Source organism: Diceros bicornis, chromosome X (genome assembly GCF_020826845.1).
Source record: "Diceros bicornis minor isolate mBicDic1 chromosome X, mDicBic1.mat.cur, whole genome shotgun sequence".
Classification (NCBI taxonomy): Eukaryota; Metazoa; Chordata; class Mammalia; order Perissodactyla; family Rhinocerotidae; genus Diceros; species Diceros bicornis.
Genome location: NC_080781.1, coordinates 67,570,499 through 67,714,677, shown reverse-complemented (window position 1 = coordinate 67,714,677; position 144,179 = coordinate 67,570,499). Strand labels below are relative to the sequence as shown.

Below are 144,179 nucleotides of genomic sequence, written 5' to 3'. Positions count from 1 at the left end.
ACGTTCTAGTGGAGAAAATATGGACAACAACAGCCAAAGGCAAGTGGAAAATCCACAATCTGAATCAACATCTTCAAGGCCATCTAGATCAGAACGAAATTCAACTGAAGCATTGACAGGAGAAGTCCCACCTCCCCGAGGTCAGAGAAGGGCGAGAAGCAGGAGCCCAGACCATCGGAGAACCCGAGCGAGAGCTGAAAGAAGTAGGTCACCTCTGCATCCAATGAATGAAATTCCGCGAAGATCTCATCATAGTATCTCATCTCAGACTTTTGAGCATCCTTTGGTAAATGAGACGGAGGGAAGTTCTAGAACCCGGCACCATGTGACATTGAGACAGCAAATAAGTGGACCTGACTTGCTAAGTAGAGGTCTTTTTGCAGCTTCTGGAACAAGAAATGCCTCACAAGGAGCAGGTTCTTCAGACACAGCTGGCAGTGGTGAATCTACAGGATCAGGACAGAGACCTCCAACCATAGTCCTCGATCTTCAAGTAAGAAGAGTTCGTCCTGGAGAATATCGGCAGAGAGATAGCATAGCTAGCAGAACTCGGTCAAGGTCTCAGACGCCAAACAACACTGTCACTTATGAAAGTGAACGAGGAGGCTTTAGGCGTACGTTTTCACGTTCTGAGCGGGCAGGTGTGAGAACCTATGTCAGTACCATCAGAATTCCGATTCGTAGAATCTTAAATACTGGTTTAAGTGAGACCACATCTGTTGCAATTCAGACCATGTTAAGGCAGATAATGACAGGTTTTGGTGAGTTAAGCTACTTTATGTACAGTGATAGTGATTCAGAGCCTAGTGGCTCAGTCTCGAGTCGAAATACGGAAAGGGCAGAGTCACGGAATGGAAGAGGGGGTTCTGGTGGTAATAGCAGTTCTGGTTCCAGTTCGAGTTCCAGTTCAAGTTCCAATTCTAGTTCCAATTCCAGTCCTAGTTCCAGTTCCAGTGGTGAAAGTTCAGAGACTAGCTCAGAGGTGTTTGAAGGCAGTAATGAAGGAAGCTCATCATCAGGCTCAATAGGTGCCAGGCGAGAGGGTCGACACAGGGCCCCAGTAACATTTGATGAAAGTGGCTCTTTGCCCTTCCTTAGTCTGGCTCAGTTTTTCCTCTTAAATGAGGATGATGATGACCAACCTAGAGGACTCACCAAAGAACAGATTGACAACTTGGCAATGAGAAGTTTTGGTGAAAACGATGCATTAAAAACCTGTAGTGTTTGCATTACAGAATACACAGAAGGAAACAAACTTCGTAAACTACCTTGTTCCCATGAGTACCATGTCCACTGCATCGATCGCTGGTTATCTGAGAATTCTACTTGTCCTATTTGTCGCAGAGCAGTCTTAGCTTCTGGTAACAGAGAAAGCGTTGTGTAATTAAGGTCTGAACTCGCAGCTATGTAGCTGATATAGTGATGGGCAAACAGGAATCACTTGCTTTATGTCCACTTTTTGAGTGGTGCTTAAATGTAAAGTAGCAACCTGAATTGAGTCATTGCTTTCTTAATGAGTCATTGTCCTTCCTCCAATTTCTGTTCCAGAATAAAAGGAAATATTTAAAAAGCAACGTTTTAGGACATAAAAATCTGATTTTAGTACCAGTAATTGATATTACTGATAAGTTATCATATACACTTGTCAGTTTCTCCTTTGTTATCTTAAAAGATCTGCCTTAGCAATGGCTCTTATCTGTTTCATGTTGATCTTTCAAGTTTCCCACGCCATAGGAGAGACGGGCAAAGGAAATTCCCGGTTTAGACTAAGTTATAGTACATATTTCTTAAGTGATTGCTTAAAGCTCTACCATTCCCAGTTATTAGTTGGCACAAATTCAGCCACATGCTGAATATCATTTGTTCACCTTTCAGACGAGGTGATATTGGACATGTCAGTGTAAATAACACTAAGGTTAGGGTCTTTTAAGTGTATAACTGTCTCCTAAGCCCACCACTGTGGCACACTGTAGAGTGAGCTTATAGTTTAATTGAGATATTTATCTTGTGGAAATATTAAAAAAAAGCCTATGCTTGTGTAAGTGAAAAAATCACATTCATTTGTTTAAAAATGTAAAGCTATTTTGTAGAGGCTCAGTACTTTTCCAATGCACTGTTGTATTAATGCATTAAAAATTGTAAAGTACCATGCTTAGAAATGAAAAACTGCTTTTTGTGAGCCAACATAGTAAAAAACACACCAAACAAAGTACAAAGCTGCTTTTGTAAGTGTGTAGATGTCAAGAGCAGAACATATCTATAATATTTAATGTATGTGAACAGCTACTGTGACATGTAAAGGAAAGGACAGAGTGCAGAATTGAACTGCATTGAAGACCAATGGGAATTGTGTGTTTTAACTTGGATTTAGGCAGGAAATGAAAGATGGGAGGAGTAAAGAAAACTGCTCTGAAGAATTTAAACTTTCCATGAAGACAGTTAATCATACAGACATGAACTGGTTTCATATGATGAGATCCTTGACACAGTATTCTACGAGCAGATGAAGTACATCAGCAAATCGGGCAGAGCTTTGGTTTAAGAAAAACCACTACCACCTAGTACAAGTTACATCATTGATGTTTTTACAAGTCTGCTCCTCAAAAAAAGAAAAAAAGAAGGTAGAGGAAAGAGACTATAAACCACTTTTAGCATAAGAATTGAAGTTGGTACAGATGTGTGTACTAATAGGAAAGTCTCGAATTTGCATTGTTTTCGAGATTAGTCATTTAAGGTACCAGTGCACACTTGTTAATATTTCATTACTTTCTCTCTAACACAAACCTAACATCTCACATTTAAAGATCAGTTGAAGAATTAAGGGATTTTTATCCTTTGTTGAACGTGAGTTGTGTTGGTTTATTTGAAATTCAGATTTTAATTGTGCTGCCCATATTGGAAGATGAGACTGCTGGCTCACAATCTATGGGACATGCACTTTATGTTGTTTCCTTAGTAGTAATAATAAGTTTGTGAAGAACTCAAGTACCCTTGCTGAATTTCTCTTTTGAGGCCAGTTGGGATTAGGATTAGTCTGACTGTAGAGGACGGTGTTTATTTTTCTGGGAAAAGCTAGTGGGCCTAAAGAGGAATTGAACACATCCTTGGCCTTGAACAAAGTGAGCTAACTACCCAGGCATAGTCAGATACTCTACAAAATGAACAAGTCTGATTTAGGAATTATCTGGCTACCTTAACTGTTATCAACTTAGCTGTAAAGATTATTTCAAAGCTCATTCTTTCATGTTTTCCTCTGGCTTTCAATCCTACCTAAGTATCAAGGAAATTAACTTGTAAATATGGTAGTTGTTTACTAAGGATATGTACTGCTCTTGCAAGGAAATAATGTCCAAACAAAGCTTCACGTATTTTTTTTTAATATAAGCAGATTTTACTGTTTATGGCGCTTATGTAATACATTTTATCTTTTTAAAAAATTGTCCATGTAAAAGTCAGGGTTCCTTTATATTTGTGAGCCTCCTTGTCTCCTTTCCTGAGGGTGTAATCTACAGTTTTCAGATCTGCAGGGTAGTTCTGATTGGCTAAAAACAAACTCATTTTCCTTTTGGTATAAAATGTCCCATTACTTTAAATAGTTTAAAAACAACTGCAGCACATTCTAAGCATAAAAGCAAGTTATTGACAACAGGTACCTTCCTAACCTCCCAAGATGTATTACTCATTTATCAAGTGTTAAAGTTAGAGGTAACTCATGCAGAATGCTGATTATGAATGTAGATATTGAAGCTATTCATAAACACTGGAAATAGAATTTTAAGTTTTTAGCCTTCAGTAGAATGCACATATTGGACACGTGCATGTGAGACACCTTTTTCAATTGCACTCATTAATTTCCATTGGATTGTGTAGAATGGATTCAAATATTTTAGTGGAATTTGCTACTTAATTTTTTTTTATTTTGCAAGGTCCATAACTAATATATACTTACTAGTGTTGTGGACATTGAAGACAAGGTCATTTGTAGGTGTCAGATGTACAATGGAGAACAAAAATCTTTTTTCCCACCAGCATCCAAACATCTGTTCGCTTGAGGGAGCATTTTCTTGCAAAAGACTTTACATTTCATTTTTTATCTTTGCACTTTTTTTTTATTACAGAAAATTTCTGTCTTGAAGACCTAGTTTGAACTTCATGCAGTAATAGGAACAAGAAAAAACAATGTCAGGAGATTACATTGTTCAAAGCATAGGGAAAAGTACTAAAAACTGAATTTCCTTGAATATTTCAGATATTTTTTAAAGTTTACTTACTAGTCTGAAACGTTTGAGGTGTTATGTTGTTTAACTCCAAGCAGCTGACTAGATTGAGATTTATTAGTACTAAAAACCAAATTGAACAAGTTAGGTTCAAAGTTTGTAGACTTTATCTCTAGCAACACTAGAAGATGAGCCATGTTGTTAATTTGGAATATTTGCTCTAAAAACAACACATTAGTTATACCTCAGTGGTGTTAATGGTTAATGGAGGTGTGAATTGAGAAAAGTGTTCACATTAGTGTTGGAGTGTAGGTAATAATTGTACAGTTAACAATAACAACAACAACAAAAGTTTAGTGCCAGGATTATATATATATAATCTCTAAAAACTTGATCATTGGAGTTCATCCAAACTTTAAGATTAGGAAACTGGTTAGATGTAATAGTTACCTCAAGTAATTTTTTTCCCCTGGGAAAACATGTCCTTTCTGTGCCAAGTATTCTCTCCTAGTGTCAGTGTCTCAAATTATATTTATGAAGGGTTAATCACTTAACATGCTTTGTATTTAACCATCTGCTTCCCAAATGTCCACAACATTAAATGGGTCAAGCATCAGCTATGACTTTCAGTCAGTTCCCAAAATACCCATGTGATAGGAAGGTGAATGTTGCAAAATGCCTCTTGAAAGGCCATTTTTACAGCTTGCTAGAATACGGTGGCACCTTGTGGTTGTTGTTGATACTTTTCTTTTAAAAATGGAGAATATTTTTATCCCCCCTGCCCCCCGAGTTCTTTTGTGAACAAAAAATGTTCGTAATCTGCCTTATTTGAGTTTTTAAGTTTTACTTTACTGGCTTCCCTGTTAAATGTATTACCAATATTAAGTACATAGAAGCCACGTTCGCAGGGCACTTTTATTCTTTTCTTGTCTTATAAGACTATGCTGATTGCTACTTTCTAAAGTATTCTGTACCTTAGTAATGCAAGAAATTGATAAGGCACATGTTAAAGTGTCAGGCGGTTTTTTCCTCAAGCATAGTATAATTCTTCAGTATGTTTAATATTCAATAACAGTGTGTAATTCATTGAGTTAACTAGTAAATTGTGCGCTTTTGAAAAAACATTTGAAAATGTAAATCAATATAACATGCTTTGTTTGGAAAGTTCAAGTGGAAGGACTGAGGAACTAGTATTTCGCTTATTTTTAAATCAGATTTTTAATAAGCAACTAAGAAACAGCTATGAGTTCAGTACCTGCCTTTTAAAAACTTGAGCATTCTGAAATTGAGTTCTTAACTGGAACATTTCTAAAATATTATCTAATATTCCCAACAAGTGAGTGAGCTCACTTGATTTAAGTAACTCCATTTCGTATCTAAAATACAGCATAGAAGAGAGGTGTTAGAACTCTCAAGGGATAAGCAGAACAGTTTGTATCAGTTTTGTGATTATTTTCATGTCTATATAGGTATTTTAATTCAAATTTGAAGGAAATAGGCACACCCTCCAACACTCTCAAAGTTACAGTGAGATATTTTTTTTTGATTAGGATTTGTTTACTAAAGACCCACAAGCTGCTTTATAGTCACTTGGATTGAGTGATAGGTATCTTAAAGACATGCAGTGAAAGTGAACCCCATCATACCACTGTGCCTAGTTATTTCAGGGTTCCTCTATCAGTAACTCATCTTGCAGATTTATTCTAATACCAAGGTATGGTTGAACCAGCTGTCCAGCCTTATCTCTAATTAGTGCCCCTCTGCTAACATTCTTTTAACTGATTGATTTGTATTGTTTTAACTGTCCAGTGTTTGGATTTTACCTCTTGATAGCTCCATTTGTCCCTGGTGCTGCTTTGAAAGATGTAGGGCCATGTGATCAGGCATCAAGTTGAGTAGGTACGCAATTGGCCTGGTTATATATCTGTGCCTGTTTCATCTTCTCCAAGGAAGAGAGCTACTTTGGTAAAGATGTTTACTTGGATTCATATAAAGAACTGGGCAGCAATCTTGGAAAGCTTTCTGAAGCCTTTAAGAACCTGAAGGGATTTGGAGGGGGAACAATAACAAAGGCTGCCTTTATGTCTTTGAACATGAAGCACATAAATGTTTGTTCTGTAAAGGCTAATGTGATTGTCATACCAGGGCTTCCTGACCTCTGGGAGAGACTTGCAAAAAAGCAGAGAGGAGCACAAAGTGAAGTGAATTTGGTTGGCTTGCTTTATCTGGTTTCTCATTTGCTTTCTATTTAAACCTGAACATAACACCCATCTCCAATATCTATCCAGCAGACTCCTGGTTGGGAAGCCCTGTATTAAATTTTGAGAATGTACCCAGTTTCCTTTTTTTTTGTACAGTGCTTTACACCTGCTAAAAATTAACTTGTTTAATGCAAAACAAGACCTTGAAAGGTCAGTCATATTAAAGCTGGTTTGATTAATAGTTATCTTTTAGGAAGAAGCTTTTTCCCTATGTAAGATGTCATACTGCAGATTTAAAATATAGACTATCAATAAAATGCATGAAGTGATCATTTGTGCTTGATCATCTCTCCTTGGGTTTTTCTTTAAAAAGGGGAATCTGATAAAGGTTCCATTGCTTCAAACTGATGTCAAATAGACTTGATTTTTAGAGTCAAGTGGAATTACAGTGCAACCTTGATTTTGATTCTTCTCACTGCTGTGAGTGGGCAGGTACTGGTTTATGAGATATAACTTTCGTTTTGTGTTGTGTAGTTTAATGGCTCAATCTTCAAGTGGTAAAAGATTAAAGTATATTCTGATACAAGAATCCTGGAAAGATTTATGTAAATGACATTTTAAGTAGGTGCATCTTTGCTATTTCTTGTATTCTCACCATTGCCCTCACCACACCCTTGCTTGACCTCTATAAATACAAAAGCTTGTCTAGGTGTGCATGTATGCTTATGCAGCTTTTGTCTTCCATCTCTACCTCCAACCTCTTAGACATGTTGCCTAAGCCACTAAGATGTCCTTTTTTCTAAGTATCATCACATTCTGATACCTGGCTGAGACTTCCCCTTGGTATTGGTATTCATTTAGCCAATCGTGAATTTTATTATAGTTTCATTTCTTCTGGTGCCTGTGGATTCCTATCACTGGCATAGGAACTCAGTTCCTCGGGATAATTTTAGTGTGGTCAACTCTTCGCCTCATGACCTTCCCCGAGTTTTACTTTTAAGTGTCATTCATGATTCTATTCTTTGAAACTCAAGAATGCCACTGAAAAATGTACATTCTAGACAGCAAAGTAAGCCAATGCACAGGCATCTTGTTGAGGAAATACAGTGAAAAGGACTATTAGCTAGAACAGAGGATCTACTAAATCAGGGCAGATTATAAGCTATACTCAATGGTCATTTTAAAAAACAGGAAATGAAAGCTAGAGTCCAGTTTCTTTGAACTCTGAATTCAGGCAAGATTTAAATCTAAGACCCTGCAAATGGATTACTAATAGCTATATTTAATATAACTAAATGTTTCTGATTGCTGTCAGGCATTATATTAAGAATTCTATAAATTATTTAATCCTCACAGTGACAGGTGTATTGTTACCACCCTGTTTTATAGGTGATGCAGCTGAGATACAGGCATTTGGTAATTTGCCCAAGGTCACATAGTAAGTGGGAAAGTCAGATCTCTGATTCCAGAGCTTATTTTTATTGTGCTGTTAGTCCTCTGCTAAATGACCCCTAATTTGTTTTTCTAATATTTATCCCAAGCCCTAAACCAGATTACTTATGAGGTATGATTTCTTAGAATAAACATCGGTTTTGGCTAGTTGGCCAAGGAAAACTTAAAACTTAAACAAATCTGAGGAGGATTAAAGGTCATATTTTGTAAATTCAGTAAATACTTTGGGCATTACTAAATACACCTTAGCACTATGCATATCAAGGTGTTTCATTTCCAAAAGTTTGGAAAGAGGCTGGAATAAGTTTTGGGAAACTTTAATGTTAATGGTCCTCTCAGCCCATTATTACATGTGCTTTTGGCCCCAAATATGACTTGATTTGAAATAGGAAATGACTAGAAAAAATTGCAGCTTTTTTTTTAGTACGCCAGCCAGCTTATTGGCATCCAAGTAAATGCCTTTTAAAGTTGCCTTGGGCAGCCATAGGCATCCCAACAATGTCATTGCTTAGAAGATATTTGGAACTTGCTTACAATTGCTTTCAGAAACAATTTTATGAGCAACTGAGAGAAGCAGCCCTGTTCAATTTGTTCATGTTATTAGCTACTCTTGAAATGAATCTTGGCTGTTCCAAGAATTATCTTGTTATCAATGGATGGAGATTTGCCACCCTTAAGCATATTTAGAGGAATGGACTATGTGCTTAAAAGGCAATCGCAAACAAGGCATTTCAAATAATAGGTACAGTAGTATTTAGAATAAGTAAATGGCTGCTGAGGTGAGTATTTTCAAAAGATAATCAGGCTTCATTCAGGATTTGAAGCACAGGGAGAAAGATATAATCCCTATTCACAAGGAACAGGCATTTCAGTGGGGAGACATGTAAATAGTAAAGTGTTACAAAAACCTTAAAAGATATCATACCATAATTGTCCATTCCCATTCAAATGATATTTGAGGGAAGCAGTGAGGAGTAATGGGGTGAACAAGGGCTCATTTGAATTTAGAGTTTGTTTCCTCAGCTAATAGGAGATAAATGTGTGTTGTGCTCCCACAACATTCGAGGCATTGGGCTGGCCCGATGTTTCTCTTCCCCTTGTTTTTGGCAAGATGGGGACCTGAAGCCTCTGAAATATTGCTGAGTTTCTCAATGGACAGTGTTGGTGACTGATGTACCTACTTTTTAAAAAAATTCACACTTGGTCCCCTATCTACAGTAAATGTTCTAGAATAGCACTGTCCAGTAGGAATGTAATGCAAGTAACATATGTAATTTAAAATTTTCTAGCAGCCACATTACAAAAGGTAAAAAGATACAGGTGAAATTAATTTTAATAATTTTTTTTATAATTTTATTTATTTTTGTACCCCCAAAGCCCCAGTAGATAGTTGTATGTCATAGCTGCACATCCTAGTTGCTGTGCGTGGGATGCGACCTCAGCATGGCTGGAGAAGCGGTGCAGCGGTGCATGCCCGGGATCCGAACCTGGGCCGCCAGCAGCGGAGCACACGCACTTAACTGCTAAGCCACGGGGCCGGCCCAATTTTAATAATTTAACATGTAATATTTTAATGTATTCAATATAAAAATTACTGATGAAGTATTTACATCTTTTTTTTTAAGATTTTATTTATTTATTTTTCCCCCCCAAAGCCCCAGTAGATAGTTGTATGTCATAGCTGCACATCCTTCTAGTTGCTGTATGTGGGACGCGCCCTCAGCATGGCCGGAGAAGCGGTGCGTCGGTGCGCGCCGGGATCCGAACCCGGGCCGCCAGCAGCAGAGCGCGCGCGCTTAACAGCTCAGCCACGGGGCCGGCCCTTTACATCTTTATTGAGTCTTCAAAATCTGGTATTTTACACTTACATCTCATTTTGGACAAGGCGTATTCCAAATACTCAATAGCAGCAAGTGGCTTGCAGCTACCATATTGGTCAGTGCAGTTCTAGAACAATATGGGAGAGAGTGATTAAAGTGGGTAGGATGCAAATGGTGATGTGCTTTAAAAGTTCACCCGTAGATATGCACACCTTATCTGTTCGCTTACTACCCTAGAACTAAATAGGCATCATTCTTTTAATTGTGTGTCAAAGCTGTGGCTTAGAGTGTCTACCCAAGCTTACAAAAATACCATCTTTCTCATCTCCATTTGAAGTTAAAAGAATACAGTCCCTACCAAAGCTTGAAATCTAGCCATTAAGAATTAGCAAAAGACCTTAGCTAGTTGAAGGTCCCATGGTTAAAAGTTAGGGAAGCCATTCACAACTGCAGCATTATGTAGTAGCCAATCAATAGAGATTGTTACATTTATTTATTGCAGAAACAAGCACCCAAAATTTTATGTGGATTCTTAGTTCAGTTATGTTGAAATAATACAAATAACTACAAGCAGTTGCTCTGTTATCTGAAATCACTGCATTTGAATATTCCTGGCATTTATTAGAAACAACTAACCTGGATTTACAATCTGTTTCTACTTTGTATTTAGATAGTAAGTGATAATATGTTTAAATGAGTTTTTTGGGGTGGAAGGAGAGAAGTTGACAACATGAGAATAGAGGCTAGCAGATTAGACTTTAGCCCCAGTGAAAGCAAGTTATTTCCCAACACCAAGTCTCTGATGCCATCGCTGAAAGTTTTTTTTGTTTTGTTTGGCAACATGGAGTGAAATATTAACTTCTGTGAAGAAAGAGCCTTTGGAGTTGAGGTTTTGGAAAAAGCTGATTCATTTCGCTTGGCTTTACTTGTATTTTCTGTGTGAATATAACGTAACATTTTCTGTGGCCTTTTTATTTAAGAATCTGAAAACCCATTTAGTAGTAGAGGGTGGATGTTGGTTTCTAGCATGAGTGACTCAAACCTATCTCCAGCACGTGAATCTGACTGCTTCTTTGGAAGTGGCCAGAGGAGCACATCACCCAGCTTTTTGCAGAATCTTGGGTATAGCACCTCTAGATTAAAGGTGGAAAATTCGGGAAGAGTCATTCTGTTTTGTCTTGGCCCTGCCCTTTCCTGGAGAAGGAAAAGAATGGAACTGTGTTTGAGGCTCTGTTAGCATGAAGGTACAGAATTGTTCCTAAGAAGGAGAGACCAACTCGGCAACTGAGCCAAATTCTGCCCTATTGTTCTAATGAAAAAGAAAATTTCCCCTAATAATTAATGCTGTCTTCTCCAGCATCTGATTTAATCCCTTTTCTCTACATTTGGGGGCCAGTATGATCTACATTTTTAAACAGAAAAATCATTCAGCCAGATCTGCTAAATAGAAATACATTCCAAGTTTCATTTTACTATAGCTATTATCTAACAGCCCTTGTACAGACATGGGTGCTGCCTAGGCCCTTTATCTGTTATTTTTTTAAGTCTCAGGTCAAAATCACCTGGAAAAAGGAAAAAGCTGGAGAAGCCCTTCTTGTTCCTTCTCTCCATCCTACCCCAAGGTATTCCCTTCAGTTCATACTACTGGTACATTTGATTTTGAATACCTTATAAGTTAACTGTCCAGCATATATTAACTAGGCCTGGCTTAGGCTTTATTTCCTGTTTAAAATGTCAGTTTAGGGGCCTGCCCCATGGCTTAGTGGTTGAGTGTGCGCGCCCCACTACTGGCGGCCTAGGTTCGGATTCCATGCGCGCACCGACGCACCGCTTGTCCGGCCATGCTGAGGTGGCGTCCCACATACAGCAACTAGAAGGATGTGCAACTATGACATACAACTATCTACTGGGGCTTTGGGGAGAAAAATGGGGAAAAAATAAAGGAGGAGGATTGGCAATAGATGTTAGCTCAGGGCCAGTCTTCCTCAGCAAAAAGAGGATTGGCATGGATGTTAGCTCAGGGCTGATCTTCCTCACAAAAATAAAAAATAAATAAATAATAAAATGTCAGTTTATAAATCTGAGTCTAGAAACTCGAGTAGGCTAGATTCCTGACTGACATCTTTGTGGATGACCGAAATATCTACCCACAACTGTTCCAAAGAGGTACTGTGGGACCTACTAGTTAGCATACTGTGATTTACAATACCCACCCTCCAGTCACCAGCACTGTATACACACTTTGATTTCACTGAAAGGTTAATGTGAACTGCCAGCATGGTCCTGAAAGGGAAGGGGAGGTGAAGAGATGGTTATGGATTGATGAATAGATCGATAGATGTATTGAATACCAACTTATCGGCCACTGGGCTAGGCCTTTTCACATTTGTCCTCTTATTTGATACTCATAACAATGCTGGGGCATTTGGATATTTGCATTTTATAACTGAAATAGAATCAGAAGTTAAGTGACATGCTCCAGGTCCTACTGCTAGTATTTTTTTTGTGTGTGAGGAAGATCAGCCTTGAGCTAACATCCATGCCAATCCTCCTCTTTTTGCTGAGGAAGACTGGCCCTGAGCGAACATCTGTGCCGACCTTCCTCCACTTTATGTGGGACGCTGCCACAGCATGGCCTGACTAGCGGTGCACACTCACTTAACCGCTACACCACAAGGCCGGCCCCCTACTGCTAGTATTGATCATCTAAAAAATTTTTATTGGAATCTACATCCCATGCACCATTCATTCCAGGTGTAGGGGATACTGTGGTGAATAAGACAAAGGCCTTGACTTCATGGAGTTTACATTCTAGTAGGGAGAGGCAGATAATACATTTGTGAATAAAAATTAAGACAGTGATTAAATGCTGGGAAGAAAATGGTATGATGTGTTTGTGACTGAGATGGAGTAGGGTGGTTGGAGACCTTTCTGAGGAGGTGACACAAGCTGAGACCTGAATGAATAGGAAGCAGAACATTCTAGCCCCAGGAAATGAGCTTGGCTCATTATTTGGAGGGAGGAAGCAGTAAGAGACGAGTCGGGCCAGTTCGCGAGGGTTTTATAGCCCAGGGAAAGGAGATAGGATTTTATTCTGATATGAGAAGCTGTTGGAGTCTTGATCATGGGAGTGAATTGTTCTAACTTAGTAACTACTAAGTGGCAGAATTAAGGCTAGAAGACAGATCTGACTGGAGGGCTGCTGCATGTTCCATGATATCACATGACATTTTCCCTTCCCTGCATCTTTCCTTCCCCAAGTGGAAGTTCAGGGAAGCTGGATCCACAGTACCCTGGAGTGGCTCTGCAGTGCTCTAAGGTTTTGACTTCTCTTTCTAGGTTCCCTTGTTTTCCTAAGAAACTCGGTTTGTGGAATTCATGTAAACAGCAATGCGGTTCTTGATGTTATTTTACTCTAATCTGACTTGAATGACCCTTTTCTGCCATCACTGAGAAATCCTTAGGTAATGGGACGCAATGCCACAAATAAAATGGAACAAGCTTCTCACTGATAACTGGGCCAGCATTGCTCTGTTTTTCTTTGCTAATACCTGTAGGGGGCAGGGTTGTCCATATAATGAACCAAAGGGACAGCTGAGTTTTTAATTTTTTAAAGAACTGATTATTCAAATCTTCTTCATTGGATGACTCTTGGTGACTTCTTTACTTGTCAGTGATTCTACTAATGGGTAGAATAAATTCAACAAACTCAGATGAATCTAGTCATTTAACATACATTTATGGATTAGCTAATATGCCCTGGCATTTTACGATTGACAGTCACCTAGTTCAGCTGCCTGCACGTCTGCATTCAAACCATCCTGAGAGAGAATTGGTAGCTGAAAAATTGGAGATTCCAGATTAAATGCTTCAAGTTATTGACAGGATATGGGGCCCTAACCTAACCATGTGGATAGGGGCCCCAACCTCCATGTTCAAGTTCCTAGTTCATCTGGGATTCAGATAATAGGAGCAAAGGGCCAAAGGAAATAGGGCTAAAAGAAAGGCAGTTCCAGGCTACAGCATAGGAATCAGACCAAGCTACATGGAAATTGGCCCCTTTCCTGCTTGTTATGGTGGCATACATTGTTTCCCTAGTCTAATAGGTAGGTCCATGTTGCAGTCGTTCCTCATCTCTCTGCCATGCCACCACTAACTGTTGGAATGGATCTGATGGTGACTTCATAGTCACATTCCCTCTAGACCCCAGCAAAGTCCAGGGATTTTCAGGGCTGCAGGTGAGTGCACATGGAGCCTGACTCATTTGCAGAGGTGTCTTCTCAGGCTAAGCTTCAAGTTTTGGGAAGAGGCCCTACTTCAGTGGGTGTGGAAAGAACTACTGATTCTAACCTTGCCCTAAGTTACTACGACAAAGGGCTCTACAAAGAGCATGTTTAATATGGATCTAGTCCTGTGTAAGATACTTGCCTAGAAAAGTTAAGTCCTGGTGGCTTTTTCCCTCTGGAACTTCCCTCTGTCTTTGCTCCTTCAAAAGAATCTATTCACCTGGAGATCCAACTGAATTATTAGAATTGTTTCTGAGGCAATATAAGGGTCCAAGGTCTTAACAGTTATGAGCAACAATGATCCTTTTGAGCAAATGGCCCATGGGAGAGGTGATTTTGGGACCTAAAGGTGCAGTGAAGAGAACATGGGTTTAAGAGCCAGTCAGACTTATATTCATATGCCTCGTGCAAGATGTGTGTTTTTAGATGACACATCTTCTGAGTTTCAGTTTTCCTTTCTGCAACGTGAGGATAATGATGCCTACTTTGTTGAGAAGCTTAGAGATTACATAGGTAAATTCCCTGGCATTTTAATGGCAGAGACATTCTATTGAGATACTAATAAGATAAGAAAGTAGTATTGCCCAGTGTTGGAGAGGAGGCTGAGCCAAACTCCAATGGCTTTGAAGTCTGTACATCTGCTTTTGAGACTTTTAAAAAACACTGAGCATGTGGTCTGGGAAACCAGTTTCAATTAGGATGAATGCATCTGCCTAATGTTCTTTGGATGCCCAAGGAAGCCTACTAGATGTGTGTGAAGGAGACAGGCAGGGAGACAGAAATAGTTATTCTAGAATAAGATGGGACCTGTCCATTGTGAGACAGTAGGAAAAAACCAAAAAGCCCAGGTGACAGGTCCCTGCTTTACCAGGTAAACTAGGATTGCCTGTGAAGCAACAAATCAATGGCTGAAGATTTTGTTGTATGGCACCCTTTTATTTTTTTGTTCAGCCTCTAGCCACTAGAGGTTACAAAAGGAGCTGGATAGGCAAATAATTAGATATACCAGGTGCGAAGAAAAAATAACTAAAAAAAATCTGTTGGTAAAATAGGATAAGTAACAAAAGAAGCGTCTTACGATGGTTCTTTTAAAATTTGCATGTGGCTCAACAAAGATTCCACACATGCTTAGTGATGCTAAGAAAGACATCTTTGATATAGTTGGAAAAGATTGAGAAGGAAAAGAAATGTGAAAAGTGGGGATCTTAGGTCCAGGGAAAGCTTTTGTCAGAAACCAGTGACTCCCAGAATCTTACCTAGAATTTCTCCTGTTTCCCCTCCTCCTATAATTTGGGGCTTCTCTTCACTAGGAACAGCAGCCCTCAGATATCCTTTAGAAAAATTTTAGACACTGTATCTAGCAGCCTTCTGTTGGTTATCAGCATCTCCATATCTGAGTTGAACTGAGATTTTCCTTTGTTCTTCTATAATTTTATTTATTTATTTATTTCCCCCCCAAAACCCCAGTAGATAGTTGTATGTCATAGCTGCACATCCTTCTAGTTGCTGTACGTGGGACGCGGCCTCAGCATGGCCGGAGAAGTGGTGTGTCGGTGCACGCCCGGGATCCAAACCCGGGCTGCCAGCAGCAGAGCGCGCGCACTTAACCACTAAGCCAAGGGGCCAGCCCTCTTTGGTTCTTCTAAAAGGAGTGAAGATGCTCTTAGGTCAGAGACAGCCTGCAAAAAAACCACTGAGACAATTCATCTAGAGGGAACCCCTCCTTGCATATCCCATCCATCACACAAAGCCCTGCTACTTTCTTCAACATGCTTGGGACAGTTCAATGCTTCAACCATCAGAGATCATAGCTCTGAGAAAAAGGCACTGTTCAACCCTTCTTTCTTCTCTAGTTAATACTGTTTGACTCTCTTATTACAGAAGAAATTTTCCCATGGTTTTAACTATTTTCCATACCCCGGTGACTCATAAATCTATATCTCTGGGCCTAAACTCTCCCTGGAACTTTAGACACCGCCCCCCCCCCAATTGTTTGCTGGACATCTCAACCTGGATATTTTACAGGCACTTTAGATTCGTGGAATATCCTCCTCCTCTTTCAGTGGGTGGCACCATGTAGTGATTGGTAGTGGACTTGAACTCCTAGGCCTAGCTAATGAGTGGCCCATTTCCCAACAGAGGAAATCATTAAAAAGGCAAGAAGCTTCTAAGAAATCTTGAACATGACTGAGCCAGTTCTTAAGGCTTAGTATAAAGAATTAGGAATAAAGATTAGAAAATCCACCTTAGCAATATGTATTTAAGTGTATGGCTGCTAAAAAAGGTTAAGCCATCTATAGGGGGAAAAGCCAGTAGGAGAAAAGACTCTTAAGGGAAATCTGACCAGCAAGAAGAACTACAAGAACTTTGCTATAAGAGAATGATGGAAGTGTGGGCAAGTAGATGCTGGAAAGTACAGTGGTGAAAGTTAATGAGTTTTGAGAGCCCCAAAGAAGGAGGTCAGATCTCAGGACAGTAATAAAAGTTGCAAGGTCTCAGTGCTGCACCAACAGTTGTGAAACATTGGGCCAGTCACCTGCCCTTCTGGCATCTCAGTTTCCCTATTTGTAAAATAAAAGATTTGGACTATTTTTTTTTCCAGCTAATTCAATTTTTTAACTTTTTATTTTGAAATAGTTATAAATTCACAGGAAAATGGAAAAATAGTAGGGAGGGGTACTATATACCCTTCACCCAGTGTCCCCTATTGACTACACCTTAGGTAACTATAGTACAATATCAAAACTAGGAAATTAATATTGATACAATGTATGTATAGTTCTATGCCATTTTATCACATATGTAGATTCATATAGGCACCACAACTATCAAGATATAGAACTATTCCATCACCCCAAATATCACCCTCATGAATTTATATTCACACTCACACCTGCTTCCCCACCACCAATACCTCTAACCCCTGGCAATCACTAATCTCTTCTCCACCTCTATAATTTTGTCATTCTGGGAATGTTATATAAGTGGAATCATATAGTATGTGACCTTTTAAGATTGACTTTTGGTCATTCAGCATAATACCCTTGAGATCCATTGAAGTTGTTGCATATGTCAATGGTTTGTTCCTTTTTATTGCTGAGTAGTATTTCATTGTATGGATGTACTACAGTTTGTTTACTTATCTATTGTAGGACATTTTGGTTGCTTCCAGAGTTTGGCTATTACAAATAATTCTAGGAATAATCATGTAGAGGTTTTGTGTGGACGTAAGTTTTCATTTCTCAGGGATAAATGCCCAGGAGTGCAATTGCTGAGTCTCATAGTAAATGTATAATTAGCTCTTTAAGAAACTGCCAACCTGTTTTCTAGAGTGTCTGTAATGTTTACATTCCCATAGCAATGTATGAGAGATCCAGTTTCTCCACATCCTTGACAGTATTTGGTATTGTCACCGTTTATTATTTTAGCTATTCTAGTAAATATATAACAATATCTCATCATGATCTTAGTTTGCACTTCCCTAATGTTGAACATCTTTTCATGTGATTATTTGCCATACATATATCCTCCTTGGTGAAATGTCTCTTCATAACTTTTGCCTATTTTCCAATTGGATTGCTTTTTTCTGTTGATTTTTATTTGTGTATTCTGGATATGAGTCCTTTGTTAGATATGTGGTTTGTAAATATTTTCTCCCAGTGTGTAGCTTGTCTTTTCATCCTCTTGACAGAGTCTTTTGCAGACCAAAAGTTTTTACTTTTGATGAAGTCCAATTTATCAGTTTTTTCCCTATGGATTGTGCTTTTGGTGTCATGTCTAAGATACACTTCTCCAAGCCCTAGGCCCTGATGATTTTCTCCTATGTTTTCTTCTAAAAGTGTTATAGTTTTACATTAACATATATGATCCATTTTGACTTTATTTTTGTATAAGGCATGAGATTTAGGTTGAGGTGGGTTTTTTTGTTGTTTTGTTTGGTTGGTTGTTTTTTTGCCTATGGATATCCAATTGTTCCAGCACCTTTTGTTTAAAAGATTATCATTTCTCCATTAAACTGTTTTTGCACCTTTGTCAAAAATCAGTTGATCTTATTTGCATGGGACTATGTCAACGTTCTCTATTCTGTTCCATTGTTCTGTATATGTATCCTTCTACCAATATGACATAGTCTTGATTACTATAGTTATATAATAAGTCTTAAAGTCAGATGGAGTGTTTCCTTTCACTTTATTCTTCTTTTCCAAAATTTTTTCAGCTATTCTAATTCCTTTACCTTTCCATATAAATTTTAGAATAATCTTGTCCGTATTTACAAAAAAATTTTTGTTAGGATTTTGATAGGATTTGAGTTAAAACTCTTCATCAGTTTGGGGAAAATAGACATCTTTATTATGTTGAGTCTTCCAATCCATGAACACAGTATGTCTTTCCATTTATTTAGATCTTCCTTAATTTCTTTTATCAGCATTTTGAAATTTTCAGCATACAGATCCAGTACATGTTTTGTTAAGTGTATACCTAAGTATTTCATTTTCTTTGTAATGATTGTAAATGTTACTGTGTTTTCAACCTCAGTTTCTGCATGTTCATTGATACTTTATAGAAATGTGATTGATTTTTGTGTATTGATCTTGTATACTGTGATGTTGCTGAACTCATTAGTTCTCTAAGGTTTTTGTAGATTCCTTGGGATTTTCTATGTAGACAATCCTGTGGTATACAAATAGAGATAGTTTTATTTCTTCCTTTCCAATCTGTATACATTTTATTTCTTTTCCGTGCTTTATTGCAATGGCTAGAATTTCCAGTACTATGTTAAATAAGAGTGGCGAGAATGGGCATCTTTGCCATGTTACTGATCTTAACAGGAAAATAAAGAGTAATTTCCCATAAAGTATGACATTAGCTGTAGATGCTCTTTATCAAGTTGAAGTAGTTCTCCATTCCTAACTTGCTGAGAGTTTTTAATCATAAATGAGTGTTGAATTTTGTCAAAGGCTTTTTCTGCACCAATTGATAGTATCATATGATTTTTCATCTTTAACTTGTTGACATGGTACATTACATTGATTGAACTTCAAATATTGAAACAACCTTACATACGTGGGATAAATCCCATTTGGGCATGGTGTATAATTCTTTTTACACATTATTGGATTTGGTTTGGTAATATTTTGTTGAGGAATTTTACATCTATAATTCATAAGGAATATTGGTCTATAGTTTTCTTTTTTTTGTATTGTCTTTAGTTGTAATATCAGAGTAATGCTGGCCTCATAAAATCAGTTAGGAAGTGTTTCTTTATCTTAAGTTTTCTGGAAGAGATTGTGTAAAATTGCTGTTAATTCTTCTTTGGATGTTTGGTCAAATTTTCCAAGAAATCTGTATAGGCTTTTCTTTTGGGGAGCTTTTAAATTACAAGTTCAATTTCTTTAGTGGTTATAGGACTATTTAGATAATCTATTTCCTCTTACCTGAGTTCTTGTAGTTTGTGAGTTTTGAGGAATTTGTCCACTTCTTTTAGTTATTTAAGTTATGAATGTAAAGTTGTTCATAGTGTTTCTTATTATCTTTTTAATGGTTGCAGAATCTGTAATAATATCCCTTGTTTCATTCCAGATATTGGTGATTTGGATTTTCTCTTTTTATTCAGTCTTACTAGAGGTTTATAAATGTTATTGATTTTTTTCAAAGAACTAACTGTTTCATTGATTTTCTTTATTGTTCTCCTATTTTCAATTTCATTGATTTCTGCCTTTTATTTCCTTCCTTCTGTTTGCTTTGAGTCTATTTTGCTCGTCTTTTTCTACTTTCTTGAGGTAGGAACGTAGATATTGATTTAAGACCATTCCTAATTTATAATGTAAGCATTTAGTGTTATAAACTTCCCTCTCAGTACTCCTTCAGCTCTGCGTTACATATTTTGATAAATTTTAATTTTCATTCAGTTGTCTATATTTTTTTAATTTCCTTTGAGACTTCCTCTTTGTTCTATGCATTGTTAAGAAGTGTGTTGTAGGGGGCCAGCCCCATGGCCTAGTGGTTAAGTTCAGCATGCTCTGCTTCGGTGGCCTGGGTTCAGTTCCTGGGCGCGGGCCTACACCACTTGTCAGCGGCCATGCTGTGGCGGCAACCCACATACAAAATAGATGAAGACTGGCACAGATGTTAGCTTAGGACGAATATTGCTCGAGCAAAAAATGAGGAAGATTGGCAAAAGCTGTTAGCTCAAGGCTAATCTTCCTCAGCAAAAAACAAAAAGTGTAAAATTTCCACTTATTTAGATATTTTTTTGTCTTTTTGGTTTAATTCCTAATTTGATTCCTTTATACTGAGAAAACATTATGTATGGTTTCAATTATTTTAAACTTGTTGAAGTTGGTTTTATGGCTCAGGATATGGTCTATCTTGGTATATGTTCCATGAGTGCTTGAAAAGAATGTGTATTCTGCTGTTAGGAGGTAGAGTGCTCCTTAAATGTTGGTTAGATCTTCCTGGTTGATGGTGTTTTTAGTTCTTCTGTGTCCTTACTGATTTTTCTGTGTAGTTTTTCTATCAGTTTTTGAGATATAGTATGGAAGTCTCTAACTATGTTGTGGAATTGTCTATTTATCCTTTGTTTTCTCAGTTTTTGCTTCAACTGTTTTGCAGCACTGTTTAGGATTGCTGGTAGGCTAACCCTTTTATCATTATGTTTTGTCCTTTTCTCTTTCCGGTAATTTTCTTTGCTCTGAAGTCCCCTATATAAAAAATTAATACAGCCACTCTCACTTTCTTTTTATTAATATATATATGGCATATCTTTTCCCATCTGTTTACTTTCAATCTACCTATCATTATATATCTGAGGTGAATTTCCTGTAGACAACATATAATTGTGTGATTTTTTTAATCCATTCTGCTAATCTCTGTAATTGATGTATTTACACCATTTGCATTTAATGTAATTATTGATATGTTAGGGCTCAAGTCTGACATTTTATTGTTTGTTTTCAGTTGGTTCTCTCTTCTTCATTTCTGGCTTTTATTCCTGCCTTCCTGTGGGTTATTTTTAACTTTTTTAGAATTCTATTTGATTTATATATACTGTTTTTGGGGGTATCTCTTTGCATAGCTTCTTTAGTGGTTTATCTAAGTATTACCTTATATGTACATAATGTATCACAGTCTATTGGTGTTGCTATTTTACCAGTTTCAGTGAAGTGTAGAAACTTTACCTCCTTTTTTGTCCCTTCACTCTCTCCTCCATTATAATATTGTCTTAAATAATTCCTCTATGTACATTTAAAGCCACATCAAACATTGTTATAATTTTTGCTTCAACTGTTGAACATAATTTAGAAAACTCAAGAGGTTAAGGAAAACCTGTTGTATTTACTCATATTTTTACTCTTTTCATTGTACTTTCTTCCTTCCTGATGTTCCAAGATTCCTTCTTTTGTCACATCTTTTCTGTTGGGAGAACTTCCTGTAGCCATTCTTTTAGAGTAGGTCTGCTGGCAACCTATTAGTTTTCCGTCATCTGAGAACATCTTGATTTCCTCGCTATTCCTCAAGGATATTTTCACTGGATATACAATTCTGGGTTGACAGTTCTTTTCTTTCAGTATTTGAAAAATTTATGACTTCTTCCTTCTCTCCTTCATGGTTTCTGATGAGGAATCCATTGTCATTCTAATTGTTTTTCCCCTGTAATTAAGGTGTCATTTCTCTCTCACTGCTTCCAAGATATTTTTTTGTTTGTTTTGTGTTTAGTTTTTACATTTGATATGATGTGTCTTAGCAGAGATTTCTTTGAGTTCATCCTGTTTGGGGTTTGCTCAGTTTCTTGAACCTGTAGGAATATGTCTTTATGGCTTTTGCCAAATTTGGGGAGTTAGCCATTATTTCTTTGAATACTTTTTCAGCCCCACCTTCTTTTTCCTCTCCTTCTGGGATTCTGATGACATGAATATTAGATCTTTTGTTGTAGTTCCACAGTTCCCTGAGGCTATGTTAATTTTTTTTCAGTCTATTTTCTTTCTTTTGTTCAGACTAGATAATTTATATTGGTCTTTCTTCAAGTTCACTGATTTTTTCCTCTGTCGTCTTTGTTCTGCTGTGGAGTCTATCTATTGAGTTTTTTTTTTATTTCAGTTATTGTATTTTTCAGTTCTAAAACTTCCATTTTGTCTCCCTTTATATCTTCTATTTATTTGCTGAGATTTTCCAGTTTTTTAATTATTTCAAACATGTTCATAAATACTCATTGAAGCATTTTTATGATGACTGCTTTAAGTTCTTTGTCAAATAATGCTAACACCTGTGACATCTCGTTATTGGCATCATTTTTTTTTTTAATTCAAGTTGATATTTTCTTGGTTCTGGTATGATGTGCTGGTGTGACAAATGATTTTTGATTGAAACCTGGACATTTTTGGTAGTATGTAATGGAACTGTGGGTCTTTTTAAAATCTTCTGTTTTAGCAGTCCTCCTCTGACAGCATGCCAGTGGAAGAAAGGGTGCACTACCTCCTTACTGTCAAGTCAAGGTGGAAGTCCAGGTTCCCCACTGGTCCTCTCTTGACACCCAGGTGGTGAGCGGCTCCTCATTACTGCTTTGTAGAGGTGGGAGTTCAGGTACCCCACTAGGCTTCCTCTGATACCACCAGGGATGCAAGGGACAAGGATGCCTCATCACTATTCCCCATGTGTTTCTGCCTGGCTGGCATGAAAGTCTGGGCTCCATACTTGGCTTTCTATGACACCACCATGGTGATGGGGGAGAGGAGGTGCCTTGTTACAGCATGATGAAGGTGAAAATCTAGGCTCTCCAGTTTGCCTTTGCCTGCTGGGCTGGGGGTGGGGCCACAGTTTTTTCCATGGTGTTTGACTAGAGTAGAACGGTCATTGTGTAAAAGTTTTCTATCTTTCTAGGATGTTCCTTTCCTGATTCTTTGGCTAGAGAGAAAGATTTTCTTGGGCTTTTTATGTCAGTGCCCATTGGCATGTCTGGGTTTCTGGCTTCCCTAATACCAAGTCTGGTATATATAAGGCAAAAAAGGAAACCTAGTGCATTCACCTCAGGTGAGTCACTCCTCAGGTTCTGAAGGAGTGGTCTAGCTGGTCTGCCTTCTTCTCTCCACCTTTCAGAGTCTTCTTAGGTCTGTTTTATATATAATATCCAGCATTTTCAGCTGTTCTTCATGGGAGGAATAAGGAAAAATCAGTCCCAGAAATTTCAGTGGACTTGGAGGTACCTCTGTGAGGCCCTCAAAGACTCACTGAGTGCAGTGTGAAAATTACTGGATTTGAAGCTCTCTACCATTTTGACTCTGACCTTCTTTGGGTCTTTGATTTCCTCCTAGTAGGACAACCCTTAACTGTGTTGACTAAGGATTGTGAAGAAAGAACTCGGTTGGCTAGAAAAGGGGAATTAAGATAAGTTTGTTTGTAGCCCCTGTGCCCTGTCAATATAATGTTTAAAGTGCTCCTGGAGTTCATTAGTTGTAACTATTTACAGAGCTACTGAACTGTAGCTAGCTTTGGCTAGAGCTTGATTTTCCCTAAAACTTGGCTCTCCCTGCTTTCCAGGCCCAGCCATTGTGGCTGACAGGTGAGTCCTAATTTTGCAGGGACCTGGCTTGGATGTTTGAAGCTATTCACCCTGAAGGAAAGGCTTAGGCTAGGACTTATTGGGATCTGAGAATTTAAAGCCTACAGAACAATGTGCTACTGAGGGGAGGGGGCTCCTAGGTGACTTCAAACTCCCCTGTAGACATAGGGAATCTCTCAACTGGGGGCAGGGGAGATAAGGCGGAAAGTAATGGCCACAGTTGCTGAGAGGCATATATAGGACAACTTCACCTCACTGAGGTGTATGGGCAGGGGTCTAGTCATGTTCTCTACTTTTCCTTTCACTAGGTGCTGCCTTTGGAGCTCCCCTACCCTTAATTGCATGATATTTGCTACTTTTCCCCATCCTCTCTCTGTAGCTTGGCAAAGCACTGGAAGTCTAGAAGAGAGGGAGCCTCTGAGGTAGCTGTGTCGACTATTTAGACACATGAATCATTTCCCATGAAAGCAGGGTCTCCCAGGAACTGTTCCTTACCCTCTCACCCCAGCCCCTCCAATAACCAGACCAGACAAAGGGTCCTTTGGGGGTCTATGGGCATTAAGCAAGGCCCTGGAAATTACCCCTCAGTGATGGTAATTTTATTGAATAATAAGAGAAGGACTGAGGGAGTAAGGCACAGGAGAGCTCATTTTGGAGTTTTACCTCCATTTTGATGGGGAGAGGAACCCAGAAGACAATGTTGTGTACTCCCAGTGAAAGGCAGATCAGACACTGCTAATTCCTCTTCCACACCCCCCTCCACATCCCGGTCCCTCCATAGGAGAGGCGGGGGTGGGTGGGTGCAGAGTGCACAAGGACTCTGGCTCAGCCTCTGCTGCCTTCCATGCCTCCGTCTTGGGCCTGTGGTACCACTCACTGCCCAGAGCCTTCGTTAGGGGGCAGAGTGGGCCTGGGGGCAGCAGGTGCTGACTCCAGGAGCAGAAAGCAGGCTTTCTGAGAAGTGAGAGGAAAAAGGAGATTCGCTTACTTCCCTACTTTCTGTGAGGTGGGGTGGAAAGAGCCTTGGAGAAAAGGTTTGACAGCTGGCATTCAGTGTGCCTCTGGGCTTCACTTGCCCTATCTGTAAAACAGGCGTAAGAGCAGCTGCCTCCCAGGGTTGCAAGTTGGAGAGGAGGGCGGAGGAAGATGGCTGCTCTGGACCGGAGCGTTTCCTGGAGGCTGATCCCGCCCCCAGCCCTGTCATCCTGGCGGGCTTCGTGCCTGGAATCACTTAGGTCCTTCGCTAGCTGCGGCCCGACCCGGCCCTTGGGGCCTTGGGCACAGGTCTGGTACGGGGAAGAGAGAGGGCCGCCGCCGGTGGGAAGGGGTTGTCGGCCGGCCCAGCTCGGATCACTTCCAGGGCTCTGGACCCAGCGCTCGGTGGGGGCGGCGACGCTGCAGTCTCTGGTGGCGGTGGCGCAGGCAGGGCGGTGGGGGCGGGGGATCGAGGAGCAGCTGAGCCCAGGACACACGGCAGCTGCTGTCCATCCGTCTGGCTCCCAGGACAGTTGGCAGGGCCCTGGGGTGGGCCCCCGCCTTCCTTCCCACCCCCTTCCCCTGAGCGGGAAGGGTGGTTGTCCTGGGCGGGCCTGATCTCCGTCTGAGTAGCAGGGGGATGCGTCTCCGTGGCGCGTCTCCCGGGTTCTTACCCCTCCCAGACCGGGGAATGGATGGAGGGCCATGGAGGCGCAGGAACCGTCCCCTCCCCGCCCAAGGTGACCAGAGGCCAGTGGCAGGACCAGGAACAGCAGCCAGGGCCCCGGGGGCCCGAGCCCCGTCTCCATCCTCAGACATCCTCCGAGTGTGGGGTGGGCGGGGGACCTGGTGGGAAACGGTACCAGTTAGCTCCCCCATCTCTGGATCCCAGGGCCCACTCGTTGCCAGGGCAGTGTAGTGTGGGTGTGTGGTGGGAAAGGAGGGTAGCGGTTGCCCAGCCAGTCTCTAGCCGCTCCCCCATCCCCGCGGCGGGGCCACAGTCTATGGTAGGAGCGGGGGAGTGAGGAGGCGCTGGGCAGGGGCCGCCCGACAGGTGCTGTCAGCCCGCGCGTCAGGCTGGTCTGGCGGGAGCGCCACCAGGCTCAGCTCTGCCCTCCCCTCCCCCCAGCTGGACGCGGGCTCTGACACTTGTTAGCTGTGAGCAATGGGTTAATTTTATCCGGCTTGGGTTCAGCAGGAAATCAACGCTGAGGAGCACGTAGTTCTTCCGGGCTGCTCTGGCCAGGAGGAGGCCGGGCAATGAGGAGGGGGAAATGCTGCATGCTGAGGCCTCTGTCCTGGAAGGGGCGGGGTGCCCCCTGTCCTGCCTCAGAGGCTCTGAGGTCCGTAAGCTTTGGGCCGCTGGGGTCCAGAAGAGGAAAATGTTTCTTGGAAAGAAGATAGTACAAATTCCTTCTGTGTTTCTTCTCTTTGTTTTCTCCACCTCTGTTCCTTTCTTTCCTGAAATCCCTGGGTTTTAGCAGAGTGCCTGACATATAGCAGGTCCCTAGAAAAGATTGCTGAAATGACTTGAAAACCAGGCATGGAACTCTGCTTCTGGTGACCACTAGAGAGAGCTGAAAGGCAAGAATCAAAGAGCCTTCTAAAGCAAAGCCTCCTCCACCCCTGCAGGAGTTGGGTATCTAATCCCTTTCCTTGTGCCTCTGGAGTCTCCTCTACATTTCAGCTTATTAGAATTTCAGAACTTGCTTCAAGGGCTCTGGTTCAAACCAGCACTCACCCTATCTAGGCACCAGCTGTCAGACACCAGGGATTTGCTGGGGATACCTGTAATCCCTGTCAGCTGGCCTGCTCTGCTGCTGTGGAGAAGTGGCAGGGAGCTGCTGGCTCCCTCTTCAGACATGAAAAGGCCCTGGAGGAGACCATATGCTCATAAAAATTACGGGATTCCACAGCTTTGAAATCTAATGATCCTGAGTGATCAAACACAGACTGGGGCCTTGGGGCTACTGGGGAAGGTACTGAGGAGGCAACAGACCTTGGGTGGCAGAGCCTGGGGCCAGGCAGTAGGAGAGAGTAATTAGTCAGTGGGAAGAGATGAGGAGGCTAGCAGCCTGAGGATGTCTGCACTGAGTCAGGGGAGAAATGACGATAGCCAAGAGCTGGGTGGTAAACCACCCTTCCTCCAAGAAAACCAGTCCCCTCTCTTCGCCTCTCCCCTGCCCAGTGTATGGCCATAGGGAGATGGACTTTATTTGTATCTCTTTGGTTGCTGGGGGTGGAACAGCAGTAGGTGGGACCAGCTTTCCAAGGCCAGAGCTGTGTGAAGGTCTGGAGTGCTTAGGAAGAGAATACCAAAAGCATGTGTTGGTTGGGAGTGAAGGTAATTGTGAAAAGATGCGATATGCTAAAAGTCAGACTTTGCTCGGATTTCATTTTTGTTTGGAGCTGTTCCTGCTGACACCCTTTTGGAAATAGGCTCACTACATAGTTGTTGAGTGAGTGAAGTGGGCAAGTTATTTCACCCTCCTTGGGTAAGTTTCCTCATCAGTAAAATGAGGGGTTTACACTGGACTGGAAGTCACTTACCCTAGTTCAATTCTTAGCCTGCTCTGTCACTGATGAACTGTGTGAACCTGCTGCAGTCCCTTACTATCTCTAGGCCTCAGTTTTCCCACTTAAATTCAGTGCAGAGTATGGATAAGGGAAACTCTAAGGTTACTCCCAGCTTTGTCATTGTTGGAAGTCTCTCTTCTCATCATCCTCAATTCCAGGCTCTGTCGCTGCCTGGCTGTGTAACTGAGCTATACCAGTCCCTTCAGGTTCCCCCATCAATAACAAGGGAGAGGAAAGGGGGTTTGAAGTGTGTTATTGCTAAGGTCTTTGCCAATTTTCAACATGGCATGTTTGTAGCAAGGTAGGGCCTTGGTGGGACCTCCAGTCTGACTCAGCCACTAACCATTTTCTCATTTTGTGCATTAACCACTTTTCCACTTCAGAGCTCCCTAATAAATCCAATCCTGAGTAGTCTACCCAACTCCAAACCCTATATAGCTCCTTTTCCAATTTCTGCTCTCACAGAGAGTCTAGACCCTCGCAGAAATTTGATTTGAAATGAGATTTCAGTTCTGAAGCCAAACTTCCTGCTCTTAACCAGGTTAAGACTATTTTACACTTGTGGGGAACATACATACTAAAGCTAGAATTTTTTAGATCTATTTATTTTGTTCCAAACCTTTTAAGGATTTAAATTTTGTTCGTTCTCCTAGATTTAACTGTGGTACATAAGAAGGTGCATTCTACCCTAAATATTAATACTGTGCTGCTTTCGCCAACCAACCTTCTTTCCAAAAGCACACAAGCCCACACATGCACATGCACGTGCACATGTGTGGAAGAAGTAAACTGACACTCCACCATGTTATGTGATACCTGATAGGGCAGATTTGGGACCTGTGAAGGTCTTTCCTTCATCTGGAGAGAAGTGGGTGGCAGCCTGATTCTTAAGAGCTATCCACAGGGTGAGCAACAAAGGAGGCCCTGCAGAACTCCCCTCTGATGACTTGGTGGGGGTGGGGCAGGGGGAAATGGAAGCAGGGGCTTTGTTGCTCCAACATTTTCAATGGTCTTTCCTCAAGGTTACAAGGCTCCTGGGGCTCAGCTTCTCCTGTTCCGTTGCTCTTTGAGCTGACAGGATAGTAATTAGGCCCCTTCCTGCCCACAGAGCCAAGAACCAGTGGGTTTTCCTTTGGAGAGTTGATAAGAGCTGTACTGGGACCAATGGAGGGGGTTCAGGACATTGGCCTTGAATGAGGGCATCAGAGAGGCCAACCATGCCCCAGCTGCCTGTTTGTAACGGAAAAACTCATGGGTAGGCACCACTGTTTTTTTTTGGAGCCCCTCAGGGGCAACCTCATCCTCCTGGTCCCAGGATGGTGCTGGCTTGGGGTGGCAAGTCACTATTAACTCCAAGTGACAGCCAAGGATGCCTGGCAAGAAAATGAAAGGTTAGGGTAACAGGAACAGAACAGACAAAGGCCCAGAATAGGGAGAACAAGACACAAAGAGGAAAAGTGAGGAGAGAGGCTGAGCTCCTAGTGAGGTGAGTTGTGTTAGCTGGACACAGCTGGCTGGGTATGCTCTTCAGCAGGAGTGTTGTCCAGAGCCTGGGCATAGGGAAGCATCTGGCACCTATTTCAGAGGGATGAAGATAGTCCAGAGTCTACCTTTCCTGGCACCTTTAATGCCCGCTAAACAGAGTGGCCCAGGATGCCCAGCATGGGGGCGCACATTGGGTGGTAAAGGCTAGGATGGTTTCTCCTTCCTAAAAGAAATTATCCAACCCTAAGTGCAGCTTCTGCCTCGACCTTTTTGGGATCCACGTTGGGAATGGGATTTTCTCTAAAACAGTCCCTTTTCTGGCCTGGCCCAGGTGGAAATATTGACCTGTCATGAATGAGAGATGCAGGAGTTGGTCCTTTGCCAGGTCAATAACTATTGCACTTCCCTCCACCATGCCATCCCCCAGTCATCAGTCCTCTGCCTGCTGAGATGAAAGAAATTTCTTCACATTTTGGCAGGTAGATACAAGGATGGGGAGCTGGAAGGGCCTGAAGTTTAGTGCAGTGGCCTAGGAAATCTGTAAAAATCAGTGAGTGGAGCTTTATGGTGTTTGTTTAAGGTCTTGTCCCTATGTGGTATTCTCTTCCAGTCTATGATTATAGCAGCTTGAGCCAAAAAGTGAGATGTGGCTCAGCCTGAGATGAGTGGGATTGATGCTAGTGTTATGGGTGGGCTGGGCCAAGGTGAGGCTGATTGGCCCAAGCTCTGGGTCCCTCCTTTCTTCAAGCACCTATGTGTCTATGACAGTCATAAAAAGAAATAGAAGGGAAAGAGAAGGGAGAGGAGACAGTAGAGGAAACAAAGGAACAAAGGAAGAAGGAAGCAGACTGTTAACCAACTGTATGATGGGGAGACTATCTGTATACTTGTAAAATGATGGCACCCACAGCTCTTGGGAAGTCACAGACCTCAGAGACTCGGAGGCTAAACAAGGCTCCTTGTCTCATTTTACCTCTCTGCCCTTCCTGCCGCCCCCAGCCCCCCAAACCAATGGCTCCCAAGGACAGATGGCAAGGAACTCCTCAGCACGCAGAGGCTTGGGTCTTCCTACCAGACCCCTGGGGATACAGTAGCACCTTTGGCAGTTGCTTTTAGTGGGTCACTAACAAGCTGGGGCCAGGAGGTCCCTTCCCCCTCCTCCCCCAAGGGTTATAAAGTATATGGAGAGGTTCGAAGGCCAGTGGGTGATCCCAAGATCTCCTAGATCCTGGGAGGAGAAGGACCCTCGCAAGTTTAAAGGCATTCATGGGGAGAATTTGGTTAATGAGTTTGGAACACCTGGAGCTTTGGCTCCAAGGGAGATGGTCAGGTGGCTGAAATGCTGTGTGTGCAGGTTTGGGAACAAGTGTGCTGGTGGCAAAAATATAAATGCTGAGCAGGGCGGGGTGAAGGGAAGGGGTTGAGGAGGAGGAGCACACAATAGCAAGGAAGAGGCATTAGACTGGTTCCTCCGGGGTTGGGGAGCCCGGCAGCAGCTCCCCATTGGGGTCTGGGTCAGGGCCCAACATCTTATCCTTGCTGGAATCCCTTTGCTCTTTCTTGAACATCCTTTGATGCATCAGAGGGACGAAGAAGAGGATTACAGCCCCAATGATGGGGGGCACACCAGCAAAGTAGAAGGCCACATGATAGTCCCCAAAACAGTTGCGGAGGAGGCCTGAAACAATTAAGAGAGATAAGTCAAGCTCAGCTTTGCCCTACTGCCCAAAGGTACTTCTAGGGGCCATCACAATGCCTATCCAGAGAATCTTGGCCTGCACTGCCTTGACCCAGGAGCACCCTCAATTTAAACACTCCTAGATGGAATAAATAAAACCTCTATTACAAAGGCAGGCAGCTCTGCTCTGAGATACTTGAGCTGCAGGCCCTTGAGGCTAATGCTCATTATGAAAGAAGCTAATGAAGCTTCTCTTAAAGTTCTCCATTTTTTACATTCATGAAGCTTTAGCTAACTTTCAGCCACTCCTAGGTATGGAGTTAGGAGGGAAGTTAGTTTAAAAGAACTCCGTGGAAGATGGCCGAGCCTTGTCTTGGTTCACAGTGATGTACCCTCCCACCCCCAACTTGGGCTAGAGTGTTATTGTGGAACAATTCAGCCAAGTTCCTATTTTCCCTTTCTCTGAAGTACTCTTTCTCTGAAATTCCCATTTGCCCTAAAGGTGGCTGTATGTGTTTCCTTCCTTCCAGTTACAGATATGGTTGACCCCTCTGGGTTCCTCTAAGTTGCCAATACCATGGATATGTTTGGCATGGGACTCGAGGCCTCCCCTGCTCACCTCCAGAAGCTAATGTGGGGCACCTCATAGGGAGGATGAGCCCAGAAACACTACTGAGGAAAGGCAAGTAGGTCCTTGGGCTGCTTAGGAGGTAAGCAAAATGGAAAGAGATGTGGATTCTGGGATCCACCTTTGGGATCAGGGGCTGGGGAGAGGTTCCCCACCCCTAGTGGGCAGTATGGCTGTTGCACAAGGACCTGAATGGAAGCTTTTGCCACTGTCACACAGCATGACCAGTGCCCTCACAACACCTTGCACAGAATTGGTGTTCAAGGAACATTTGTTGAGTTAGCCCAGTTGGCCAGACTAGGAGAGGCTAGCCCATGAGTCAATATTTGTAATAAATCCTAAAGAAAGGGAATGAAGTTCTCTTTTCATTGGTCTTCCTTGTTTCCTATGTTCCCTCGGGTACCAACAATGCCCTTCTTAAAGAGTGGAAAGAGAAACTGGGAGTGCTGAAAGACGGCAAGCCAACACTTTGTCTGCTGCCTGCTGGAAGTGAGCCTCACTGGCCCAGTCTTAGGATGTGACCTTAATCAAATCTCTTCTACAGGTTCAGTTTGGAAGTCAGTAGGGGAGGAGAGGGGTGTCTCTAAGTCTTAATAAAACCAGTTCTCTTCTTGCCAACTACCTTGCAAATAATTACTTGCCTGTGAGAAAAAGAGAGGATATTGGATTAATGGAATGCTCAAGAAGGCCAAACCCATTTCTCTCTCTACCCTCCTAGAATTAGCCATTCTGTTTACAACAAAACCCCACTGAAACAGATATATAGCCATGGAAAGCCCATTCCCCAAAATGAATCCATGCACATATACTGTGCTTAGTCTCTTCCACCAATAGTGCTAATGGGTTTCATGCACTCTGACAAGGCTGCCTAAATAGAGAATAAGAGGAAAAGAGACTTCAAGCAGAGGTGCTCAGGAGAGCTAGGGCACTGGGAAGACAGGAATCCCCCACTCATGCCCTCCCTGTAACATCAGCCTCACCTGCAATGGGAGGGCCGGCAATCATCGGCAGGGCCATCATGCCCAGGAGGTAGCCAATGGCCTGTGAGGCCTGCATTGGGCCCACCAGCTCAAATGCGATGGGAGCCATGATGGTGATGAAGAAGCCATCACACAGGCCCAGGAAGAGGCAGACAACAATGAGGCCCCCGAAGCCCCGGCACAGGGGAATCATCATGGACATCAGGCCCAGGAGCAGGAAGGAGATGACCTAGAGGAGCAAGAGCCTGAGGTCATGTGCTTGCCAGCCAAAACCACAGAGCAAATCACATCTCCTTTCTCAGGGCTTCATTTCTACCATCTATAAAATGGGGCAGAGGGGTGTCAACAGGGAGAGCAGTTGGACTAAATAAGTCCTTCACTGAAGGATTCAAAGTTTTTAAGATAGCCCCTATTTAACTGATTCTGTCAAGATTTTAAAAAGAGGTAGGGAATAACATGGCCCCTCTCCTCAAGTTGTCTTTTCACTGAACTCTGAGATAAAGGGAATTGCTCTTTCTGCTTTCTGATCCTGTGTTTGGCTGCCCCAGGCATCAGGGTCTGAGATCAGACTATGCTGTTATTCTCAGATCCAAGTAAGGCATGGGAAGAGGAAGGGGAGGAAGTGAGGATGACTTGAATGATGATTAGATGGGGGCATGAATGGAAGGCACAGCTTCCTGAGATGGAGAAGCCAGTGCCCATTTTGGGGGAACCACTTTTAGAAAACACCGTGGCAGGAAGGAGACCATTGGGAGGTTCACCCAGGTTCCTTATGCTTTAAGACATGAGACACCACCCATCTCAGACATCTCAGGCTCTGGAGGCCTCTGGGCCTGGCTGGGCACCCTGAGAAGGCAACAAAGGGGCGTTTAAGGAGAACCAAGACACTAGGAGGAGGTCTAGGGAGCCTGAAGCCAGCCCAGGGGCACTGACTAGCCACTGGGCTTTCTTTGGGCTGAGTAAAATGATTCCAAAACAAAGAAGCTACCTTTCCAGAGGCTGTTTTTTTCCATCTCAACAGAGAGAAGGGCCACTGGAAACACAGCTGGTCTTTTGATTAAGGTCATCTCCAACCTGTGTCGGTGACCCACACTGAAGACCAGGGCTGCAAGCAGAGAAAGGATCCCCCTCCCCACACCCACTGTAGCCAGCAGAGCCAGGTCATCCCAGGATCAGGGCTAAGATCCAGTCTGTTTCCCAAGGGCTTAACAGGACCCAGAACCTATAGTTCACCTATAGTGAACCTATAGTTCACACAGGCAGGCTGACTTACCCAGGGAGGGTAAGTCACTACATGGTAAGGATAATTCACCACATCGCCACATAGAAGGGTAGGAGGATCAAGGCTGTTTCAAGATCTAAAGATTTTTTGTGTTGTTGCTGGCGGTGGGCTTGTTAGGTTAATTGCTTGGTTTTTACAGAGGATAAGAAATGTGTGGTCATGTCATCTCAGGACTTTTCGGGGACTTTTGAACTTTGTCCAGGCTGTTTTGGGATAGCTAGGCAGAATTTAGGAATAAGAACCCAGATATCCCAGCTTCTCCTCTAGGAGATTCATGGACAACTATAAGATAAAACCAGACCCACCTATCAACCAAGCCATAATGGTATGGCAATTAAGAGTTAATACCATTATATAACACAAAGAACCCCATTAACTAATTTCAATTGGCTCTAATTACTATATATTGTGTCTAGCTGCCTCTTAACATCCTCCATGAGGCCTTGCCAAGGTTCAGAAATGAAAAATCCCTCTTGGAACTGAGAATCAGGCCTCAAGAATTGGTCCAAATTGAAGCTATTCTTCAGGTTGTCACCATTTTCTTTCCAACAGATTGTCCAGGGCTTAACACCAGACACATGTGTCTGTCTTTGCCAATAGTAAGAACCACAGCATCTAGTGGATGGCTATTCAGAACTGAAGCTGTGAACACTCCTTTCCTCTCACAGGCCTGTATTCCTACAACTGACCCAGGGAGAAAGGGAGGCAAATTCCCATAATGGAGTATCTTGAGTAGCTTAAAAGAAAGAAGTTCATCCATTGTCTTGTGCTCTTGGCCTGAGACACTTACCAGCAGAATGAGTTTGGACAAGTTACTTTCCCTCTCTGGGCCTCAGTTCCTCAATTTGTAAAATGAGGGAGTTGGACTACAAGTTGATGAAGATATGTTTCAGCCATAACATTCTAAGATTGCTTTATATTATTCCAAGTGGCAAGATTGGGGCAAGAAAGAGTGGAAAAGGGGAGAGAGTGGTGGGTGGGTAGGGGAAGTGGTCAGCAGAAGCACTGGGCCCTAAGCCTAGTTCTGCTTCTAACTAGCTAATGCCTTTGCCTCCCTGAGAACTCCCTCTGCACAATAGAAATCAAAAGTTGCTTGGGCCATACCTCTCTCCTAGGGACTGTGGTGAGAAATGAGCTATATGGCTAGGCAGGGGCTGCTGCCTCTCCTCAAGATAAAGCCCTGGCCCAATGCTAGCTTATCCAGATTTCCAGCACCCTTTGGCATCTTGGAGCTACTGATACTGACAGGGAAGACCCACAGGGGTGGCATGTGGAAAAGACTGGTGAAGCCACATATACTCTTATGCAAAAAGCCACCCAGATAAGGTACTTGCCAATATTTGCACAGGAATTCAAAATTTTGTAATTGGTTTATCTCAATCACAGGCCTTTGGTTTGACCTTGATCAAGTCACTTATCATCTCTGGCACTTGGCTCTGCTATCCATCACTTAGCGTAAAGTGGAACATGAGAAGAGTGCTACATAGGAGTTCAGCTCTGCCACTACTGTCTGTGTGAGCCTTTCCCTCAGTTTTTCCATCAGTGTAATGAAAGGTTGGACTGGATGGACCATAAGGGCACCCTTAACTCTGACAAAGCAGATTCACCAGCTCTTGCAAATCTAATGCAGGGTTAAACACAACAGGAAATCTTAATTATATCCTTGTCTAAGACATCTGACAGTATTTAGGAAAACACTTGGGGCTGTCAGAAGACAGAGAAATTCCTATGAGTGTAGTCAGGGCCCATTGGAAGTGCTTTTAGGGCTTCCCCAGGAGAGTCAGAACTCAACTACCTTCCTGATGGATTATTTGTGACCACATATTTTCTGGGGCTGCTGTCACCCCTCCACAGGGTTCCACACTTGGGCACCTTCTGGTAAACCCAGATGCAGGAGCAAGAAGCATAAGCCAGGTCAGAAAGGCAATATTGCTGCCAGGTAGACAAAGACAGACAGCTTGAGCAGTAGTGTGTATTCTACTACTAGAATACACTAGAGCCCAGTTCACATAGAAAGTGGCCTCTCGAGCATCCATATGGCTACTGCTCACAATATGAGGCTTCCTGTGTCACTGTCAGAAGGATCAAAACCTTTGATGGCTATACCATTTTTTACTTCCCAAAGCCTAGTCACACCTATATTTCTTTTGATCCTCATCTGTGAGGTGAGATAAGCAAGGCAAGAATTATTCTCATTGCACAAATGAGAAAAGTGAGGCCTAAAGAGGGGAAGTGAAATCTGGCCTTTTCTGGCACTTTTTTTTTGTGTCCATCGAGAGGATGGCATTTGAGAGCCAGTGCTTGATATCAAGTAGCTCTGGGAGTAGAGGTGATAGACCTGGAGGAGAGAGACACTGGGCCACAAAATGCTATAGATGACCAAGAGATTATAGGGTAGCAATCAGATCAGTCCTCAATGGGAGCAGCATCTAACTCCTGGCCCCAGTTTCCTTCTTTCAGATGGGAGAGCCATTATTAATAAACAAACACTTTCTTTGAAAGTGTTCTTAGAGGTTCCATTTACACTACTCTCACTGGATCCTCACTCTATCTTGATGAAGAAGGCAGAACAAGGATGACTGTCTTCATTTGAAAGCAAGGGAAACTGAGGCTCAGAGAATTTGATTGATTTCGCCATGTTGCTAGTGTCAGAGCCAGGGCTCAGGGCATAGCAGTGACACCCTACCGTTCTCTTCCAAAGGCTGGGGATAACCTAGTATCTGTGGCAGGCTGTTCCTCCCCACAGTGGACAGAGTGGTCACACTCACCTGCAAGTAGATCTTCTTAAGTCCAGGAATGGAGTCACTGATACGGCCTGACACAAGGCGCCCAAGGCCTGAGGTAGCCCCAATACACACCAAGAGCACCCAGGTCTGCTTGATTTCCAAGAACTCCTCTTCCACATACTTCATCTGAAAAGCATAGTACCAGGCCAGGAGGAAGAAGAGGAGCTGACTGGTTAACTGTTGGCATATCCAGAACCCCCTACTGCTTACTTCCCTGGACCATGGCAAGAGCTCCCTCCCCTGCAGCCCTCTCCCCTGTAGCCCTATCTCCAGGACAAGCTCCCTGGCTGCTTCTAACAGCTTAAAAGGCCACATATCCCTTGGCTTTCTGGATTCTGGGCTTCTGAGCAACAGCTGAGGGGAATGGGAATCTCCAAGCCCCTTCCAAGCCCTGGCAGGACAGAATACAGCCTAAACAACTGAGAAAATCCTGGAGTTCCCCTACAATCTCCCCATTCCCTGACCCAGAACTGACAGCCTGGGGCAACAGCAGGTCACCAGGGGAGAAGCCTCCACCAACTTCCAAGTAACACTTCCAAAAGTGTGTTTTAAGAAACACAAGTTCTGTGGAAGATAACAGCTAGACTACACGTGACAGTTCTATGGCCATATAAATTAATGGATGCTGGTTAAACAAAGCTAAATGGGTTTCTTTACTGCAGGATGTTTTGGTACCTTTAAAAGATTGCTACATATTATGAAGCTAGAGAGATCTAGTACATGTTATTTCCTAAACAAAATCATTTGACCACAAAGACCAGCATTCCATAGAACACACTCTTAGAAAACCCTATCCTTGGGTCATCTGGGCCAGTCTCCTGTAACCCAATGATGCTTATCTTCTCCTGAAAATCTATCTAGATTTATCAGTGGGGGAAACCACAGGCATGAGCCTTTCCCTAAGGAATTCTGCCCATTTCCCATTGAGGTGTTCCCTCAGCCTGTGCCCTTTCCCACTCTGGGTCTCTCCAACCACTGTTTTGTCTCTTTTTCCAAAGGTCCCAGCTCTGCCCTTTTAAGGTCCTCCACCCCTACCCTCTGGGCTTCAGGCAGGTTAAGGGCAGCTTCTTGGGGCCAGGTAGGGTAGGCCCACCCTGGTATTCCTCACCAGGTGTACATAGGGAACGAAGTAGCCAAGGGCAGCAGCAGCAATCCCGAAGGCCCAGATGCGGTAGGTACGTTGGCGGAATACTCGCATGTTGAAGTATTTCCTGAGCTGAGCCAGAAATCGCTGGCACAGGGTACGGACACCTCTCTTGCTTGGGGTGTCCTGGGAGCTGGGCAGGAGGGGCCGGTAGGTGAGTGAAAGCAGCGTAAGAATAAACATGAAGGTACTCAGCACCTGGAAGGTTTGGGCGAGCTTGATCTTAGCTCCCAGTGTTTTGATGAGGAGGGGGAAGGATATGGAGAAGATGCTACTCCCAGCGGACACCACACCATTGGCCAGACCTAGGCGGCGTTGGAAGTAGTGGCCCAGGATGACGAGAGATGGCTGAAAGGCGAAGGAACAGCCACAACCAAAAAGAATCCCATAGGTGAAGTAACGCAGGCTTAGTGAGCTGTGGGAGAGACACCAAGAGCTATCCTCAGCAGCCTGACCAGCAATCCACTTGCCCTTCTCCCTTACCCTCCTGAGACCTGCATCCCCCTACCCTTAACCCACAGCCCCACTTACCATTGACCCTCAGAACAGACAAGGAACAGGACTTTCTGATCCCCATTTTGCAGAGGGTGAGACAGGGGCTCAGGGAAGTAAAGTAATTTACCCAAGGTAGCAAAACTGGGGATCAGCAAAGCTTGGACTTAACTCTAGGTCTGTGTGACTCTAGTGTGAATCATGGCACCCATCAGAGAGGATTGTTCAAAAGAAAGCCAGAACCAGCCTATACAAAGGCTGGATGAGGGGCTATAAGGAGTAAGTAAGTGCCTTAGAGAGAGCAGTTTCACCTACTGTTCTCCTAGACACCATGGATAGGCTGGTAGCCAAAGCTTTATCCCAAGTTACAACAAAGGTCTGCAAGGAGCCAAGATCCTGGAAGGTTGAGACCCTCCATAGGACTTTTCAGTGTCTCTCCATGCTCAGGGTCCTTAATATTTCAGAGAATGGCTGATGCACTTCTGAGAGACACTCCCTCCCCAACCCTGCCCAAGGTCTGGATATCCCAAGGCCCTTTACTCTAGGCCATAGATGATCTCCATGGGAATCCTGAGGTAAAGAGTCCCTTTAACTTCCAGAGCCCAGCTCCAGTTGCTGGACATAATATGGATTAGCTTCCCAGAGTAGCCTGGCTGCTTGACGGGAAGCAGAGCCTCAAAGAAGTTGTGGGCCTGGCCAAGTAAGACAGGTTCTGGCTTAAAACTCTTAGGCCCTGCTGTGGCCATAAGCCTCTGTAACAGAAGGCAAAGTGTCAGAAGGGAAAAGGCCAAGGGAAGGTCAGTTTGGCCAGCCATCCGCCCCCAGACAATATTGCTACAACCTAGTGAAGAATTTTTTCTTTCAAACTCTCCACATATTTTGCAATAGTTCTTATCTGACCACATAATTATCTAATACTCTCCATGGTTAAGCAGTTCCTCCCCGTAGATAGACCAAGTCCTCATACTAAAAGACTGGGCCTATGCTGCAGAAATGATGGGGTGCTAGCACTCATGACTCCACAACAGCTATCATCACCATTTCTTTCCCTCTGCTTGCATTCACTGGATATGAGCAAGAGCTTCGGTTTCAAAAGAGTTGCCTCCACTTGGAACACATAGCTAAGCCAACTGCTCCTCTTCTGTCAGATTCCTTGCAGCCTACTTCCATTAGATTCTAGGTATCTCTTGGTATTGGCCTGGGCTAGGGGCCTTGTCTAGGGAGAGGAGTTAGAAAGGTCTAAGGGAGACCTTCAGGGAGGGGGCTGGTGGTGGCAAAGCATGGGATTCAGTTCAGGGTGCTGTGTGGCAGACCAATTTCTAGCTGGGTCCCAAGGCAGGGGGCCCCTGAGTAGGCTTGCCAAGGGCTCCCTAGCTCTGCCTGCATTCTGCCCCACCTCTTAATCCGAAGGAATTAAGAGCCCTGATTCAGACAACAGGAAGGATGAACTGGAGCTCTAGCCACAAGTAGAACCATTTTTCCACTGGACATGAAGCCATCCGGAAAGTTTCTTGGCTCTGAAGATGTTCTTACAGAAAGGGCAAATGGGATGGGTGAGGAGCTTAGGAGCTGAAGAACAGAACGCCTACTCCAATGTGCCTAAAGAAGAGTGCCAGAAGAAAACACATCTGAGCTCCTTCCCCTCCTATAACTGAACTCATGTGGATTGGAAGGGAAATGGGATCCGTATGTTGCTAATTTGTTTACACTTTGCTCTGCTCAGCCTTAAAAAACAGGCCTCTGCTGTGTAGTGCTGAGACTGGAGCCACTCCTGAGACCTAGCTCCTTCTCACAAGGAGCCAGGCATCAGCTTGCTGAGGGAAAATGAGGCTGACCACCAGAGGGGTCCTAAGAGGGTTTGGAACTGTTGCCCTGGGAGGGCTCAGCAGGTTCCAAGCAGGACATGGTTTTTCCCCTCCTCTGTTCCAGTTGGATGGGATCGAGCCAAGAAACCATTGCAGGCCAGATTTAAGCTCTGCTGGAGGGTAGGATGGGTAGCCAGAAATGCTCAAGTCATAAAGAAAGCTGGCTCACCCTCACAGGGCCCATTTGTGGCAGAATACAGTTATCATCCTCCTCTGTGAGTGGAACCTTAGGCCTAGAGAGCATAACCATGGTTCTTCTCTGGGGAGCCAAACTCTGAAAGCAAATCCCTGACAAGCTGGCTGTATTCTAGGCTGGTATTCTCCTACACCAGCCCAGGCAGATTGGAAATAGGAGGTACCACAACTTCCAAAGTGTCTCTGGCAGAAAGTCAACAGAGTTTTTTAGGAATCCCATATTCCTCAGGCTGTGTTGGAGGGTTTTTACTTCTCCCCTCCCCTACAGACATGCTTCTTCAAGGCTGGCAGACAGAAAGCAGAAAATGAACTTGTATCCTGCTCCTTGCCTGACACTACCAAGTTCTGCCAGTGGGACCAACAGGACCAGAGTTTGAGTTTAGCCTAGGCCTAGCTGGGTGCTGGGTCTGTACCTCAGTGGGTGATGCTGCTAAACATTCCTTCTCATGCCCAAGACATGAATCTTTATCTGTCCCAAATCATCCATACATCGGCAGCCAGAAATACCTGGAAAGGGACCAGAAATGCTAAAAGCTGACCTTTTTCTCAGCATAAGATTCCCTTAGGAATCCTGTAATGGTTGGTATTCACATGGGCTCACTCCAGAAGCTCATTCCCGGGAGGCAGGTGAGGTCATAAGATGTGTGGCACATTGAAGGGGAATAGGGCAGAGCTGGAAGAGACTTGAAAAGACCATCCGGTCCAATTCCCTCATGTTACAGATAAAGAAATTGAGGCCCAGAGAAGGGAATGGTACTCATCAGTTGTTCTATAGCCATTCAGTGGCCAAAACTGGACTTGGGCCCAGCTGTATGAATGCCCAAGCTTAGGCTGCTCCCACCACTTTGGAACTCTTGGGTCTTTGGGGATATTTCCTACCAATGTGTCCTGGGGACACTACCTAGATGAGTCCTATTGGACAATGATTCCTGGGAGGAGGGTCTTTGAGTACCCTACATGGAAAGGGCCACAGGGAATTCTGCAATGAGAAGAGTGTCCCTAGTTGAAGCCCAGAAAGAAGCCAACCCTCAGCCTTGGACAAATGGCCAGCAACTCCTAGTCTTACCTGGTAAAGGAGCTGGTATGGAGGCCGATGAAAGCGACAGCAGCCCCCGCAGTTGCTGTGATTCGGCAGCCCAAACGATCAGTGAATATACTCACAATGGGAGAACAGAAGAAGATCATGCCCATTGAGAGGGCTCCTACCCATGCTGCAGAGAAAAGAAGCACAAAGACACCTTAGCTTAATGTGGTACCTGGTGGTGTGGCTGGTATCTCATTTCTTCTTCTCTGGCCTTTCACAGGGGGCATTGCATTGGCCTGCACTGCCAGCCTGCTAGTCCCTAATGGTCAGAGAGGTTAGTCAATTTTCAAAGCGCCTGAGCAGGGTAATGTGAGAACCAGGGGAGTCTAGTTCATAAACACACCCAGAACTTCAGAGCTGGAACAGGGGACATTCAGAGATCATCAAGTCTATGATGGAGCCTTCTAGCTAGCTATCACACAGCTGCATTGCATTTCTCAGCCTCTTTGGCTGTTTGGTATGACAATGTGACTGAATTCTGACCAATAGAATGTGGGTAAAAGTGATACACACCACTTCCAGGCCTGGGCCATAAAAAAGCTCCCATGAGGTTTCTGCTTTCCTGTGGGCTACAACTGCAGAGTGACCTTGGAAGGTATGTATTAAGACTGGCAGAACTGCCATCAGTTCTGTCTGAGTACCTGAATAACTACATGGACTGACGTTCCCCCTCCCTCTCCAGTCTGGAACTGCTGCCCTGAATGTTACATAAGAAATAAGGAAACTTCTTGTCCTTTAAGCCACTGAATTTTTGAGGGCCATTTGTTGCAGCAGTTAAACCAACACAAACTAAAACAAAGAGATTCCACCACTACCATTTTACTGATAAAGAAACAGGTCCAGAAATGTGAAGGGACTTACCAATGATCACACAGCAAGTTAGTGGCAGAGCTGGGACTCAAACCCAACTCTCCTTATTCCTAGTCTAAAGTTCATTGTATTATATCTTCTGCTGGGGTAAGCGAAGCTTCCCATCATAGCAGAGGCTAGATACAGAACAGGGGATTTGAGCATTGGGGTCAGATTTGGACTAGCCAACATTTCAGGTCTTTCCAGGGATGCTAAACCAGATTTATATCCTTAGGCACTGGGCTACTTGGCTTTAGGGCCAAGGATCATGGGAGTTAATTAAGCCTTCAGGAACTAAGGTAAGTCTTGTCTTGGTCATTGGAACAGTCCATGAAGATGCTAATACTAAGGAGCAAGGAATGCCACAGACAAATGCCTCCTGGAATTGTATGAGGACACAGGGTAGGTTTAGGAGCTACCCAAAGATTTCTAATGACACTGTGCAAGAGGGTCATGTAACCCTCATGCTGAAATCCTTTATCAGAGCCCATGTTTGGCAAATCCCTGACTCTAAACTCAAATAAGAAGAGTTTATTCTGTTTATAAAGGCTCTTAAGTGTCTGTAACAATCCTCACCAGGGAGGAATAAATTTGCCCTTTTACTTAGATTTTTCCATCCCATTTCGCCTTGCTCAGCCCTCAGAAAGAAAGCCCAAGTTTTTTTGTTTGAAGGCTGTTATCAGGTTTTATCTTGGGCCTCTTTTTTCTACACTAAATAATCTTAGTTCCCTTAACTTTTCTTCTTAGCTTTAATTTCTAACTCTGTAATTACTTTCAGAGCTCTCCTCTGAACACGTTCCAAATCTTCATCATCATCATCAAAATGCATTCATTGAGTGTCAACTGAGCAGGGTGCCAGGCCAGCTTCTGGCTCTCTTCAGAGAGATCCTCTCTTCAGTGGATCCTGAAGTGGGCCAGAGGAGTGCAATCTGAGTGAGGTCAGGGCTAGTCCACCGTTTGTCTTTCTTACCTCAGTGCCTAATAGATTGCTCAGATCTCCACTGGGAATCTTTGCTTTGCTGGGGCACCATCTTGAGCCCTAGCTGCCTGGCTCCAAAAGTACTGTCCTAGGACAGCAGGAGACCTGAACTCTCATGACAATTTTACCTCTTACCTTGCAATTTTACCTCTTATCAGCTGTGGGACCTTGAGCAAGTCACACAGCACCACTTCTTTAATCCTCAGTCTTCTCATCTGTAAAATGGGGATTAAAATTCCTGATGTGCCTTCCTCAAAGTTTTTTTAATGATGATCAGATGTAATCATATGTATAAGAGATCTTTGTAAATGCCAATAGTCACACCATATACAAAAATTAAAACAAATGGATCATAGACTTAAATGTAAAACTTAAAACTAAAAACTTCTGGAAGAAACTATAGGAGAAAATCTTTCTGACCTTTAGTTACGCAAAGATTTCATAGATATTTGCAAAAAGTATGATCCATAAAAGAAAAAAAATGATACATTAGCCTTCATCAAAATTTGAAACTTCTGCTCTTTGAAAAATACTTTTATGAAAAAGAAAAGGCAAGCCACAGACCGGGAAAGATATTTACAACACACACATCTGATAAAAGACTGGTATACAGAATACAAGCGTGAACTGACTCTCACAACTTAATGAGAAGAAAGCAAACAATCCAGTTTAAAACATGGGCAAAAGCTCTGAACAGACATTTCACACACACACACACACAAATACATGATATGAATGGCAATTAAGCACATGAAAAGATGCTCAATATCATTAATTATTCAAGAAATGCATATTAAAACCACAATGAGATACCTCTACACACCCACTAAAAAGGCTTTTAAAAAATGACAATACCTCATACTAGTGAGGATGTAGAGGAACTGGAAATCTCGTACACTGCTGGTGGGAATGCAAAATGGTATACCTACTTTGGTAAACAGTTTGGCAGCTTTTTATAAAGTTAAACATACAATTACCATATGAGCCTGAAATCTCACTTCTAGGTATTTACCCAAGATAAATGAAAACTTATGTTCACACAAAACCTGTACCAAGATGTTTATAGCAGCTTTTTTTTTATATAACTACCAAAAGCTGGAAGGAACTCAAAATGTACTTCAACTGGTGAAAGAATAAACAAATGGGTATATATTAATACAATGGAATACAACTGTGCAATAAACAGGAATGAACTATTGATACAGGCAACAACTTGGACAATTCTCAAAGGCATTATGCTGAGTGAAAGATGCCAGACATAAAGGATTCCATTTATATGAAATTCTGGAAAAGGCAAGACTATGGGGACAAACACATCAGTGGGTGCCAGGAGAAAGGGTATGGGGAGAGGATCCATTACAGAGGAGCACCAGGGAACTTTCTGGAGTGATGAAGTGTTATATATCTTAACTGCCTTGCAGGACATTTGGTCCTGTCCAAAATATCCATCAACATTTGGTCCACACCAAAAGGTCCCTGATATCTGGTCATATTTGGTCCTGCCAAAATGTCCATGGAGATATTGGGTCCACACCAAAAGGTCCTTGATATTTGCAGGACCATTTGGTCCTGTCCAAAATGTCCATCAGACATTTGGTCCATGCCAAAAGGTCTTTGATATCGGGTCATATTTGGTTCTGTCCAAAATGTCCAGAAAGACATTGGGTCCACGCCAAAAAGTCCTTGATATTTGGTCCTGTCCAAAACCATTTGACATGGACCAAATATGCTTGTGGACATTTTGGACAGGACCAAATGTCTGCTAATCCTTAACTGTAGTGATGATATTCTTTTGTTAAAATTCATAGAACTGAGCATATAAAAAGGGTGAATATTACCATTTATAAATTACACCTCAGTAAATCTGATTTTATTAAAAAAGGAGAGGGGGCAGGGAAGCAGGAAGTGCCAGTGGGAGATCTCATTTATGGTGTATGTATTTTTATTCTGGTCAAATTTTCAAAAAAAATAGTTCACGTGTATTGTCAAAGAGGAAAAAAATACTTCAATTCAGTAAATCATCTTAATGACATTTTATCAACTAGAACTCACCATTATTTGACCCTTCTGAATATCTACAATACAATGAAAACTGATGATTGGGCTTGAATGTATCTTTTGTACAGTCAAAGAAAGTTTAAATTATATTTGATATAGTGTTTTTTGTTAATGACATGTATCCATAATTATGGTATCATACAGAATATTTTCACTGCCCTAAGAATCCTGTGCTCTGCCTAGTCATCCCTCCCCCCTCCCAACTCTGGCAACCACTGATCTTTTTACTGTCTCCCTAGTTTTGTCTTTTTCAGAATGTTATATATTTGGAATCATACAGTATATAGCCTTTTCAGATTGGCTTCTTTCACCTAGTAACATACATTTAAGGTTTTCCCATGTCTTTTCATGGCTTGATAGCTCATTTCTTTTTAGTGTTGAATAATACAGTAGCCCCGCCTTATCTACTGTTTCATTTTCTGCAGTTTCAGTTACCTGCAGTCAACTGTGGTCCAAAAATATTAAATGGAAAATTCCAGAAATAAATAATTCATAAGTTTTAAATTGCACGCCGTTCTGAATAGCATGATGAAATCTCTCGCTGTCCTGCTCTGTCCTGCCTGGGACATGAATCATCCCTTTGTCCAGCATATCCACGCTGTATATGCTACCCACCCATTAGTCACTTAGTAGCCCTCTCGGTTATCAGATCGATTGTTGTGGTATTACAGTGTTTGTGCTCAAGTAACCCTTATTTTACTTAACAATGGCCCTAAAGCACAAGAGTAGTAATGCTGGCAATTAGAATATGCCAAAGAAAAGCTGTAAAGTGCTTTCTTTAAGTGAAAAGGTGAAAGTTCCAGACTTAATAAGGAAAGAAAAAAATCATATGCTGAGGTTGCTAAGATCCATGGTAATTTTTATTATAGTATATTGTCATAATTGTTCTATTTTATTGTTTGTTATTCTTTTTGTTTTTTTTGTGAGGAAGATTAGCCCTGAGCTAACATCTGCCAATCCTCCTCTTTTTGCTGAGGAAGACTGGCCCTGCGCTAACATCTGTGCCCATCTTCCTTCACTTTATGTGGGATGCCACCACAGCAAGGGTTGACAAACGGTGTGTCGGTACGCGCCCAGGATCCGAACCCAGGTCGCCAGCAGCGGAGCGCCTGCACTTAACTGCTACACTACAGGGCCGGCCCATGTTTGTTATTCTTAATATCTTACTGTACCTAATTTAGAAATTAAACTTTAGCATAGGTATGTATGTATAGGAAAAAACATAGTATATATAGGGTTTGGTACTACCCACAGTTTCAGGCATCCTCTGGGGGTCTTGGAAGGTATCCCCCACAGATAAGGGGGGACTACTATATTTCATTGTCTGGATGTACCACAGTTTATTTATCAACTCACCTACTGAAGGACATCTTGGTTGCTTCCACGTTTTGGCAATTTTGAATAAAGCTGCTATAAACATCTATATGCAAATTTTTGTGTGGACATAAGTTTTTGACTCATTTGGTTAAATACCAAGGAGCACAATTGCTAAATCGTATGTTTAGTTTTGTAATAAACTGCCAAACTGTCTTCCAAAGTGGCTGTACCATTCTGCATTCCTACCAGCCACGAGTGAGAGTTCTTGTTGCTCCACATGCTTGCCAGCATTTAGTGTTGGTGTTCCAGATTTTGGCCATTCTAATAGATATGTAGTGGTATCTCATTGTTGTTTTCATTTGCATTTCCCTGATAATATATGATATTGACTATCTTTTCATATGCTTATTTGTCATCTGTATATTGTCTTTGATAAGGTGTCTGTTAAGGTCTTTGGCTGATTTTTTAACTGGGTTGTTCATTTGCTTATTGTTGAGTTGTAAGTATTTTTTGTATATTTTGGATAACAGTCCTTTATCAGATACGTCTTTTGCAAATATTTTCTTCCGGTCTGTGGCTAATCTTCTTATTCTTTTGACATTGTTTTTTGCAAAGCAGAAGTTTTTTTTTTTTTTTTGGTGAGAGAGATTGGCCATGAGCTACCATCCATTGCCAATTTTCGTCTTTTTTTTGCTGAGGAAGACTGGCCCTGAGCTAACATCTGTGCCCATCTTCCTCTGTTTTATATATGGGATGCCACCACAGCATGGCTTGATGAGTGGTGCATAGATCCCCGCGGGGGATCCAAACCTGTGAACCCTGGGTCACCAAAGCAGAGAGTGCAAACTTAACCACTACGCCACCGGGCTGGCCCTGAGAAGTTTTTAATTTTAATGAAATCTACCTTATCAATTATTTCTTTCATGGACCATGGTTTTGGTGTTGTATCTAAAAAGTCATCACCATACCCAAGGTCATCTAGGTTGTCTCCTAAGTTATTTTCTGGGAGTTTTATAGTTTTGTGTTTTATTTTTAGGTCTGTGAGAAGGGTATAAGGTCTGTGTCTAGATTCATTTTTTGTAGGTTGATGTCCAGTTGTTCCAGCACCATTTGTTGAAAAGACTTTCTTTGCTCCATTGTATTGACTTTGCTTCTTTGTCAAAGATCAGTTGGCTATATTTATGTGGATCTATTTCTGGGCTCTGTCTGTGTATTCTTTCACCACTATCACACTGTCTTGAATATTGTAGCTTTATGGTAAGTCTTGAAGTCAGGTAGTGTCAGTCCTGCAATTTTGTTCCTCTCCTCCAATATTGTGTTGCCAATTTGGGGTCTTTTGCCTCTCCATGTAAATTCTAGAATCAGTTTGTTTGTATCCACAAAATAACTCGCTGGGACTTTGATTGGAATTGCATTGAATCTATATATCAAATTGGGTAGAAATGACATCCTGACAATATTGAGTCTTCCTATGCATGAACATGGAATATCTTTCCATTTATTTAGTTCTTCTTTGATTTCATTCATCAGAGTTTTGTAGTTTTCCTCATATAGAGTTTGTACATATTTTGTTAGATTTATACCTAAGCATTTCATTTTTGGGGGTGTTAATGTAAATAATTTTTTAATTTCAAATTCCACATGTTCATTTCTGCTATATAGGAAAGCAATTGACTTTTGCATATTAACCTTGTATCCTGCAATCTTGCTATAATTGTTCATTACTTCCAGGATGTTTTTGGTGGTTCCTTCAGATTTTCTACATAGATTATCATGTCATCTGTGAACAGACAGTTTTATGTCTTCCTTCCCAATCCGTATACCTGTTATTTCCTTCTCTTGTATTATTATATTAGCTAGAACTTCCAGTATGATGTTGAAAAGGAGTGATGAGGGGGACATCCTTGCCTTGTTCCTGATCATAGTGAGAAAGCTGCAAGTTTCATGCCATTAAGTATGATGTTAGCTGTAGGTTTTTTAATATAGATTTTTAAATAATTAATCTGTTTGGGTTTTTTTTAACTTTTAAATTTTGAAATAGGAGCTGGCCCAGTAGCACAAGTGGTTAAGTGCGCGTGCTCCGCTGCGGCAGCCCAGGGTTCACCGGTTCGGATCCCGGGCACGCATCAACGCACCGCTTGTCAAGCCATGCTGTGGCGGCATCCCATATAAAGTGGAGGAAGATAGGCAAGGATGTTAGCCCAGGGTCAGTCTTCCTCAGCAAAAAGAGGAGGATTGGCAGATGTTAGCCCAGGGCCGATCTTCCTCAAAAAGAAAAAATTTTTTTTGAAATAAATATACATTCACAAGAAATAGCCAAGATAGTCCAGAGAGGTCCCATGAACCCTTCACCCAGCTTCCCCCAATGGTTACATCTTATGTAACTTTCCTACAATATCAAAACCAGGAAATTGACATTGGTACAATATATGTGTGTAGTTCTATATCATTTTATCACATGTGTAGATTCGTGTAACCACCATCCCAATCAAGATACAGAACTATTCCATCACCACAAAGATGTTCTTTGTGCTACTCCTTCACAGTCACACCCACTCCACTCCCCCACCATCCCTAACTCCTGGCAACCATTAATTTGTTTTCCATCTCTATAATATTATTTCAAGAAAGTTATATAAATGGAGTCATACAGTATGCAACCTTTTAAAATCGGCTTTTTTCACCCAGCATAATTCCTGGAGATACATATTTGAAGTGAGTTTCTTGTAGACAGCATATAGTTGGGGCATGTTTTTTTTTTTTCTATCCTATCTGCCAATCTCTTTTAATTGATGTATTTAGACCATTTACAATGAACATAATCATTGATATGTTAGGGTCATTTTATTTTTGTTTTCTGTTTGTTCCCTCTATTTTTCCTTCCTCTATTTCCTTTTTCTCTGCCTGCCTATAGGTTCCTTTACCAGTTTTTAGAATTCTATTTTATTTATAGTGCTTTTCAGTGTGTCCCTTTGTATACCTTCTTTAGTGGTTGCTCTAGCTATTACATTACATGTATATAACTTATCATGGTTTACTGATGTTAACATTTCACTAGTTTGACTAGAGTGTAAAGACTCCATTATGTCCCTTCACCCTCCCCCATTTATATTATAAGTATCTTAAGTATTTCTTCTGTATACATTGATAACCACATCATGATTCATTATAATTTTTGCTTCAACTGTTATGCATAATTTAGAAAACACAAGAAAAGAAGGAAAGTCTATTGTATTTAACCATAATTTTAGTCTTTTCATTATTCTTTCTTCTTTCTTGAGGTTCCAAGATTCCTTCTTTTTTTTTTTTTTTTAATTTTTATTTATTTATTTTTCCCCCAAAGCCCCAGTAGGTAGTTGTATGTCATAGTTGCACATCCTTCTAGTTGCTGTATGTGGGACTCGGCCTCAGCATAGCCGGAGAAGCGGTGCGTCGGTGCGCGCCCGGGATCCGAACCCGGGCTGCCAGCAGCAGAGCGCGCAAACTTAACCGCTAAGCCATGGGGCCGGCCCTCCAAGATTCCTTCTTTTGTTGTTTATTTTTTGTTTAGAGAACTTCCTTTAGCCATTCTTTTAGGGTAGGTCTGCTGGTGACAAATTTTCTTAGTTTTCCTTCATCTGAGAATGTCTTGATTTCCCCCTTTATTCCTGAATGGTATTTTCACTGGATATGCAGTTCTGGGTTGACAGTTCTTTATTTTTAGCACTTGAAAAATGTTATGCCACTTCTTCCTTCTGCCCTCCATGGTTTCCGATGAGAAATCCACTGTCATTTGAATGTTTTCCCGTTAATTGAAGTCAGTTCTCTCTCACTGTTTTCAAGATTTGTTTGTGTGTGTGTGTTTAGATTTCAGAAGTTTGACTATGATGTGTTTTGGCATAGACTCATTTGAGTTCATCTTCTTTGGGGTTCACTCACCTTCTGGATACTGCAGGTTTGTGTTTTGCCAAATTTGGGGATTTTCCAGCCATTATTTCTTTGAGTACTTTTTCAGCCCCACTTTCTTTCTCCTATCCATACAGGACTCCTCTGATGACGGAAATGTTCCATCTTTTGTCATAACTCTACTGTTCTGAGGTTCTGTTCATTTTTTTTTTCAATTTATTTTCTCTCTGTTGTTCAGACTAGATAATTTCTATTCTTCTGTCTTCAAGTTCACTGATTCTTTCCTCTTTCCTTTCCATTCTTTCATGGAACCCATCCATTGAGGTTTTCGTTTTATTATTATTATTTCAGTTGTTGTATTTTTTAGTTCTAAAATTTCCATTTGTTTCTTCTTTATATCTTCTATTTATTTGCTGAGACTTAGTGATTTTTTATTTTTTTCAAGTATGATTGTAATTGCTCATTGAAGCATTTTTATGATGCCTGCTTTAAAATCCTTGTCAAGGGGCCAGCCTGGTGGCTCAGTGGTTAAGTTTGCATGTTCCACTTCAGTGGCCCAGGGTTCGCAGGTTTGGATCCCAAGCGCAGACCTACACCACTCATCAAGCTACGCTGTGGCGGCATCCCATATGCAAAATAGAGGAAGACTGGCATGGATGTTAGCTCAGGGACAATCTTCCTTAAGCAAAAAGAGGAAGATTGGCAACAGATGTTAGCTCAGGGCCAATCTTCCTCACCAATAAATAAATAAATACATAAATAAATAAAATCCTTGTCAAATAATTCCAACATTTATGGCATCTTGGTGTTGGTGTCAATTGATTGTCTTTTCTCATTGAAGTTGAGATTTTCCTAGTCTTTGGTGTGACAAGTGATTTTCTATTGTATCCTGGACATTTTGGATATTATGTTATGAGACTCTGGATCTTATTTAAATCTTGTGTTTTAGCAGGCCTACTATGACACTGTGCCAGCAAGGCAACACTTCATTATTGCTAGATGGGGTGGAAGAGAAGCGGGTGGAAGTCCAGGTTCCCTGCTTAGCCTCCACTGACATCCTGGGGAGGATGGGAACACCAACCCCTGCTGATACCTTCTTGGCTGGGAGGAGTAGGGGTCTCTTGTTACTATTTCCCACATTGCTTCAACTGATACTATACTGAACAATGGTGAAAGTTATAGTTTCCTACTTGTCCTTTACTGATACTACCTTGGCACCTCTCCAGGAATGGGAAGAGAGTCATGGGTTACAATCTGGCAAGCATGAAAGTCCAGGCTCCCTGCATGGTCTCCACTGACACCATGGAGGAAGAGTAGGCCTTGTTGCTGCTGAAAGGAGGTGAAATTCCTGGCTCCCTAATCATTTTTTCTCTGACACTACCTCAGCATGGGAGCAGGGAGCAGGTTGGGGTACCTTGTTACAGCTGGATGAGTGTAGAAGTCTAGGTTCCCCACTAGGCCTCTGCTAGTAAAGGTCAGATGGGATGCATTTTCTTCCCATGGCGTTTGGCTGGAGTAGAGTGGTTATTGTTTTAAAAGTTTTCTGTCTTGCTAGGCTGCCCCTTTCCTGGTCTTCTGGCTAGAGATTTCAGGCTTTTCTTGGGGCTTGTTTTGTCTGTTCCTGTTGGCATTTCTGGGTTGCCAGCTTCCGCAACTCTAAGGTCTAAGGTATATGAGGCAAAAAGAAAACTCAGGTAATTCACTGCTATGTTGTTCCTTGGGTTCTGAGGTCCCTAGCCCATTGGCCTTCTTTTCTCTACATTTCAGCCCTCTTACATTTGTTTTATATATAATGTCCAGTGTTTTTAGCCATACTTCATGGGAGGAATAGAGAAAAGCACCTTGATATTGTTTTTAATGCTAAATGTATATTTTTTAAATGAAGCCATCCATATATAATATTCATTTATTCAACAGTTATTTAACATCCTCTCTGGCCAAGACACATGGCTATCCTACAGGCATTGAGGATGCAAAAAGAGTGATATATGATCCTTGCCTTCAAGGATCTCACAGTAGAATAGGGAACACGTTTTCTGAAAATAGGGCAATAAAATTTATAAATTCCATGGTTCAAGAGCAGAGTAAAATTTTCCATTTAAAGATTTTCAGAGAAGTGAGACATTCCAAGTGAAAGAAAATTTGCTACATTAAGGAAAAGAAAGGCAATCTAATAGCTAGATTAATGACTGAAGAAGAATAGCATAATTTAAGAGAAAGTATTTAAAGGATTATTAGTGGGAAAGGTTATCAGAGGAAATTTAGTAAGAGAAAAATAATCAAGGGATGACTATATTTAAAAAAGAAGCAATGATCATAACAATAATGATGATAATTATAACCATGATGATGATAAATGAGTGTTACTGGTTACCCTTTACCTTTCTTGCAATCAGTTTCTCTTTTTTGAAAGTACAGGCGTGGGTAGAGATTTTCTAGAACTCTTGACAGTCCTTGGACTCAAAACTAGGGAGTTTTCATTGTTTCCCATGTTACCCTTGCTCTCATATGAGAAAGACAAAGAGATTTCGATGAAGCAGCTGAGATGTGGGAGAGTTGGGAAGGGTGAAAAGTAGATTTTAACAGGAGATGTAGAGGGACATCTTTCTAAACAGACTTGGCAAAATCAGAGGTGGCACCCCACAATTTTCCATCAGGCAGAGAGCATTATTTTCAACCTATAGGTGCACTAAATGCTAAGCAAGTGCCTAATTTCTGACTAATAAACTTTCTGTCCAACAAACCCCTGGGGCTTTGAGGATGAACTATGTATAAACCCACCATCCACAGCTCTCATCCAATGATTCCCACAGTTCTCTTCAGCCTCAACCACTACCCTCAGTTGAGTTAAGTACTCCCAGAGAAACACCAATGCGTAAAGATACATGCACCCCTGTGTTCATTGCAGCGTTATTCACAATAGCCAAGACTTGGAAGCAACCTAAGCGCCCATCAAGGGACCAATGGATAAAGAAGATGTGGTATATATACACAGTGGAATACTACTCAGCCATAAGAAACGATGAAATCCAGCCATTTGTGACAACATGGATGGACATTGAGGATATTAAGCAAAGTGAAATAAGTCAGAGGGAGAAGGTCAAATACCATATGATATCACTCATTAAGTAGTAGATAATAACAACAAAGCAACACATAGAGACAGAGATTGGATTGGTGGTTACCAGAGGGGAAGGGGGGAGGGAGGAGGGCGAAAGGGATAATTCGGCACATGTGTGTGGTGATGGGTTGTAATTAGTATTTGGGTGGTGAACACGATGTATTCGATGCAGAAATAGAAGTATAATGATGTACACCTGAAATCTATACAATGTTATAAACCAATGTTACTGCAATAAACAAACAAAACAAAAAGTACTCCCAGAGAGTTAGCCCCAAAAGGCCTGTACCTGAAGTAAACGTAATGTCTGTATTCAGCAGGCACCCCTTCCTTTCCTCCGCTAGCACTCACAGCCAGCTGGGCTTTTGTTGGGCCTGGGCAGTACAAGAGCAGAACCCTGGCCTTTCCTGCTCCATCCTAGGCCTATTGGCTCTCAAGATTTCTTATGCTCAAAGTCTTTTCACTCAAGTGCCCAATTAGTGCCCTGGCTCCTTACCCAGGTTCACAGGCTAATGTCTTTGAAGTACAGGGAGATTGCTCAGAAAAGGACTCAAATGTGAGACCAGATTCCTCGTTCCTTGGCTGCCAAAAGCTGACCTCTCTGAGCTCTCTTTCTGAGTTGAAAAAGGGGGAGAAGAGCCAAACTCTCCAAATAAATTACAGGCTTTCACAAATTCCTGTTGTTGTAGGGAACTAACAAAACCTCAAGTGAGGGGATGATGGAGCAAAGCCAAAGAAAGGGCAAAGCTGGGAAAGGGGTAGATAAGAGAGAGAGGTGAAAGGGAGTGACATGGAGGCAGAGATGGCTCTATTCAAGAGCCCCTGCTTCCTGACAAGGTGCGCAGTATGATGAAAGAATAGCAAATAGGATTAGGAGGCGTGTTCTGAGGCTTAGCTATCCAACTGTTGTACCCTACATTAAGTGGAGAAAATGGCACTATGAGTTGGAGTCTCTGTTCTAGAAATATTCTCCTGTTTCTGCCCCATCTCCACCCCTCTTCAGAGTCCCCAGAACATGGCAAAGAGACTAAACCTAGTTGGGATAAGTGGGAGGTGGTCAAAATGGCATAGGTAGGGCATGGGGCCCTGTGGGGTAGATGGCAGGCAGCTCAGGGCTGTGCTGATGGTATGCTGGCACATCTGACTGGGTGGTCAGCACACCTCAGTGAGATGACTGAAAGCATTGGTGGAACACATTTAAAAGGAGGCAAGTGGAGGCACTCAGGGGTTAGCTGGGGAACTCTAGGGGGAAGAAATGCAACATGTTGGTCTTCCTTGAACTCTGAGATGGCAGGAGCCCTGACCTCCATTCTCTCCGTGGCTGACTGGAGAGTGACCTCCAGCTGAGCTTCATTTATTAACTATTTCTCTATACTTGTGCAGGGCCCAGAGTTAAGTACTAGGTAGTGAGTTTTCCAGTAAATAGATGAAATGCTCTTGTTCAGGGACGCTGATTCCAAACCTTTTTTACATTTTCTGACAAAAACTATGTTGAGAAGCTCTTTGTTCCAGTTCTCAGCCTCTCTAAGCCCATTTACTTTGGTAGCTACTCGCCATCCATCCATTGTCTCTAGAACTCTACTCCAGATTTGTAGCAAGCCTTTATTTAAAAATTCCAAAAGTCTTTTCATATTTGTCCTGTCATTTGATCCTGTCAGTGTTTTTTTTTTTTTCCTTCATTAGAATGTGGTGGTGTTTTTCTGGGTTGGCACAGCAATACTGGAAAACATTCTCTTCCAAGCATTCAACATCTAAACAAATCCCATATTTAACCTTCCATACTTTGTCTCAAAACATGCCAATTTTAATGGGATATGTACTTTTGAATGTCAAAACTTGTAAAGTCAAATAAATACTGAAAACATAAGTTGTTTTATTACCCCCTTATTAGGTTATTTGGCCTCCTTCTCTGTGCTGCTATTGTTTCTTTACTTCCATTTTTGGAATGAGAAGATCTAGGGATCCAGTTCCTAATTTTACAGATAGTCAGACTGAGGGCCAGAGAGACTCACACTTAGAAGTACCCAAGTCAAGTCTGAAAAATGCAGTCCTTCTAACTCCTGCCCCAGTCCTTCAGGGATGACTGGGCTCTACTTAATGGCCTATGGGTATGGCCCACTGATTTGGCAACCACTGGCTTAGGACAACAGTCAGTTATCTACTCGAGTAGCTAAGGTATATTACAGGTGGCTCTTGAGCCAAAATTCATCAGTGCTTGGAGTAACTATGAACTGAATCAGTTTCTTCAGTTTTTTCTGAGGGTCTTGCCAGCACCTACAGGCTCATATTGTCAGACATTCATCTGATAGAGGGTATGGGAAAGAGGCAGCAGGCAGAGACAGACGGACAAGAAATGAGACAGAAGGAGAGATACACACATCTAAAACAGAAAAATTGATGGCAAAGGCCTTATTAGAACTGCAGAATATTAAAAATGAAAGGATCCTCAAGAATCATAGAAGGAGTAACCAAGATGGCTTTTCTGATGAATTCCAAACATTTAAGGAAGAAATAATACCAGTCCTACACAATAAACTCTTACAAAAAATAGAAGAGGAGGGAACACTTTCCAACCCATTCTATGAGTCCAGTATTACCCTAATACCAAAACCAGATAAAGCCATCATAAGAAAAAAAATAAAAACTACAGATGAATATCTCTCATAAACACAGTTGCAAAACCTGTAACAACATTTTAGCAAATTGAAGCCAACAATATAAAAGAAGGGTAAAACATCGTGACCAAGTAGTATTTATCCCAGAAATTCAAGGTTATTTCAACATCCAAAAATTAGTCAATGCAGTACGTGATTATAACAAGACTACAAATTTTTAAAATCCCATATAATTACCTCAATAAATGCAGAAAAAGCATTGAACAAAATTCAATATCCATTCAAGATAAAAACTCTCAGCAAACTAGTAATAGAAAGAGACTTTCTCAGCCTGATAAAGGGCAGCTATGGAAAACTTATAGCTAACATCATACTTAATAGTGAAAGACTAAAATCTTCCACCCTAAAATTAAGAACCAGGCAAGTATGTCTCTGTTCTTGCTACTTTTTAACATGCACTGGATGTTCTCACAAGTACAATAAGACAGGAAGAAGAAATAGACATACAGATTAGAAATAAGAAGTAAAAGTATCTCTATTTATAGACAACATGATTATCTATCTAGAAAATTCAAAAGACTACAAAAAAGCTACTAGAACTAATAAGTGAGTTAAACAAGCTCATAGGATACAAAGTCAGCATACATAAACCAATTATATTTCTATATACTAGCAATGAATAATTAAATATTGAAATAAAAATACCATTTACAATATCATCAGAAATTTGAAATACTTATGGATAAATTTGATAAAAATCTGTGCAAGACCTCTACACTGAAAATTACAAAATGTGATGAGAGGAATTAAAGAAGACCTAAATAAATGGAGGGCTGCATCTTGTTCATGGGTCAGAAGACTCAATATTAAGATATCAGTTCTCCCCAAATTGTTCTATAGATACGAAGCAATCTCAATCAAAATCCCAGCAAGGTTTTTTTTTTGTAGAATTTGGCAAGCTGATTCTCAAATGTATATGTAAATGAAAAGGATATAGAATTGTGAAAATAATTTTAACAATGAAGAACAAAGTTGGAGGACTTATAATGACCTGATATCAAGACTTACTATAAAGTTACAGCAATCAAGACACTGTGGTATTGGCCTAAAGATAGACATATATGGAACAGGATCGGGAGTCCAGAAATGGGCCCACACGTATATGTCTAGTTGATTTTCAACAAAAGGTGTCAAAACAATTCAATAGGGAAAGAATAATATTTTTCAATGGTGCTGGGTCAACTGGATATCCACATGGAAAAGAGTGAAGATGAACGGCTACCTCACACCATATTCTAAAATTAACTCAAAACGGATCATAGACCTAAATGTAAGAGCTGAAACTATAAAACTTCTAGAAACCATAGGAGAAAAACATAGTGACCTTAGGTTAGGCAAAGATTTCTTAAATAGAATACAAAGAGCACAAAGTATAAAAAAACATAAAATTGACTTCATCAAAATTTAAAAATTTACTCTTCAAATACACTTTTAAGAGAATTAAAATACAAACTACAGACTAGGAGAAAATATTTGCCAATCATATATCTGATAAAGGAGGACTCATATCCAGGGTGTGTGTGTATGTGTGTGTGTGTGTGTGTGTGTGTGTGTGCAGGCACATGTACTCTCAAAACTCAAAAATAAGAAAATAAAGAACCCAATTGAAAACAGGCAAAAGATTTGAACTGACACTTCACCAAAGAATAAAAATGGATGGTAAACAAATACACAAAAAGATGGTCAGCATCATTAGTCTTTAGGGAAATGCAAGTTAAAACCCAATGAGATGCCACTACACACCTATTAAAACATCTAAAATTTAAAAAACTGACAATACCAACTGTTGGTGAGGATTTGGAACAACTGGAACTCTCAGCTCCAGTTGCACAGCTGCTGGGAATGTAAAATGGTACAATCACTTTGGAAAACAGTTTCGAAGTTCTTCAAATGGTTAGAGTTGCAATGACCCAGCAACCCAAAAGAAATGAAAGCATATGTCCACATCAAGACCTGCACATGAATGTTCATATTGATTATATTTGTAATAGTAAAAAACTAGAAACAACCCAAGTGTCCATCAATATGTAAGTGGATAAACACATTGTGGTACATCCACACCAAGAAATGGCACTCAGCAATAAAAAGGAATTAACTATTGATATATGCAACAACTTGGATGCATCGCAAAACAATTGCAGTGAGTGAAAGAAGCAAAACTAAAAAATACCTACTTTTTATTCCATTTATACAAAATTCTAGAAAATGCAAACTAATCTGTAGTGACAGAAAGAAGGGCAATAGTTGCCTGTGGATAGGGAGAGGACTTTGGAGGATGCTAGATATGCTCGTTATCTTGAATATAGTGATAGTTTTATAATGTATACATATATCAAAACTTACTATGTTCTGCACTTTAAATATGGGCTGTTTATTATATGTCAATTATACCTCAATAAAGCTGTTTAAAAATATAGTAATATTTTCCTACTTTTTAAAAGAGCTATATATTTTCACAATTGAAAAATTAGAAAACACAGAGAAGCAAGGCAAAAATGAAAAAACAAAAGACAAAAAAAAAAACTCCACAATTCCAATCACTTGGAAACAAGTATTTTTACTTTGGTATGTAATCCTCCAGATTTTTCTATACATATCTATCTATATAGTTTTGTCAAAGACAGCATATATAGTACATACCACTTATAATCTACTTCTTAATATTTACTCATGTTTTAGAGACATTTCCATGTTAATAAAATTCAATACCACATCCCCAAAAGAAAGAATGGAAGGAAGGAAGAAAGGGAGGGAGGGAGGGAGGGAGGAAGGAAGGAAGGAAGGAAGGAAGAATGAACTATTAATACATGCAACAACATGGATGAATCTTAAAATAATTACGTTGAATGAAAGAAGCCAGAGACTGCCAAAAGGTACATACTGTATATGACTCTAGCTATGTAAAACTCTAGAAAAATACAAACTAATCTATACTGACAGAAAGCATATTAGTGGTTGCCTGGGGGTGGGAAGGGGCAGGGAGTTGGGTGGGAGGGAGGAATTATAAAGAGACATGAGGAAACTTTTGGAGGTGATGGATATGTCCATTAGTTTGATTGTAGTGATGGTTTCATGAGTGCGTACATATGTCAAAATTTGTCAAATTGTACACTTGAAATATATGTGATTTATTGTATGTTAATTGTTCCTCAATAAAGCTTTAAAAAATCATAGATGGGGAAATTGAGGCTCAGAGAGGACATAAACTACTCAAAGAAACACAGCAGGTCCATTGCTGAGCCAGGACTAAAACCCCTATCTTTGGACTCCTAATCTAGTGCTTCTTCCACTGTACCATGATACCTAACAAGCCTCCAATGATCTGTTCAACCACCAGGGAAGAGCAGCAGGGATCAAATGACTTAATCTTTCTAAGCTCTGCTTTCAGGAAGCATCAGGGCCTTTGCAGAGCCAGAACAAAAAACAAATGCTGAAATGATGAGCCCCTTCCTGCCTTGAGGCTGAAACTGGATAGGGCCCTGCCCTCAGCTTTGAGAACACTTTTGAGCTACGCAGGTAGCCAGTTTGGGTAGCTCTTTCCAGTAGGCCCCTCAAGGAGACAGGTGATCACTCTATCTCCAGAAGCAGCTCTCCCTACACTTGCAGTGCAGCACTAGGAAGGAAACCTTGGGTGGTCGGGCTGGGGCAGATGACAAGGTAACCAATCCAGGGAAGACTGGCTGCCAAGATCAATAAGGCTTTCATCCTCAGGGCTGAGATAAACACTAATGTTGGTTCCACAGTTAGGGGCCTCCTGCTATGGCTTGATGAAGTATCAAAGCCAGAGGAAAGCTCACTCTTGAGATTAGGCCATGTTCCTGCCTCTGAGCAGGAATCTGCTGACAAACCCTTGAACCCTTGGATTCCTTGTCAGAGCAGAGATAGGAAAAAGATGGCAGAGAGAGAGACTGGGAAAACATGGGCAGAGCTCATTTTTCAATCTAAAATGCCTTTTCCAGGAATACTGACCCTTTCTGTTAAGTGTTTTCTGAGAGAGATGGGGAAAATGAGGGGAAGAGCAGAAGAAGGAAATCAAAAGTCCCTGCAAGCCAGAGGATATTACAGTGGTTGGCAACCTGCTTCCCAGCTGAGAAATTTCCTGAAGCCTCAGCTTGGCCATCCTGGAACCAGGATGGGACCTGTACCACTACAGGAAACTTCTGGGATGGATTAGTCTTTCTATAATGTATAGGCTAAGAGCACGGGCTCTGAAGTCAGACAGAGATGGGTTGAAGAACAAGATCTTCTAATTACTTGCTATTTGACCTTGAGCAACTTACTTCACATCTCTAAGCCTCAGTCTCCTCATCTGGAAAATGGATATTATAAAAGTACTGTTTGTTTTGTGAAGAATAAATAAGGTAATATAAGAGACCTGGTATTTAGAAAATAATATTTTCCTGGGGACAGCAGATGAGGACAGTCATACCTCTCAAGCTGCTACTGAAGGGGACCTCACAACTCACACACATACACCCCTCCTTTAGCTAGCCCAGGTTTCTTGAATGACCATTATACACCAGTGTGTCTCTGTGTGCAGAAGTTAATGATTACTCAGAGCAGTGAGTCCTCATGGCACCCCATGGGCTCCAGCACACCCCAAAACCTGAAATGCAGCAGCAGGAAGCCTGACAACTGGCAACTAGGAGTCAGGCCCTCAGTAGAGAAAAATCAAAATGCAGTCTGGACCTTGTGTGGGCACTGGCTACTTATCTGAGAGGTGCCTCTGCAGTAGGGGTGGGAGTGGTAGAGGTGGCACAGGGATGGAGGTTAAGGTTTTGAATCCTCTCTTCCAATTCAATCTGACAGGTGTTGCAAATCATCATGATGGCAAGTATGGGTGGATAAGAGGGAAAGGCAATAGCCACTCGTGTCAGCACTGAGCAAGCCAGAGCCCATAGACTCAACATAAATCTCTTGGCAACGAGGAGGAAGGTCCCAACACCTTTGTCTTTTAATCTCAATCCCACCTCACCTTTGAAGAGTCCTTTTATCTTCCAAAACCCTTTTCCAGCACTTATCTCATTAGACGCTCATAGCAACTGTGTAAAATATATAGGCCAGCAAATGTCCTCCCCCACATCTTCCTTTTCTTCGTAGTGGTAGTAGTAGTAATATCTGACACTTACATAGCACTTACTATGTGACAGGAACTATGTTAAATTCTTTATGTATATTAGCTTTATCATCTCATTAATCATAACCTCATAAAGTAAATACTATTAGTGTCCCCATTTACCATCTCTCAAGTAAGTACACAGACCAAGAGGGATTTGATGACTAGACTAGGTCACACAGCTAGTAAGTGGTAGAGCTGGGACTCCAACCCAGATCTGTCTGACTTTAAAGCCCTTGCTCTTAGCTACTATGCTATATATACTCTATTTTGCAAAGGAATGAAATGGAGCCAGAGAGCTTGAGTGGCTTGCCCAAGGACACAAAGCAAGCTAGTACCAGAAGGAGGCCTAATTTTGGGCCTTCTGACCCTCAGTCTAGTGTTCTTTCCCTTATTTCCAACTGTATCTCACATCATCACTGGCATAACTTCCCACTCATTGATACTACATGCCAGGTGCCCTGTGGTCACCATGCACATGGAAAGCCAGAGATAAGGTAAACATGCCATCTTCCAGCAGGGTCAGCGTTTAATCTTTCATTATTCTATGATACCTGCTCTATAGATGAAGTAACCAAGGTGCAGAGAAGGCAAACAGCTTACCCCAGGTTCCCTGCTGTACCAGAAGCAGAGAAATTCCTTGAAGTTCGTAACTCTCAAGTCTGGGCTTGTTGCACTTGAATGCCTATGTCTGTGCCCACAAGGCAGCAAAGAAAGCCGTGTGGGTCAAAAGAAAATCAGACAAAAGAAACCTAGTATGTTCCCTGTTTCCTTTTAATTGGGTCTGTGGAGCCCTCAGGGCAGGGACAAAGGGAGCTGACATAGAAGTGAGGTGGCTGAAGAGAAGGTCAGGGGCCTGCAGGATAGGACAAGAGAGGTTTGAAAAATTATATAATTTGGGTAGAGGTAGAGGGAGGGTAATGCCAGGGTCTTGAAGGCTTGGAGTGTCTTTTTGTAGAGGCTCTGTGGTGTTCCTGAAGGGGATGAGGAGAGGGCAGAAACACAGGTAGAGTTGTAAACACATTTCCACCCTGATCTTCAGCCATGAAACCAACACTGACTAAGAACCTGTCAGGACTTTGGCCTGGCACCAGGGGCTGAGATGGCTATGGAGCAATGCAAGCCAAAAGTCTGGGCAATTCAAGCAGGAGGCTAACATACATATAAAGGGAGCTTGTCCAGTGATCCCAAATGCCAGCCTGGGGACCATGCTTGGCTGGCTGCATCTGCACCACCTAGGTAATTCAACAGCATTGCCAAGTTTGGGAAGCTCTGGACTGGCTCAACTAGTATTGTCCATTGTCAGGGTCCATTGTGGGGAGTGGGGAGAGCAGAAGGAGGTGGTTAGAAGGACCATTTGGCTGGAGATCTCATTCAGACAAGGTCTCCAATGTAGACCTTATTAATCCTGTAATTATATTGTGAATGGCATATATTGCATTGTATTTGCATAATGTGTTTTAAGATGTTTAGTTGTTAAAGGTAAGTATTTCAAAAGTACCACAATTTCTCTCTCTCTCTCTTTTTTTTTTTTGGTGAGGAAGATTGGCCCTGAGCTAACATCTGTGCCAATCTTCCTCTATTTTGTATGTGGTTCACTGCCACAGCATGGCTTGATGGGTGGTGTAGGTCCATGCTCACAATTTCTGATAGCATATTTTGGCGTTTCTTCATGTAAAAATATCCAGAGAACCTCAGAAAATGGGTGTGTCCTGAGCCTTTCTCCAACTCTGAGTGTGGAGAGCTTTGAATGACAGGGTCAGGAAAAGGACATTGATCTTTAGGTACTGGAGAGCCTACACATGGTTCAAGTGGAATGTCAAAAAGATAACTGTGGTCATTGTGTCCATAAGGGTGTGGAGGCAGAAGGTAGGAGGGTGTGGACACCATTGAGGAGGCTGGTGTCAGAGTGTTTTAGGGAGGGTAGGAGGGAGCCTGGACTGGGGACCTGCCAATGGGAGCAGACTTAAGACTGAAACACATACACAAGAGTTTGGAATAACAACACTTAGTGCTCATCTAAACCAACCTCCTCGTTTTACGCATGATGAAACTGAGGCCTAGAGAGATTAAAGTGTATTGCCCAAAGTCACTAATCTGTTAGTGCCAGAACCTAAAGTAACACGTTATATTTTTCTAGTACACCAAGACTTCTCCCCTTCTGGAGAGGGGAGAGGAGAGAGCTGAGGAGGACTCCAAGGTTTCAAGCTTGTACCTGCATCCAAGATAGCGCTTGGACACAGGACCCCAAAGATGTTCCCTGCACCCTCCCACCCTGTGAAGGATGGACAGGATTTCAGGGAACACTTCAAAGAGTGGCTGAGGTCCTACCCTCAGGTCCAAGGCTAGAGTGCTTGGAAGACCCCAGGGTCTCTTTCCATGCAGTGGGCCAAGGGTTGGTCTGGGCTCTGGCTAAGGATCCCCACCTGGTGATTTTTGGTGGAGCGTCAGCTATCAGTAAAAGCAAGGCTGCCCAGCTCCCATTGCAACCTATTCCATTCTTCTATGTGGGTGGCATTCCCCAAGGGCCAGGGTGGAGGCGGGGTGAACAAGCTAGTAGGCACTAAGGTGAAGAGGAGCAGGAGCTCTTTGTTTAAGACATGTGCTTTTTGGAAGGGGGTGGCCTCCATGCCAAGACAAACTCCTTCAGAAATAAATATTGTATGTAAAAGACTAATTATGGGCTTGGAGTTTGGGGTTTAGTAGGAGAGAATTGGCTCTGTTCAGGATGAACTTTCACAGTATGCAATGCCAGGCTGCAGCAGGGGAACATGAGAGGGGAGAGTGGGAAGTGGGTGTCTCCAGTAACCCTCAGCAGTCTCCTCTGGCTGGGAAGTGATGTTTATTGAGTGGGGAGACAGTTTTACAAAGTTGGTTTTCCTGGGAACTGAAGCCAAAGGGAACCGAAGCAGAGATGGAGCCCACTAGAGTCGGTGGCATCAGCTTTGGGCTCTTGCCCCTTGCCCTACTTGCTCAAGGGGCTACAGCTCCACCCTCTCCAACCTCCCTACTCAATGGGCTTCTGCTGTTGTCATCAGCTGCCACTGAAAAGGTTCTTTACCACCAGGCCTGGGGATAGTAGCCCTCTGTCCCCTCCCACCCTGAGCTGCTTGCTCTCTGTGTTGTCTGCCCAGCCCAGGTAAATACCGTCTCCAACAGGGCACAAGTGGAAGCCAAGCAGCTGTTCTGTACACAGCTCAGGCGTCTCTGGTGAGTGTTTGGTCTACAGACACTAAAGAATAGTCTGACAGTTGAGTGATCAGCTGTAGCTTCATCATTTACCTTCTCTATACCTTCAGGAAAGTAACTGAACCCCTTCAATTAATTTTACTACTCTGTAAAATAAGCGTAATAGTAGTCACATTATAAGGTTATTGTAAGGACAGTATGAAATAATGCGTATGAAGTAAAATGAATGGCATGTAAATAGAGGGAGCACAAAATTTATCATCCAAACTATGCCAATTTTGAGAGGGAATTTTCATTTCAATAGGTAGAATGGGACAACATTCACCAGTCATTCTATTTATAAATGTGACCTATTATTAAGAAACCCAAGTTGCAGTTCTGCAATTGATTGCAGTGGAACTTTGAGCAAATGACCTCCCTTCTCTGAAATTCAGTTTGCCTATCTGTGAAAAAGAGTAAATAAGCGTGCAAGGGGTATGGTCAGAATTACATTAAGGTTGATAATTGTTTCTTACAGAATCCTCGGGATGGTACACTCTATTCCAGAATATAACCCTGCCATAAGCACTGCTTTAAATTACTAACAATTGATTAAAATAGAAGTTTCCAGATTTCTGATCCCTGGAACAAGGGCAAGAGGCCTGTGCTCCCTGGGCCTCGGATCCCAGCTCTCACAGAGAAGGGGCTGGATGCACCACACCTGTGCTTTCTCCCTCATCCAAAGTCTGACAGGGGTAGGGCTCAGCATGAGGGAGAGAAGAGAGATGGAACCCCAGGCACCAAAAGACTGGAGGCCCACTGAGATCACTGTTTTGATGGGCACAGGCCCCACACCGGGGCCAGTGGCAAAGAAAGAGAACCCACACGTGGATGGAGAGTCTGGGGGAGGAGGGCACAAGGGACCAGAGGGCCTTTTCCTTTCTGTTCCAAGAAAACATACAACTCCTCAGTAGCTCCGTACTTATGAAACAGCCTAGAAACAAGAAGACTCAGAAACCAAATGATGGGAATGACCAGGCAGAGAAAACAAGGCATTTCCTTATTTCTTTTCCCTGAAAGTTTCACTTAAACATTTCTGCGTGTCACTGAGCTCAGTAAATATAGAATCCACAAGACATTTTCCCATGCTTTTCTCCCCTTCCTTCCTGTGTCACTTCCCCCCTGCATACATAGGAGAAGAGCAGCAGGGATGGAGAAAAGGGGCAGCCTTGCTCAGTGCCCTTTGTGTTAATTGTCAAGGTCGATGGAGGCTAAATCACAAAAACAGGTTTGAAGAAGGAAACAACTTGGCCCTCTGCATGAGTAGGAGAAGAAAGAAAACTTTTTTCAGAACAGTTGAACTTTTGCCATTTTTTGAGGCCCCACAAGCCACACTTCGCATCACTACAACCAGCCAGAGAAAGGGGACCAAATTCAATGCAACTTCTGCTCGGAAGAGCCCCTGAAGACTCCACTTTGGGGTCCCAACCCACTACTTTGAGAAACTCTGGTCTGAGGAAGGGGAGCCTCACTTCTCCTTCAAGCCCCAGAAGTTGCCCAATTCTCACTGAGATGACAAAAATTTCCTGAGGGTCATCCACATCTTTGACCATGCCTGCCTGACCTGAAGAGGGGAGACCAATTGCTTCCCAATGCTACCTTCCCAACCAACCAGACCTGACTCCTCCCGAAATGGGCACAGTCAGGACAGTGCCTGCAGCATAGAACTGTCCCTGGGCCCTAGAGATGGGCTCCGCTGGGTTTCCACAGCCCCTGGCCTCCTTTAGCTTGGGGATAGCTCCTTGGGTCAGAATTTCCTCTTGAGCACTTGCCTGCCTAGCTAGGCTGCAAGCTCTGAGAGGACAAGGACCACGTCCCACATGTTCACTGTTCGGTTCCCAGTAACTCAGTCACTATTTGTTGAATAAATGATGCAGCCAGGGGACTCAGTGGCTCCTGGTGGGGTGGTCAAGTTAGAGTCCCAGCTCAGGCACTTGGTAGTCAGACATGCTTGCGACCTCTTCTCCTGTGGCATGAGTGTGTGCGTGCGTGTGCGCATGACAGCGTGTGGTGTGTTTGTGTGCGTGTGTGTGTGTGTGTTCTATGTTCCTGCAGGAGAACCCAGGAGCTCCCTGAGGGTGGGCTTCGCAAACTGGTTTGACTTCATGCCACAACTCCGCTCCTTAGGGGACTGGCTCTCCTCTTCACCAAGCCCACTCCTGCCCAGGAAAGATCCCTCCTGAGAAGATCCCCAGCTCTTTCCTGCCCCAAGCTCCTCCTCAGCACAGCTCTGTGTGACCTCGGACAAGTCCCTGTTTCCTTGTCTGCAAAATGGAGAGGTTGGGCTACATGGAGGGCAAGGAGCCAGTCAGTGCCACCATTGCTTATCTCCATGGTGTCTGAACACTGCTGCCTCCTGAACACCTTGGGGATCAGGAGCAGGGACTTGAGAGCTCCAGACTCCACTCTCCCAACATTGTGTCTTGAGTTGTAGTGATGAAGATGCTTGTTGTCCACCCAGGTACTTCTGGGACAAACAGCATGCTTATCCAGACCCGAGCCTGGACCAGAGGAAACAAGGCTCAGAGATAGTAGGAAACAGGCAGGAAGACCCTCCTGACTGTGAAGATAATTAAGACCAGCAACCACTTACCAAGGAATGTTGTGGGTCTCCCTTTCCTGGAGATCATAGAAACATGGAAGCTGATGGGCCCCTAGAGATTATCTGCTGCAGCCCCTTCATTGTATAGATAAGGAAACTGAGACCCACAGGGAGGAAGTTGCCCGCCCAGGGTCACAAAGCAGCAAAACGAAAGAGCAGAAACCTGGACCTGCTGTCAGGGCTCTCCAGCCAGAGCAGATTCCATTACTCCAAGCTGAGAGGCCTCCTTCAACCACAAGACAGCCCGGCCGATTCTCTGGAGTGTCTTCGCTGCACCAGTGAGGACTCCCTGAGGTCCTCAGAGGGTAAATGGCCTATGAAAGGCAGGGATGAGGCCAGAGGCCCCTGTCCTCAGGATGCCCTAGCCCAGGCTGCTCCCTGGACACTGCCTTGCCTCCTCTGAGGATAAGAGAGACTACTACCACTCTGGAGTGTCTGACGGCTGCTCCTGCCTGGGGTCCAGGATCTCTCCTCAAAGACTCGCCTGTACTTCCAGCCCATCCACCCTCCAGAAGGCCCTCACTCAGCTAGTCAGTCAGTCGGTTCCCCTTTGGGGAGCACCTTCCAAATGGCTCTGGGTGAGGCTCAGCTGGGTTGAGTCACAGATATCCAGAGCCAAAGTCCCTGTACTCAGGGAGCTTCTGGGTGAGGGAGAGGCTGAGGCACATGCACCCAAGAGCAGACACTTGGGAGGAGAGAAATGGGCCAGGGCGGTCAGAGGAGGTGGGATTGCATGGGTCTTTGACAGATGCCGGGCAGGACCTGGACTAGGAGATGGACTAGGAGATTTAGGTGGAGGCCTTCCCTGGCTCCTTCCTAAAGCCTTGCTTCAGCTTTCTGGAGGCAGGACAGGTCGGGGTGGCAGAGTGTGGTTGTCAGGGCACACAAAATTAGGAGTTCAGACTCCTGACATGAGTTGCCAGCCTGGCCCAGTGCCTCAGTAGCTGGGTGACCTTGAGCTCTTCATTTCAGAATCTCAGTCTCCTCATCTCAAAATTTGGGAACTAATAATGCCTCACATAGCTCAAGGCAGAGCTCACAGGAGGTCTCAGGAAGAGCCCAGGGGTCAATGATTTCCAAGATAATTTCAGTTCCTTGTTATTTCAGTATTGTGGGGACCCACTTGGAACCCCAGAGCTGGCATAAAGATTATCTTCAGCTGAAGACATCTGGGATTCAATGGATAACGGGGGCGGGGGAAAGCCTTCTTGATGCTTCTGTTATCTGACTAAAAGCAGCAACTTCTGGGAAATGAGGCTGCCACAAATTCCGTCTCAGGGCAGATCTCCTCCCAGAAAGTAGACTGTGAATAAAATCTACCCCAAGTCCCTTCTCTCAGGGGGTTTTGTGGCCCTGAAGGAGACAGAAAGACCACTCACACCTGCATAGACAAACATTGTCACAAATTTTCCTATCAACTGTTTGTTCTCTTGAAAGTCCATTTACTTTTCCAAAAAGTCATTTGTTTTCCAGCAAGAGACTTTTTCTCCACCCTTCACCTACTAAGATGGTATATAAGCCCCAAATTCTAACCACTCCTTTGAGTTATTATCACTGAGTTCTCCTGTGTGTACGCAGGCTGCACACGTAAATAAACTCTGTTTTGTTTTCTCCTGTTAGTCTGTCTTTTATCAGTTTAATTCGCAGGCTCCAGCCATTGAATCTAAAAGAGTGGAAGAAAAGTTTTTCCTCTCTACAACATTCAGAAAGGGGAACCTATAGGTTAATGTGTGGACTTGATTTAGATCTTGACTCAAATAAACTGTAAAACAAAACAAAACAAAACAAAACAAAAAAAAAACAAAATAAAAAACAACCAACCCTTCATGACATTGATGAGGCATTTGAAGTTTGAACACTGTCCTGGTATTTGATGATATTATGGAATTATTGTTAATCATTTTAGGTGTTATAATGACACTGTAGTTATGTTAAAAAGAGAATTCCGGGCCGGCCCCGTGGCTTAGCGGTTAAGTGCCCGCGCTCTGCTGCTGGCGTCCCGGGTTCGGATCCTGGGCGCGCACCGACGCACTGCTTCTCTGGCCACGCTGAGGCCGTGTCCCACATACAGCAACTAGATGGATGTGCAGCTATGACACTATCTACTGGGGCTTTGGGGGGAAAAATAAATAAATAAAATCTTTAAAAAAAAAAGAATTCTTATGTTTCAGAGCTACATACTGAAGTACTTACAGACACAATGATGCGATATCTAGCAAGGAGTTGATAATTGTTGATGCTGGGTGATGTGCACAGGAGGGCTCATTACGCTCTTCTACTTGTGTATAGGCTTGAAAGTTTCCATAACAAAAAGTTTTAAATATGAAATAGAAAAGGGTGGATCAAGGAGGTGTTTACCCAAATGTGGCTTATCTGTCCAACTTTGGAAGACTTTTCCTTGTAGAGAACAACTATCACAAATTTAAGAAAATGTGTGCTTTGTGAGCACCAGCAGCATTGCTGGCAGCGGCTTATGACTGGAGGCGGCGATTTTGCCCCCTCATTAGGCAGCATCTGTGCTGCTCCTCTCAACCGGTAGCAGTCCGTTTGGTTGCTAGGCAATGGAAGCCAGAAGCCCTTTTCTTAGGAGGGAGAAAGGGGGAAAGGGAGGGAGAGAAGCAAGGAGCAGGGGGACATACAAAGTAGTTGCCAGGGGAAGGTTTGTCCCTGCCTGGGGGCCCGGCCCCCAGGGACTTGGGGGCCCCTTGCTGGCTGCCGGTTTCCCACAGCCCCCTCTTTCCGTGGTTTACTCCTGGGGGGCAGCCCTATTGTCAGAGCTTGAGGCTCCACAGAAGGGGTGCGAGAATGCACACATGCGCACCTCCTGTGAGGACAAGTGAGATCTGTGACTAAGTAAGATACCAGTTAGCAACCATTCACAGAGTCAGAATTCTGGACAGGCCTCTTCTGGGGGACACTCCTGAACTCTTCTTAAGTTAAAAAATTCTAGGAAAGCAGCTCGTCAAGTGGAAAACCTGCACCTGTGATCACCCTGAGCCGGGGCCATCCAGGAAGGCAGGAGGGCAGGAGGCTTCTTCTTTGGGGTGGAGAAACCTGTCCTCGCTGTCCTTTGGGGAGGAGAAGCAGAAGCTGCTGGTGCAGTGGCCTGGCAGTCTCATGGATGCTGACTGTGTTGAGGAGCCCTGTGTCCTGGCATTGGTTCAGACTCAGCTGTCACTGCAAGGCTGTGTGGGCCTGAGCCCATCTCTGACTCTCGGTTTCCTGATCTCTAGAAGCAGGGAGTTTTCTTGTATGGTCCCTTGCCTCCCTTTAGGCTCAGATGGGCTGGGATTACAGTGCATCACCAACCCCCACCCTGGGCAGGAATTGCTCTCACCCAGGGTGAAAGGAGCCTGGCCCACCCCACTCCCACCCACCAGGCCAGACTGGAGGAACCTACACAGCCAGTGACGTCTGTCACTGGTCACAGGAAAGTGAGGGCACTTCCTACAGCCAATCTGCTGTGACCATGAGCTGTCTCCTGCTGGCCTGGGAGGTTGCATTCAGAGGGACTCCAGGCAGGCAGGATTGAGGATGAGGTCAGGTGTCTGCCGCAGAGATCAGCCTTTCAAGACCTGGCATCAGGGCCGGCCCCTGTGGCTTAGCGGTTGAGTGCTCGCACTCTGCTACTGGCGGCCCAGGTTCGGATCCCGGGTGCGCACTGACGCACTGCTTCTCCAGCCATGCTGAGGCCGCGTCCCACATACACCAACTAGAAGGATGTGCAACTATGACGTACAACTATCTACTGGGGCTTTGGGGAAAAAAAAAAAAAAAAGACCTGGCATCTGAGAGAGGAAGGGTATCTTTTCTCAAGGAGAAAAACACCGGGGAGGCCAGCAGTCAGGAGCTGAGCAAGAGCAGGGCCCAGACAACCCTCTCTTTCTGCAGCATCTTTGTGGCTGCTGGTTGCTAGGAGCAGGCTCTTCCATTGCCAAGCAACTGGAGCCTGGTGGATCAAAAACAATTTCCTCAGCTCAGTGGAAGGGGAGGGAGAGAAAGTGCAATGCAGATGCCCTGGGGAAGCTCATCCTTGCCTCCAAACTTTGTTAGGGGATGTGGGGGGAGGGTGAAGGGAAGATGAGGTACAGGTGGGAGCTCATCCCTAGGGAGAAGGAGGGGGCTAGGGGGAGGGCTACGCACTGGGTACTCATTATAAAGACCAAAAGACCAAGAGTGAGACTGGCAATTAAGATGCCAATTAGAGCACTAATGAATGCTAATACTGCTCCTTTTTGAAATCCCAGGAAAGGCCTGCCGTTCCTGGGGTGTTTCTGTGCCACCTGACCAGGCCAGACAGGACTGTGCAGGGTTTGTCCTCCAAAGATGGAAGGATCACAGCATTTTAGAGTCTATGGGCCCCTAAGGGTCCTGGGGTCCAACCTCTTGTTGAATGACAGGCCTCTCAACATGTGGCCCCCTGCTCTCTGCTTAGATAATAACCCCAGGATTACAGGGAACTCACTTCCTCCTGCCACAGCCCTTTCTGTATCTTACCCTTAGAAAGTGCTTTGTCCAATTAGTCCAAGTCAGTGTCCCTGTGGCTCTTTCCCTCAAGGGCCAAGGGAGCTAGTCTAATCTGCCTTGCTGTAGGGACCTGTAGCCTCTCTCTTCTGTGAGCCCCACCCCCCCACCTCTTGCCACTTCTCGGGGGACAGACTGGGTGGGGGCCTCACCATGAGTTGGTGCCCTCTGATCCCCACTCCCTGCCTGGTCTTGAGCCTCCTTATGGGGTTAGCCTATAAGGATGGACAAATTTACAAAGAGGGTCCAGGACCCAATTCCTGCCCCAGAGTCCTTTTTATCTCACCACCCTGTGCAGGTGGGGCCCTCCGGGCCCAAGGCAGGGTTTTGGGTCAGATGGAAAAAAGAAGTCTATGTGGGGGGTGGTGTTTACAAACTTAACAGAGAGGTTCCCAGTTCTGGAATGGGAATGCAATGAGCCATGTGGACCCATTTTCTAGTAAAACAACCAGAACTGGTGAAATTTATTAAAAATTGTCCTAATGCCATACAGCAAATGGAGCAACATTTATTCAAGTAATTCTAATAAAACTTGGTAAGAACTGCAAGTCTATGGCATTTGAGCCATGACTTGCTCCCATCCCTGCCCCCCACCGCTCACTGTTTTGAAGGCTCTATTCTGGGTGGGTGTGGCCAATAATAGAGGGTTCTGTCTTTCCCCAGCTCCTAGTACCAGGCTACAGTTAGATCCCTGGAAGGCTAAGATGCTGGAATTTCTCATTTCTCCCCGCCCCCCAGTTCTGTGTTGCAGAAGCTTTATTCCAGACAAGTGGGGCCAAGAGGACTGGAAAGCCTTTCTACCACCTAGCTTCTACTGGTATGGTGGAAGCTCTACTTCAGGCATGACAAGCCAAGAATATTATGTCTTTGATAACCTCTGCCCCAGATCACTCTTACAGTGGAGGTTCCATGCTAGGAAAGACAAGTTGAGAAAAGCAATAACTACCATCTAGCCTAGAACCCTGCTCACAGAGCAGCAATGTCACTTGGGAGATGTGGGCTGCTCTTTCCACCTCCAGCTCAAGTACCATGGGGCAGAAATTTTGCCCAGAGGAAAGATCGGCTTTTAAGAATGGAGAGCTCCTTGGCTTTCCTTAAAGGGACTAACTTTATTTGTAAAAGAGAGTGGAGAAGTTCTTGCCTAAGAGTACTGTCAGAAACAATGAAGGTCTTGGTTGTGAGCAATTAAGAGGGGACTGGGAGCTCTGTGATTCTAGCAGCAACTGTAGAATGGTACACCAGCTAGAAGTTTAACAGAGAAAGCCAGAGAAATAACTAAGAAGAACTAATCTAGGGTCTGAGCAAGCCTCAAAGACTGATAACACTCCGACCTTGCAATGGAGTGCAACTTTAATTGGATCAGATTCTAGAACAATTTACACCCAAAAGCATGATTAAAAAACAATAGTGGAACTAAGAAGCAATTACTGGATATCACTGGGTATGATATCACTGGGTATGATATCACTAGAGATAGACCAGCTAGAAGCTAAATGGAGATCTTGGTGAAAGAAACAGAGAGCCCAGCTAAAGTCACAGTAATCACTGGTGGTGGTGATGCTATGTACATGCCCAAAGCTGTGACTTCTGAAAAGCAAGAGGCCATCAATAGAGGCCATATACTGCAAGGAATAGACTTCACCAAACTAATCCAGAAAAGTCAGTAACAGTCTCCGGAGGGACTACAATATATTATCTGAAACGTCCAGTTTTCAAAAAAAAATTATGAAACATGAAAAGAAACAGGAAAGTGTGACTTATAAACAGGAATTAAAAAGCAGACAATAGAAACTGTCTTGAGGGGGCTATGTGTTGGACTTAGAATACAAAGAAGCTATTACAAATATGTTCAAAGAACTAAAGGAAATCATGCTTAAAGAATTAAAAGAATGGATGATGACAATGTCTCATCACATACAGAATATCAATAAAGAACCAAGTAGAAATTCTGGAGTTGAAAAGTACAATAAGTGAAATAAAAAAATCAATGGGGAGCTCCACAGTAGATTTAAGGTGGCAGAAGAAAAAATCAGCAAACTTGAAAGTAGATCAACACCTACTATGCAAATTGAAAAAGATTGAGAACATAGAATGAAGAAAAATGAACAGTGCCTCAGAGAAACATGGGACACCATTAAACACACCAATATATGTGCAATGAGATTCCAGAAAGAGAGGAGAGAGATAAAGGGACAGAAAAAATATTCAAGAATAATAAAAACTCCTCAAATTTGAAGAAAACATTAATCTACACATCTAAGAAGCTCTATAAATAACAAGTAGTATAAACACAGGGAGTCACCCCCGAGCCACCACAGTCAAAATGTTGAAAGCCAAAAACAAAGGGAAATCCTGAAAGTAGCAAGAGAAAAATGACTCACCATGGATAAGAAAAACTCTAATAAGATTAATGGCTGACTTCCACCAAAAGAATAGAGGCCAGAAAGCAATGGGATCACATATTCAAAGTGTCGAAAGTAAAAAACTGTCAACCAAAAATCTTTTCTATGAAATGTCCAAATTAGGCAAATCCATAGAGACAGAAAGTAGACTACTTGTCACCATGGGCTGGGGGATGGAGAGCTGGGGGAGAGACTGCTACTAGGTACAATCTTTTTGGAGTGATGAAAATGTTCTGGAATTAGATAGTGCTAATGATTGGAAAACATTGGAAATATTTACTAAAAACAATATATTATACATTTTAAAAGGGTGAATGTTATGGTATGTGAATTTTACTCAAAAAAATTAAAAAATAAAGATCTCAAATAAGTAACCTAACTTTCCAGCTAAAGAAACTAGAAAAAAGAAGAGCAAACTAAACCCAAAGCAAACAGAAGGAAGGCAATAATTAAGAGTAGAACAGAAATAAAATATAGAATAAAAAACAGTGGAGAAAATCAATAAAACCACAAGTTGCTTCTTGAAAAGATCTACAAAATTGACAACCTTTAACCAAGAAAAAAAGAGAGAGGACTCAAATTAGTAAAATTAACAATAAAGAGGGGATAAGTGATGTCAGGATCATGGCAGACTGAGGTGTTCCCTTAGTCTCTCCCCAATAAGATACAATGAAAAGGACATTCATTAATCAACAGAGGACATCCACACAGCACAATAGGACATCTGAGAGATCCACACAGCCACATGTCTGAAGGTGGGGGGACTGGATCCCTGTGAAGTAGTGGAAGGAGGTAATTGGATCTCCTCCCCCTCCCCAGTGGCAGCGATCTAGGGCACAGGACCTCATGCAGCAGCCGGTATGCTACTCTGAGAGGATATGGAGGAACAGGCAGCCCTCCATAGGAATGTTTTCGCTCTCAGAGTTGCTTCCCAACCCATGGGAATGCTCCGCACCGAGGTGGCTCAGACACTGTGTGGGTGCCACCACCAAGCTGAGCAGCCCAGGTGGGCTGCCAGTGAGTGCAGAGCAGAAGCACATGTGGGAAAGAAAGCGCCCCTCCCCCCCACCTGGTGCACCAGTTTGGCTGGTGATCCAGGGCAGCGGATCTGCACTAGAGCACCTGCACCTGTGTGTGTGAAGCAGCAGCAGCCAGCAGGCAGATGCAGAGAGCCCTATCAGCACAACTTCCAATGGATGGGCACAACTGCCAATGGACGCGGTGGGTTCAGAAAATACAGCCCCTGCCTGCTCCCAGTGGTGGCAGGTGGAATCTGCGACGAGATACTACCACTATGTGCTGGCAAAGGTCTACTCCATCAAACGCCATGAAGAAATACATTAACACTCAGAGAAAAAGAAAAATGACAAGTCTCAAGAAACCAATCCTGAAATGACAGAAATTTACAATATAAATGACAGAATATTCAAAATAGTTATCATAAAGAAACTCAACAAGTTAAAAGAAAACTCAGAAAGACAGTTCAATGAACTCAGGAATAAAATTAATTAGCAGAAGGAATTCTTCACAAAACAGATTGAAACTCGGGGCCGGCCCGGTGGCGCAAGCGGTTAAGTGCACACGCTCCGCTGCGGCGGCCCAGGGTTCACCAGTTTGGATCCCGGGTGCACACCGATGCATCACTTGTCAAGCCATGCTGTAGCAGCGTCCCATATAAAGTAGAGGAAGATGGGCATGGATGTTAGCCCAGGGCCAGTCTTCCTCAGCAAAAAAAAAAAAGAGGAGGATTGGCAGATGTTAGCTCAGGGCCGATCTTCCTCACAAAAAAATAAAACAGATTGAAACTCTAAAAAAAAAAAAACAGAAATGCTGGTAATGAAGAACACAATGAATGAGATAAAAAAACATCTAGAATCCTTAAAAAACAGAGCTTACATTATAGAGGACAGAATTAGTAAATTAGAGGATGGAAATATAGAAATGCTTCAGATGGAGGAGGAGAGAGAACTAAGACTAAAAAGAAATGAAGAAATTCTCCAAGAAATATACAACTCAATTAGGAAATGCAACATAAGGATTATAGGTATTCCAGAGGGAGAAAGGAACAGAGAGCTTGTTCAAAGAAATAATAGTTGAGATCTTCTCAAACCTTGCGAAGGAGTGAGAATTACAAGTAAACAAAGTCAACAGAACTCCTAATTACATCAATGTAAAAAGACCTTCTCCAAGGCATATATTAATAAAACTGGCAAAAGTCAATGACAAAGAAAAAATATTAAGGGCAGCAAGGCAGAAGAAAATAACCTAGAAAGGAACTCTTATCAAGCTTTCAGTGGATTTCTCAGCAGAAACCTTACAAGCTAGGAGAGAGTGGAATGATATACTCAAAATATGGAAAGACAAAAACTTTCAGTGAAGAATACTCTATCCAGTGAAACTATCCTTCAGATATGATGGAGAAATAAAAACTTTCACAGATAAACAAAAGCTGATGGAGTTCATCGCCACAAGACCCCCCTAACAAGAAATGATCAAGAAGGCCCTCACGGGGCCGGCCCCATGGCGTAGCGATTAAATGCACATGCTCTGCTGCTGGTGGCTTGGGTTCGGATCCCAGGCGCGCACTGACACACCACTTGTCAGGCCATGCTGTGGCAGCGTCCCATATAAAGTGGAGGAAGATAGGCACAGATGTTAGCCCAGGGCCAGTCTTCCTCAGCAAAAAGAGGAGGATTGGCATGGATGTTAGCTCAGGGCTGATCTTCCTCACAAAAAAAAAGAAGGCCCTCATACATGAAACATAAAGGAAAAGGTTCACAAAGACTAGTGTAAGGACTTAAATAGACAGACAAAATCAGAAAATTGCAGCTCTCTATCAGAACAGGTTAGCAAACACTTAATTATAACATTAAAGGTAAAGGGAAGGAAAGCATCAAAAACAACAATAAATACTTCATTTTGATCACAAATTCACAACACAAAATGGAATAAGCTGTGATAACAATAACTCAGACTGGGAAGAGGAATGTGATGGAAACTGCTTGGGCTAAGGAGACAAGAGGCTATCAGAAAATGGACTATCTCATCTACAAGTTCTTTTATACAAACCTCACTGTAACCACTAGACAAAAAATCAGAACAGAGACACAAATGATAAATAAAGAGAAAACTGAGAAAACCATCATAGAAAATACCCAAACTGAAATGGCAGTCAGAAATACACAGGACAAGAAACAAGGGAAATACAGAACAACCAGAAAACAAGAGATAAAATGGCAATATTAAGCCCTCATATATCAATAATCAACCTAAATATAAATGGATTGAATTCTCCAATCAAAAGACACAGAGTAGCTGGATGGATTAAAAAACAAGACCCAAAAATAAGCTGCCTCCAGGAAACACATCTCAGATCTAAAGATAAACACAGGCTCAGAGTGAAGGGATGGAAGATGATACTCCAAGCAAACGGCAAGCAAAAGAAAGCAGGTGTTGCCATACTTATATCAGACAAAGGAGACTTCAAGATAAAAAAGGCAATGAGAGGGGCTGGCCTCGTGGCTTAGTGGTTAAGTGCGTGTGCTCCACTACTGGTGGCCTGGGTTCAGATCCCGGGCATGCACCGACGCACTGCTCATCTGGCCATGTGGAGGCAGCGTCCCACATACAGCAACTAGAAGGATGTGCAACTATGACATACAACTATCTACTGGGGCTTTGGGGAGAAAAAGGAAAAAAAGGAGGAGGATTGACAATAGATGTTAGCTTAGGGCCGGTCTTCCTCAGCAAAAAGAGGAGGATTGGCATGGGTGTTATCTCAGGGCTGATCTTCCTCACACACACACATAAAAGGCAATGAGAGACAAAGAGGGGCAGTATATAATGATAAAAGGGACATTCCACCAACAGTACATGACACTTATGAATATATATGCACCTAACACAGGAGCACCAAAGTACATAAAGCAACTATTAACAGACCTAAAGCGAGAAATTAACAGAAACACAATGATAATAGGGGACCTCAACTCCCCACTTACATCAATGGATAGATCATCCAGACAGGAAGTAAATAAGGAAATGGTGGATTTAAATGAAAAACTAGACCCAAGAGACTTAATAGATATATATAGAACACTTCATCCAAAAACAGCAGAATACACATTCTTCTCAAGTGCACAGGGAACATTCTCAAAGATAGACCATATGTTGGGAAACAAGGCAAGCCTCAAAAAAATTTAAGAAGATTGAAGTCATATCAAACATCTTTTCTGACCACAATGCTATGAAACTAGAAATCAACCAGAAGAAAAAAGCTGGGAAAGTCACAAATACGTAGAGACTAAACAACATGATACTGAACAACAAATGGGTCAATGAAGAAATCAAAGGTGAAATAAAAAATATCTGGAAACAAATGAAAATGTAAACACATCATACCAACTCTTATGGGATGCAGCAAAAGCAGTCATAAGAGGGAAATTCAATACAGCAATACAGGCTCACCTCAACAAACAGGAAAACTATCAAATAAGTAATCTTAAATTACACCTAACAGAACTAGAAAAAGAAGAACAATTAAAACCCAAAGTCAGCAGAAGGGGGAAAAATAAAAATTAGAGCAGAAATAAATGAAATTTAAACAAACAAAAAAAAAGTAGAAAGGATCATTGAAACTAAGAGCTGGTTCTTTGAGAAGATAAACAAAATTGACAAACCCTTAGCCTGACTCACTAAGAAAAAAAGAGAGAAAGCCCAAATAAATAAAATGAGAAATGAAAGAGGAGAAATTACAACGGATACCACAGAAATACAAAGGATTATAAGAGAATACTATGAAAAACTATATGCCAACAAATTGGACAACCTAGAAACAATGGATAAATTCTTAGACTCTTACAACCTCTCAAAACTGAATCAAGAAGAAATAGAGAATCTGAATAGACCAATCACAAGTAAACAGATTGAAACAGTAATCAAAAACCTCTCAAAAAATAGAAGTCCAGGACCAGATGGCTTCTCTGGAGAATTCTACCAAACATTCAAAGAGAGTTTAATACCTATCCTTCTCAAACTATTCCAAAAAATTGAAGCACAGGGAATGCTTCCTAACTCATTCTATGAGGCCAACATCACCCTGATCCCAAAGCCAAACAAGACAACACAAAGAAGGAAAATTACAGTCCAATATCGCTGATGAACATATATGCAAAAATCCTCAACAAAATATTGGCCGACAAAATACAACAATATATCAAAAGGATCATACACCATGATCAAGTGGGATTTATACCAGGGATGCAGGCATGGTTCAACATCTACAAATCAATCCATGTGATACACCACATTAACAAAATGAGGAATAAAAATCACATGATCATCTCGATAGATACAGAGAAAGCATTCAATAAAACCCAACATCCATTTATGATAAAAACTCAAAATAAAATGGGTATAGAATGAAAGTGCCTCAACATAATAAAGGCCATATATGACAAACCCACAGCCAACATCATACACAATGGTGAAAAACTGAAAGCCATCCCTCTGAGAACAGGAACAAGATGAGAGCCCACTCCCACCACTCTTATTCAACATAGTACTGGAGGTTTTGGCCAGAGCAATTAGGCAAGAAAAATAAATAAAAGCTATCGAAGTTGGCAAGGAAAAAGTGAAACTCTTGCTCTTTGCAGATGATATGATTTTATATATAGAACACCCTAAAGAATCCATCAGAAAACTATTATAAATAACAACTACAGCAAAGTGGCAGGGTACAAAATCAATGTCCAAAAATCAGTTGCATTTCTATACTCTAATAATGAACTAACAGAAAGAAAAGTCAAGAATACAATTCCATTTACAATCACAACAAAAAGAATAAAATATCTAGGAATAAATTTAACCAAGGAGGTGAAAGACCTATACAACGAAAACTATAAGACATTATTGGAAGAAATCAATGATGACATAAAGAAATGGAAAGATATTCCATGCACATGGATTGGAAGAATAAACATAGTTAAAATGTCCATGTTATCTAAAGCAATCTACAGATTCAAGGCAATCCCAATCAGAATCCCAATGACATTCTTCATGGAAATAGAACAAAGAATACTAAAATTCATATAGGGCAACAAAAGACCCCAAATAGCTAAAGCAATCTTGAGAAAAAAAGAACAAAACTGGAGGCATCACAATCCCTGACTTCAAAATATACTACAAAGCCATAGTAATCAAAACACCACAGTACTGGTACAAAAATAGACACACAGATCAATGGAATAGAATTGAAAGCCCAGAAATAATACCACACATCTATGGATAGCTAATCTTCGATAAAGGAGCCAAGAACATACAATGGAGAAAGGAAAGTCTTTTCAATAAATGGTGTTGGGGAAACTGGACAGCCACATGCAAAAGAATGAAAGTAGACCATTATCTTTTGCCATACACAAAAATTAATTCAAAATGGATTAAAGACTTGAACGTAAGATTAAAAACCATAAAACTCCTAAAAGAAAATATAGGCATAGGTCATAACAGCATCTTTTTGAATACCATGTCTACTCAGGCATGGGAAACAAAAGAAAAAATAAACAAATGGGACTTCATCAGACTAAAGAGCTTCTGCAAGGCAAAGGAAACTAGGAGCAAAACAAAAAGACAAGCAACCAACTAGGAGAAAATATTTGCAAATCATACATCTGACAGGGGGTAATCTCCAAAATATATAAAGAACTCTTACAGCTTAACAACAGTAAAACAAACAACCCGATCAAAAAATGGGCAGAGGAGGGGCCAGCCCCGTGGTGTAGCGGTTAAGTCCAGCAGTTCCATTTCAGTGGCCCACGTTCATGGATTTGGATCCCATGCTCGGACCATCACCACTTGTCACCCATGCTGTGCCAGCAACCATATACAAAATAGAGGAAGACTGGCACAGATGTTAGCTCCGGGCTAATCTTCCTCAAGCAAAATAAAGAGAAAGATTGGCAACAGATGTCAGCTCAGGGCGAATCTTCCTCAGAAAAAAAAAAATGGGCAGAGGATCTGAACAGACATTTTTGCAAAGAAGATATACAGATGGCCAACAGGCACATGAAAAAATGTTCAACATCACTAATTATTAGGGAAGTGCAAATCAAAACTACAATGTGATATCACCTTACAACCATTAGAATGGCTATAATTAACAAGAGAAAAAATAACAAATGTTGGCGAGGATGTGGAGAAAAGGGAACCCTCATATACTGCTGGTGGGAATGCAAACTGGTGCAGCCACTAAGGAAATTACTATGGAGATTTCTCAAAAAATTAAAAATAGAAATACCATATGACCCAGCTATACCACTACTGGGTATTTATCCAAAGAACTTGAAATCACCAATTCAAAGAAACTTATGCACCCCTATGTTCACTGAAGCATTATTCACAATAGCCATGGAAGCAACCCAAATGCCCATTGACTGATGAATGGATAAAGAAGATGTGGTATATATACACAATGGAATAGTACTCAGCCATAAAGAAAGATAAAATCGTCCCATATGCAACAACATGGATGGACCTTGAGGGTATGATGGTTAAGGGAAATAAGCCAGACAGAGAAAGACAAACACTGCATGATTTCACTCATATGTGGAAGATAAACAAACACATGGACAAAGAGAAAAGATTAGTGGTTACCAGAGGGGAAGGGGGTTGAGAGTGGGCATAAGGGGTAAAGGGGCACATATATATGGTGATGGATAAAAATTAGACTATTGGTGGTGAGCACAATGTAGTCTATACAGAAACTGATTAATGTACATGTGAAATTTCACAATGTTGTAAACCATTACGACCTCAATAAAAAAAAAAAGCAACACATAAAAAAAACAATAAAGAGGGGATAGCCCTACAACCTCACAGAAATAAAAGGAGCATAAGGGACTACTATGAATAATTTTATGCCACTAAATTAAATAACTTAGATGAAATGGAAAAATTCCTACAAAGCCACAAACTATCAAAATTGAAGTTAGCAAGAAGAAACTGAAAACCTGAATACGGATATAACAATAGATTGAATTAGTAATTAAAACACTCCTCCTTCCCCACTCTGCCCCCCAAAAAACAAGCCAAATGCCTTTACTGGTGAATTGTATCAAATACTTAAAAAAGAATTAATACCAGTCTTCACAAACTCTCTCAAAATAGGAGGGAACATTTCCCAACTCATTCTATGAGGCCAGTAATACCCTGATACCAAACCCAGCCAAAGACATCACAAGTGAAAAAAACTACCAACTAATATCTCTTAGGAACATTGATATAAAAATCCTCAACAAAACACTAGCAAAATGAATACAGTAACATATAAAAAAAGATTATATGCTTTGACCAAGTGAGGTTCATTCCAGGAATGCAAGGTTGACTTAACATCTGAAAATCAACTAATGTAATACACCATATCAATACAACGAAAGACAAAAACCACATGATCATCTCAAGAGATGCAAAAAAAAAAGCATTTGAAAACACAAAACATTCCTTCATGATAAAAACACTCAACAAACTAGGAATAGAAGGGAACTTCCTTAACCTGATAAAGGTCATCTATGAAAAACCCAAGGCTACTATCATACTTATTGGTGAAAGACTGATGTCTTTTCCCCTAAGATCAGAAACAAGACAAAGATGTCTGCTGTCATCACATCTATTCAACATCAAACTTGACATTCCAGCCAGGCCAATTACACAAGAAAAAAAAAAACACAAAGGCATCTAGATTGGAAAGGAAGAAATAAAACTATTTCTATTTACAGATGATATGATCTTGTATATAGAAAATCCTAAGGAATCTACAAAAAAAATCTATTAGAACTAGTTAGTTCAGCAAGATTGCAGGATACAAGATCAACATACAAAGATCAATTGTACTTCTGTATACTAGCAATAAACAAATTTGAAAACAAAATTAAGAAAACAATTCAGTTAACAATAGCATCAAAAAACATAAATTGCTTAGGAATAAACTTAACAAAAGAAGTATAAAGTTTATATGCTGAAAAATACAAAATATTGTTGAATGAAGTTAAAGAAAACCTAAATAAATGGAAAGATATCCCATCTGCATAGATCACAAGATTTAACATTGTTAAGATGGCAATCTCTCTAAGGAGATCTATAGATTCAATACAATCCCTATCAAAATCCCAGCTGCACTTTTTTTGCAAAAATTGACAAATTGATCCTAAAATTAATATGGAAATGCAAGAGAACCAGATGGTCAAAGCAAACTTGAAAAAGAAAAACAAATTTGGAATACTCACACTTCCTCATTTAAAATATACTACAAAGCCACAGTAATCAAGACAGTGTAGTACTGGCATAGGATAGATGCATCCATTAATGAAATAAAATTGAGAGTTCAGAAAAAACAATTACATTTATTGTGAATTGATTGCTGGCTAGAGTGTCAAGATACAGAAAAACAGAAATTCTGTTCTAGATAAATGGAACAGAATTGAAAGCCCAGAAATAAACCCACACATCTATGGACAGCTAATTTTTGACAAAGAAAACAAGAACATACAACGGAGAAAGAAAAGTCTCTTCAATAAATGCTGTTGGGAAAACTGGACAGCCACATGGAAAAGAATGAAAGTAGACCACTATCTTACACCGTACAAAAAATTAACTCTAAATGGATTAAAGACTTGAATGTAAGACCTGAAACCATAAAACTCCTAGAAGAAAATCTAAGCAGTACGCTCTTTGACACTGGTCTTAGCAGTATCTTTTTAAATATGTCTCCTCAGGCAAGAGAAACAAAAGCAACAATAAACAAATGGGACTACATCAAACTAAAAAGCTTCTGCACAGCAAAGGAAACCATCAACAAAATGAAAAGACAACCTATCTATTGGGAGAAGATATTTGCAAATCATATATCCAATAAGGGTTAACATCCAAAATATATGAAGAACTCATACAACTCAACAACAAAAAACCAAACAACCCAATTAAAAAATGGGCAGAGGATCTGAACAGACATTTTTCCAAAGAAGATATATGGATGGCCAACAGACACATGAAAAGATGTTCAAGATCACTAATTATTAGGGAAACGCAAATCAAAATCACAATGAGATATCACCTCAGGCCCATCAGAACGGCTATTATTAAAAGAAATAACAAGTGTTGGAGAGAATGTAGAGAAAAGGAACCCTTGTACACTACTGATGGGAATGTAAATTGGTGCAGCCACCTTGGAAAACAATATGGAGATTTCTCAAAAAATTAAAAATAGAACTACCATATGTTCCAGCTACTCCACTTCTAGGTATTTATCCAAAGAACATAAAAACACTAGTTTGAAAAGATATATGCACCCCCATTCCATTGCAGTATTATTCACATTAGCCAAGACTTGGAAATAACCTAAGTACCCATTGACGGATCAATGGATAAAGTAGATGTGGTATATATATATATATATATATATAATGGAATACTACTCAGCCATAAAAAAGATGAAATCTTGCTATTTGTGACAACATAGATGGACTTTGAAGATATTATGCTAAGTGAGATAAGTCAGATGGAGAGAAACAAATACTGTATGATTTCACTCATATGTGAAAGATAAACAAACAGACACATAGATATAGAGAACATATTGGTGGTTACCAGAGGGGAAGGGGGTGGGGGGAGGGCAAAAAAGGTAAAGGGGCACATTTGTACAGTGATGGATTGAAACCAGACTTTTGGTGGTGAACACAATGTAGTCTATAGAGAAGTCCAAATACAACGGTATACACCTGAAATTTATATAATGCTATAAACCAATGTTACTTTAATAGAAAAAAAGAGTGCCAAGATAATTCAGTGTGGAAAAAATAGTTTTTTGAACAAATGGTGACGAGTAATTGGATATCTATATGCAAAAGAATGAAGTTGGACACCTACATCACACCATATGCAAAAATTACCTCCAAAAAAAGCATATACCTAAATGTAAGAACTAAAACTATAAAACTCTTAGAGGAAAGCATAGAAGTAAATTTTCATGACCTTAGATTAGGCAATGGTTTCTTAGATATGACAACAAAAGTACAAGCAACAAAAGAAAACAACAGATAAATTGGACTTCATGAAAATTAGGAACATTTTTGGGATTACATTCCTAAAAGAATTGAAAGCAGGGACTTAGATGTTTGTCTACTCATGTTGATAGCAGCATTATTCAAAATAGCCAAAAGGTGGAAACAATCCAAATGTCCATCAGTGGATGAATGGATAAACAAAATGTGATATATACATATAATGGAATATTATTCAACCTTAGAAAGGAAGGACATTCTGACACATGCTACAACATGGATGAATTTTGAAGAAATTATGCTAAGCGAAACAAACCAGCTACAAAAGAACAAATATTGTATGATTTCACTTATACCAAGTACATAGAGTAGTCAAATTCATAGAGACAGAAAGTAGAATGTTAGTTGCCAGGGGTTCAGGGGAGGAGGGAATAGGGAATTATTGTTTAATAGGTACAGAGTTTCAGTTTGGGAAAATGAAAAAGTTCTGGATATGGGTAGTGGTAATGATTGCACAACAGTGTGAATGTACTTAATGCCACTGAAATGTACACTTAAAATGGTTAAAATGGTAAATTTTATGTTATGTATTTTTTGCCACAATAAAATATTAAAAACTTTTGTGCTTCAAAGGACACCAGCAAGAAAGTGAAAAGACAACCCACAGAATGGGAGAAAGTATTTGAAATCATTTATCTGAAAAGGGATAAATATCCAGAAAATATAGAGAACACTTACAACTCAACAATAAAAAGAAAAATAACCCAATTTAAAAATGGGCAAAGGTTTTCTGGTCTGGCATGTAAGGAGCTTGGAAGTCATCACTCCATCATAACAGCAAATAAAAAGCTGAACAAACTGAAAAATCAACAACTCTTCTTAGATCCATCAGACAAGTGAGGTCACAGGGCAAATTACTATACCAAAAATTATAGAGACAGACATTTGAATACAGAGAATCACGACTTAATTGAGCAGAAACCTCCACAGGAACAAGCACCAGGGAAGGAAAATCTAAACTGTAACTGACAAATCGCTGGAGGCTTACTGTGGACAAGTGTGAGACTTAAAAACTCCAGCAGGACCTATCATACAGGAGGCCCAACATTTTTGTGAGTTTTACCTCAGGAGCTCTACCAGATTCTCACAGTGAAGACTAGAGAAAAATCCTTTCATGCTTCTTGCAGGAGGATGGGAAATGTAGCCATTTTGAAATATACCAGAGCCTTCTGTTCTTCTTAACAAGGCCTGCCCTCAAGAGAAACTATTTTACCAGAGCCTAAACTGTTGGGGTTTTATCAGAGGCTAACTGACCTGGGGGAAGAGAAATACCCAACTCAGCCCTCTCTGGCTATCCTGTCCCACCTAAGGAGGAAAAAGAACTGAGAAGCACTTGTGAAGTTCATAGCCCAGAAGCACAGGCTCACTAAAAGACTGAGGCCTATTCATAGGACTATAGAATACTTTCTCTCCCCTCCCACACTAAACCACCACATCATTAAAGGCCTATTTACTGGAGTTCATTTTACCTAGTACATCATGTCTGGCTTTCAACAAAAAATTGCAAGGCATACTAAGAAGCTAAAAACACAATTTGAAGAGACAGTGTGAGTATCAAAACCAGACCATATATAGCTGGGTCATTGGACTTATTAGACCAGGAATTTAAAACAACTGTGATTAATATGTTAAGGGTTCTAATGGATAAAGTATACAACATGCAAGAACAAAGGGGCAACGTAAGCAGAGAGATGGAAATTCAAAGAAAGAATCAAAAAGGAATGCTAGAGATCAAAAATAGTGTAACAGAAATGAAGAATGCCTTTGATAGGCTCATTAGTAGTCTGGACATGGTTGAGGAAAGTCAGTGAGCTCGAGGATACATCAATAGAAACTTCCAAAATGGAAAAGCAAAGAAAAAAAGACTGAAAAAAAAATGGAACAGAATATCCAAGAACTGTGGAACAACTACAAAAGGTGTAACATATGCATAATGGGAATACTGGAAGGAGAAGAAAGAGGGAAAGGAACAGAAGAAATATTTGAAGCAATAAGGGCTGAGAATTTACCAAAATTAATGTCAGACACCAAATCACATATCCAGGCAACTCAGAACACCAAGCAGAATAAATGTCCCAAAACTACACGTAGGCATATCATATTCAAACAGCAGAAAATCAAAGATAAAGAAAAAATCTTGAAAGAAATTATCTTACCTATAGAGGAGTGAAGATAAGAATTACATCTGACTTCTCCTCAGAAATCAAGTAAGCTAGAAGACAGTGGGGTGAAATATTTAAAATGTTGAGGGAAAAAAATCACTAACCTAGAATTCTGTACCCTGGGAAATTACCTTCCCAAAGTAAAGGAGAAATAAAGACTTTCTCAGACAAACAAAAATTGAGGGAATTTGTTGCCAGTGGACATGCCATGCAAGGAAAGTTTTAAAAAAGTTCTTCAGAGACAAGAAAAATGATATAGGTCAGAAATTTCTGATCTACATAAAGAATGGAAGAGCATTGGAGAAGGCATAAGTGAAAGTAAAATTAAAACTTTTATTTTTCTTATTTTTAATTGATCTAATAGATCAACTTTTTGCTCAAAATAATAATAGCAACCATGTATTCAATTATGTATACTTAGTATAAGTGAAATAAATGACAGCTATGATACAAGAGACAGGAGGGAGAAATTAGGATTCTTTTGTTTTCTTTTTTTTTATAATTTTATTTATTTATTTATTTTTCCCCCAAAGCCCCAGTAGGTAGTTGTATGTCATAACTGCACATCCTTCTAGTTGCTGCATGTGGGACGCGGCCTCAGCATGGCCGGAGAAGCAGTGCGTTGGTGCGTGCCCGGGATCCGAACCCGGGCCACCAGCAGCGGAGCACGAGCACCCAACCGCTAAGCCACGGGGCCGGCCCAGGATTCTTTTGTTTTCTTAAGGTACTTGCCCTACCCATGAGACTGTATAGTGTTATTTAAAAGTGGACTTGGATTAGTTGTAAATGTATATTGCCAACTCTAGGGCAACCACTAAAAAAAAGTAAAAAAAAAAAACAAACAAGTGTAATCGATAGGCTATGAAAAGAGAGAAAATAGAATCACATAAAAAAGCTCAATTAAAACTACAAAAGGCAGAAAAAGAATGGTAGACAAAAACTGAAACAAAGAACAAGGGCAACAAACAGAAAGCAGTGACAAATATGGTAAATATTAATCCAACTATATCAATAATCACTTTAAATGTCAATGGTCTAAATGTATCAATTAAATGACAGACATGGTCAGAGTGGATCAAAAAATAAGACCCAACTATATGTTGTCTACAATAAACTCATTCTTAATATAAACACACAAACAGATCAAAAGTAAAGGGATGGAGAAAGATATACCATGCTAACATTAATCAAAAGAAAGCTGGAGTCACTATATTAATTTCAGACAGAGCTGACTTCAGAGCAAGAAATGTTATCAGGGATGAAGAGAAGCATTACATAATGGTAAAGGGGTCAATTCTCCAAGAAGACACAGCAATCCTTAATGTGTATGTGCCTAACAACAGAGCACCAAAATATGTGAGGCAAAAACTGATAGAACTGCAAGGATAAATGGATGAATCCACTATCATAGTTGGAGACTTTAACACCTCTCTATTAGAAATGGACACATCCAGCAGGCAGAAAATCAGTAAGAGCAGAGTTGAACTGAAGAGCACCATCAATCAAATGGCTCTAATTGACATCTATAGACTACTTCATCCAACAACAGCAGAATAGACATTCTTCTCCAGGTCACAAGGAGCATTCACCAAGATAGAACATATTCTGGGCCACAACACACACTTTAACAAATTTAAAAGAATAGAAATCATACAATGTCTTCTCTCAGAGCACAATGGAATTAAACTAGAAATCAATAAAAAAGATAGATGAAAACTACTAAAATACATGGAGGTCAAATAACACACTTCTAAATAACATACAGGTCAAAGAAGAAATCTCAAGAGAAATTTTAAAATATTTTGAACAAAATGAAAATGAAAATATGACATCAAAATTTGTGGGATGCATTGAAAGCAATGCTCAGAGGGAAATTTATAGCATTGAATGCGTATCAGAAAAGAAGAAAGATCTAAAATCAATACTCTAAGCTATCACCTTAGGAAACTAGAAAAAGAAGAACAAATTAAATCCAAGTAAGCAGAAGAAAATAAATAATAAAAATTAGAGTAGAAATCAATGAAATTGAAAATAGGAAATCAATTGAGAAAATCAACAAAACCAAAAGCTAGTTCTTTGGAAAGATCCATAAAATTGATAAGTCTCTAGCCAGGCTAACTAAGAAAAAGAGAGAAGACACAAATTACTAGTATCAGAAATGAAAGAGGAGGACATCACTACAGAACCCACAGACATTAAAAGGATAATAAAGGAATATTATGAACAACTTTATGCCACAAATTTGATATGATGAAATGGACCAGTTCATTGAAAGACACAATATGCCAAAACTCACACCAGAAGAAATTGACAATATGAATAGGCCTATATCTATTAAAGAAGTTGAATCAATAATTAACAGCCTTCAAAAACAGAAAGCACCAGGCCCAGATGGGTTCACTGGTGAATTCTACCAAACAATTAAGAAATAAATTATACCAATTCTCCACAATCTCTTCCAGAAGATAGAAGCAGAGGGAACAGTTTCTAACTCATTATATGAGGCCAGCATTACCCTAATACCAAAACTAGACAAAGACATTACAAGAAAACTACAGATAAATATCCCTCCTGAACATACGTGCAGAAATCCTCAACAAAATATTAGCAAATAGAATCCAACAATGTAGAAAAAGACTGAAACACCACAACCAAGTGGGATTTATCACAGGTATGCAAGGCTGCTTCAATATTCTAAAAACAACTAATGTAATCAATTGCATCAGCAGACCAAAGAACTAAAATCAAATGAGCATACCAATAAATGCAGAAAAAGAATTTGACAAAATCCAACACCCATTACTGATAAAAACTCTAAGCAAACTGTCAATAGGAGGGAACTTCCTCAACTTGATAAAGAACATCTACAAAAACCTATAGCAGGGCTGGCCCAGTGGCGCAAGCGGTTAAGTGTGCACACTCTGCTGCGGCGGCCCGGGGTTCACCGATTCGGATCCCGGCACACACTAACGCACTGCTTGGCAAGCCGTGCTGTGGTGGCATCCCATATAAAGTGGAGGAAGATGGGCATGGATGTTAGCCCAGGGCCAGTCTTCCTCAGCAAAAAAAAAAACGAGGAGGATTGGCAGATGTTAGCACAGGGTTGATCTCCTCACCAAAAAAAAAAAAAAAACCTATAGGTAACATCATACTTAATGATGAGAAACTAGAAACTTTCCTACTAAGATCAGGAACAAGGGAAGGATATTCCCTTTCACCACTCCTTTTCCACATCATACTGGAAGTCTTAGCTAATGCAATAAGACAAGAAAAGAAAAGGTATACTGATTGGGAAGGAAGAAATAAAACTGTCTTTGTTCTCAGATGACATGACTGTCAATGTAGAAAATCTGAAAGAATTGACAAAAAAATCCTGGAACTAATAAGTGAATATAGCAAGCTTGCAGGATACAAGGTTAATATACAAAAGTCAATCACTTTTCTACATACCAACAATGAAAAAGTGGAATTTGAAATTAAAAAACACAATACCATTTACGTTAGCACCTCCAAAAATTAAATCTTTAAGCATAAATCTAACAAAATATGTATAAGATCTATATGAGAAAAACTACAAAACTCTGATGAAAGAAATAAAAGAACTAAATAAATGGAGAGATATTCCATGTTCATGGATAGTAAGACTCAATATTGTCAAGATGTCAGTTTTTTTCAACTTGGTCAATTCAATACCAATTCAAATACCAGCATGGTATTTTGTGGATATCGACAAACTGATTCTGAAGTTTACATGGAGAGGCAAAAGACCCAAAATAGCCAACATGATATTGAAGGAGAATATTCCAACTACCAAGTAAATTTAGGAAGAATTATATGTGACAAATGGTGCTGGCAAGTCCTCTTATTTGAGGGCTAGTTACTGTTTATTTTGAGAACATGTATATAATAGGTTGTATCTACTTGGCTATATAAAAGGGTGAGATTTCTTTCCGTCTTTGCAGTCTCTTAGTGGATTGCCTGTAATGCACATCAGTCTGGTTTAATGCTTATTCAATAATAAAATTGTTTTCTTTCTCTTCTAAAAACAATATTGATGGAGAAGAAAAAAGTTGGATGACTGACACCATTTGACTTCAAGACTTACTATAAAGCTACACTAATCAAGACAGTGTGGTATTGGTGAAAGAATAGACAAATAGATCAATAAAACAGAATAGAGAGCCCAAAAATAGACTCACATAAATATAGTCAACTGATCTTTGACAAAGAAGCAAAAGCAATATGATGGAGTAAAGATAGTGTTTTCAACAAATGGTGCTAGAACAACGGACATTCATATGCAAAAAGGAAAATAAGTCTAGACACAGACCTTACATCCTTCACAAAAATTAACTCAAAATTAATCATGGACCTAAATGTAAAATGCAAAACTCTAATAAAACATTGAGAAAATAATATAGGAGAAAATCCAAATTACCTTGGGTATGGTGATGACTTTTTTGATATGATCCATAAAAGAAAGAATTGACAAACCGTACTTCATTAAAATTAAAAACTTTTGCTCTGTGAAAGACACTGTCAAGAGAATGAGAATATAAGTCACAGACTGGGAGAAAATATTTGCAGGGACATATCTGATAAAGAACTGTTTGTTATCCAAAATAGACAAAGATCTCTTAAAACTCAACAATAAGAAATGAAGAACCCAATTAAAAAATGGGCAAAATATCTTTTTTTTGTGTGTGTGAGGGAGATCAGCCCTGAGCTACCATCCATGCTAATCCTCCTCTTTTTGCCGAGGAAGATTGGCCCTGAGCTAACATCTATTGCCAATCTTCCTCCTTTTCTTTCCTCAAAGCCCCAGTAGATAGTTGTATGTCATATTTGCACATCCTTCTAGTTGCTGTATGTGGGACGCGGTCTCAGCATGGCCAGAGAAGCAGTGCGTAGGTGAGCGCTGGGATCCGAACCCTGGCTGCCAGCAGCGGAGCGCGCGCACTTAACCACTAAGCCATGGGGCCAGCCCATGGACAAAATATTTTAACAGACATCTCACCAAAGAAGACATACAGGTGGCAAATAAGCATATGAAAAGATGTTTCAAATTGTGTGTCGTTAGGGATTGCAAATGAAAATAACAATGAAATTCCACTACACCCCTATAAGATTGGCCAAAATCCAAAACAATGACACCACCAAATGCTGGCAAGGATAGGGAGCAACCGGAACTTTCATTCATTACTGGTAGGAATGCAAAATGGTACAGCCACTTTGGAAGACAGTTTGGCAGTTTCCTATAAAACTGAATCTACTCTTACCATTTGATCCAGCAATTGCACTCCTTGGTATTCAACCAAATGAGTTGAAAATGAACCTATGTCTATACAAAAACCTGCACACAATTGTTTGTAGCAGCTTTATTCATAATTGCCTAAACTTGGAAGCAACCAAGATGTCCTTCAGCAGGTAAATGTATAAATAAACTGTGGTACAGCAAGCCAATGGAATATTATTCAGCGCTAAAAAGAAATGAGCTATCAAGACATGAAAGGACATGGAGGAACCTTAAATACATATTACTAAGTGAAGGAAAGCAATCTGAAAAGGCTACATACCATATAATTCCAACTATGTGACAGTCTGGAAAAGGCAAAACTATGGAGTTAGTAAAAGGATCAGTGGTTGCCAGGGGTACAGGGGTGGGAGAAAGGAATAGGTAGGGCAACAGAGGATTTTTAGGACCCTGAAACTATTCTGTATGATACTATAATGGAGGATACTATAATGGGCAAGTTTGACATTTGTCAGAGCTCACAGAATGTACAACACCAAAAGTGAAGCAAATGTAAACTGTGTCAATGTAGGTTCATTGATTGTAATAATTGTATCACTCTGGTACTGGATGTTAATAGCAGGGGAGGCTGTGTTGGGGGGCAGGGGATATATGAGAAATCTGTGTACATTCCACTCAATTTTGTTATGAACCTAAAACTTTTTTTAAAAATCAGGCAAAATATTTAAATAGAGATTTCTCCAAAGAAGATATATGAATAGCCAATAAGCATATGAAGATGCCCAACACCATTAGGGAACTGCAAATAAAAATCAAAATGAGATACTACTTCATGCTCATTAAGATAGTTATAATAATTAAAAAGGAAAATAAATATTGATGAGGATGTGGAGAAGTTGAAATCCTCCTGCATTGCTGGTGGGGATGTAAAATGGTTAAGTTTCTTTGGAAAACATTTTGGCAGTTTCTTAAAACGTTATACATAGAGTTACCATATAATCCAACAATCCTACTCCTAGGTATATACTCAAGACAAATAAAAACATACGTCTACAAAAAAGGAACATGAATGCTCATAGCAGCATTATTCATAATAACCAAAAAGTGGAAGCAACCCAAATGTGCATGAACTAATGAATGGATAAACAAAGCATGGTATATCCATACAATGGAATATTATTCAGCCATAAAAAGGAATAAATTGCCAAAACATAGAAGAACCTTGAAAATATTATGCTAAGTGAAAAAATCCAGTCAAAAAAAAAAAAGACCACATATTGTATGATTCCATTTATATGAAATGTCCAGAACATGCAAAGACATGTAGAGAGAAAGTAGATTAGTGTTTGCCTAGGGTTGGGATGGGAGAATGAGGAAATTGGAGAGTGATAGCTAAATGGTATAGGTGTCTTTTTGGGAGACAACAATGTTTTAAAATTGACTGTGGTGATGGTTGCACAATTCTGTGAATCTACTAAAAACCATTGAATTGTACACTTTAAATGGGTCAATTATATGGCATATGAATTTTGTCTCAATAAAGGTGTTATAAAAAAAAGCTTAACAGAACAGAAGATGATCTTTGAGTTGAGCCCCAAAGGACAATAAAAAAATCACAAAGTTGGGCCGGCCCCATGGCTTAGCGGTTAAGTGCGTGTGCTCCGCTGCTGGCGGCCCGGGTTCTGATCCCAGGCGTGCACAGATGCACCGCTTCTCCAGCCATGCTGAGGCCGCGTCTACAGCAACTAGAATGATGTGCAACTATGACATACAACTATCTACTGGGGCTTTGGGGGAAAAAAGTAAATAAATAAAATAAAACAAAATAAAATAAAATAAAAGTCACAAAGTAAAGAATGATATTTCAAGCTGATGGACAGCATACACAATGGTTTGGAGGCTTGAAATATGAATGATATGGTGTGAATGAAGAAGGAATGTGTGGCTGGTTTAGGTAGGTGTTAGGTGGAAGAAGATGAGCCTGTGAATTTGAATGGCATGCTCAGGAGTTTGGATATAATCTCACCAAGTCATTAGGAATTCATAAGTGATTTCTGCGCTGGGGACTGACAAAGTCAGATTTCCATTTTATGGAGCATATGCCCTAACAACAGTCTGTAGACTATATGGGAGGAGGCAAGAATACCAGTTAGGCCTTTCTAAACTATCTACAGTAGTCCCTCCTTATTCATGGTTTCACTTTCCGCGGTTTCAGTTACTCGCGGTCAACCACAGTCTGAAAATATTAAATGGAAAATTCCAGAAATAAACAATTTGTAAGTTTTAAATTGCACGCCATTCTGAGTAGCATGATGAAAGCTCACGCCAACCCGCTCCGTCCCGCCCAGGACGTGAATCATCCCTTTGTCCTGCATATCCACACTGTATTCACTACCCACCCTTTAGTCACTTAGTAGCCCTCTCGGTTTTCAGATCGACTGTCACAGTATGGAAGTGCTTGTGTTCAAGTTACCCTTATTTTACTTAATAATGGCCCCAAAGCCAACTTTATTAATTATTGTTGTTAACCTCTTACTGTGCCTAATTTATAAATTAAAATTTATCATAGGTATGTATGTACAGGAAAAAACATAGTATATATAGGGTTTGGTACTATCCATGGTTTCAGGCATCCACTGGGGGTCTTGGAACATATCCCCCGGGTATAAGGGGGAACTACTATAGTCTGCTAAGGTCACTGGGGGCTTTCTCAACTGTCTTCTCTGAGCTGCCTCCCTCAGGGCCTGCCCTGAGACTTGTTCTCACAGGGTCTTGCCTATACTAGGATTTTATTTTGGGAAAATTAAATGTGCAGTCTTCAAGCTCCAAAAGAATTACTCGAGAGGTGGCATTTCTGTTTCTGAGAGATACTTTGGTGCCAGTGCCAGGAGCCTACCAGGTAAACTGCAAACCAACCATAGAGGTGGCCACAAAGTCCAAGTTATAGGTCTTAACCTGCTTTCTGCATGTCCCCCCACACACTTAACTTAGGATATCCTCTTTGTTTTAGAAGCTTTCATTTCACCCTTAGCCCTAGACTCCAGTTCCCAGCTCTACCACTAATCAGCTGTGTGGCCTAAGTCAAGTCCCTTACTTTTCTGGGTCTTTGTTTCTCTGTCTATATCATGAGGGGTTCTGGAAAGATTTTCTCCAAGGGCCCTTACCACTTTCCAGCTTAGCTTTCTTTACATGGAGCTAAGCCTGAGTGGGCAGAGGAGGGACAGAGAGATAGAGAAGGACAGGAAGATGGAGAAGAGGGGTAAGCCCTTAGAGGGCCTTAGACCTCTCTCTCTGGCTGAGAGCTACCTGGGTATTTGGTGACCTAGTTCAGCCTGGGAAGGGTAGGGACTGTGCCCAAGCCAAACATTCTCCCCTCAACCTCGCATCTGCCCCTGTGAGTGTTCCACTTTCAAATCCAAAATGTACTTCATATTTTCCAATGTTCTCTGTCTCTCCAAATCTCAGGAAAGCATATTATTTTGGGTAAGATAGGAACCCACAGGAAGCATACCCTTCATTAACAACCTAAACAGTCCACTGAACAACGGCAAGCAGACCAAAAGGGCTTTGGAGTTTGAACTTGGCTAAACTGTAGTGAGGATCTTTGCCCTGGTCCCTCTCACCTATCTTTAAGGAGTTTCTGATTTCCTGCCCATACTTCACAGAGGCCTTACAACTGGGGAGAAACAACTCAGAGAAGAAGGCCTACCACTCCACAAGGGAGCTATAGCTTGAAAAGCTGGTATGGCAGTGTCACAGAAACTGGAGATCCTGGTTTGGAGGCAGCAAGTAGGGGTGGAGTAGGCAAAGGGAACAGGGATTATTCCCTAGGGCACCCACAGGACTGATGGGAGCTTAGTGACCATCTAATCTAACAGCTTCTAACTGAGAGTGGTAGAAGATAGTAAAGAGGAAGTGGAGGGAAGGAGAGAAGTCTTTGAATGAATCCAACACCCTCAAAGAAATTCTAGGTTGACCCAGGATAAGGTGGCATGTAGCACATGCTCACTAAATTGCAAAGTTTCTTTATTTTTGGCTATAACCATCATTATCTTTACTGGTCAGAAGTTCTGATTGGCAGTTATGACTTAGGCTAATAAGATGAGGATATGAATTATCATGTAATCAATTTATTTATTGGTAAACAAAATCTTGCAGAATACATGGCCCGGGAGGGGAAATACATTAAAGGGTAAAAAATTGGGGAACTGCTGATGGAATCCAAACATTTAATTTTACTCATGTGGAAACTGAGACCCAAGGGAGAGAAGCAACTTGTCTGAAGTCACATAGTGAGTGGTCCTGTCAGATCTGGAGCCCAGGTCTCTTAACCACCAGCCAGTACCCTGTTTCCTCTACTCCACTCCACTCTAGGACTGCCTGTTCTCCCACAATAAAGTAGCTGCTCAGGAAAGGTCTGTTGAATTGAACAAAACCCTTCAGTTTTGCCTGAAAAGTGTCTGGCTTGATTGGTTCCATGGCTGTAAAGTGATCTGGGTTGGCAGAATTGGGTCAAAAAACTAGAACCTGGGCTAAAATATCTAAAACCTCTCTAAGGCCATATCACTAAGTATTGAGTATTGTGACAAAGCCATGGGCTTCTGGACCATGCTAAACTCATGGCAACCCTAATTTAGGTCAAGACAACATTACTTTCTCAACTCAAACCACAAGTTCCAGAACTCCCAGACCCCTCTCACCAGGTGAGTGTTTTATTGTGCTTCCAATGTCATTGAACTGGTGCTCAGAGTGGCTGTGGCTGGGGTGGAGTTTGGTAAAGTAATTTAGAGAAGGGCAACTTTGTTTTCACCAGGCACAATAGATAAGCTTCTCTGCGGTGAGGAGAGCACAGAGAATGAGAGCCCTAGAAGAAGCATGGGTCTGCAGCAGACCCCAAATAAAATACATTCAGGCGAGAGGAATGGTGAGTAGGGAGTCAGAGAAGGGGGTGGAAAACGCTGTCGCCTAAGCAGCTGTTTGGCTTTCATAGCTTTTTAGGAGCCAGGTTTAGAAAAAGCTCATAAAGACAATGAAAGTAAAAAAAGTTCACACTAGCCCTAAGCACCAGGGCTTTGAAGCATTGGTGAGAAAGTATGGAGTCTGCATCCACCGCCCATCCGGACTCCTGGAACCCTGGGGCCTTGGATGGAGCCTGCACCCCTCTTTCTAGGCTTCCCCCAGTGGCGTTGCCTGCTGGGTTTGCGGTTCACCTGGTTCCCTTCTCATCTCTCCTTGGAGGTGGTATTGACCAGCCCTCTCGCACCAGATAAGGACGCTATGTTCTTCCTGATCTAAGAGAGCAAAGCAGTCTGCATTCCCTGGGGTCTGGGAGGGCCGGAGAGGGGAAGTTCTAATGTTTGTAAGCAGATCAGTCGGTTGCCTGGGCAGCCCCAGGGGCTCCTAGTCCAGATATCCTCCACCACCTCCCTTTCAGTCCCCTCCTCATCTTTATCCTGCCCCCTCACATGGCCTCTGACTGCTTTGTTCATTGCCCAGAGACTTGCAGCAAGCCAAGAACAATGCATCCCACCTCCCTGGAACTGTCACCCCAACATGGGGGTTGGCTGAGGAAGAAAACTGCAGTGTGCTCCTCACTAGGCCTCTCTCCAACTCTCTCCAGCCCTTTCCTGCCTGCCAGTGGGGATTGCCCTGGTGTACAAACTCTGTCTCCAACCTACAGGGTGGGCTGAACACCACCCCCAGCCTCCCAGGCAGCCAAGCATAGCAAAATACTATTCAAGCCATTCTGAGTGGCCTCGAGGCCCAGGGGAAGAGTCTGAAGGATGGGCAAGGGCAGCAAGAACTTGTGAAGTTGCAGCAGTTGATGAGTCAATGCTTTCTGAAGGGTTCTGCTCTTGTCTTTCTCTATAGTAATTCATTCTCAAAGACACATGCAGGGACTCCAGAGTCCAGGGCAAAGTTTTTGTGCTTGGATTTCCCATTCCAGGCTTCCCCTTCCTACACTCTGGCAAAATCTCCTCAAGCCACACTCTTTGCTTGAGAGTAACCCTTGGTTTCCAAATAGTCCCATGGGGCCATTTTTAATTTTATTAAGGAAATATAAGCTAAAATAAGAATGAAATAAAAGTGTGGTTATTTCCCTGGGGAGGCCTGGAAGGAATACATGAGATAGATCTCATATCTCGTTCTATTAACAGATGCACACCATGCAATCTCTCTCTAAACCCCTTTCCTAAAACAAGAGCTGTTTGCGGGTCACAGGCCAGCCCAGCCCTGAAAGCCAGATTCCTCCATGTTGCCATAATCTCTGGCTCAATGGTGGAGCAGTAAGTCTGAAACTATTTTAGGATTGTGCCCCTGTCCCATTCATGGACTTCTAGTCTCTCCTTAGCTGGGTGAGGACCCTAGCCTTTGTCTAGGCCAGTGGATTTAAAAAGAAATTAATATTGTCTTTATTTGGTATTATATTTATTGGCTTGTTTTAGTAAATATAAAATATTCACACGGGCTTTGCCTCTCATTTCTCCCCAAGACAACTTTTTATGCAAAAATTCTTAAGTTTTTCAACTGAAATTCTTCCTACATGGATTTTCAGAAACCCATTCCCCATGCTTAGAGAAGTGCGACTATAGGGTCAACAACATGTAATAACATCAAAAGGATGTAAAACATAAACAACAATAGGGCCAGCCCCATGGCTTGGCGGTTAAGTGTGTGCGCTCCGCTGCTGGCAGCACGGGTTCGGACCCCGGGAGTGCACTGATGCACTGCTTCTCCAGCCATGCTGAGGCGGCGTCCCACATGCAGCAACTAGAAGGATGTGCAACTATGACATACAACTATCTACTGGGGCTTTGGGGGAAAAAAAAGGGAGGAGGATTGGCAATGGATGTTAGCTTGGAGCCGGTCTTCCTCAGCAAAAAGAGGAGGATTAGCATGGATGTTAGCTCAGGGCTGATCTTCCTCACAAAAAAATTAAAAATAAAATAAAATAAAACATCAACAACAACAAAAACTGCCAAAAATACCCTTAAGTACAAAAGAGAAACACAAATGCAACATTCGCCATGTCAATTTCTGCTAAAATCATTTTGAAAATGGAAATCATCAGTTAAATTAAAAAGTACTTGTGGGGCCAGCCCGGTGGCATAGTGGTTAAGTTCGCATGCTCTGCTTCAGCGGCCCGGGATTTGCAGGTTCGGGTCCTGGGAGCGGACTGACGTACCACTCATCAAGCCATGCTGTGGCAGGTGTCCCACATATAATATAGAGGAAGATGGGCACAGATGTTAGCTCAGGGCTAATCTTCCTCAGCAAGAAGAGGAAGATTGGCAATGGATGTTAGCTCAGGGCCAATCTTCCTCACCAAAAAAACACAAAAAACAAAACAACACGTACTTGTGAATGACTTGTACATAAATGTTCATAACAGCTTTATTTATAATAGTCCAAAACTGGAAACAACCAAAATTCCAGCAACAAACCGTTTTAATAAACAAACTGTGTTATATCCATACAATGGAATACTACTTAGCAATAAAAATGAACAAAATATGGATACACACATTATTTTGAATTTCAAAATAATTATGCTTAATTAACATGTCCCTAGACAAAAAGAGTACATACTGTATGATTCCATTTATATAAAATTCTAAAAAATGCCAACTAATCTACAGTGATAGAAAACAGATCAGTGGTTGCCTGGGGTTGGTGGTGGAGGGAGAGATGTACTGCCCAAGGGCATAAAGAAAATTTTGGGATGATATGTTCATTATCTAGATTATTGCAATGATTTCATGGGTGTATACATTTGCCAAAATTTACCAAATTACACACTTTAAATATATGCAGTTTATTGTACATCAATTATACCTTCATAAGCTGTAGAAATAAGTAATTAGATTTGGAGCAAAAAATTAATTGTAGCAGATACTGTTGGGCTAACTCAATATCCATTTCAACTCTCTTCTCTATGTCTGTTACCATTACACAAGCTACAAAAACTAAAGGCTTACTTTTCTGGACTCTCAGCTGAAAGTTAGAAAATTTAAAATCTTTCTAAATCCATGGAACCCCTTTTCCTTTCCAATTGCAATCTTACACTGAAGCACATTGTATAAATCATATAAAAGCAGGGCTGCACTGGTGTGATGGAGTGTTTGTCATGATACTGGAAACTTCACTGATCTTTTTCTCTTTTACTTTCTCCTCATCCATCCTCTCCCTCTACTGTAGTCCCTGAGGGGTTCTGAATAATCTCTGGAGTTGTACAGATCCCCTTTTTCCCAGGCTAGCTACCATCTCACCATCTGTCCTAAAAGATGATGGACTCCAGTCCCCTCTTTTGATAGGTGGGAAAATTGAGCCATGAAGAGGTGAAGGGACCTGCACATGATCTCACAAGACAGAAGCACAAGGTTAGTGGCCCAGGTGTTTTGGAAGTCACAGGCCAGAGCCCCGTGTTGGGCCTGTGGGTGGTGTTTCTGAAGGGCTTTTATTTTGATGGGATTTTCTCTTCAGTTTCTTCACAGGCATCTTGAACCTCTAATGAATTTCTGCTACACTAGTCCTAAGCACAACTATTTCTCTGTCCCCCGCTCAGTCCTATTTCTCTTCAGTCATGGTCTTTGAGGTCTCTGAACCTTCCCCCTCCCTTCTGGAGAAGCCCATTCTCCATGGATCTGCAGTAGGCTCAGTAGCAAAGTTGTGACATGCTGGGACAAGAACACCAAATTGGAACCAAAAGCTCTGGATGAAACACTAACAGTCAGGAGGTTACCCAGGAAACAAGTACCTCAGTACAAGTACCACCTCAAATGAAGAGAATCTCAAGCCCCCAAAAGAGCCTGGGAACCAGAAAGCACAAATGGTCCTGATTCCCAATCGTTCTCTGGATGCCTGCAAGGGGCTCCACCCAAAAGGGCAGCTCCAGACCCTCTTCAAAGATACTGGATCAACAGGGGTGGGGTTTCCGCCACTAGGGGGAAGAGGAGACAGGAAGAGGGAGTTCAGGGGGAGGAGCAGCTATGAAAGGAGCTGGCCCGGCATGGGCTGAAGGGCTTAGGAAGAGACACTCTACTGAGGGTAGGAGAGAGTGAAGGCCACTGCAGGGGACAGGGTTAGATTTAGAGAAATCAGGAACTTGGAACAAAGTATCCTGGCCTCTCCAGATGGGGCTGGAGATGAGATTAAGGCTGAATCTCTCCTAGGAGGAGTTGAAAGTGATTAAGTTTCAAATCTCTGGGGTGGTTTCCTGCAACATAAAGCTAAGAGCTAGAATGCCTTTTAACCTTATAATCTCTTTAATTTGGTAACGATACCAGAGCCGCAGACCCTCTATTCCACACATCTGTACCTACCATTTAGTGGCAGACCCATCTCAGGCCAAGGAGCAAGGTAAAGAAAACTGTAACCCCAAAAAGAGCCTTCTTGCAAAAGTAGGTCACCATGTGTGTTGCCTAGCACTGCGTGTGAGGGAACCACCAAGCAAAGCTGGAAACAAGCTGCACGGAGGGGATGTCTCACTTGCTTACTCTCTCTCTCTCTCTCTCTCTCACTCTCTCTCTCTCACACACACACACACACACACACACACACACACACACACAATACTCCTTTTCCAACACATTGCTGTCCTTTAGAAGAACTTGAAAACCACGATTTGGATAAGAAAGGAGTGAGGAAACAGAGAAAAAGTGGTAGTCACAAAAAATAAGAGCTGAGGCCCAGAAAGGTAAGGTCATAGAGAGTGTAGGGACTTGTCCAAGGTGACACAGTTTGTCAGTGGTAAACCTGGAGCGAGATTTCCCTGACTCCCAATCCAAAATGGAGATCAAGATGAAATGAGTGCTTCTTAGGCAATACTGTAGCTAGACTTAAGAAAGATTTTCCTATGAAATCTTACCATTTGCAACAACATGGATGGACCTTGAGGGCATTATGCTAAATGAAATAAGTCAGACAGAGAAAGACAAATATTGTATGATCTCACTCATATGTGGAATCTTAGAAAACAAACATACAAACAATAAAACTGATCTCACGGATATAGAGAATACATTGGTGGTTATCTGAGGCAGGGGGTGGGAGGTGGGAAAAATGGGTGAAGGGGATCAAAAGGTACAAATTTCCAATTATAAAATGAATAAGTCATGGGGGTGTAACATATAGCATGGTGACTGTAATTAATAATACTGTATTGCATATTTGAAAGCAGCTAGGAGACAGAAAGAGATATCAAGAATACAATCCCATTTACAACTGCAACAAAAAGAATAAAATACCTGGGAAAAACTTAACTAAGGAGGTGAAAGACCTGTACACAGAAAACTATAAGATATTGTTGAAAGAAATCAAAGAAGACACAATGGAATGCAAAGATATTCTTTCCTCATGGGTTGGAAGAATTAACATAATTAAAATGTTCATATTACCTAAAGCAATCTACAGATTCAGTGCAATCCCTATCAAAATCCCAATGTCATTTTTCATGGAGCTAGTACAAAGAATCCTAAAATTTATATGGAGCAACAAAAGACCCCAAATAGCCGAAGAAATCCTGATAAAAGAGAACAAAAGCTGGACGTATCACACTCCCTGATTTCAAAATATACTACAAAGCTACAGTAATCAAAACAGCATGGTACTGGCAGAAAAACAGATCAAGGGAACAGAATCAAGAGCCCAGGAATAAATCCACACATCTATGGACAGCTAATTTTCGACAAAGGAGCCAAGTACATACAAGGGAGAAAGGAAGTCTCCTCAATAAATGGTGTGGGGAAAACTGGACAGCCACATGTAAAGGAATGAAAGTAGACCACTATCTTACACTATACACAAAAATTAACTCAAAATCGATTAAAGACTTGAATGTAAGAGCCGAAACCATAAAACTCCTAAAAAAAAACATAGGCAGTATGCTCTTTGACATGGGCAAGGGAAACAAAAGCAAAAATAAACAAATGGGACTACATCAAACTAAAAAGCTTCTGCGCAGCAAAGGAAACCATCAACAAAACAAAAGGACAATCTATCTATTGGGAGAAGATACTTGCAAATCAATTATCCAATAGGGGGTTAATCTCCAAAATATATGAAGAACTCATACATCTCGACAACAAAATACCAAACAACCCAATTAAAAAATGGGCAGAGGATCTGAACAGACATTTTTCCAAATAAGATATACAGATGGCCAACAGACACATGAAAAGATGTTCAAGATCACTAATTATTAGGGAAATGCAAATCAAAACCACAATGAGATATCACCTCACACCCATCAGAATGGCTATTATTAAAAAGACAAGAAATAACAAGTGTTGGAGAGAATGTGGAAAAAAGGGAACCCTTGTACACTGCTGGTGGGAATGTAAATTGATGCAGCCACTAAGAAAAACAATATGGAGATTCCTCAAAAAATTAAAAATAGAACTACCATATGATCCAGCTATTCTGCTTCTGGGTATTCATCCAAAGAACACAAAAACACTAATTTGAAAAGATACATGCATCCCTATGTTCACTGCAGCATTTATTCACAATAGCCAAGACTTAGAAATAACCTAAGTGCCCCTCAACAGATGAATGGTTAAAGATGTCATATATATATATGTATATATCATATATACATATGGAATACCACTCAGCCATAAAAAAGGTGAAATCTTGCCATTTGTGACAACATGGATGGACCTTGAGGGTATTATGCTAAGTGAAATAAGTCAGATGGAGAAAGAAAAATACAGTATGATTTCACTCATATGTAGAACATAAACACATAGATACAGAGAACAGATTGGTGGTTACCACGGTGCAAGAGGGGTGGGGGAGGGCAAAAGGGGTAAAGGGGCACATGTACACGGTGATGGATGGCAACTATATTTTGGTGGGGAACACGAAGTAATCTATACAGAGAGGACATATAATAATGTACAACTGAATTTATACAATGTTACCTCAATTAAAAAAAGAAAGTAGCTAAGAGAGTAGATCTTGAAAGTTCTCAACATAAGAACAAAATGTAACTATATATGGTGATGGATATTAACTGGATTATTTTGGTGATCATTTTGCGATATATACAAATATCAAATCATTACATTGTACACATGAAACTAATATAATGCTATGTCAATCTCAATCAAAAAAAGAAAAGATCTTCCTCCATAAGAAGGCATATAAGACACTGAGTTGGAACACTGAAAAAAAAAAAAGAAAGAAAACATTCTTCTGAGATATTGATTTGGAGTAAAGCAAGGCAATAATTTGGATCACTCACAAAGTCTCTCCAAACCCTAGGGATCCTTCTTCACTGTTTAGAAACCCGCTGACTGTTTTCTAAGGGTAGCCCATGGCTTCTCATTAATTCTCATTACCTGGCCCTAGGTATAGGTCCGGACTCCAGGCCAATACATTTGATTTCACACTGCTCAGAACTTGTGTTAGTCTGGAGCCTCCAAGAATCAGACAATAAAATGAGATTAAATGTGCAAGGATTTAGTAAAGGAAATGAGAGCAAATGGGGAGGGATCCTGAGAAGGCTAGCAGAGGTGTGAGACTGCAATGTAAGTCTGACCCCGAACAAAAGAGAAAAGGAGGGAAGGTTGGGTGGAAGGGTCTTAGCCTGCCCTACACTCTAAGGAAGGTTTGGCAAGGCCATCAAGAATTCATGAAGCCATGGTCAGTCAGCAGTCAGAGGAGTTCTGTGTCTCCCAGGAAGGGGCCTACCTTAGCATCTACTGTGTAGCAGGTGCCTCAGCGCAAATTCTGGGATGGATTTTTTTTTTTTAATTTTTTGTTTATTGCAGTAACATTGGTTTACGGATTTCAGATCACAGCAGCTGAGGCCCTTGGTCAATTATGCTCCTTGTAGTTGGAGGTCTGCAAGTCACACTCTCTTGGGTGCTCAGAACTCTACCTTTAGCTTCTACTGTATCCCTTCTTTGCCCAGTTGCAGCTGCTTTCCCCACACCTACAGGCCCAGCTGGGGCCTTGAGTCTCTAGAGAGGAAGAACAGAAGAGGACAGGGACCAGAGAGCTTCTGCCTGAAACACTGAAATCAGATCCACTTTGAGCCATGGCTCTTTCCTTCCATGGCCCTGCCCTCTGTCGTGGACTAACATGTTCATACCACCCATGCTAGTTGTCAATCAAAGCCAGTCAATTCCAGTAGCCCTTCCAGGTACCCTGAATGTACAGACCCTTTCTTGCTCCAGACACCACTTATTCTTCCTTTCTGTAGCCTCCTAATTACCTGGGTCTGGAGAACAGAGAGCAAAACAGAGAATGGCCAAGGAGGTGGGGTGAGAGTTGAAGACAGTGTCACATGCAACTGTTTTCTTCCAACAGTGGGTGTGACTACTGGGACCAGCATAGGGAAAGGTTAGGAAACTAACATTTTGTTGACCCTCCACTCCTTCCCTCTGCAATATACCTAACCTGCATTACTCCACACACCTGCACTGATAGGTATTAGTGTGCCTGCTTGATGGATTAAAAAACTGAGGATCCATGTAAGACACTTACCTAGTAAAGTGACAGAGCCCCAAACTCACTATGAACCAGAACCCTGGTGAGGGGGGACCCAAACTTTGACCTTCAGTGAGTTTTTACCTCTTCCAGAATCCCCAGGGACTGGCAGGGATACAGCTCTCTCTGAAAGCTGCTTCCACTGGAGGCCGCCACTAATCTGCACTTTTGTCTGCTGACTGCCATGCCTTCAACTCAGCTCCAGCCCCTGGGGGACCACCGCCTCAGTGTCTCTTTCCCAGGATAACTCTCAGCTTCTGGCCTTGATAGGAAGTATGGAAAACCCTGGATTAAGATCAGGCTCAGGGCTCAGTTACAGGTAGAGGCCAGAGCAGAGGTCTGTAACTGGCTTGAGGGGATCCAGGTAGGGCTCTGGTGAGGCAGGGATTGGAGCCCAGCTGGGCTTTCCGGGTATCCCAGTGTACCCACCATCCACTGCAGTGAACAGAATAAGCTATTCTCCCACAACACTGGCCCAAAGAGATTTCTTTATTACTCTAACTTTGATTTTACATTTAAAAAGAACCACAGAACACCAGTCCAGATTTAACAAGCACATTCCTGAGCACTGAGTCATGGGTGGAAGGAGGTAGAAGAGGGAGCAGAAATCTGAACAAGGGAGGGCATCAAAAGACCACAACATAGCAAAGTACCTATGTTGCCAAACAATTATTGATAATCCCTTCCAGCCTGATTATCTGAAGGTAAGTGTATGTAGTATGTTGAAGAGGATGTTTTGTTTATTTAGTATTACCAGTGTTTAGTTTTACTAGTGGAATATTTCAATAAATCTTACTTTTCTGAAAAAAGAAAGACCACAGGTGGTGTGAGAAAAGACATATATCTGTACCTTCTTATCCGCAGGCAAGTCAAGCTTACACATAACTGTGGGCTCAGAGCCAGCAAGACAGCAGTCAAAGAGCTGAACCGGCATTGGGGGTCCCAGTGCCCAGTGTATCCCTTCTCCCTTCTCTGTGCTGACTCTCCCTAAAGATCTAGTGCTTAAGAAGCAGACTCTATGTGTAATAACAACAAGCAGATAGGGAGGGGGCTGGAGGGTGGTTCTAGATAACACGAACCTCTTGGAGGGAGTCAGAGAAGAGACATGCCTTGTGTTGGGGTGCCTCCAAGAAAAGTCAGAAACTGGGGCAAGTTGTTTGTGGGCTTCCCACTAGAGGTAGGCAGTCTCTTCTGAGGCCTTTGTGATAGGTAAAGAAAGAGTAAGAAGGCTGGAAATAAAATACTTCTGACCTAGAGTGAGAGGGAAGGTGATGATAAGAGGGTCAATGGGGCTCAGGGCAGCATCAGTGACCCTGAAACTCAGACTCCCAGACTGCTGGGCCCTCCACATACCAGGATTTAGTGGCTTGCTGAGGGGCAGGGTGGCCCAGAGTCAATGGAGCAGTGGCTGGGATGCCTGCTTTGTTAGGAGTCTGTCCTTCAGGTCTCACAGAGGTGAGGTTTGTTTTCTCTAGAGCAGTGTTTTTTTTTTAATCTTGACTGCACATTAGAATCACCTAGGGAGCTTTTAAAAATACCACCCTACCCCCCAGAAATGCTGATTCAATTGGCCTGGGGTAGGACCACTACATCAGTATTTTTTAAAGCTCCCCAGGGCATTTTGATGGGTTGCCAGGGTTGAGCCACTGCTCTGGAGAAAGCCCATAGTCTCAGTCTGATGCCAGCTTAGGTGACAGGTCAACTAACTGGAAGTTGGTGGAGGTAGAAAGATAGGAAGTAGTGGGAGATGGATGCTTGGAAACAGCACATTGGCCTATGTGAGCCAAGAGACCTAGGTTAGGGCCCTGTTTCTGCCACTGCTTTACTATGTGACCCTGGTCAAGTCCCTGTCTCTTTCTGAGGCCCCATATCTCCACCAGTACAATGAAGGAGTTGGACTTCATGGCCTCTGCAGGTCCTTCTGACTTCTTCAACATTCTATGAATTTACCAAATGGGAGAAGGGAGCCAGGGGCTTTGCTGCTGCTGCATAGTCAAGGCTTGGCTTGCAAGGGGTGCAAAAGAGCACTGCTAACCCAGTCCACTGGGAAGGGCTGGTTCCAGGGAACTGCCTACCTAGAGCCCAAGTTGGAAGGCATGGAAACTGTCCTCAGGTCCTCCTCAATTGTGAGCTCGTTACGCAGAGACAGTGCCCAAGCAGGCTCCCATTGGTGGCATCACACACACATTTATTAATATTATTATTCATGTAGTAGTAATAGTAGCAGTGATAATGATCTTAATTTGACATCCAGCTTTCCCATCTTATAATAATAACAGTTCAAATATGTCTGAAGCAGCATCTCAAGGAGATGAAACCACTTCAACCACATTCTCTTCTTCATTCCTATCATCTCCCCATTGGGGAGATGAAGGCCCAGGGAACCGAGGTAGAAGTGTACATGGTAACTCATTTCTCAAGTCACTGTTTTCCAAGCTCAAGCCTGGCCAAGATTCTAAGCTCACACACTGGATTCTAAGGATGGCTTGCTGCCCAGTTGGGAAGAGAGAAAAGTGTCTTCTCCCACTTACAATCCAACTCCTAACCTCCTTTATCTGCACCTCCTTTCCCAGCCAGTGCCCTCATGCCTCCTGGCAGTTTCTTCATCCATTCTTGCCTCTCCCTCACAGTGCTACTCATGAATTACAGAACACAATCCATTCAATAACAATTTCACCATGCAACAACCACAACTCACACATAAGTCAATTACTTAAACTGGAAGCTCTTTGGGAAAGAGGCCTTGCTTCCTCTTTTTTCTCAGTCCCCTACAGCTTAACACAGAACTGAGCAGACAGTGTGTACCTTTCACAAGAGGCCAGTTGCCTCATCTGATAAAGTTGCCAGGGCTAATCAATCAAGGATTGTAAGACCCTAATGCAGTAGCCAAATATTCATGGATTTTGTGAGTAGGTATTTTGGAATACAGGTCCAAAGCCTGGCTTGCCACTGCAGCCTCTTCTCCTCCCTCTCCCACACAGTACACTCCTACCCATGCCACAGAACTACTCCTGCCTGCTCCCTGCACGGCTGCCATGCCCTGGTGTCCCCTCTTCAGGTTCATTCTCCTCCTGACCCAGGTTCTCTATACTAGAAGTATAATGTAAGAAGAATAACACCCCACCTCCTCTACTACCTCTCACCTTACTTGGGCCCCTCTGCCTGGAATGGCCTGACAGACTCTTATCAAGGCCAATCCTATCCTACCCCTCCTCATTGCTTCCTCATTACCATTAGCAAGGCTTCCCTACTCCCCCAGCCAGAAGAACTTTTAAATTTCCAGGGGCCTTTTGCTCCCTTTTCTTGTGACCCTTAGCATTTTCTACACTACTTTATAGTTAATCTCCCAATAATCCTAAAATGGCTCCCTTGGTGAATGACCTTCAATAGGTCACTTAACCTCTCAGGCTTTAGCTCCTCATCTGTAAAATGGAGATAACAATCCCTGCTCTAACCTCCTCTCAGATCAAATGAGATAAAATATGTGAAAGCATATAGTATATAATCATAATGATAGTTAATATTTATCGAGTCCTTATATGTGCCAGATACTATTCTAAGTACTCTCTCTATATAAATTCATTTAAACCACCAAGGAACACTATGCAATGCATATAATTATTATCCTGATTTTGGGGAAACCTGAAACACACAGAGAGATTAAGTAATGCACAAGGACACACAGCTAGTAAATTATACAACTGGATTTGAACCTAGGCAGTCTGGCTTTGGAGTGTCCACTTGTATGACTCAGTCATACACCTCCAATGCAGGCAATAAGATATTAACTTAAATATACACATATATACACATGCATACACAAACATGCATATATATATATTCTTATATAATGTTAAGTGTGAAGCAATACATAGGAAATGCAATAGAAATTTAGAAATTCAGCGGATAGATCAATGTGATTTTGAGCTGTTGAATAAAGCACAGTGGAAGGTATAGCGATTTAAGTTGGGTCATGAAAGATAGATTAGAGCAAGGAGAGTATCATAAGATGAGGGCTCAGTGTAGTCAAAAGCACAGAGGCAGAAGCATGTCTGGGGTACAGGGAGGAAAACAAGGAGGACAGCAGCTTGGCTTGAGTGGGGGCATCATGGTAGTCAGACAGAGAAAGGATACATGAGTAGTAAAAGGAATGGTCTAGAAAAAATAAATATGACTTGCTGAGCAAGAGCTATATGGGGTTTAAATGTAGCTCTCTCCAAGCCAATGAAACCAGATTTAAATATGTGTGAAGATGGTCATGGATGGGATGTGTAAGTAGATTTAAAAAGGGTGAGTTAAGATGAAAGGTAAACTGTAACAGAGATAAATGACAGTTATTATACTTGGATTAAAAAGCAACCCGCACAACTGTAGAATAAGGGAGCTATGGCTTAGTAGAGGCATATGTAAGAGATACCTAGGGGTTTTAGACAACAATAAGTACAATAAATATCAAAGTTGTGACGTGCTGCCTTATTGGAAATCTTGAACTGAATTGTCCAAAATGTACTGGTCAGAACAAAGGAGGAGATAGTTGTGCTTTCCTCTGCTCTGGGCAGACTACACCTGGAAGGCTGCTGTGGTTCCAGGACTACACACTTTAAAACCATCTGGTGCCCCAGCCCCAGTGGCCTAGTGGTTAACTTCGGTGCACTCTGCTTCGGCAGCCCAGGTTTGATTCCCAGGCGTGGACCAACAACACTTGTCTGTCAGTGGCCGTGCTGTGGTGGCAGCTCACATACAAAAAGAGGAAGATTGGCAACAGATGTTAGCTCAGGGCCAGTCTTCCTCAGCAAAAACAACAAACAAAACCAACTGGAGTGTGTCCAGAGGAGAGCAGACTGTAGACTGAGGACAATTGAAACTATGTGATATGAGCATTAATGAAAGACCTGTGTATATTTATATATCTATGTATATTTATATGTACAAAAATATATATGTATTACACATACATATATATGTATATGTCACATTTGTGTCATGATGTAAAATGTATGTATAACTAATATATATTTAAAACTATACATGTGATATTTATATGTACCTTAAACAAATTTCCCCAAACAGTAATTACCCCTATTCTGTGTGACAAACTCTGACATTTTCTAATGCATTGTATTTTTTAAAACGCATATTGTGACCTTCTAAATTAATTTCATGACCCACTAACGGGTTGTAATACACATTTTGAAGAACTCTGTACTAGATAAACTTTGAGGTCCCCACATGCTCTAGGCCTCCACCCTTCTGTGTTGGTCATTGCTTGCTCCCTAATTCAAAATGGTACCTGAGCTATGGGCATGTCCCTGCTCCTCTTTCCTAGAATGGGTGCTGATAAGACTGCCCCTGATAGGACAAAAGAGAAGCCCTGCCCCTGTCCAGGCTAGTTCTCAAATCCACCCTGCTGAGAACAGTGGTGGTAATGCTTCAGGGAGAAGAGCAGGCTGGCAGCTGGAAAGGTGGTAGGAATTGGCTGGCCTGGCCTCAATGCATGTCCAGTCTGGAGGGCACCTGGGGGGCTTGCCAACTCTATTCTCGTCATTTTACCATGATCCAAGGGGGTAAAGGACCAACCTGCTGCTAGTCATTTAGCTCAAATTGTGCTCTGACAGTCGACAGGCATATTGAATTTTCCCCTTCTTGAAATAGAGGGCCTCCTTTGGCCCTTTTCTCAACTATGGGATCCTCCAAGCCCCTTACTAATGGTTATGCTCTCTTTCTGACAAAGCATGACGTATTTGAATCCAGGCTCATTCTCACCTATTTTATAATACTAAGGAGGCTCAAGTACACCAAAGGCATTGGATCAGTGTGGCACATTTAACTGTCACATTCTCCTTTGACAAGTGGTGGGACTCCCTGGGGGATGACATTTCAATGCAAATAGGCACATCACTATGAGAAATTCCCCCTCACACACATCCACATACTTCCTTTATAATCCCTTCTTGAGCTACTGGGCCCTGAGGATCCAAAGAGTTCTCCCTGCCTCATAGCTCACCCCCATCACTAACCACCAACCTTCCATGTCACTTTATGGCCAAGCCTACCAAGGTCTAGCCATATGACATGGTCATTTGTTCCTTGCCTGGAATGAAACATTGAAAGTAACCACAGGGGTATCATTGGAAAAGTTCATTGCAAGTCTGAATAATCTCATAGAGTCAGAGAATAACAGTGGAACTGGAACATACCTCTGAGATTATCTAGCCTAAATCTGACGTTTGATCATGGAGCCCAACTTTATGTATGAGGTAGAGTTGGAGGTATGGGTGACCAGCATTTTAATTCATTCATTACCCTTTTTAGGCTGCATACATTCTTTGTCTGATAAACATGCTTTGTCTTTCCTCAAACAGCAGCCTCTACTTCCCCTCTGAAACTCACCATATACCCACATACCCTCTGCCTAACCTCAACTCCACTCAGCCTGACTCACCACACTCAAAGAACACACACAAAACGAACTACCTGTCTACTGGTTACATATTTGGAATCAGAGAATCACAGACTTCCAGAATTGGAAGTTCTCTTAAAGGTTATCCTTAATAAAAAGAGTCTTTAAAGTTCATGTGCTTCACCCACAGAGCCCTATGGAAACCCAATCCAGAAGGACAAGAAAGCCAAGGCTAACTAAGAGAGATTCTACCTTTTCTGGTTTTTTACCTGGTTTCCTTTAATCCCAGGCAGGTGAGCCTGTATTTATTTTTATGGCTGGATGAGACTTTCAAAATCAAGACCTATGTGGTTGCAAAAGGGGGCAAGGATTTTGTTCTGCCATGACCAAGACTTTCAGATCTCCAGGCACCTGCTCACCCCAACCATCACTAGAGCCCAGGGGACACCATCTGTGCAGCATACTTCTCATGGGCCATCAAAGACAGGGTAGAGGGGGCAAGGAGCAGGGGACCTTGAATGTTGTGCCTTTAAGTCATGGAAGTGAGACCCAGTCAGCAATCCCCATTGTCAAGGTGGAAGGCAGTGGCTTCTCTGAAATTGACTTGGTCCAAAATCCAGAGTTTAGTTCTTTTTTCCCATCAGCATGAACCAAATACTATCTGATGACCAGATGGAAGTTTCTTTCACTTCTTGGGGTGGTGAGTGTTTGGTATAGGAGTTCAGATCACAGAGTTGTAAAGTGCCAGAAATGAAAGACCCCTGAAGGACTATTGAGTTCAGTTCCCAATTCTACAGACAGAGAGACTTAGACCCAGAGAGAGGAAAGGATATGCCCAAGGTTAAAAGATGGGTTAGGATTGGATCCAGGTCTCCTGACTCAGCTAGCACTATTTCCTTTGGTTTTTAGGTCTGTTTAGTCTTCATTTGTTCAGTCATTACTCATTCAACAAATATTTATTGAGTGTCTGTTGTGTGCCAACCAGGCCTTGTGTTAGGCCCTGGGGCATACAATGAGAGGTCCATAATTTCTCAATAGGAAGGGCATAAGGAAAGCAATTTGGTTGGAAGGAGGTGGCTAGAGGACTTTTCTTGATGCTTGCTTGCATAGCAAGTGCATGAGTTTTGCTTACACTATCGGTTTATTAGTCATGGCCTCGGGAGATACTAAAGTTCCCTAAGCTAGTCCTTGTTGCTGTCACTGGAGGTAGAGGAAAGGTGGATCTTCCTGGTAGACCATAGTGCCCTGTTCCAAGACAAAGACCATCTCATTATCCCTAGGGGATTGGGGTGAGGGATGGGGAGGAGAAGAAGGGAGGGAGGGTTGTTGGGAGGAGAAGGGTTAGGCAGAGGAGAAATCCCCAGAGCAAAACTGCCAAACAGAAGAGTTCCCCACAAGAGGATGAATCAAGGCCTTTCCAGTCAGAGAAACCACAGGCTGCTGGCCCTGAGCCAGTGCCAGCAGGTGACCTAGTTAGAGGTGTGTGTGGCTGAGGGAGTCAATGTGCTAAAAAGCCCTATAGATGTTGCAGAGCAGGCAAGAGAGAAACGGGGAGGGGATCCTGAAAAGCAGAGTTAGCTATATCCTCAGGCACCCACATCCAGTAGGAAAAGCAGTTTTATGTTGCACCTGGCAGGCTTCAAGAAGCTGAAATATCTGGAGTGCAGCAGAGCCAGGCTGCACTAAGATATTGCCAGCTGAGGCCCACTGAAGCCAGCAGAGTAGGGCATGAACATATTGTGCAAATTGCTTTGGATGTCATATCTTGAGCCTGGAGTAATAACATATCTTCTCCAAGAGTGAACTCAAGATGTGGGATGAATAGGGCACCATGAGGTCAGGGAATGGGCATCACCCATTAGGTGCCCCCTCCCTGACTCTACAGCTTGGCTCTTGAATTAGCACCATTTAATCAGAACTGAAAGGCTCTGGGGCAGGCCCCGTGGCTTAGTGGTTAAGTGTGCGCGCTCCACTGCTGGCAGCCCGAGTTAGGATCCCGGGCGTGCACCGACGCACCGCTTCTCCGGCCATGCTGAGGCCGCGTCCCACATACAGCAACTAGAAGGATGTGCAACTATGACACACAACTATCTACTGGGGCTTTGGCGGGGGGGAAGGAGGAGGATTGGCAATAGATGTTAGCTCAGAGCCGCTCTTCCTCAGCAAAAAAAGAGGAGGATTAGCATGGATGTTAGCTCAGGGCTGATCTTCCTCACAAAAAAAAAAAAAAGAACTGAAAGGCTCTGAATCCAACCTCCTCATTGTGCAGGGGGGGAAACTGAGGCTTGGAGAGGTGAGGGCCCACTTCACAGTCACACAGCAGGTGTACATAGCAGTAGTGAGGCTAGAACCCAGGTCTAATGACAGTCAGTGCTCCTTCCACCATACTCACCTACCCAGCTTGGCACTGAGCTCATCTCAATGCACAAAAATGCAAACTACAGGTCAGCCCTGCCTTGCCTCTCACCAGCCATCTTTCCATTCTACTTCCTACCCTGGCCCTGAAGAACAGCAGGTCAAAGCTGTGGGCAGCTCTGCAGACTTAGACAGGGCGAAACACAGTGCTGTGAGACTGATAAGCACAGCTTAAGATGTGGACATGAAGGAACAACTCCCAGGGGTTGTCTCAATGCTGGGTAATTGATGTTTGAGGCATTTTTCAAAGCATGTCATTATCCTTGCACTTAAAGCTGCCGCTGGCGATAGTGTGATGGGAATAAGGCCAAAATTCCCCGAGATAAACAAACAGACACTCAGCCCCAGCCTGAGCTTCAGGTAACCCGCTGCCACTAGACATTCCGGCTCCCTCAGCATAAGAACTGGGCTCCCAGCTCCCACACAGTTCTGGGCAGATTTCTGGCAGCACACACACTTGAAACTTTGCAGCCGGCTCTGCTTTTTAAAGGAAGAGGGACCCTGCGGCTCCTGCCTAACCCTTTATCCCTGGAAAAAAAATGGCAGTACAGGAGCTAACAATGTGTACTTGCCTAGCAAGTTGGCAGCCTGGCTTCAAGGATCAAGCTCAAGGACTTGGAGGTCTCAGAGATGGATCTGACATGGTCCCACCATCAAAGTACTTTGTTCTGGATACATGAAAAGATAAGTAATGGCAGAATGAGAGGAAGTAATGTGGGTGTTCTATGCAAAGAGGGGATGGTGAGAACCAAGGCAGAAGGGCTCTGCCCTTATTTATCTTTCTGGCCACTTTGCTGCAGGCCACTGTCCCTCTGAGCCTCAGTTTCCTTATCTAAAAAAAATCAAAAGATTCAACCAAGCAGTTCCCAAACCTGGCTTATTATCAGAGTCACCTGATGAGATTAATTAAAATATAGACTTTGGGGCCCCACCTCAGAAACTCTGATTCAGTAGGTTTATCATGGGTCCCAGAGAAGCCGTATTTTTAACACACTCCCTAGATAATTTTGATGGTCAGCCAGGGTCAGGAACCACCAGACTAGATGACCGCTGGGGACCTTCTAGCACTGAGCTTCTATGAATCTAAGTCAAGTTTAGACCAATGTCACCATCCAAAAAGCCTTTATCACGCAACCACCTTCACATGACTCAGGTCTGGGCATTTCACAAAGAGAGTTCCATGGGCCTCTCTGAAAACTTGCAAAGATACCTATGGTCTCTTGAACGTTGGACGTTTTATTTGAATAAGTAAGTCAATAACTTAATAACCTTATTTAGGAAGAGAAGGGCAAAAGCCTATTGAGGGGTGGCAAAGGTAGAGGTATTCAATTACATGCTGGGGCAGGACTGGGTGGGGAGGAATGCATACTCTGTTGCAAACAGTTAGGTAACTCTGTCATTTTGTCATCCTCATCTTCACCTGAGCCCCAGGCCAAAATCTGAACTTCCGACAGAAATAAAATAGAGACCTTCATCTCTCTGACATGACTGGAGGCAGGAGGCTGAATCCAAGGCCTTAGGGATAACTGTATCTGTAACAATGTCTTAGAATTCTCAAAGTTGAAAAGTTCTTTCATCTAGATTTTCTTCTGTTGCAAATTTACCTCACCAGTACTCTGGTCTTTGTATGAGAGGTACGCAAGCTTAAGTTACCAATCCCTGGATAATTATGTGTCAGAATCCATGAGAACCTGGGATGCAATCTGCTTGCTCCATCCAAAGGCATCACTAAGCTGGCAAGAGAGGAGCCTTTCCCTCCTGCCAGCTTTTATCGTGAAGGAGAAAGAAGGCAGAGAATTCACTTAAGTTGAGTCTGGAAACTGGGGGTGGGGAGGCCAGGCTGCCCAGGGGAGGACAGGGCTAATGTCGGGGAAATTTACCCTGTCTAGCTGCACCTGGAGTACAGACAAGGCAGACCATGCTTTGGGAATTCCAGACTCAGCCAGAGGATGGGTGACAGTGTGGCTCTACTCTGGAATTAAGAAACCTTATTAGTTCAGGGGAAGGAGGAGAAGGAAAAAAAACTTGTCCCCACAACTAAAATCGGAGTCCGTAGATAGGGAAAGGAAATGGGAGAGTCGTTTGCCAGGTGTCCAGGAGCAAAGTGAAGCTTAGGGACTTCCTGTGGGATTTCTTAGGCAGAAGGGCACGGTCAGCAGTCAAAGGAAAAGCCGAAAACTCTGACCTTGGTTGTTAAGAACAATGATCTGGAAAACAAATCCAAACACATCACACCTTTAAAGCAGCCTTGCAAATAAGGCCTAAGAAGTCAGCAGTGGATCCTGGCTTTGGCTAGCATGCCTGGAGTGAGAGGCATGAACTACTTGGGCCTTCTTGCCCACAGCGCGTTAACCTTTCCCCAAACACGCCCATGTTGTCCTACCTTTGGCCGTCATTTCTTTCAATACGCATTTATCAAGCCCTTACTATATATAATGCATTCTGTTAGGTGCTGGGATCACTACACATATCCTAATAAATCACTGTACTCAATTGTACGCCTGTTCATACAGACACGAGAACATGACACTTAGTTCTCTCTCTCCCCTTGACCCTCTGATCATAGAACCTAGCAAAAAGTACTATATATGGTGAAATAAAATGAGTCTTTTTGCAGGAATCCAAGCCAAATAGAGAAAGAGACAGAAAGGCAGTGCACAGTCAGTATCTTTTTGGTGCACTGCCTAATTTTTATTAGGCTTTCTGCCTGGTTTTATTTGATTCCTGGAGACTGATGGTTATCTTAATAGCTAACCCAGACTTCTCACCTCTCATGTCCTTCCAGATGATCTTCCTACCCACCTCAACACACACATACAACTTAGAACCTGCCACTTATTATCTATGTCTCCTTTACTTCACTTCCCTGAGCTTCAGTTTCCTCATCTGCAATAATGGGCTAATAATAACATCTGAGACAAGTCTCATGTTCCCAAATAGATCTCTCCTCCTGGTTTGCATTGACTTGAGATTACCACTGCTCCTGTGAGTGAGATGAGAAAGTCTTTCTGTGCAGAAAAGCCCAGCTAAGTTTGTCCCAGGAGAAGAAAGAGGACCATTTGGGAACCTTGTGATTCTCCACCATAGACATAGAGATTCCAGAAGCAAATGATTACTTAGTCTTCAGAACAAACACCGGATGGGGACAGGACATTAACAAGGCTGATTATATTTAAATTATCGTGTGTAAGGAAAGGCAGTCAGGGAACAGGGAGCATTGAGAATAGCAACTCCTTCTGTGTGAATAGTACTTCAGAGCTCACCAATATTTCCAATTTATTCTCTAATTTGAGCCTCAAAACAAGCAACAGAAATGTCCTAGATGTTTTTGCATACTGTTTTTATTTTTTTCATTTATATCCTGAGTCAAACCTTAAAAAACAGTCTGGTTTTTGCCTGTTTTACAAATGAGGGAACTGAGGTTCAGGGCAATAAAATACCTTGTCCAAAGTTACACAGGGAGATAGTGGTGAAATTTGCAGATAGTGGTAGAACCCATGTTTTCTGATTCCCTGTGAAATGCTCTTTCCCCTGTACCAAATAATAAGAGTGGAGGAGTGGTGGGCAGGATATGGTGCTAGGATAGCAAGGTTTGAAGAGGAGGGCAGTATAGAGAAGGAAGACAGATAGCATCAAGATGAGGAAAGGTAAAGGATAATGGGGAGGTATCTGAACCACAACCCCTCCCCCTATAGTAATTTCCCAAGTGCTGCTCAGGGCACTCCTAGTGAAACTCCCCTCCCCAGATGTTGCCTCCGTAAACAACTTGGTTCATCCCAGACCCTGGCCACTGGGAACATGTGGATCGTCCTCTGATGGGGTAGATCAATATTACCCACACTAGGTACCATACCCTGACTAATATCACTCTGTGAACCAAACTGCCTTCTTCTGCTCGAGGTTCAGAAAGGGATGGAAAATTCATCAGCAGCTTCCAAGAGGAAAAGATCTGACAGAGTAGGCAGGGACGGAAATATTCATCTCAGCCGACCAAGGAGGGCTGTGGACAATGCAGAATCAAGGTTGACCTATGTCTGCAACTCCTGGCTGTACCATGCACCCAGAGAAACACGCACACAGACAGGGGCATAATCACATAAGTCATGGAGACAGCTTCCCTGGGCCTCTTTTGCAGGATTTTCTCATTTGCCAATTTAAGGAGATATTTCCTGTTTTTCACAAAGTGAAAGAGTTACAGGCCCCAGGCCTAGAGCCCAGAGCAGCTTCTGGAGGTTGTTACAGAAAGCACTTCACCTGGGAACTGGGGCCAGGAGTTGGGGGAGCTGAGTTAGAGCCCCCGGCCAACTCAGATTGAGCTGATTGGGGGCCACTTGCCCCCTCTTCCTCTGCACCATGCATGGAGAGACCCTAGTGGGAAGGGAAGCATGACAGAGGACCACAGCCAAGTGACTCAAGGCTGCTTGAGTTCATGGGGAATGTTTACCATAGAGTTGCTGACCTCTAGAATGTCAAAGCTCAAAGGACTTAGGAATCATTTACAAGGGGAATCTGATATCCACAGAGGAGCAGGGAAGAGACACCCTAGGCTTGGGAATCAACAGGCTATACTAGTGCAGTACTAGCACTTGACCTTGGTAAGTTACCTAACATTTCTGTTCCTCAATACCCTTATCTGTAAAAAAAAAGGGAGGAGTATCCCCCATAGGACTATTTTAAGGATTAAGTGAGATAATCCACAGAAAAATCTTAGCATAGTGCCTGGCATGCAGTGGACTCTCAATAATTTCTTTTAAATGTAAATGGCTTTAGTACCATTAATCAAGCAGAGTTGTGTTGAATTCTGATTCCCCCATTACTAGCTGTTTTACTCTGAGCAAGCCACTTCACCTCTGGGAGTGTCTTAATGGGACTAACCCTACTTCATAGGGCTGTTGTGAGGGTTTGATGAGGTGATTAATACATGTAAAAGTCTAGCATGGTGCTAGGCACATAGTAAGTGTTCAATAAATATTGGCTGAATCTGAATTGGCATATCACTAGGACATGAGACCTGGATTGTTTTCTCAGAGTTCTGCTGCAGCACCCCATACTCTTTTGCCTCATCCTTCATGTGACTGGTCAGGCAAATGGATACAGCCTACACAGAGGCTCAAGCAAGCTGAATTTGTTCAGATGAGGACTAGACCATGGTTTGGGGTTTTCACTTCATTAGCACTGGGCTAATGCATGGCTTGCACTTGCTCGCTTGCACAGCTAACTCCTAAGCCACAGACAGAACAGGCCAAGGCTCATGAGGTAGTCACCCACCCTTCTCCTGGGGGCACAAATTCCCATTTCAACAGCCAACTCTAACACTCCTGGGGTCTCTCTCGCCATTTCCCTTGCCCCAGAGCCCAAAGTGATGAGGGCAGGAGCAAAAAGGTCAGAGAGTGGGGGAAGGAGAGGCTTTCCTCTCTCTTACTGCGCAGTCTGGGGACACTTTCAGCTTATGTCTGGCCTACATCCTGTGAAGGTCTCTAGTGGTTCTTTACTATCCAGGTTTGTCTCCAAGACAAACCTCATCTGTAGGTTGTGTGGGAGAGTGGGGGTGGGGGGATGGTGAACAATGTTCAAAGCATTAGAAACTTTCCATTACTTCACAGAGTCCTTCAGGGAGGCAGGCCTAGGGGAACTGACCATCTGTCAAATCTTCCCCTTGTGCTCAAATCTAGGCCTTGTCACAGGCCAGTCACAGGCACCTCAAGCTTACTCTCCAGCAGCTTATTCCCACACTTTCCAAGCACCCGTTGTTTTCAGAAACCTTAAAGAAATAGCTGGGCTTTCATTCCAATGCATGGATTGGCAGTTGGCTCCCAATTAGGATTATTGTGACTGTTGCTAGTCTACCCTTAACCACTGCCAAGCAAATAGTAAAAGTAGGTCTCATTACACTTGCCTCAGTTTCCTCACATTTAAAATAAGGTGGTGGTCTATGTGATTCCTCTCTGGAAGTTAGGGAGTTCACAACTCAATGAACCGGGGTTCAGGCCTGATTCTGCCCTACACATGCTCATGTGCACACACACACACACACACACACACACACATATACCCTCATTTATCCTCACCACATCCACATTCATACACTCACACATCCATATACACGTATATGCCCATAGTTACACATAGTTACATATACTCATATTCCCACTCACACTCATACATACTTTCAAAATGTTGACACAAATACATACATACAATGCACAAAACTGCATACACACAAATACGCACACGCATTTTCTCCTCTTCTGAAGCTGACCAGGAAATAAAGATATTTGGGAAGGGGTTCCATTATATACTTATGGACAACAACAAGAAAAGGAATTCATATTCAGGGTAAATAATCCCCAGTCTCAAGGATGAATCTCCTTGCCCTATTCCCTGCTACCCAACCCCAACACACACACACACACACACACACACACACACACACACACATTTTTCAAGTCATCTTGTAAGGAGCCCTTACAGTTTGCCCTTTCCTGGCAGCCTGGAGCAATATGGCTAAACCTAGAATGAAAATAAATCTTGGTCTGCCTAGGATAATCCCAGTTTATGCCTGTTGTCCCAGCATAATATTAATAGTGTCCCCTTTCACTCTCAAAATTATCTCAGTTTGGATAATAAATTATCTGATAGCCCTATCTAAACCTCTTCTCACCCTGGGACGGGGCCCATCACATCAGGCCTGGGCCTGCTCTCCTCCTGGGAAACCATCTTGCTCTTTAACTATGCTTAACTCTTCAATTCTATCACTAGAGATTCTTTTTAGTGTTCCAACCTTGCACATAAGCCAAACAGTTTACTGCTCACATCCCAGTGATTAAGGGGAGGATGGGGCACTTTGCCATTCTAGTTGACCTCAAAGGAGGCATTAACCCTCCTCCTTTTGGTTTCACCCCATTTAATTCCCCAGCTACATTCTTCCTGCTTATAATCCTCGACGCCCTAACTTTTTTCTCCTTTTCTTCTTCTTGCTCCCAAAACATTAGGCTCTGATGACCCCAGGCTCTCTGAAACAAATATACTCTATGCCACCCCACCCCCTGCCAGGCTCAGAGATACTTGGAATAAAAAAAGTGGCAAAAGGAGAGCGAGAGAGAGAAAGGGAGACACAGAGAGAGAGAGAGAGATTCAACCTCATTTAGGTTCCATGACTAATTTTCATTAGGCCTGCTGCCCAATTTCTTTTAGCTTCAGGGCATGTGGGCCATTGACTATTTTCATGGCTGGACTAATTGTGTTTTGAAAGAAATCTGAAAATGCTGTCAACTCTTTGCAAACATGGCTATAAATATATTGTGCAGAATAGAGTTGTAGTGCTATTCACAGAGCAACTGGACAAGGATCCATGTTCTCCAAACATGTGGATACCACATACTGCAGCTTGAATTTTGGCAGCAGCTGTGCTAATCTGCAAACAAGATGGAAGCAGGGAAGAGGCCCCAGGAAGGGTAAAAGGGACATTATTAGTATGAAGTGGGGAAATTTAAAAACAGGGCCCTTTTCAGACCCTTAGAAAACTGAATAGTGTGAGGAGAAGCTGGAGGTTATGGTATGCTCACCTGTGTAGATATGGGGCTGTACATATATGTACATATGCATGCACATAGATACATATACATCTGTCTGTGTGTGGGTATATGTGTAAGAGAAAGAGAAAGAATCTATCCATGTAGATAAATGTGTATGTATGTGCCTATGGGTGTGTGCTTCTAGTTGTCTATGTCATGAGTTCAGGTTTAAGGTCAGATTATGTGTATAGTTTTGTACAGAAAGTGGTTGCTTATACACATGTGCATCATTGGCAATGCCTCAATCCAGCTATACATGCATGAACACATGTGCAAATCTACAGATAAACTTATGTACCTGGCAGCCATAATGATAATTCATATGTAAGGGTCAAAGCAGTTTTCAAAGGGCTGTCACATCCATCCTCTCATTTGAATCTCATCACAAGACTGTGAAATAGAGATTTTACTCCCTCCCCCTATTTTACAGATAGGGAAAGTGAGGCTCAGAGAGGCCAAGTGACTTGGCCAAGGTTGCAGATTAGGTAAATGGCAAAGTCAGGACTCTAACACTGGTCTATCTGATGTCAGATCCTATGACTTACCCTATACCACACAGCACAGGGAGAAATGAAGCAAAGGGAACTTGAACTTCAGAGTCTTCTTTATGACTCCCCTTCCAAGGCCACCTTTTCTGTCAGTGCTAAAACAAATTCCATGAAAAGGAAGAGGTCCCGAGGGCCAGTGCTATTCTCTGTTGAGCCATTGTCTGGAGAGTGGCCTGCATGTTGCTGGTCCTGTCTGGAGACACTAGCCATGTCCACTCATGAGATACAGATGAGCCTTGGTCTCCTTGAGCAAGTGTTCACTGGTGATATCCTGGATCCCTTGGGGGGCTTCCTAGGGTTAGGAGCTGGGACAATAGGTTTGTTCTCTCCCTATTCTCTCCTCTGGCTGTTTGTCTTTCTCTTCCTAAAAACCACAGGCTCCCAACATCTGGTCTGACCAGTTCCACCTGAGCCTTCCATGTTTGAGACATTCTGTGAGGAGGGCAGGTAGCACAGGCCTGGCTAGGCCTGAATGTGAGTGGTGCCATCCCAGGACAAGGCAGCAAATGAATCTGTCTGGGGTCCTGATAACCTCCCTTACCTTGGCCACCAGGTCCCTCCAGCTGGCTGGCCAGCAGATCTAAGGAAAACTTGCTTTTGGCTAGTCTTTCCATAGGCAAAATCTAGGTCAAGGCAAAAAACATTGTGGCTCTTAGAACACACAACTGTCCTGTTGTTCACCATTTGGATGGTTAGAACATGGTCAAGAGTAATGGAGATAATGATAATGACTCCAAAGTTTCAGGATCCCTGATTTTAAGTGCTTGGAGAAGTCAGGGCTCAGGGGAGGGGGGATGGTCTCCTAGTTATCTGGAGGCAGGAAGTCCTCACCATTCCCTTTCTCTACTATGACTGTGCTCAGTCATCCCAACCAGAATTTTAACTTGCTAATGTTTAGAGCTTCCCCCCACACACAGGGGGCCCCTATTGGGACTTCCAGGAATTTGTCCTTCCCTTCTGCTGGCTCCAGAAGATAAACCCTCTTTCCAAGTAATAGGATGGGAGGTCCCAACCAGCAAGGAGGTCATGAGGCTTGGTAGGATAAGCTCTTAGGAGGTGGGAATGCAAAGCACCTTGTTGTGGATGGAGCTGTTCAGGTTTAAAACTGTTGTATGTGGATGTGTAGACCACCCACAGTCATTGGTTCCCTCCAGAACTTGGGGAGGAGCTTATAGGCTGACGTGGCCAGTGCAGGATTACCCAACAGGTGGACTAAGTATGAGTTTAGGGCACCAGTGAAGCAGGGCCACCCAAAAATGAAAAAAGTATAGATTTAATGAATTGTTTCAGAATTTGGCAGTCAGAAAAACAGGGCTTAGGGCCTCTAAAGGTCTTAATCTGGTCCTGGGCATGATCAACATCAGAGCAGTCCAGATGGTGCCTTGACAAGGCATCCTTACCCCTAGAACTCCTGACTGAGTAATTCAAAGCTCCTTTAGGCTCACTTGGGGTTACACTAACCTACTAGGGAGATAATAAGAAGAGCAAATGCTTGTACAGCACTTACCATGTGCCAGATACTGTTCTAAGCTATATATAATTCAGTTAACAACCCTATGTGGGAAGTACTCTTGCTATCCTCCTCTTACAAATGACGAAATAGCCGCACAGAGAGGTAAAGTGCCCTGCCTAAGGACACACAGCTACTAAATGGTGGAGCCAGGACTTACCCAGGCAGTTTGGCTCCAGCGTCAGTGCTCACTCAAGAGGGCTCTATGAAAGAAGGACTCTCAATGATACTTTGCCTATAAAACATAAATCCCTTTTTAAAAATAAAGCCAAGATCTAAGAACAGTGATCTTAAAGTGGAGAATATTCGGAGAGATTTCCAGGCATGTTGACTCACCATATCATAATCTGCCCCACCAAATCTCAGCTTTGCATTGAGGTACTTGCTTACTTGTGCACACATGCTCTCTCTTTACCTCTCTTAGATGGAATTCTCCAAGGAGATAGGATAGAGACCATGGGACAGCTACCCTTTCCAAAACTTATCTTTTCTCAACTCTGGGAGAATCTGTATTCCATTTTCATTGAAGAAGTTGTACTCTTATACTCACTACCTCACTGTTCCCCATCACTCTCAACCCCTTCCCAGGAAGTACCCAAGGCCTTTTTAGTGTATAGAAACCATTGGTTCTAAGCACCATTAAGTCTCTGGGAGGTCCAGCTTTCTCATTGTATAAGTGAAGAAATTGAGGCCCAGAAAGGAGAAGGGACTTGTCAGTGTCACAAAGACAGTAGCAGACCAGAAGCAGAACCCAGGTATCCTGACTCCTAATCCAGCACTCTTTCTTGATCCCAGCCAGCAGGCCTTAGCTATGCCCATATCCTTCCTTCCATGACCCTCATTTCCATCCCCTTAACTTTTTGACTCACAATTGTTTGTTTGTTTTTCATCATGCCATACTGCTTCTTATCCATACATTTAAACTTCAGGCTGCTATCAAGTTTAGAGAAAACTCTATTCCAGCTTTCAGGGAGATCCTACATCTCTGTGCCCATGGAACATGGAATTGGGAGATGTGGGTTTTAGTATCAGCCGTGCTAAACATTAAGTGTATGACCTTAGGCCACTCACTTCTCCTCAGTCTGCTCTCCATTTTCCACAACTATAAAATGGGTATATGAATCTCTACACAGCCTTTCCCCACCATGAACTTTTCCCTAACTAATACAAACCACATTGACTTTTCATTTTCCAGAACCCTTCAACACAGCACGTGTTGTGATCAAAGATGTTGGTATATGATGAGATTCAACTGAGTATTTTATTTCATAACTGTCTCTATTGCAAGGATAAACATCAACTAAGATGTAAACTACCATGTGCCACACACAGAGGTGATTATTACCACTCAATAGTCTCCCCCTCTCCTGGGGCTCACAGCATCTGGAAGCCTGTTTGGGACTCAGGATGAGGGGCTGAGAGCTGCTGCCACTTCTGCTCTCAGGTCCTTTATCCCTTCCCTCAGATCTCTTAGAAAAAGTGCACGGGCTGCTGACATGGAAGAGCAGGTGGTGTAGGCTGGGCGGGCTATGCCACAACCATTTTCAGGCACCTCAGTCTGTGGCCCAATGCCTAGACATCCCCCCACCACGTGCCCTTCACTCCAAATGTCCTCAGTATTTTCTTCTCCTTCTACCCCTCCACTCCACCCCACCTGCTGGGTCAGGGCCTAATGAGGAATAGTGACTAACTGGACTCCCACAGGGCAAAGAGCCAGACTCTGAGCAACAACCAAACTGTCCAGTTCTCAACCTTCATCCTACCACTGCCCAATTCACAGGCTCCTCCCCACTTAGCTAAATTCCATTTCAAGTTACAACTCTACCAGCAAACCTTCCTTGATTCCTCCAGCCCTCACACTCATCTCTCCTCTTCCATATCACCACACAAAAATTGCATTCAATTTTATATACACACGTATTTTTACTACTTAGCAGTGATCTGTGGTTGTTTGGTATGTTATGTCTTATCAAAGAAATTATAAGCTTCTTGAGGGACACTTTTCCTTCTCTGGCTCATCCAAAGTCCAGCCTAGCACATAATAAACACCTATTGACTTGAATTGACCAAACATTAATTGAATTGGAGGTGGAGGGTATGGGGAGGGCTTGTGAGCAGAGAGAGAACTAACATTTATTGAACACTTAATATGTGCCAGGCTGTATGCTAGATGTTTTATATGCCTCATCTCATTTAATCTCCACACCTTTAATGACAGATGTTATTATTATCCCTATTTTACATATGAGAAAACTCAGACTTCAAGAAGATAAAACCTTTGTCAAGGCCAGCCATGTGGTAAGTAATTGAATCTAGTTCTGTTTGATCCAAAGCCCATATTCAAAGTCTGGTAACAGCTTGAATGCCTATTAGCAAAGTATCGATTAAATAAATTATGATATATCCATATAACAGAACACTGTGCAGTTATAAAAAAGAGTAAGGACCTTATGGACTTAATGTGTTATAATATCCAAGATATATTTTGAAGTATAAAAGGCAAGGTAGAGGGTAATGTGAGTTAAAGGCTACCATTTCCATTTTAAAAAATAGGGTGTGTACACGCACACACACACACACACACACACACAATTGCTTGTACATATACAGACTATCTCTGGAAGGATACACCAAATAACACTGGTGGCCTCTAGGGAGGGGAACAGGGTAGCTGGGAGACAGGAGTGGGAGAGAGACTTGTCACTGTTGTACCTCTTGAATTTTGTCTCACGTTAAACAAATAAAATTACATTTATTTATTTATTTTATTTATTTTTTAGGTGAGGAAGATCGGCCCTAAGCTAACATCCCTTGTTAATCTTCCTCTTCTTGCTGAGGGAGATTAGCCCTGAGCCAACATCCATGCCCATCTTCCTCTATTTTGTATATAGGATGCCTCCACAGCATGGCTTGATGGGTGGTACGTAGGTCCGCGCCTGGGATTCCAACCTGCGAACCCAGGGCTGCCAAAGTGGAGCACGCAAACTTAACCACTATGCCACAGGGCTGGCCCCTAAAATTACATTTGTTAAAACACAATACAATCTCTTTCCACAAAGTAGTGCCTGGGGATCGACTTTGGAAAAGTTCAGTGAGAGATGAAGGGAGCAGTATGCCAGTGATTGAATTGGGGAACTCCCAGGATGCCAGAAGCCCCACCCTTTGCACCTCTCTTACAAACCAACCTCCACTACAATCATCTTCCCTTAATGCTGATTGAGGTCACGTCTTTCCAGATCTCAGTTCTTTACCTGTAAAATGGGAACCAGATGAGGTAGGATCAGGTGGTCTCTAAAACGCCTTCCAGCTCAGACATTTAAATAACTGAAAATCAAGATGGTAAGTCCTACTATATTTGAAATCTTAGTCTCTAGGAAGAGCTTGGGGATTTTGTTTTGTTGTTTGCAACAAGAAAGAGGAATATTTCCATTCTGATTTGCCTACTGGATGATCTTAATGGAGGTTCCCTAAGTGGTCACTGAAATGCTTGCTCAAAACTGCTATTGCAGTCCTCCCTCCAGGCCTCTAGCCTTCTGTGGCTTCTGTTCTCCGGGGCTATCCTGTTTAGAACACAAGGAAATTGGCCCACTCCAAAACTGAATACAAAGGAGCAAGGCCCCTTCTATGCTTAACGTCCCCTGGCCCAGATCTTCTGACCCTAAATATCCCTTTCCTTCTTTTTCACTACCTGCAGGACAACAGAGGATCTGTGAGAGACCCTCGGGAGGAAGTGACACCCTAACTCCACCCACCATCCACCCCCAATCCCTAGCAACTCCTACTAAAAACTTCAGTCCTTGATTCTGTAGGGAGGTTTGTGAACTCCTGCCAAGAGCTGTAAATATTTCAACATGCCTTGTTTCCTTGAATGTATATGACTTGGGATCTAGGCCCTCCTCTCCCTGGCCTCTCAGAGAAGTGAGGAATAAAAAAACACAGCCAGTCCTTAGCTACAGGACACCCGGGTCAAACTGCAGAAGAATACAGAAGGGAGACGGGGAAGAGATGGAGTGAGGAGGTGGAAGATGGGGAGGAGGGGTTGATTCCTCTTCCAGAAACATTTAGAGAAAGGTATAGCAACTCAATTTATAGGGGCTGGAAAAGGTTACTGTAAAATAATAATAACAACAACCACCCCTTCACAATTTACAAAGATCTTTCACATACACAATCTCATTTGACCCTTCATAGTCCTATAAAAGCAAATACTGTTAATCCCATCATGCAAATGAGAACCCTGAAGACTTGAAAGATTCTGTGACTTGTTCAGGGCTAAACAACTGAGAAGAGACTGTTTCTCTGGCCCTTTTTGGACCCAAGGATCATAACTCTGGGTAGAGTAAGATAGGTGGTTAGAGGAGTATGTCATGTATCACAAGACTGTCAGACTTTTTTTTTTACTAAATCCTTTCTTGGTCATCTCTTTCTATCCCTTAGTCATAAGGACGTCCTGAGGCTACAGGAATGAAAAACTCTGCAGCAATTCCCCCTTGGTAGCTGCCCCCCACCCAGTCTTTCAGTCTTTACTATGTATTAGGTGATATCTAAAAGCAGGAGTTCTGGACTCAGACTCTGGGTTCAAATCCTGGTTCTGCCATTATTTGCTATATGAGCTTCAGCAAGTTATTTAACTTCTGTGCCTCTGTCTCTTTATCTGCAAAATGGAGGAAATAATGGTACCTACCTCATAAGTTTGCTGAGAATTAAAATGAGTTGGTACATGTAAAGTGCTTAATATGATTCCTGGCACAGAGCTACTTGCTAAATGCTAAATAAATGTTAGTTATTATTATTATTATTATTATTGTTATTATTATGCTTAACAGAAGTAAGGGGCTAAAAAAGATCTTTCACATACACCATCTCATTTGACCCTTCATAGTCCTATAAAAGTAAATCAAAGAAATCGAAGAAGTCAAAGAAATCACACTGTGGACTGCAGCAGAGCAGCCATCATTAGGCTGTGCTCTTCGAGTCTTTTTTCCAGTAGCAGGAAGGGCTCATAAGGAGTCATCTTCATACTTCTACCTGGTCCCCTTGGGATTAGTGGCAACCACACATGAGGGGCATGAGTGGTGAACAGAAGAAATTTCTTTTCTTTCTTAGAAACTCAGTGACCTAACAAGTGACCGAACCTGTGACCTATGGCACCATGTTCTAAGCCATGTGCTAACTGGCCCAGACAGACATCACACGCCCAGCTATACACACATACACACGGGTCTGGACACACGGGTGCACGCACATATTCTTCCAGCCTGGGTAAGAGGATAGGTGTGCAGATCCACAGAATAAGTTGGGCAAAGAAACGATGTGGGGACTGCTTGTTTAGCAATATTTCCCTTTCACTTTTCCCTTCAGCCGCATAGAAGCAGGGAAGGAACTAACCTGGGAGCTTCATTTCCTCCCTCTCCACCCTCACTGAAGGCACTTTTGACTCTAGCTAGGACTTGGGTGTCTGTCTCCTCCCTTCTCCAACTCCTCTACAATCCATTATGCAGTATATTTTGGCAAGAAGAGAGATGATAGGGGCTCAAAAAAGAATGAAGACTTCTGTTCTATCTAGAACCCTTGAAGCTACTGAAAACCAATCTGAAATCTCTGGAGGTTCAGTTGGTCCAAGAGATGGTGAACAGTGATAGTGAGGATTTGAAGAGAAAGGGGTGCAACTGAAAAGGACATTTGTTGAATACTAATAAGACCTGCCACAATACTATCTCCTTGGCTGGTGTCCTGGGACTATGAAAAGAGGAAATGCGGAAATGACAAAAAGGGTTTCATAGCAGCTATCTTACTGCAAAAATCCAGAGGTGATGGCTTCCACACTCTTGAGTGCTCTAGAAAAAGTTGCTATTCCTCCAGAAAGTGGAAAGTAAGAGAGGGGAGAAAGGGGAAAAAGAAAGAGATGCCTCTATGGGATGTGTAGGAATGGGCCTGAGATCCAGGCTGGAGTTGGGCCTGTACAACATCCGAAACTCTCGTTGTTTCTCTAACTGAGCAAGGGAAAGACAGAGAAGAGAGAGAACAATACTGAGAGGAAATGGGGTGGCATATCTAGCAAAGGTGATACAAATGCACCATGAAAATAGGAGGAGCCAAGAAAATATGTGGTTGGGACAACGAATTTCATTCCTTCTCCTACCAACCCCAGAAACTACACAAAATAGAGGATAGAGGAGGTCAAGACTACCAGGATGAAGAGGCATGTACTTCCTCAAGCCACCCAAACAGGCCACATTCTCCACCCACAAATAGGTGCCAATTTAGTTAGTAACCACAGAACCCACCTTCAAGGCAGGTGATTAAATGTCCTTTGGCTTAGTCCTCTGTCACCCTAAAACGGGAGAGGGTTAGAGTGTCCTAAACCCCCTTCCCAGTAACCTTTGAGTACTGAGAAGATGCAGGATAAGCGGAGGATGGAAGCAGAAAGAAATTTGGAATAAATGTTTCAAAGCCTCACTGTTGGGGAGTTGCAAAGGGGTCCAGGCCAAGAGGTACAATCCAGGCTGGTCATATTCTCTCCATCACTCTCACCTAACAAGTTTCCCAGTCTGAGTCCTTTGCACTAGTCCCCCATAACCCCTACAGAAGCCTCTGTTAGGTTAAACCTGATTTCATAGACAGATGGGAAAAGACTTCTTTCAGATGGAATATTCAAAATCCATGGCTTGAAGTGTACGGGGTGTGTGTGTGTGTGTGTGTGTGTGTGTGTGTGTGTGCTTTTTACGAATAAAGCTTTTTCTCTCAAGGTTGCTCATCAATCCCAGGTGAGACGGTTCCTTTCAAGATAGGAAATCCCACTCCATCATTCGCACAATATAAAAAGAGTAAATGATTCTTTCTTTTCAAAATGCAACAAAACAAAAAGATGCTGGTGGGAAAAGCAGCACAACCTCCTGGGAAACTGATCTGCTCAAAAGGTCGAGATGGTATCCTTTACATATCTCTGCAAATGTTGACGGTGCAGCTGCTTGTTTACTCTTCATGGCACTGGAGAAAATATTTCCAATGACAAGCAAGTATAAATTCAGGGAAAAGGAGAGAGAGTTCTGTGCCTGCTACTTCAGCAGCCACACTCTCAGCTAAGCCCTGAGTGAAGCTGAAGTTGACCATGGATTATGGATACCCAATAGGGCCTTCTCCAGGATCGCAAGCAGCAGCCTTCCCATACCCACCACAATGGGACCCAGGCAGCAGCCCTGAGCCAGCTATAAAGATGCCCTGTCTGAATCCCCTTGAAGGAAACCACTGTATTGCATTTAGGAATCTTGGTTTACTCTTTTATCCTGAAGTAACAGCAAACCAAGGTCATACTAACCATGCATTTCTGAGAAATGAGAATGAGCTGTGGGAAATTAAGTTTCAGGAGAGGGGTCTAAACTGAAACTTAAGGGACTACTTGAAGTTTCATGCTTTTTAAGAACAGGCTCAAATGCTGGGAAACAGCAGCATACAGACCCACTCTGCTAGCCTGCCACAGGCTAAGTCGAGGGAATTCTCCTGGAAGCCCATTTCTATGCTGAACAGGGCATTCTAGGAGAAGCAGTTGTACATCCAGAGTTGCCTTTTTATACTGGGCAAAATGGAGTGGGTCTTTTCAACTACATCAGTATAATATGAGCAGCTCCATAGTCTTTAAATGCACACGACATGGGAAAATGATATCTATATGGCTTTTCATTGCTTTCCCAATCTCCTCCCAACCTGTCTGCACCTTCATTCAGGCAGATTAACAAATTTTCATTTGTCTGATTGAGTCAAAATTTGGTGAATAGTAAAGAACAAAATATCACATAATTCTAGAAAGATAGAATGGCAGAGCTAGAAAGGTCATCTAGTCACACCCTCTCATTTTACAGATAGGTAAACTGAGGTACAGAGAGGTAAGGTGCCCACTCAAAGTCACAGAGCAAGTCAGGGGCACAAGGTATCTAACTCCTGGTCACTGCCTAGCTGGTATTATTGAGATCACCAGCCCCTTGGGGTGCAGATTTAGACTTAGAATGAGCATTTGAGGCCACTGGACAGTGAGCCAGGAATCCAGCCTCAACCCAGCTACTCCAGCTCAAACAAACATCCCTCTGGTTGTCTTCCAAATACTCCAACCTCTCCTCTTCTTTCCTTCCAATATGAGTCAAAGTCCCAGCTTGGGACCCAGTTGGTTGGAGAAGAGGCAGAGGAGTGGCTTGAAAGATACCTGGCCAATTGCCCTGTGGCCCAAAGCTTCATGGCAGGCTCTGAACAAACCTAATATAGCTTCTCTGGACATAGGCAAAAGCCTTCAGCCAAAGGCAAGACATTGGCAGATTTGCTCAAAAGATACCTGGCTCCCAAAGTCAGTAATTTAGTGGCTAGTGCCACCACAGAAGTGTACTACCTCACAGAGTCCACAAAGACCATACATTGCATGCTCTAGAATGGCCTGAATTGCACTTCCCTTCTTTACTCCATGGCTTTTTCCAATGCCCAGAGACCCCCTCATGTGGACTTAGCCCCCAAACATCAAAACTACCTTTTCCTGGGGCTCCATCACAACAGTCCCAACTATCTGCAGAACCTTAGACCCATTAAGCCAATCAGTGCAGCTTTAGGGCTGTGAAGATATTAGGCCTAGCCAAAGACAATTTGGGTTGTGTGGTGCCTCCAAACACTAAATTCATAGATTTTTAGAGATGGAAGTCATGTCATATATTAATAGAAACGGACAGTGCACCACAATAATAAAAATGGACAGTGCACCAACCTCCTTGACTATGAGGGTGTATGTTCCATGGTCCCCAGAATGGCTATGGGGCAAATGCTGGCTGATAAAGATTTTAGCAAGCTTCTACTGGCTTCTTCTATCCCTTTGAGACACCAGCGCTGCAGCACAGGTCTGGGAAATTTGGGGTAAACTACAGAAAGTGTGTGGAGGCAGAGAAACATTTGGAATCTCAGAATCTGAATGGTTGCTTGGGAAAGCTGAGGGGCTCAAGAAAGGTAGTGCTGAGGATGAGATTTTCTAGGAGTTCAGGAATGTGGTGGAGCATTCCTGACTTGTTCAAAATAAAAACTGAGGTGTTCCCGAGAGCCTCTAGTATCAAATATAACTTTCATGAATTCAAGGACCCAAGCCAAAATATTCTGAGACCCTGGGGACATACCAAATTCCTTTCTGTCCCTTCCTGACCTATACTCACCGTAATGTAAACCAGTAACCCCAGCCCCTCAATGGACCTAGTCTGTGTCAGAGTACACAACAGCCACACCTCTGCACAGCCCACTGAAGCCCCCCTTCCCGGCTGCACTGTGAGGTCTTGACCGGAAAGTCCCAGCCAGCCCTCCCTCTGAGTCCTCTATGATCACCTACTTTGAAGTTTGTTCCCCAGCAGTGAACCTCTTCCTGGTAAAATAGTGGTTTTTCCAAGTTTTATTACACACCCCTAAGGCCCCAGCTCTAGGTCTGCTCACACCACATGAATGCCAGGGCCTAGCTTCAGCCCATCCCCCACTACCTCCCTTGAAGTTTCACCCAGACTTTGCCACTGACCCTGAAGGCCAACAGCCTGCCTTCAACCACAGGGCAATACTCAGCAGGTGCCCTCGGAGGTAACCTAGGCAACAGCCAGAGGCTTTGCTCTGGCTCCCTGCCCAAGAGCCTCTGAATTGCATCAAAGTGTGGCAATGACCTTCCCCCCAAAAAGTTGTTCCACAAAGTCCAGGGACCCCCTCCACTCAGGTGTCAATATGGCCGAGGCAGTCCTCAGACAGCCCTAGACAGTCACTGACACACACTCGAACTTTAAAGTGGGGTCCACACACTTCAGCACCACTGGGTCACAAGGTCGGAGGCACCAAGAGCCCCAAAACCCCTTCTTCAAGGGCAGCCCAGCAAAGCTGCAAACTAAAAAAAAATGAGTCCTTGGTTGAGAGAGGTAGGAGAGGCTCTCCAAGGGTCTAGGGAATCCACAGGTGGATGCCCCAGAATTCAAGATTTCTATATTCACTAAATAATCACCAGACACCTCAGAGAACAGAAGCACATGTTGGGGGTGGCGAGAGGAGGGAACCCTTCAGCCCCAGGGCAACACTGTGAAAAGCCACACATATTCCGAGCCGCGAACTTATGGAACTTATGGCAGGTCGCGAGTGGAGCTGTCCTGAGGAGCCACAAGAGGGAGTGAGCCTTGAGGGAGAGGGCATCCCAAGCCCCTTGGATCCCTCCAGAGACTCCTCATCAGAACTGCTGAGGGGCTTCACCGGTGGCTTGCTGAGAAAGCGGGATGGCTCCTCTGACTTCTCCAAGCCCACAGGCGGGCTCAATGCAAGGAGCGCGCAAGCCTGCAGTCCTGCGGCTGCGGGCCTGGAGAGCAACGGCGACGACCTCCAGCCCTGCTTGTCTTAGGGAAAAAGACGAAGTCAGCTCTACGCGAAAGCCGGAGGGCTGAAGGCCGGCATTCCCGGCTAAGGCCGAACTAGGCACCCCGCAGACAGCGGAGAGGCGCGGGGCGCCAGGAAGGGCATTGCTGAGGTTGGGGGCCGCACCGAGTGAGCCGCAGGGCCCAGCCTGTCAGCCGCCTCAAGCCTCTCGGGCAGGAGACCGCCTCCCTGCCTGCTTTGGGGTTCAGCTCAGAGGGCACGGAGATCCGCTCGTTCGCTCAGAGTGGCAGAGGACGGCGGGGCCCAGCTGGGCCGTAACCACGAGGTGGGGTGGGGGGAGGGAAGCGACGCGCGCACACCCCCACTCGCACTCCCTCACTCCTTTCCTCTCTGTCCTGCGGACACACACGCCTGCCATGTGTTTGACTCTTCACTCAGAGTCACCAGGATTCCTAAAGTGTTTCTGACAGAAAACACCTCCGCTCTCCGTACAGGAACAGGGGCTGCTGCGGAGATCTGCAGTACGGTGTTGCTCTCAAAGCCCTCCCAGCCTCCCAACTCTCTTCTCTCTCCATGACTTCGCCCCCGCCTCCCCCCAAAAACATTCTGCAAATATATTCCCCAAGTACAGAAGGTCAGAGTACTTTAAACAAACCCAAAAGGTGCGTCTGGATTTGTCCCAGGGCAAAAAAAGTTCATTCCTTACCTGTGATCAATGGATGTCCCAGGTTCCACCCCCGGGACGTCTTGCGCCTAGGCTCCACAGCCAAGGCTGCTTAGAGCCCCGCAACCCGCGCCTTACCAGCGCCATGGGCAAGGGGCAAGGGGAAGGAGTCGGAGTGGCGAGCTGGAGGGGCGCCTTGGACCAGGAGGTATGGGGTCGGCAGCAGCGGGAGGGGACACCCTTGCCTAGAATGCCAGGACGGGCGCGCGGGGCCACTCACCTGCTTGGAACTCCACTTGGCGATTTTTCTCTCTTTCCTCCTGCAGCAGCATGGAGTAGAGGATCCCGAAGGAGTTCTGGATGCCGAAGATGGAACCGTTGCACCAGGTGGCAGCGAAGACCACCATCCAGCCAAAGCCACCTTCGGGGGGCTGGAAACTGCGCGCCGTGCCGCAGGTCTCCACGGTGGGCGTGGGCTCGTGTTCACGCTCGGGCTCGGGCTCAAACTCCAGCTCCGGCAGGGGTGCAGGGTCCGGTAGGGGCTGGGGCTCCGGCTGGGGCTCTGGCTGGGGCTCGGGTGGGGGCACTGGCACGGGCTCGGGCTCTGGCTCCGGCTCCGGCTCCGGCTCGGGGTTACCCACCCGCTCCTGCTGTTCCTGGTCTGCCTCCCACCAGGGCCCCTTGGCTTCCTCGCTCGCCGGGCTTTGCAGCGCCATCGCGGTTGGGGGACTGTGGCTGCTCGGGCCCAAGGAGCCGCTGTGTGGCTGGTACTTGTTTCTGCTGCTGCTGCTGCTCCAAGCGCTACTGCCGCCGCTGCCTCCTCCTCCCAGCTCCGCGCCCCAGCTGGCCAGCTTGTCCCGCTACAGAAGGTCCCTCGAGCCCTCTCCTTCTCCTCCCCCGTCCACCCCACCTCCTCCTCTCCCCATGTCATCTCTCTCCTCCCCCTCCTCCTCCCCCCCACCTCTTCCTCCCTTAACAGGCAGCCGCTACAGCCTCGCTCTTCTCCCCAGCCCTTCCTCCTCCTCCTCATACTCGCCTACCTACTCTAGTCGTCGCTGCCTCCCTCAACTCCCTTTTCAAACTACTGAATCCTGTCCTCCTTGTCCAGATGCCCAGTAGAGGGAGAGTTAAAACGGAAATACGAGAGCACAAATTATCCTGTACCCCTGCCCTCTCCTCTCCGCAGGCTCCAAACGAGCATTGATCAACCCAGAATACCCAGGAAAGACCCCGCCTGTGCTTTGCTTTCACTCCCTCCTTCCTCACAAGCAGCCTGGAACGGGTGGCCCGGGGGACCCCAGGACTAGAGCTGGCCAGTGAGAGACCCCACCCTGCTCTCGGGAGTCTCTATGTCCCCCCTTGGGCTTGAGGGGGCCGACCTGGAGGGGACAGCCCAAACTTCGGACAGAGAGTGAGCACAATCTTCTCGAGTCCTGGGGCTCAGCCCCCCACAGCCTGAGCGCACCGCTCCCCCCTCTCCAGTCTCTCCCCCTCCGCCCCCCTCCCCTTCCCGGCAAATCCCTGGCTGGGTGCGGAGGGGAGGAGGCGGCCCTGCAGCGAGGCCCGCCCCTCTGGGCAGTCAATCAGGGCTTTGTTTGCGCCAACCTGGAGCCCAGAGGAGCTGTAGAGGGCCGGGTCTGGACCGGGGGCCGGGCCAGGAAGGGAGGGAGGTGCAGCGGCACCGGAGTGGGCCGGGCCTGGGCCCGGGCCCGGGCCCGGGGGGGCAGGAGCCGGAGCTCAGCTAAGGCTCCTCCCGGCTCTCTGTCCCGCATTGGGGAACTAGGAGTCGGGGCCAGGTCGAGTCGCCAGTTTGGTCAAGCGCCGCCCGGCCCCGGACATCCCGACTGGGCTGGTCCCTCGGGACTTGGCCACCGTTTTTAGGGCGCTCGGGACTGGGCGGAGCCGCTGGCGGAGGGATGTCTTCCCAGCACCCACTGCCCTTTTCCGCCCACCTCCGGCATAGAGACGTGGGAGTCCCGCTGAATGTCCCAGACGAAGGCCCCAGCCCCGCGAGGGTAAGGGATAGTTCGCTCCCCGGAGAGCGCGCAGGTCCCAGGAGGCAGGAGGAGTGATCTGCCCTGCGGGCGGCCCGGCTCCCATCCGGGGAGCGCGGCAGTACCCAGCCTCAGCCCTCGGGGTCGGCCCCGTGATCCTGGGAAGCTCTGCCTACCCTAAGGGCCCGCGCGTCTAATGAACTAATCATGAGGTCGCGGTGTGGTTACCAAGCTACTCCGCTCTCCACAAGCTGGCGGGAGAACGCCAAGCCCTTTCTACCCAGCATATCATTAACCTTCTTGCTGAGTGAAAAGACTGCATGGCCGGTGAAAATGCAGCTCAGGACTGCGCCAGATGCCCACAAACATAAAGTCATTAAGTACTTGAGGGCGGGCTGAGCGGGAGGATAGAGGTGTCCCAAGGAGCTTGCCGTGCCGTGGAAGGAATCAGCCAAATTCACAAATGACGCAGGCGGTGCCAGTCAGCAGAGCAGGCGTTGCTCGAGCGAAGAGCGAATAGAGCACTGTCCTTTATTGCCCTGAGCTAAGTATTATCATCACCTGCTCTTTCCAAGCAGGAAACCTGAGGCTCAAGGAAGTCAAGGCATTTATTAGGCTAAGGTCATGGGACAAATCAAGTCCAAGCTGGAATTCAAGGCAGGTCTTCACACAGCAAAGCCTCATGCTCCCTGAGCTTCACAACAGGAGTCTAGGGCTTGGCGCTCCCCAGGAGAGGGACAGAGGAGGGAAGGCAGGATCTGGCTGAGCTGTCACAGTAGGCTTCTGAAGGAGGTGGTGGCCTAGATGGGCCTTGAATGTTGAGAAATAATTTCACAGTCTGGGGGGTGGGGAGAGGGGTGTCCCTGCCTAAGAGGGACAAAGCACAGAGGCATGGGAGGACTGTACTCGTAGAAAGAGGTAAATGAAAGCTAATGAGGCCAAAAAGTTAATATGTATGCTGCCTCTCCCAGGAAACACTTGCATTTTAATAAAAATCCGCAATGCTTGAGCTACGAAAAGTGACAAATCATGGACATTATGGGCACTGGGGCTTAAGATTTGCTTTTTAGTCAGGAGTCTCACCACACACATGACCAACTTGGTTTCCATTTGCAGGGAACCTGATTAAGATCCTGAAAAGGGTTATTTCCAACCCCAGAACTAGGAATAGACCCTGGAGTCTTGCGGCCCATCTCAGACCCCTACTGTCTAAATTCTATTTTCCTCTCTGTTTAAATGGGGTTTTTAGATCTCTGGAATGGGGGTAAGGGTGGGCGATGACACCCATTGAGGATCTCCTGTGAACCTAGCACTATGCTAGCCCTTTACATACATGATCTCATATAATCTTCATAACAACTCTATAAGATTGGGATGATTTGTCCTAGTCTTATAAAGTGAGGAAACAGGCTCTAAGAGGTTAAGTCAGTTGTTTAAGTCTACAAAGCCATTAAGAGGTAGAACAGGGATCTTTGCTCATTTGTGTGAGCTTCAAAGTATATGCCTCACTCAGGAGACAGGATTGTATAACCACCATCCCACCATTCTAGCAACACACACAGTACCTACTATTTCTCCCCTCTTTAGAAGGTACTTTATAATGGCTAGAGCACTGGCATCAGGAGACCTGGATTCTAATCTAGAATCTACTATTGCATAGTTGTGTGATCCTAAGCAAGTTGTTTTCCCTTTCTGAGCTGCAGTTTCTTTATCTGCAAAATGGAGTTAATTCGTACTTCACAGCGTTATTAAATGCCATGCTGAGAAGTATAGGCTTTATTTTGGGTATACAAGAGAGCCACAGAAGATTTTTGAGTAGAGACTAACATCAGATTTGCATTTTAGAAAGAAAACTGTGGCGGCAGTGTAGAAAGATACTGTGGCTTGGAAAGATAAGAGGTAAGGAAAACAAGCAATGAACCAGGTAAAAAAAATGTTAATGATCTGAAATAGGGCACTGACTATGGGGATGAAGACAAGGGGATGGCTCTGTGAACGAACCATTGTTATGGTGAGGTTGACAGATTTGGGTAGTGAGGAAAAAAGAAGCAGCAAAGATGATGCTGACATTTCTTGCTTGAGTGATGATAAGGATGGTAAGAGTGTTAATGGAGATTGGGAATTAGGAGCTAAATCAGGTCTGAGGTGCCTGTGGCTTCCTGTTTCTTCTCCTTCCAAACAATCCTGTTAATTACAGCTCTAAAATACAATTTTAATCATGACACTTTTCTGCTTTAAAAACTTTCAATGATTTTCTTTTTGACTCTTCAGTTTAAACTCCTCAGCCAGGCATAAAAGGTCCTTTATGGTTTGAGACCAACCTCATTCATTCAGCAAATATTTACTAAGAGCCTTTATGTGCCAGGCTCTGTACTAAATACCAAGGACACAAAACGACAAGGTGCTTGTTTCTGAGGCACTCATATTCAACATGTCTAGTACCACTCTCTCATTTTCTCCCCTCCCTTTTCTCCGATTCATGCCAGGCTCCAAACACACTGGATTACCCACCATTCCATGACTTAACGGTCACCTGCTGGTCTCTCAACCCTCACCTCCCACTCTCCTCACAATCCTCCAGTTGAGATTCTATGCCTTTACTGAATCTCCAGAGTGGATTCAACAAAGCAGATAGCAGGATTAGTTTTGAACTGTGGAGGCATGCCTCTTGCCTTTGTCATACCATTCAGTCATTCATTTCACAAACAGTTATTAAGCAACTATTGCGTGTCAGTTACTATGTCAGACACTGGGAACATACAATGGTCCTTGTCCTCATGGAGTTTACATTCTAATGGAAAATATTAATAATTACGACTACCATTTATTGAATTTGGCTCCACTAGACTAGGTGAAGACATTTTGAGATTGAGGAAAAGGGAAGGGAAGTGTGTAAAGGATGAGACAAGGTTGAGAGTGAGGTGTAGAAATAAGGCTAGGATCTTGAGACGAATGAAGTTTTCTCTACAAATTTCTAAATCAGACTTGGTCAACAAACATCATCAATAGCAACAAACTTTTAGAGAGTACTTACTATGTATAGATTCATTCAGCTTGGCTCATGCTCATGACAAGTAAGTGAGGTGTGGCCCCTCTAAGCCCTTTAAATTATTTTACTTGTCTGACTGTGGACCTTGGGAAACCCCAGGGAAGGTCTCTGTTTTATACTTCAAGTGAAAGAATGTGCTTTCTTTCTGTCCCTAACAGAAATAAGCCCACAATAGAATCATTCTAATTACTTATGCCCTTGGCTACTCATACTAGTGGGTGAAGCAGAGCAGTGGATCCCTAACCTGGTTGCACATCAAAATCACCTAAAGACTTTTGTAAAAGTATTGACTCCTGGGTCCCACTCCACATTTGCTGAATAAGAATATCTGGAGGTGGGAGCCAGGAATACGTAGTTTTAGCAAGGCTCCCAGTAACATAGATGCACTGCCAGGTTTTGAAACCCCTAGACCAAAACAATAATAATGCAAAATTTGAATCTCAAAGACTAGCACAATTTCTCTGAAATTTATCCCAAAACTTTGGGGACCAACATAAGGATGTCAATTTTTAATGTTGCCACGTGAGGACACGTATCATCACTATCATATCATTAATGAAACTATTTTAACACTGAAATATAGAAAATGTAGAAAGGACATAGTCTTTTACTGAGGAAAGTCTTTCTCAAGAAAGGTCAGTTGGCAATATTTTTTCTCATGTGTCAGCAGACTGATGAAAATGTCCCAGACTGTCATGGGTCTGCAGATTAGTGCTTGAGATTCACTGGACCAGATGACCGCTGAAAGCCCTTGTGTCCCTGACGTTCTCTGTTTTAGGCCACAGGTACTTCCTTGCTTTGGGTCTCTCCTATTCTTCAATAGAATTTTCTGGCTAGAACGAAACTCAATGGGTCATTCACATCATTCCCCTGCCCTGAGCCTAAATCATCATAACTACTTGAGAATGGATGTTGTATTGAGAGCTTTCTCAAGAAGGTGAGTACATAATCTTTTCCTCCTTCACTCACTTTTCTTTATTCATCTCTATGAGGGTAACTTAAGAGTTGTGACGACACAGCATCACCTTGGATCCAAGAGTCAAGTGAGATTGATTGTGAAAAGGAGCCAGGATGCTCTAGTAGTGGCAAAAGAAGTCCAAAGGCAGAGAAGACTTAAATTTTATTGTCCACAATCAGGAAAGAGTTCTGATGGGAGCCCATATTTCTGGGAAATGAATTTGAATGTTGACACCTGATGGTCAAAGTGGATGCATGGAAGGGAAAAGATACTGTATGTAGCCTGATTTCAGCTTGAGCCAGCAGGCTTTTCACAATAATAGGTGCATTAAAAACAATCAATCGGCCATATGCATGGAGCCTGCCTCCTGAATGCTAAGAAAGCAATTCTGCTCAATAGTTGGTCTATTATTAGAGCAGGCATAAAGGGGAAAGGATGACAGAAGCAGCAGGAGCATTATAGAAAAGAACGAAACAGGAAATACTTAACTCTCTGAGGGCTAGCACTGAACAGTAAAGCTTGAAGAGAAAGGGTGAAATGAATTGGTTTCTTATATCCAAGGGAGAAATGGAATGGGATTTTTTAGGCCTTTTATTAATTCATTTATTCTTTTCTTTCATTCAAGAGATATTTATTGAGAGCCTACTATGTGCTAAACATTGTGCTAGACTCTGGCTATAAAGTTTCCTATCCTGAGAAGTGGAACCCCTATAGGGCTGGAACAGAGATGTCTCAGGTGTATGGTTACAACGCAGTGTGAGGATGGGCCTTGCCCTTGTTATATCTCTGTTTCCGCTCATAGACTGTGACTTCCTTGAACATAGAGTCAGCATTATTTATTTTTGTATCCTGAGTACTTAACACAATGCCTGATACAAAGAAGATGCTCTAAATAAATAAATAAATAAAAATAAATTTAGCTACTTGATGTAACAAAGCCCATAAACAATAGAGATGAGGCTCCTCTTTCAGGTGTGTTGTGAGGATTAGAAATAAAATATGGAAAGCACCTAGCATGTAGGTACTCAAAAGTAGGTACTCAATAAATGTTAGAATGTAGTAAGTGCTTAATGAATGTTAACAGCAAGATGGTTTGAAGATTGCTTTCATTGGAAAAAGAGGAAAACAACCTAGTATGTTCTTTGGTATTTGTTCAATTCCCAAATCTACAACACAGAATATCAGAGCTGGAAGGGACCTTCCACAAAGTCCAATCTCCTCATTTTACAGATGGGAAAACTTAAGCCTAAAACAGGGAAAAGGACTTCATTAAGGTGACATCTAAATTATCAAAGCTTTTTCTTGTAATTACCTCAAATCCTTGTAGAAGGCAATATGATATAGATACATACATATAAGGTAGGGGAATCATTTTACAATTGACACAGAGAAAGATTAATCATTTGCCCAAGGACCTATGATTCACACTGTGGCAATCTGGCTCCAGAGTCTGTGATTTTAACCACTACACTTTTCTATCACAGCACTTTTATGAAACTATATTAAAATTACTCATTTAACATGTCTCCTCACTAGAACCTAAGCTCTTTGAGGGCAGGGGCAGTGTCTGACTTCCACTGTGGATAGATATTCATTCACTTAACAAATATTTATTGAGCAACTGTTATACACTAGGACTTGCTAGCCCTAAAGAGCAGGCTGTATCTTTGAAGCCAGATTATCTAGCTCTGTGGTGTTGTTGGTGTTCATTTCCATTTTGTTATCTCCTTCCCTTTACTAAGGTCTTGTTGAACATTTCATCTTAATCTCATCTGTTCTATGGGGCATAAGGTTTTGCACATGCTTGGGTCAGATTGTTATAGGAGAATAATCACTGAGAAACTTTACGGGGAAAGTGAAGTGTCAGAGACATGATGCGATCTGGGAGAGGCTTCTTTCAGTAAAGGCTTTGGGGTATTTCATTTGGTAAGTTTTTTGTTTTGTTTTGTTTTGTTTTGTTCAATTTAGGAAGTGCTCTGGCCTTATAATATCCTTTGCCTGCCCTCTCCCATTAGGCCTTCTAAGAATTCACAGTCTATCTAAAAAGATAAGTCATATACATCCAGAAAGATAACTGCCCTAGCACCAGGTCAGTGGTAGAGACACTAACAGCCGAAGAGACCGTAGGAAGGCAAGGTGAGAGAGACTTGGGATTGGGGTGGGGTGGGGTTCAGGGTAGCAGAGGGAAGGCTGGGAGTAGATGCGGTGTGCCTGCATTCCAAGACATTGCCTGGTCCACCTCTTTGGGGGTGACTTCTCAGACTCCAAGACAGCTGCAGACCTAGGGCCTTTAGGAACCCCAAGGCCCTTGCACAGGAAGTTTCTAGAGAATAAGAGACAGAAGGATGAAATAATGGTGAGCCTTAGGGCCAGAATCAGACATCAGCAGCTGAGTTAGAGGAGAGTGACTGGTATGCCCTGGCCCAGCGGCCAAGTTTCAAGTCCAACTTGCTGACCCTGCAGATAAAGAAAGCCAGTTAAAGGGCAGGAAAAAATCATTCAAATGGAGCAGGGGCAAGGGTGCAAGGGGCAGGGGCAAGGGAGTTGGGTGGAGGGGAAGGATAGAGAAGAGGCATTTTTCTCCTTCAGTACATATTTACAGAGTTCCTTCTGTGCCTGACTGAACTCAGTTTTCCCAGGGCCTCTTTGTATGGCAGAGGGGACAAAGGAAGACTGTATTTTGTTAAAACTTTCTGCGACCTGGAGATGTTAATCCACTTGCCCAAGGTCATGCTGTGAGTGGGACCAGAACCCTTGTCTCTTAGCTCCTAACCATGGGACATTTCTTCATGCCATGCTATGTCCTATTATATCATTCAACTGCTTAAAAATCTGAGATAATTCTTCACTTCCTAAAGGGTAAAGTCGAAACTCCTGAGATGCCACTTTGGGCCCCTCATTATCCGGGCCCTGTTCAACTCTCCGATTGGTTCCTGGGACACTTCCCACAATGAGAGTTAGTCCCAGTCAGCACAGAGCTCATTCCTACCTCACTACCCCCAAATGCTCTTGTCTCCTTTTTCTCAACTTCCCACTCCCCCAAAATTGAAAGAATTTTACCGTGAACACCTGTATACCTACCACTGGATTCTACCATTAACATTTTACTGTATTTGCTTTATCATATATTTGTCCATCTATCCAACTCTCCATTGATCTATCAATCCATTTTATTTTTTAATGCATTTCAAAGTAAATTGAAGACAGCAGTACACATATTTCCCC

The 144,179-nt window shown here is 42.8% G+C and overlaps 2 protein-coding genes across 4 annotated transcripts in view; one reads left to right on the top strand and one right to left on the bottom strand.

Moving 5' to 3' along the window:
- The window catches only part of RLIM (ring finger protein, LIM domain interacting), a 24,617-nt gene extending 17,869 nt beyond the window's left edge, over window positions 1–6,748 (top strand). For all 3 annotated transcript variants that reach the window (XM_058536202.1, XM_058536200.1, XM_058536201.1), the window contains one exon: window positions 1–6,748. This exon is cut by the window's left edge and continues 229 nt beyond it. In XM_058536202.1, coding sequence (XP_058392185.1) covers window positions 1–1,384 — 1,384 coding nt within the window. In that variant the 3' untranslated portion in view covers window positions 1,385–6,748.
- A 17,361-nt stretch (window positions 6,749–24,109) lies between these two features.
- SLC16A2 (solute carrier family 16 member 2) lies at window positions 24,110–135,814 on the bottom strand. Its single transcript, XM_058536203.1, has 6 exons — window positions 135,234–135,814; window positions 40,686–40,830; window positions 37,032–37,482; window positions 35,906–36,049; window positions 31,856–32,084; window positions 24,110–30,247 (listed from the first exon to the last, which is right to left on the bottom strand). The coding sequence occupies exons 1-6, from the start codon at window positions 135,667–135,669 to the stop codon at window positions 30,027–30,029; spliced, it is 1,626 nt and encodes a 541-aa protein (XP_058392186.1). The 5' UTR covers window positions 135,670–135,814; the 3' UTR covers window positions 24,110–30,026.
- Window positions 135,815–144,179: the final 8,365 nt, after the last annotated feature.

Excerpts from the sequence above, each read along its gene's own strand:
- SLC16A2 (XM_058536203.1), bottom strand. The coding sequence starts at position 135,669 with ATGGCGCTGCAAAGCCCGGCGAGCGAGGAAGCCAAGGGGCCCTGGTGG. Across the intron at positions 37,483-40,685 it reads CATACCAGCTCCTTTACCAG|CTCACTAAGCCTGCGTTACT; the intron begins GTAAGACTAGGA and ends TCTCTCCCACAG. Across the intron at positions 32,085-35,905 it reads TTAAGAAGATCTACTTGCAG|GTCATCTCCTTCCTGCTCCT; the intron begins GTGAGTGTGACC and ends TTGCTCCTCTAG.